Raw genomic sequence first — 109586 nt, 5'->3', positions numbered from 1 at the left:
TGGTTTCCCATTAAGTTTCTCTTTTAAAGGAGAATCTTTGCTGTTTTAAAAGTTAAAATGTTCTGCCTGACCAGGAGGTGGCGCAGTAGATAGAGTATTGGACTGGGACGCAGAGGACCCAGGTTTGAGACTCCAAGGTCATTGGCTTGAGCACAGGCTCATCTGGTTTGAGCAAGGCTCACCAGCTTGAGCCCAAGGTCGCCAGCTTGAGCAAGGGGTCACTCGGTCTGCTGTAGCCCCTCGGTCAAGGCACATATGAGAAAGCAATCAATGAACAACTAAGGTGCCGCAATGAAGAATTGATGCTTCTCATCTCTCTTCCTTCCTGTCTGTCCGTAACTATCTGTCCCTCTCTCTGTCTCTGTTTCTGCCACAAAAAAGTAAACATGTTCTGATGTGGCCCAGCCCCTTACCTGGCACAGGAGTCCCTGCCATATGCCACCTTCTGGGTCTGCTCCCATCAGTGCAGCCTCTGGCTGTGCTCTTGCTTGTGAGGCCACGTGACCTGTACCAAGCTCCCCGGTGACATACACCAGAGCAGTCCCTGCAGGTGTGGCTCTTGTGCTGTTGGGGGCGGCATTTTAGTGTGTTCCCAGCTGGGTGTCAGCACGCCCCTCAGCAGCGGTCCGCAGTTCTGTGACCCTTGGCTCACGTTCAGTGGCCTGGTTCAGTGTTCCCAGACCTTCGGTGGGCATCAGGGGCTATGTTAAGATGCATGTTGCTGGATCCCATTCCCAAAGGTTCTGAAAGAGTGGGTTTTTGGAGCCCAGGAATGTGCATTTTTACAGCTTTCTGGGGGTTCTGAGGGAGTAGGTCTAGATACTGGCACTGCAGACAGCTGGTTAGGGCCTTTCCCCGGCAAATCAAATCTCAATCAGACTGAGAGGGAAAGTCATTTACGTTATCCAAGGTGTTTGTTCCTTGGACAGAGGGACTCTCAATTAATTAGAGCCTATAGGGAACCATCGATCTGAGCCAGTTTCCCAAAGCGGGGTGTCTCTGCATGCTGGAGAGGTTGTTAAATGCAGGTGATGGGGCCCCATCCCCCATCCACCAGAGAGAACTCTGAGAGTGTGGCCCAGGAATCTGGTATTTTAAACAAGTTCTCCAGGGACAGCCACGAGGTCCAAGTCCTTCCACACCCTGAAAAGATGAGGGAAATGGAGAGTCAAAAGGTAAAAGTGACATGTCCTCAGGGACAAGACATATTTGAGACAGAACTGGTTCTAGACCCTGAACCTCAATCCTAGGGCAGTGCTCACCCCCAGCACTTGGCTCAACAATCGGGAGGGCCCACAGGGTCTTTGTCACCTGAGACACCCCACCTGCTGGCTGCCCTGGGACAGGCCTCCACCATCCGGAAAAGCGTCAGCTCACAACCCCATGGAAACGACCTTTGATCTGGCCAGGTCACAGTGCGGATGTGTATGGGAAGGAGGCGGGCGGAGCGGCCAGGTATGCAAACATCTGGATCTCCGCCCTGCTTGCGAAAAGGCCCAACACACAGACGTGACCAGTGCGTACAAATGGAACCCCACTTTATTAGCAGTTAGTTCGAGATTGTACATTAATGGAGGAAGGTTCCCGCTTTTAACACAACCCAAAACGGCTGGTTCGAGAGCCCTGATCAGGTGAGCTGGCTAGCGCCCCCTCTCCATGCCTCTCCCCACCCCCACAAGAGAAGGAAACCTCGGCCTGTGCCCCCAGCGTGCCCCCCACCCTCTCCAGTCAGCCCTCTCCTCTCCCCAGGAAATGACATGAATTTCATGCACGAGTTACAAAAGGAGCCCTCTTGCTGATAATAAAAGCTAGCAGTCATAGAAAACCCTCACCTCCCTCGTTCTCCCAAGGGCCGCAGAGAGGAAGGAGGGAGGGAGGGATGAACTTATTCGGATAAAACACAGCCAGTCTCCCCAAGCCCTTGACATTGACCCCATACAAAATCTATGCCCACGGGACTGAAACCATCTCCGCAGTCTGAGTCGGCGAGGCTGGGAGCTGAGGCGGGGACGGGGGCGTGCCTGGGCCCTCCATCCTCACTTCAGCTGGAGCAGACCTGAATCCTTTTCTGGCATTTGCAAACCCCTGCTTTAGCTCCACCTAATCGTTCTATAAATGGGTAAACTGAGGCCCAGGGAGGACAACTGTCACGCAGCTACTAAATGTACCCAGTTGGGATGAAACTTCCCGTCTCCTGCCTCCAGCCCAGTGCTCTTCTCTTCACACCACAGCTTGGGGGAGGTGGTTCGATTCCTGAGCTAGACCCTTCCCTGGTATATCCCAGGGGCCTGGCTCTACTCCAGTGCACACAGACTGCAGGCCTCCAGGAGGTGAAGGCCCAGAGACCATAACAAAGGAAGGGGGGAGGCTGTTTGGTGCCCTGTGGTCCATCACCAGGATTGAAGGGGGTAGCCCAGGCTCTTCTGAGCCAGAGGCGTCTCATTTCCAAAAGGCCCAACGCTGCTTGGTTCAGCCTCCATGCATGCAGCCTCCTCCTCCTAGAAGACCCCCAGGCTTTCCTCCCAGGCCTCTCTGCCCTGAGCTCCTGAAGCTCCAGCCAGCTCCCCTGCTGGTTTGGCACTTGGTACAGGTGACAGTAGAGGGGCACCTGAGGCTGGAGGGAAGTTGTCAAGTCAGCACAAAGGCAGAAATCCACACAGCCTAAATTATTCTTGACAACACAGGGGCTAGGAGAGCTTGTTCTGACACCAGGAGGAAACAACCAGACAAATGAAGAAGGCCACACTTCTCCAAGACAGCAGGCCTGCTGGCCTCAGAAACAGTGTCATTTAAAAAAATCAATGTGAGCGGGAGGACTTCCCAACGTCCGACGAGATTTAAAAAGTTACAAAATGCACTGTGTGCCCCTCGATTGGATCCAAATCCCAAAACCAGGTATAGGTTATTTGGGGAAACCAGGGAGGTGGATTGGAGAGCAGGTATGAGGATATTATTGTCTCAGGGGTGATACTGGACCACTACACAGGAGGGTATCTTCACCTGTAACGGATACAGGCTGCAGCATTTTGGGGTGAGGTCTCACAATTTTTACTTTTAAGAGAGTTCAGAAAAAATTCTATGTGGAGAAAATAAATGTACCAAAATGCTCATTTTAAATTTAGATGGTGGGTTGACAAACCTGTGAGGCCAGCTTCACACCGGGACCACCACTCTGCGTGGGTCAGCCCAGCAGTTTTCTGCTGCTGGGGACAGACCGCTGCCCATCACCTGAGACCTAGAGGTACTGGCTCCTTCTAGTTAGGGGCTCGGAAGAGGCCCATCTTTAAATTTCAGACTCGTCCATCCATCACAAGATGCCTGCCCTGTGGGTGGCTCTAGAACCCGAGTGACTGAGGCAGCGTTAGCTGGCCCCCACCCGTGCCCACCATGTGGGGCAAGGGCTCGTGGAGGGTCAGCAGAATGAGTGGCGAGTGGCGAAGTCAGCTACGTGATTTAAACTCTCTGTCTTCTGGCCACACGCTTACAGTGAATCAGCAAACACTGAACAAGCTGATGCTGCTACAGCCACTGACCTCTGGCTCTCGCTTTACATGACAGGGACCTGTGTGCTCAGAGCTCCTGGGGGACTTGTCTCTCTCCCCTCTGCAGGTCCTGGCAGTGGGTCCTTGAGAAAGATTCATTAGTGGGTAGGGAAGTAACAGCAGTGACCAGATTTACATGTGGCAGGTCCACTTTCCAGCATCCCAGAAGGGCCAGGACAAAACTCCCTGATACCTTCTCTGCTGCCATAGGACCGCAGACCTGCCTGCTCCTCCCCAAGGCCAGAGGCACGGAGAAATGGAGCTGCTGGCCCCGCAGGCATTCAGAGATGGGAGCAGGCGCCCATGGCCAGAGGGTAGACTTCAGAAGGTAAGGTCCTCACAGGTCACAAACCCGAGCTCCTCGCTGGCAGATGGGAAGTGAGGCCCAAAACTTGCACTATAGAATTTACTGCCTACTTTGGGAGGCTGGTTCACGGTGCGGGCAAGTTGTCATGAGCACACAGCCGGCACACCAACCTGTCCTGAGACACCCGCTCCTCACCCCGTGTGGGGTTGACAACGCTCAGGGCTCCCGGCTCAAAGGCCCCGACAGGAAGCACAATGGGCACGCTTCTCCGGCTCGACCACGAAGCCACGTGCAGCTGGTCTCGCCACGGATCCCAGTGAGAAGTTGGGAGAGGGGACTGGTTCAGAGCTCAGACAGACCCAGGCCTCACAGGCTGGGAAGGGCCTTCCGAGGCGGGGAGAGGAAGACAGGGGCAAGACAGAGCAGATGCAGATCTGAGAAGGCACCCTGGCGGGGAAGGAGTGGTTTGTCCCCATGTCCTGGAGTGACCAAGGGAATGACTGAGGGAAGGACAGGAACCTGGCACGGAGTTGGGTCCCCAGGGTGGGCTCAGAGGCAGTGTGGCATTGGAAGAAGAGCACGGACTCAGAATCGGGAGCTGCAAACTCGACCCTCGGCCCTGCCCCCCACCCGCTCTGTGACATCGGCCAAGGAGGCCACCTCCCGTGTTTCCATACCCAGGAGGCCACCTCCCGTGTTTCCATACCCAGGAGGCCACCTCCCGTGTTTCCATACCCAGGAGGCCACCTCCCGTGTTTCCATACCCAGAGGACTCTCCAACCCCAAGACGCTCGAGTCTTCTGAACAAGACAAGGCTCTCCAGAAGGACTTCCTGGGTGTCAGTTCGAAGCTGAACTGGCAGTGGGAGGGGCTGGGGAGAGCACCCCAGTTCAGTCACTTCACATTGTTCAAAAGGAGGGTAGGAGCAGATCCCAACCAGAAAATAGCCCCGAGACCCACCGTCCGCAGGGGCCTGGAGACAGCTCCCAGGGCCGCTCCCCACCTAGCACCACGTGAGGGGAGGGGCCGGCCAGCCTTCAGCCCAGCTCACCCACCCCAGCCCGGCGGGTCCTTTGGCCAGAATTCCCCCGGGGCACTGCGCTCCATGAAGCCCGATTTCCCGGAGAGAGGAGGCCTGGCCCCTGCAGCTGGCCACCCCTGTTCGGCGGGGGCAGCCCAGGACAGCCACGGCACTTGGGAGCGGGAACAGGGAGCTCTCTCCTGAGTCACCTCCGAGCTGTCTCCCCGAGGCCCTGGACACAGGAAGACACGCCCGCCTCCTACCTGCCGTCTCATTCGTGCCGGAGACATGACACCCTTTGGGACTGGGGCTTGCCACCATTTTGTATGATTGAATTAAAAACAAACCCAACCAAAAAAAATATAATATATATATACAAATTATATATATATATATATGTATATATATATAACACAGTGCGACCCCAGCACCCAAAGTATAAACTCTGGCACCAAGAAAAAAAAATATTAAAATACTTTAGCTTCTTAGTATTGGGGAGGTTAGGGGGGCTCAAGGAACCCTCGGCCACAGGGCGCTGGGGCAAAGCCGTGGATGGCGGTCTCACCAGCTCTGCCCGGTGTCGGCCAGGGGCCAAGGCTGGGGACATGTGTACACTGGAACATGTATACTGGCAGGCTCCTGAACCACCTCAGTCTTTTACCACAGGAAACACCACACATGTCATATCCCAGGGTGGAAAAGGGGGGTGGGATCGAGGCCTGGGTCTCTGGGTCCAAATGGCATGGCAGTGCCCCAGGGCCCTGAAGGAGACCTTGAGGACTGGGTGGGTACTGTAGGAATCAGAGACGTTCCCCCCAAGGGAAGGTGAGATGTGGAGGCATGAACCAGAATGTGTGTGGAAGTTCAGAGTTCTCTCGGGGTGCCACCTTCGCATCCAGCCTGGTGACCGACTCTGGGTGCCCAGCTGACCCCTCTGAAGGGCCTGGCTCGACACAGGGAAACGTCCAGTCTCTCTCCCTGGTTTGGCAAAAGGCCCAGCTGGGCTCTTCTCCCTTATTGTTTGGAGGACAGAGAAAATATGGCAGCTAATACTGAGGGGGGACCCCACTGGGGCAGATGGATGGAGAGGGGATGGTTGGTGGAACACAGTGAGGGACAGAAAAGAGAGTCTCATGGACCCCCTTCTACAAGGAAGTGGCCTCCCCATGAAAGGCTGTGAACGGAACGGACCTCTGGTGGCTAAGGAGGTCCTGGAGGCCACAGACCCAGCACTGGGTGCTCGGAGGCGCTTGCGGACCTGCCTGGGCTCTTCTCTTGGCTCCGCCTGGTCCTTGGCAGAGTATTGCTCACGAGGGCGCGGCCAGCCCGGCCCAGCTGCCCTCTCTGCAGGTCCGTCTGGCTCAGCGTGCGGCGGGGCGTCCCTGCCGTCACGGACGTGCGTCCGGCTGTGCTGCCACAGCTACCTGGTGTTCTGCAGGTCCTCCCGCAGCCAGGTGGGCAGGGTCTGGCCCATCTTGTACAGCAGCTTGGAAAGCTCGACATTGTGGTCCCGGAAATAGTCCTTCAGGAAGGCGCGGGACTGTAACGGGAAGGGAAGCTCAGATCCACTGACGTCCTGGCCCCTTCCCTTTAAAACCACCATTCTGTTCGGACCATCCCATACGCCTATTACTTATTCACAATCTTTTTCAAAATTGTACCCTCCAAAAGGAAGCCCCTACATAGTAGGTGTACCAAAACATAGCACACAAGGTCAAGATGCTTGTGATAGAGAGAAAAGTCCCAATGGTTAGAGTGGTGTCCCAATATGCCAAGATTACAGGTATGATTCCCTTGTATGGCCAGGGCACAGACAGGAATCAACCAATGAATGCATAAATAAGTGGAACAACAAATTGATGTTTCTTTCTCTCTCCCCCTTCTTCTCTCTCTCAAATCAATTTTTTTTTAAAAAAAAGAATAAACAAGGCCCTGGCCGGTTGGCTCAGTGGTAGAGTGTCAGCCTGGCGTGCAGGAGTCCCAGGTTCGATTCCTGGCCAGGGCACACAGGAGAGGCGCCCATCTGCTTCTCCACCCCTCCCCCTCTCCTTCCTCTCTGTCTCTCTCTTCCCCTCCCGCAGCCAAGGCTCCACTGGAGCAAGGATGGCCCAGGCACTGGAGATGGCTCTATGGCCTCTGCCTCAGGTGCTAGAATGGCTCTGGTTGCAGTAGAGCAAAGCCCCAGATGGGCAGAGCATCACCCCCTGGTGGGCAAGCCGGGTGGATCCCGGTCGGGCACATGCAGGAGTCTGTCTGGCTGCCTCCCCGTTTCCAACTTCAGGAAAAGAAAAAAAAAAAGAATAAACGGCCATCCAAAAAGTGCTAAGGCCATTAATGTAATGTGCTGGGTGTAGAGAGCAGGGGAGAAGGCTCCTTCCAGTTACAGCGACCCCATCCATTACCCAGCTGCTGCAGAAAGTGTGTCCACTTACATCCAAGTCCATCTCTGGGTATTTCCGGCCCTTGCTTTTGCCCAGACACTTGGTTTTTCCTCCTTCGAGCAGTTGACACCAAAATCCTTTCTTTGGATCGAACCTGTGGAGGTAGGAAAGCCTGTGGGTGGGAGCTGGCCTGGCACACATCCTTCCCGCTATAAGGCGATGTTCACAGACCCCAGGAAGGGCAGAGCCCAGGAGACTACAGACTCCACTCCCCTGTGCGCACTCTGGAACCCACAGATTGTGGGGGGCTGATACTTGCATCCTTCGGCCCATGTTTTGTCCCTGACTCCACTAAGCCCGCCTGCCTCTTCTTCCAGTGATGGACATGCTGAAATACAATGGCAGATGACGCAATGCTTCATAAAAGTGCTGCTCACCCCCGGGTTGGAGAACGCTCAGGAGAGGTTTCCGGAAAGTGAAGGCGGGGTGTGTTCATGTTATGGATCGCCGGTGGGGCTGGAGCTGGCAGCCGAGAGAAGGGGAGGCTCACAGCGTGCGAGCCACCATCTGGCACGTTTCATTTTTCGGAGGAAATTTCAGAAATGACAGCTCAAGGCTGCCTTCAGGATCTGAAGTCATGCTGGGCCTTCAAGGGCATTTTTTGGGAGGTGATATCTAAAGCTGTCCCAAGGAGGGGAGGCAAACTGGCATCAGAATTCAGCCCCAGATCAGGAACCATTAGAAGATTCGTGGGCACGAGGACAGCAGGGACACAAGTCACATTTGGCAGGTGATGGAAATAGGGCGTTGTGAATGGGCGCCAGGGTCAGCATAGATAATGGTGATGGCGATGGTGATGGTGATGATGATGATGATGATGATGATGATGATGATGGTGATGATAGCAGCTATATTTATTCAGCCTTACTCTGTGCCAGGCACTGAGCTTAGAACGCCACGTGCATGCTTTCATTCAACACAGTGAACCTCAGGGACATATAATTTATTACCTTATCCCCAGCTTGCAGGTGAGAAAAGTGAGGCTTGAAGGAGCTAAGACATGTTTTCAAGGTCACACAGCTAAGGAAGCCATGGATCTGGGGTCCCAGCATCTCCACTGTCCCAGCTCACACCCTTAGCCGCCTCTCCTTTCTGCCTCAAAGCGAAGGACAGACTGCACTTGCCCACGTTCCACTTCCGAGACAGAAGGGAACGTTCTGTCTTGTGAGACTTCCCTAAGAAGGTAGCTAGGAGGGGCGGCTTTCTTTCTCCTTCCCGAGACCCCATCACCCAGCTGAGTGTGCCACTCGTCTGTGACGCAGCCACGAGCCCTGCAGCACGAGCTGCCACTGACTCAGCCGGGAAGGGCGCTGTCAGCAAGTTCTTCAGAACTCGCACTGGGTTCTGGATGACGGGGATTATTAGCCATTAACAATATTTGTAGTTTCCTTTTCCTGAAATTATATTTAAGTCATAATCTAATACTAAGAAGCCCTTGAGGGAAATGGGGCTGCTCACTATTGTTCTGACTTAGATAAAACACTCTGAAAATGTTCAACCCAGACTGAAAAGAACACCTCAGGAGTGGGACCAACCAGAGTAGAAAAGATTTATCACCTCCTTTTTCTTGAATCACTACCTTTAAAAATATGACTCAAGTTATATTAACATTAGCTTTTCTCAAAAACTACCATCAAGGACATTCATCCTTCCTCACACTTGATGCTAATTAACCTGTGTCTCTTCCATAATCATTCAAGCCTTTGGTGTTTGGACCCAGGTGCCTGCTCAGGAAATCCCCGTTTAAAGGCCAAGGCAACACTCACGCCAAGGTTTTGTGGTAGTCGATGGTGCTGGTCACCCCGAGGAACTTCTGCACTGTGTCCATCACTTTGGCAGGTTCTGTTCGCAGCAGTTTGCCATCCAAGACCAGAATCTAGAAAAACAGGAAAGGGAAAAGGGTGATCTGAACCTGCTTCCACTCCAGTGGCAAAGGGCCCCTGTTTTCTGGGGCAGTAGCCGTGGTGACAAACCAGGGTCCCTGTGCTCTGGAGCATGTTTTCTCCTTTGAATGGCAGGTGCCCCCAGACTTCAGTCCTCTGTGGTCTCAGTCCCTGTTCCCTGCTAGCGTCCCCTGACTGATGTCCTAGAGTATAAGCTAACACCAAACCTTGCCTACCCCTCCTATCTCTGTAATGTCCCTCTCTGGCCTCTCCCCAAGCTTCTGGCCCATAGGTCACTCTCCTGCCTAAGTCCTCCAAGTTTTCCTAAAACGTGTCGTGTGATCTGGCCCTGCCTACCTCTCCAACCAGGCTCTCCCTCCATCTGTGGCCCCTTAGGGGACACACATTCACCTTGGGATAAACAAGACTGAAACCTCTGAAGACCCCAAAGGTCTAACTCGCCCGAGATGGCTCCTCTGGCCCCGTGACTGGGGGAAGGGAAGTCAAGGCTATCTGCTAACCAGAGCAAGCCAGCGCTGTGATCGCCCTCCCAAGGGGGAGGGACAGGCAGCTACCTGGTTGGCATGAAAGGCGCTGAGCCAGCGCTCAATGTGGGTGGCGTACCAGCCGGGGACCAGGCAGCGGTTCTGGAGGGCGCGCAGCTTCGAGGACGCGTCGGGCCCAGCCGTGATCACCTCGTGGAAGGTGTACTTCAGGGCCACTGGGTCATCATGGGCTCGCTGGTGCTGCAGGCAAGGGGAGGGCGTCAGCGTGTTACTCGGAAGGTACAAAGGGAAACGCTTTGGTGGGAGAGCAGCCACGAAGTAGCCAGAAGACCCTGGGCTAAAACAAGGAGCCCTGGGTTCAAGCCCTGCCTCTGCTTCACATCAACTGACCTCTGGCACGTCACCGGCCCTTCTGAGCCCCAGTTTCCTCATCTTTGCAAGACGTGAGTTCGACTAAACCAGGGTTTCCAAATGTTGGTAATTTGCACACCATCTCCATAATTTCTGCAATATCCACAGACCACCTGTGTGTGGCAATGTCAACATACTTTTCTTTACGTCGACTCATTTTTCTTATTCATATACAGTGATTTCAAAATAAAACCCGCTATCTCCTCCATAAATGGAAAACTGGGACAGTAGTCACATATAGAAGGTTCACCAATACGATAAGAACAATGCAATATTCTCAAACACCAGCCAGACACAAACGTCTGCTATAGGCCCTGACCCCAAAGCTTGCACTCTTTGTTGAAGACGCAGCCTGGCAGTGTTAGAATTTCTTTATAGAAATCAGAAAGTGTTATGGACTGAATGTTAGCCCCTTCCCCAAATTTATGCGTTGAAGCCCAACCCCCCAATAAGATAATATTTAAGATGAGACCTTTGGGAGATGATGAGGTTTATATGAGGTCATGAGGGTGGGGCCCTTATGATGGGATTAGCATCCTATTAAGAAGAGACACCAGAGAGTACACTCTCTTCTCTCTCTACCATGTGAGGACACAGTGGCGGTTGTCTAAAAGCCAGGGAGAGCACTCTCACCGAGAACTGTACTGGTGGCACCTTGATCTTGGACTTCTAGCCTCCAAAACTATGAGAATACATTTCTATTGCTTTACACACCCGTCTATGATATTTTGTTATGACTGCCTGAGCAGGCCAGGAACGAGGGATGGGACAGAACTGAAAAGGGGGAAAAGCCAGGTTTGAACCACGTGAGATCATGCCACGGGCTGTCAGTATCTGCAGAGTTCCCAGGCCAGAGATCAGGGGCCTGCCGAGCAGGGGTACCCCTCACATGTCCCCACACTCCCACTGAGGACCGCACACCCAGCTCAGAGGAAGGGGAGAAGTCTGTGGGACCAGAGAGCAAAGGGGGTCTGTAGCCAGCCCCCTGCCAGGACTGTGGACACAGGGAGGCCACAGAGAGGAGAAAGCCACCTACAGCACCCAGGCTAGCAGGTTCAGAGGGTGACAGGGAGCTGCCCAAAGTGGCCTGAGGAAGCCTTTCTGGACTGGCTGGCAGATCAGGTATCTCCAACCCCTAGCAGGTGGCGGGCAGGGGAGGACATCCCTGAGTAGGCCTGAGTCCAAGCTCTTCTGTTAGCCCAGAATGGTGCACAGAAGAAATTAAGTCAGGCTATGGAAATTCAAGAAATTTCTAGTTCTTACATAGTCAAGTAAGGATGAGGAGTCATATTTTCTCAGCATGGATGCACTGCAGGCAACTTCCTGACCTGATCAGGAGTTTGTATCCTCCACTAAGAATGGCAGGTGCTGTATCTCATCCTTCTCTGAATCCCGCCCCTGCCCCCACCCAGTGTCCAGACGGCCACAGTTAGTATCAGCCCAGGTCACTATTCACCAAATCAAAGTAGAACCAGCTGCCACCTCTTACTGGTGTCAGAACCAGAGGCCGGACCCCAGACAAAGCTAGGAGGTCTCAGGCAGTAACTGTTGGCTGGGATTCACCAAGGATTTCTGCCTGTCTCCTCCACCAGGCTAGAAGCACTATGGAGATGGGACTCTATTCGAACCTACCGCCACACCCCAGGAGCCTAGCTAGGGCACATCATAGGTGATTAGTAAATATATATTTGTTGAATGAATAAGCAGCTGAGTGGCCGACAAAGCCCCATGTCCCCACCCAAGGCCCTGCCCCAGCCCAGCTCACCTGGTACCAGGAATAGGCCCGGTCTGCTGGGTTGATGAGGATGGTCAGGACCTTGGCTTTGGGCAACAGGGCGGCTGCCCGCCGGGGCGCCACTTCCGAATCAAAGTAGTTGGCGCTTTTCTCAAAGTAGAAGTCAGAGGTGGTGTTGGAAGGGATGGGGAAGAACTCCATGTACCTACAGGAAGCCGAGAGATGGGGCTCACAGTCAAGATTCATGAGGGAGGGGCCTGAGGGACACAGCACAGAGGGTGAAGGTCTCTGGGGGCTGAACTTCTACAAGCAAGCAGGGCACGTGGCTCCCAGCCAAGCAAGAACTCGCTTCTGGCAGGGATTCTAGAGGAAGGGCCACTGGGGGGATCTGAAGACTGATGGGTTGGATATAGGTGCGAGCATGGGAAGGGGCTGTGTCTGCATCCTAAATAAACACAGTACGTACCCTGAGTAAAACTGACAGGCCCTACCTCTCACTGCCTCTAGGGGGCGAGCTGGGACTCGGAGCGGCCTGACAGCTTTCCCCATGAACTTCCCCTATCCTACCCAGAATGACCGTCCACACCAGTACTTCCAGACCATCTACAGTGGTTCTGAGGCCCCCTCAGAAAACTAAATGGACACTCCAGACCCCCCTCCCACCACCAGGGGCACCTATGGATGCAAAATAGAGGTACATTTTCAGGGGTTTGTGGAACCAAAGCCCACGATGCCCACCCTAGTTAAGGTGTAGGGTTCCCACTCTATCCTGGGGCAGGGTTCTCCAGGGTGGTCCCAGGGATCCCTTCATTAGAGCCACCTGGGGACTTGGGAGGTCCCTGCGCCCACCCTACATATATCTACAAAATCAAAATCTTGGGAATGAGGTTGAGGAATTTCACTCTCTCCTTTCTTTCTGCACTTTATTCATAAAATGCACCTTTCTGTCCACAATCCACTGTAATACCCGAACCGAGAAAGTGCTGGAAACAGAAGCTTCTTCCCCCCTACGTTTGCAGCAAAGCCATTTGGCAGCAAAACCTGACTTATTCATCTTACTTAGCACAGCCATTCACATGCTTTGCCGCAGACATATTGATGTATTTGCTAATGGGGTGCTGCCCCAGACCCTGCTGACGGTGTTGCTAAATATATGGTGTCACAGCACATTAGCTCTCTGCGATTGGAAAAATGCCGACTTCCAATAAGACATCTGGCCACAACGGGTTTTAGATAAGAGGTTGTAAACATATTAGAGATATGGACAGAGAGACAGGTAGGTAGGTGTAGGTAAGTAAACAGAGAGATGAGAGACAAGAAAGAGAAATACACACAGAAATACAAACAAAAAACCCGGAAGAATGGCCAGGTAAACCACTGACATAAAAATAATAAACAAGAACAACACATGTATAATGTAAGAAAAGACAAATAACAGAGAAAGATGCAATTTGAAAAGCTGGAACATAAAACCATCCCCACGCAGCCCCCTCCCCAGCCCTGACTTAACCTCTGGTGACCCCTGGTGGAAGCTGCAGTGTCAGCCACCTCCCCAGCCGACACCCTGAAGTCTAGCAAGCTGACTCTGAAGGACCCCCAAGAACACTTTGGTTCTGTGGTCGAGAAACACAGTGAGAAGGGCCATTTTTCGGGTTGAAACACTTGGATTTTAGTCCCTGCTCTGTCCTCAGCTCTCGGGACCTTGGACAAGTTCCCGTCCTCCTCTGGGACTCAGGATGTTTCTGTGCAAGCAAGGGAGTAGCTGGAATCAGACTCCCAGCCACTGTTGACCCCGAGCAACGGTGCAGAAGGGAGAATAGCTTCCTCATTGAGTGTCCAATCTGACAGGCTCCAACGCCATGACTCCAGGGTCACCGCTCTTTGTCCGTTTACAGGAACTTTAGCTGTGTGTGAGCAAGCACCAGCTGTTTCCTGCTGTGACCATAGCAGATCTCCTCCTGGGCAGGTTCTTCGATGGCCTTCCTGTCCCCCTGTGGACAGAAAGACCCACTCACCAGTCGATGCCTTTGTGATAGTTGTGGCCGTTAAAAAACTGGATCTCCTCAAAGGTCTCTGAGCTGGGGTAGTTGCTGCTGAGGTCTGGGTGCATGCCCAGGAACAGGTAGAGGGCCGTGGTGCCTGCAGGGATGGAGGGAGGCTGAGACCAGGGCCCGGCCCCCAACACACAGAAGAAGTCTGGAATCCTGGATTCTGGTTCTAGCTCTCCATTATTCACTGTGAGATCCTGGAAAAGTCCCTTCCCTTCTCTGGGCCTTAGTTTCCACATCTATACAATGAAGGAATTATATTAAACCCAGGATGGCAAATACATGACATGCATGTGAGTACCTCAACTCCTACACCCATTGCAGACATCACTAATCCACCACAGCACTCTTCATCACTATGCGAGGACTTGGCCTCAAAATCCTTCTCACCACTGTACTCCAGCAGCCACATCCAATTCATTACAGTCTCCTCATTCCCAAAACTAGACGGTTTATGCTGAGCCCTTGCAGCTGAGGGCCTCTGTTCTCTCTGGCACTCAAACAGGAGCTCAGAGAAAAGGGAGCTCCAGACCCTCCAGTCTGTTGATGTGAAATTCTTGAAGGGCTAAGAAATCTGGCCCAGATGCCTTTTCTTCTAGGTGCCCTCACTCAAACCCCCACCCCTATGTGACAGCACAGGACCTACCCTACCCTCCTTCAGAGAGTGTATACCTTTCTTGTGTGTGAGCCTGTGGTTAACATACTATAATGAGAGACTCCAGCAGGGAAGGAGACTTTAGACTTTGGTGATTAAGAGTGTGCATTTTGGGGTCACAGAGACCAGGGTTCAAGAGCTCAATCTGCTATTTCCTAACTGAATGTGTTAGAGGAAATGACTTAACTTCTCTGGGCCTTGAGTTTTTTACTGTAAAACGACAGTACATGTTTGTGCTTTATAGTACGGATGACAAATACTTAGCTATCATATCAGCACCTCTCCCTCCTGCACCTCTGGCAGACATGACTAACTGATCACATGATTAACTGATTGCAGTCCTCTTTGCTCTGAACCAGTTTTGCCTGGCACTGCTTGAACTTGCTGAGCAGCTGATCTGGGCTTCTCTGCCGGTATTCAGAGATTCCTAGCACAGGGAGAACTCCCTGAGGCTGTGGTTCAGAACTCCATGCCCATCCTCCACCCTGACAGGCAATTCACGTTCACCCCAACTTTACTCCTGCTTCCCAGGAAGGAGCGGGCAGGTTATTGGGGACTGATATCAGGGCAAGGTAGCCCCTAAAATTCTGTGCTTGAGACAGTAGATGGTAGGGCAGTCTGATCAAGGCTGCAAAGACCTGCCTGTTTTCTGGGGGCCAATGATGAGGAGTTTGGGGAAGCGGTCACAGGTCTTCTCCTTGGACCAGATGTCTTTGTGACGTTTGTCCTCGCAGGGGTCCTACAACAACAGTGGAAAAGGTGTTAGGGGGTCCAAGAATCCAATGAATTGACTCCCGTCACACAAGGATTTGTGGCTCTTACAGCCCTGACAGGCTTTACTACATATGTCCTTGTCACATCCCCACCTCGGGACACTGGGGCAGGCAGGAACCATTTCTGGTCAGTCCTAGCAAAACGCTCTGCCTAGTGTTTGGCATGTAACAGGAATTCACAGCGCCTGTTTAAGTCAAATGCCTGAGATGTGTCTCAACCAGGGGTCAAAAACTTTTACTATAAAGTTTAGTTAATCTTCTGAAATGTTTAGTAAATATTTTAGACTTGGGGACTATCTGGTCTCTGTCGCAATACTTGTCTCCACTCTTGTGGCATGAAATCAGCCACAGATAAGACAGACAAGAATGGGCGTGGCCGAGTCCCAGGAAAACTCTATTTACAAAAATAGACCAGGGGCCAAAGTTTGTGGACCCACAGTCTGAACTCTGAGCACATCATTAATTCCAACTTCTGTTTCTAGTTTTTGACAGCCCCCAGGGACAGACTTCCCCCAGAACGGTCCCAGCTCCCCTCCCTCCCATGAGTCTCCTCTCCCATGGCTTGGGGCCTGCTGCAGGGAGGAGGCAGAAAAGACTAAAGGTCAAGCCAGGCTGGGCAGTCACTTCCTAGACTTCATTTGCATTATATTCACTTAAGGTTTGTGCTGCTGTTCTTTTTAGAGGCTGTGTATGAGTGTGCGTGCCTGGAGGTCTGTGTGGGAGGTGTGCACACCTGTGCATGAGAACAAGTGAGTGTGCCCATGCTGATGAGCAAATGTGCACCTGAGTTTACACTCCAGAGTGAGCCTGAGGGTGTGAGGGCTGAGCCCCCGAGCCCATGTCTGGAGTGTGCGCCTGTGAGCAGTGGGCATTCCCTTCCTGCGACAAAGTCCCCCCGACCCACCCACCTGCCAGAGCGGGTCCTTCTCCTCGGAGAAGATCTGGAAGTACTTCTGGGCCAGCTGCACAGGGGGCAGCGTCTGCAGCCGGAGGTTGGTCCAGGAGTGCAGGAAGCGCACCAGGTGCTTGAAGGTGTACAGGCCCAGGCGGTCATTCCCGTAGTTGGACAGGTGCGTCATGAAGATGCTGATCTGCTCCAGGGAGGGGGTGGGAGGCAGGGGCTGGTCAGCCTCTGAGCCACCTTTACCCCACTTCTGACCTTTCGGTCTTGCTTCAGCTTGAAGGGCCACTCGATAACCAGTCCAAGGTTCATCGGGGCCATCAAGAAACTTGCTGTGTGACCTTGGGCGGGACATAGCCAGGTGAATGTAGGTCTGACTGGCCACCAACTATTATAGCCCTGAAATGGGAAGCTGACCTACTGTGTGGTTATTTGGGTGTTCTGTTTTATTTATTTTTTTTGAGGGGGTGCATAAGGAATACTCAGTTATCCCATAAAACTAAATACCACCACCACTGGATACCTACTTAACATCTATACTTGATATCTATATATATATATATATATATTTTTTTTTTTTGTATTTTTCTGAAGCTGGAAACCGGGAGAGACAGTCAGACAGACTCCCGCATGCGCCCGACCGGGATCCACCCGGCACGCCCACCAGGGGGCGACGCTCTGCCCACCAGGGGGCGATGCTCTGCCCCTTAGGGGCGTCGCTCTGTTGCGACCAGAGCCACTCTAGCGCCTGGGGCAGAGGCCAAGGAGCCATCCCCAGCGCCCGGGCCATCTTTGCTCCAATGGAGCCTCGCTGCGGGAGGGGAAGAGAGAGACAGAGAGGAAGGAGAGGGGGAGGGGTGGAGAAGTAGATGGGCGCTTCTCCTGTGTACCCTGGCCGGGAATCGAACCCGGGACCCCTTGCACGCCAGGCCAACGCTCTACCACTGAGCTAACTGGCCAGGGCCTTGGTATCTATATTAAAACATGAATGATTATTTCCACTTTACAGATAATGAAACAGGCCCAGAAAGCTCAGGTGAATAGTTTAGACTGTATATATTGATATTATATATAGTTTAATGTATAAATAGTTTACTATGCATATTAATATATATGTATGTAAATATAATATATATGTGTGTGTATATATACACACACACACATTTTTACACACATACCAAGATTGGCAAGAGAAGATGGTCTAAAATGCTAACACTATTATATTGAAGGGCAAGACTATAAACAGAGAAAGGAGATGGCTTAGATTCTCTGCCCAGGAGATGCTGCACAGCAGGGACAGAGCCAAGGCTGGAGAAGGGGTTTCCTGATGCCCGGTCCTCACACCTGCTCTACCCCGGCTCCTCCCGGGCCCGGGAGGCCTGCTTGGGGCCGACAGGCTGTCTGAAGCTCTCCTCACCACAGACCAGGCTGTGGAGCACTCACAGGATTGAGGAGCACGGTGAGGAAGAGCTCGCCCCCATTGATGATCTTGTCCAGCTCGCCGGAGCCACCAGGGTACTCATTGTAGAAGATGGTGTGCGTGAAGAGGCCGCAGGTCTGCCGTGGGAGGACCTGGGGGTGGGGCAGAGAGGAGCTATGGCGTCTTCAGGAACAGATGGGGGTGGGGGGACCCTTCCTCAGAACAGCCAGGGTGTCTCCTCCTGTTGTGACAGCACGAACCCCCCCTTGGGGGTCTTCTCCCACAAAGACCCACAGCCCATGACATTCTCCCAGGTGAGCCCACAGGCCTGGCCATTTTGCAAACTTCATAGCCATTCTTTGAATGAGGTGAGCAGACCCAAAAGTAAGGTAGATGGGCTAGTAATGTTTCTGGATACTTGGACTGTTTGTACAGCATGGGTCACTGACCCTGTCTGGAGCAGTTTCCCTAGTCATGCTCTGCAACTCCTGTGTCAGCATGAGAACCCGTCTGGTAGTCCTCCTGGTCATGCATTGGTTTAACTCTTATTATCTGTCTCCTCTCATGGGCTCCAAGAGACCAGAGAACTCACCTATGTTGTCACCACCTCCTCCGGGAGTTAATTCGAATGCCTAGTACCAAGGAGGTTGGTGGGTTGGTGGGAGGGTGGATGGGTGGATGGGTGGATGGGTGGGCGGATGGATGAATGGATGAACTGGCCTCCCCACAGCTGCCCCATCTGAGCTAACCACTCATCCTTCCAGTGGCACAGGCCAAAAACCATGGAATCATCTTTGAGTAATCTCTCTTTCCCACACCCAACATCCAACTCATCAGCAGATCCTGCTGGCTCTGAAATGCTCAGAGTCCGGAATCTGACCACGTCCCAACATCGCTCCCTGGTCCAAGCCGCCACCGCCTCTTGTCTGAAACGCTGCAGTCGCCTCCTAACTGATCTCCTGCCTCCCGCTTTGTCCCCAACAGTCTCTGCTCCACACAGCTAAAATGATGGAAATCCCTTTAAAATATGAATAAGATGCTAACATAACTCCATTCAAATCCTTCCTAACTCAAACTAAAAGCTAAAGTGCATCCACTGACCTTACGTTGCCCTTCGCGCATGATCTGGCCCATCCTCCCTCTGGCCTCCCCTACCACCTGCCCCTCGTTAGATCTCCTCCAGCCCTACCGGACTCCTGCACACCCCGCACAAGCCTGCCTCAGGGCCTGTGCACTGTCTTCTCGGCCTTGAATGCTTTTCCTCATACAGCAGCGAGGCTCACTCCCAGGAAGGTCCTCCCTTATTTAAACTAGCTTTCCTCACCCCTCCCACACACTCCATACCTCCCAGACCTACTTGATTTTTCTCCAGGGCATTTATCACCATCTGACCAATGTATCCCTTATTTGTGAGCGTCCCGTCTCCCTGTCTCCGTTGGGTTTGTGCACTCCTATATCCCCAGTGCTTAGAACAGGGTCAGGCACACTGTCGAAGCTCATGAAAAGAATTTAAGTAAGCAAACAAATGAGAGACAGAGGCCTGTCCCTCGGTCTCACTAGAGGCCCCTTTAAAGAATGTTCATCCCTTGTCGCGATGGCTAAGAAGGAGTTCATAAAAGGGGCATACTGGCGGCTCGCCCTCCTGGGCGTGGAGAGCCTCAGATGCCGGAGAGGGCAGCGGAAACTGGCCTGAAACCCCGAGCAGGCTCCCCAAGGCCACGTTTCCCGGGACAGTGTGTGCACACCGCCTCCCGGCTGCCAGGGGCCCGCTCACCATGATGCCGTTGTGGATGAAGCCACGGCGATAGCGGGCCGGCTTCAGGTGGGGGTACTCCTCCGTGCTGGTCACACGGATGCTCCACACCTGCTTCCAGGCCTCGTACAGCTGCACGTGCACAGGGTACACGCCCGAGTGGTGCGGCGCCACGGCGTACCCCATGTCTGTGGGAATTCCGTGCTCCTGGGGAGAGGAGGGCCAGGGCAGAATGAGCGTGGGGGTCCATCCCCTCTGGGCCTTATTTCCCCTTTGCAGGACGGGAGAGAGAAATCAGAGACTAGAATAGCAGGGCAGTGGGCCCAAGCTTTCGTGGTATAGATGGGGAAACTGAGGCCTGGCAGGGAAGAGCATGTGCTCAGAGTCTCCAAGTGAGGAACTAACTCTCAGACCAGTTCATGCCCTCCAGCCCCCAGGAGTGAGGGACAAGGCAGGGCTTTTCCTGCCTCCCTGGCCGCAGGTTGGTTGGTGGGCCCACGCTGAGCCACCACCAGACCCCGTTCCCTCCGGCTGAGCACCCCTCCAGCCTTCCCGAGCCTCCCATTCTAGCCGGAAGAGAGGAACTTGGGCTCAGGACACAAACAGGCCTGGGTTAAGTCCTGGCTCTCATTAGCTGGTGTGGCCTCCCTGAGCTTTGGTTTCTTGTCTAAAAGTGAGGCTAGCGATACCTCTTGGGGTCTCTGTGAGGCTTCCATGAGACAGTGGCTACAAAGATGTTACTAAAAAGCCATCAGACTGAACTGAGAAAGCAGCCAGAGGTCCGCAGTCGGACCCCGAGCCCAGCCCTAGCCCGCCCGGCTCTGGCCCGTAGGGAATCTTACTCACGACAGCGAACTTCTTGTTCAGGGCCATCTGCTCAGCCAGCACAGACTGGTTGTGGAACAGGTGGGGCTGCATGTGGCTCCACATGTGGGGGAACCACCAGAACTCCTTCACATAGGACAGCAGCAGGTCGTCCCCAGCGTCCTCGGCATCAGTACCTGCCGCCCAAGCACAAGCAGCTCAGCCCCGCCCTCCCGTCACAAGGTCCTCCAACCGGGGCGGGTGCGCAGGGACCGGAGGGAGCAATGGCCACGCCCCCTCCCCTAAGAGGGACAGCTGCCTGAGCTACAGCACAGGAGCAGACAGAGCCCCAGGCCAGAGCCCTGGCTTTGATGCAATTTATGACCTTGGCCAAGACCTTCTGCTCTCTGCAATGCAGGGTTCAGAGGCAACGATCCCAAGGGTTTCTGCCTGCTCCAATCCTATTCCTATTTTCATTGGATCATTCATCTTTTACTTATTGATCTGTGGAAGCTCTCTGCATGTATACAGGATGTCTAATGCTGTCTCGTGTGTACTGCTACCACCACCTCTGATATGCTAAGGGCTGAGAATATCAGAAAGGCAGAGAGACGACCCAGGGTGGCTCTTATTTGGCTTTGGAGCTACGCTGGATACTTCTCCCCCAGAACTGCAGGCTAATAGAGTTTTGCTTAGAATTCAAGAGAAGCTGCCCTCACTGTGGCTCAAGCAGAAGGCTGCCAGAGGAAAGGCTCACTGCAGGTGACACTCAGGTGTCACCTGACCTCTGACCCAGGCCCTGAAGGGGCAGAACATGAGGAATGTTGATAAGCCCAACAGAGGAAGGAAGGCATGAACCAGACAGCCCAGGCCCTCAACCTCAACACTTAGGGCTTGAAAATAATGGTGCTCACGTCCAGAGTGGGTACAATTATAGGACTTTTTCACTTTCTGTGTTATATACTTCTATAATTTTTCAAGTTAAATTACATTTTTAAGCAGAAATAGTTCCAATCATTTTAAAAGGTGGGCGTGAGGGAGTGACAGAAGACAGTTCGCCAGGACAGCACAGTCTGAAGGCGTGGGGGCTGGGGGGCCTCGCTGTGCTGTCGCCACCCCGAAATGGCCTCTGCCTGGGGCTATGACTGTTCTGTGAGCTGCTGGTTGGAGGGCAGAGGGGTGGGCAACAGGGACCAAATGTGCCCCTAACGTGGCCCATCAGACCACCTGGAAGGTGCTCATCGGGTACAGCCAGGCCCGCTTACCTGTGTGGAAGAATTTCCCTGAGTAGCCCAGGTTGAAGGTGAAGTTTGGGATGTGTGTGCGTAGTTCGTTCTGTGTATCAAACAGGGCCTGAGGCGGGCAGAGGAGAAGAGCAGGGATGAGGACAGAGCCAGGAGCTCCGCTCCACCCGCCGGGGCCTGGAAGTGCCTTGCTGCTGCAGGCCCCGCTAAAAAGAGTGCAGGGCCTGGTGAAAGAGGAAAACATGGGACTTCTGCTCAGAAGTTAAGGGTGCCAGAAAGCCAACAGCAGGGGTTACACCTGGCACGGGCCCTGAGTGGCTGCACGGGTCCCATCCCCATGAAGCCAGTCCTATGTGACAACCTACACCGGGCTTCTGGCGAGAGAAGTCCTAGACTCCAGCCTGGCTCTGCGTGTCCTTGAGAAAGCTTCGTAACCTCTCTAGGCCTCACTTTCCCCAAGAGTGAAATAGGGATAACATCACCTTCCTCATGGGGCTCTGAGAACTAAATGATATTGCACATTAAACTGCCTGACATTTGGTAAATGATGAAAAATGGTGGTGTGGTATGTCATGTCTGTTTTTGGTCACCGCCACTATAAGCCTCATGTCTAATGTGGAGGATTTCTCCTCCTAGGTGGATGCAAGGCTGATGTCACAGGACCACGACCTTTCCAAACACACACTGGGCGCCCAGCAATGCAGTGTTCCCATGCAGGGCACACCCAGTGCTTTGCAAGTCAATGAAGGGTTGTTGACACTTCTGAAACAAACGTACAGTTGTACTCTGGGGTTAAGACTCAAAAATATCCTTGCATGACGCTTAAGGCGGCTAAGAAACCCCTATTCGAACACATTGCAGCCTCAACGTCCCGGCCCTCCTGGGACCACTGCCAGCATCTCACCACGACCACACTGCCTGATGGACAGGTGTGCTCCGGCTGGGCCTCAGTGCCCTGCTCTGTAAAATGGGACTTACAACAACGCCCACATCACAGGGCTGCTGTGAGGAGCAGATGAGGCGACGCACAAAGAGGCCCGAGCCCAGAGCCTGCCCTGGCCCAGTCCTGAATAAGCGGCTGCTGTTGGTCATTATTTAAATCGCACTGTGCAGCCAGTTCTGCGCCAGTTAATGAAGCGACAGTCATGTCTCTGAAAGAAAGGCTCAGTTGTGGCCTGTGCTTGGGAATTATAGAAAAAACCCCACCTCTGTCCTTTTTCACTCACAAGGACATTTAAGGCAAAGGGGACCCCGGCTGGCCATGTGCTTTGCAGCCTGTGCTGAGCACAGCGTACAGCAGAGGGTGCTGCTGTTAGGATTCTCTTACAGAAACAGCCCCAAACTGTTAGCATTCCTCCCACTCTAAAAACTGGAGCAAGGAAAGAACCAAGAAGGGCAGCTTCAGGGTTCATGGGGGACATGGTGAGCCTGCCTGGTTTCATCAAGGGGTCAACCTCGGGCCGGCAACGATGACCTAGGTCACAGCAGGCGAGAGCACGGCTGAGCCACCAGCAGCCTGTCCTAGGTGACATCTCAGGAAGAAACACACTTGGTCAAGATCAAAGCAGCACTGCCCTGTCCCCGGAGACTGGAGCCGGAGGTCTGCACATGCACCCTCACGCCCCCGCACGCCTCACCCCAGCACCTCTGTGAAACCCTAGGATGGCAGAAAATACCCTGAAACCCTCCCCTCCACTCCAACTTGTCAGTTGACAGCTGAGGCTCAGAAATGGGAAGGGACTTGCCCAAGCCACCCAGTTAAGGTCAAATTGGATCTTGAACCCAAATCTTAACTCCTGAGACAGTGCCTGCTCCCCAACACCATCCACCCTGCCCTTCTAGGGAGGTGTGAAGAACAGTAGAGAATTGACTCTTGACCAAGGCCCACCCCACCCTACCTCACCCCAGCCTTCCCCCCAGGTCCCAGGGCCAATCCCAACAGTTATCTCAGGATGGTGACAGCACAGATAATCTGGGTCACTCAGGGAGAAAAGCATTTCTCTTGGATGTCTCTTTTCCAATCCGCCTCCTAACATCAAAAGGAAGTCTTGGTTTGGTGCTAATATGTCTCTGACACTTGCTAATCCGGCCGAAGAGCGGACAGGCTGCTGGAGGCAGCAGTATCTGCAGAGTTTAATCCCGGCTTTGTTTCCACTGGAGCTATTGTTATGGTAGCCTTCTATTTATGGCAACAGATACTGATTTCCCCATTTGCCCTGGTGAGGGCCTTCTCTTTGCAAATAACAGAGTAAAATAGCAAGGAGATGAAAACTATCTTATTAATGGTCTTAATTTGCAGGCTTCTCTGTAGTCCTGAGCCACGTGCAAAACTTCCTGGGTTTGCAAAATGCTTGTGCGCAGAGCTTAGTTTGGTAAACACATTTCAAATTAAACACACGCATTCCACTATCTACACAGACCTCGGTTGAAATATGCCTTGTGTATAATTCAAGCTCTAGTTCTTGTTTTAAGAGAATTGTAGGAGTTCTGGTACTGACACAAACATCTCTGAGCGTTAAAAATCATGTCTGGATTAAAAGGCGGGTCAACAACTCTGCACAGCTCCCATCTGTGCCTCCGTGACTGGGTCTCTTCCTCCACAGATATTCCAGATGCAAAATTCCTCTAGTCAGTACTTCAATATAATTTTAAATGACACTGGCTTCAAATAAGGCAATTAATAAAACCACCCAAAAGAGAGGGACTAAGAAGAGCACAGGGGAGATGCGGACAGCAGAGTCCTGCCCAGGGACAGGGCAGTTTGAAGGGGGGCGACCACACCCTCCCCGGTCTGGGCCCTGGGCCCTACCTTCACGTCGTCCACCTTCATGCGCGTGCCCTCCTTGCCCACGAAGATGTCATCGATGTCCACCAGGATGTAGCGGTCCAAGGGCAGCGAGAGGCGCTTGCCGGTGAGGAAGGCCACGGCGTCCACGAAGACGAGCTTGTGCAGCCAGAAGCTGAGGTTGTTGCCGAACAGCACGCGCTGGATGCCGTCGTGGAGGCCCAGGTCCTGCACCACGGTGGCGTGCAGCGCGGCGTGCAGGCCGGCGTCGGCGCCCAGGTGCGGGATGGACTCGGACGAGCGCGTCTTGGCCAGCAGCACCGGCTCGTAGGTGGAGTGGTTGGACTGGAACACGGTCCAGTCCTCGCCGGGCAGCACGCCCTTCTCCACCTCGCTGGGCCGCGTCACATAGAGCAGGGGCGACCTGGGGTTGATGCTGCAGTCCTTCAGGCCCAGGTTCGAGTGCAGGAACAGGGGGAAGCCTTTGAGCTGCGCACTCAGCAGGCTGTTCTCGTTGGCCTGCAGCCGGGGCGAGGCAGGGAGGGGAAAACAGAGCCATCAGATCCAGAACCCGAGGTACCACGAACCTCAGGTGTGCAGCACAGTAATGTCAACAGTGTTCACTAACCTTCACGAGGGCTTGTACCACTCTGGCCCTGTGCTACCTGGCCATGCAAACCCCGCTTCCTCTGTCACAGTAACATCCTAGCTAACACGTATGCTGTCCCTACCAAAGTCAGGCGCCGGTTCCAGCACTTTGCATGCGGGGGTGCTGGTAATCCTCAGTGACCCCGTGGTGGAGGCATTGCTATCACTCTCATTTTAGAGATGAGGAGAATGAGGCCCAGAGAGGCTAGGTAACTTGCCTAAGACCACCAGAGAAAGGCCCAGCAGCTGACAGTATGGACTCTGCCACCAGACTTCCTGGCCCTGGGCCAGTTATGTAACCTCAGTTCCCTCTGCTGTATGATGTGGCTGAGAACGTTTTAAATACCTCCAGGGGTGGTGGAGAAGGCTGAGCATAAGGTCGACAAAGTGCTCAGAACAGGGCTAGCGGCATCACGACTGCTCATGCAGCCCTCACACCTGCCTCAGCAGGAAGGCTCCTTTGTTGCCCTATCTCCCAGGTGAGGAAACTGAGAGGTTTTTTTTTTTAAATTTTTATTTACTTATTCATTTTAGAGAGGAGAGTTAGAGTGTGTGAGAGAGAGAGAGAGAGAGAGAGAGAGAGAGAGAGAGAGAGAAAGGGGGGAGGAGCAGGAAGCATCAACTCCCATATGTGCCTTGACCAGGCAAGCCCAGGGCTTTGAACCGGTGACTTCAGCGTTCCAGGTCAACGCTTTATCCACTGCGCCACCACAGGTCAGAGAGCGTGGCCCTCAGTCACGTGGCTGACAGGAGGAGCCAGAGTCTGCAGCCAGGCGGTCTAGTCCTGGAGCCCACACACCTGGCCACCTGGCTCTGTTTCCTGGGGTTTCCAAACTGCTTTTGCCACTAAACTTTTCTTCAGGAGAAATCTGAGGTGATGCCAGTGTAGACGAGACCAAAGAGGAGGTATCTACTGGGGTGCCGGAACAAAGACACCACCTTACTGCATTCCCAACCTCCACATGCCCCCAGCACCCTTCACAGGAATCCAGCTCCCCAAACCTCCCTTCTCCTTCCGGGGTCTCCCACTGCCCAGCTCTCTGGAGACCTGCACCCAGCACCCTCAGCCCTGCTTCTCCTCTTTCCTAGGCTCCCAGCCACCTGCCTCTGGATATGGTACAATTTGTCCTTGTCCTTGTGTCAGTTCCACTCTGTCTTCTTGGCCTGGCAAACTTCTGCTCATCCTTCAAAACCCAACGTATATACCCTTTCTCTGCACTGGCCTCCCTGGGATCATGTTAAAGCCTCAGCTATAGCACATCTTACCTAGGCTGGGTCCTTGCCCTCATGAACCTTAAAGTTGAACAAGGAAGAGAGACAGCAATGAAAACTGCAGAGATAAACATAAAACTTCAATGAGGCACAGGTTACCCAGAGGAGGTTGATAGTTCTAAAACACTAGATCACTGGGTATAGTAAACCGGTTCAGGAAAGGCTTCCTGGAGAAAGGGACTTACTAAAGAATGAGTAAGCATCAAGTAGAGGAGATGGAGAGGCCAAGTTCAAAGGAGAGCAAGTGCTAAGGCCCTGAGGGTAGGAGAGGGCTCAGCACAGTCAAGGAATAGCAAAAGGCCAATAGCGTGATCAAGAGAGGAGAAGAGATGAGAAAGAGAGGTCAGCTGGGGCCAGACCTGCAGGCCCTACAGGCTGGAAGTGGCTGTGGGAAGCCATCAAAGACTCCATCAAAGGATTTTGAACAGAGGGCTGACAGGTTCAATTTGCATTTTAAAAAGTCCCATCTGGCTGCTGGGTGGAGAATGAGTGGGGTGGGGCAAATCAACAGTGGACAAAGGGCACCAAAAGAGGCTAGGGAGGGAGGCAGGGTGGTGCAGGGGCGGCCTGAGAGCTGGCCAGGTGAGCACCGCACAGGGGCGCTCAGCTGTGCCCAGCGTGGAGCAGCACCTGCCCAGAGGGTGCCTTTTACTATCTCCTCCAGGCAGGAGTGCTTTTTTCTAATTTCCACAAAGGCTCCGCAGGGCCCTGGCCTTGTAAACCGAGATAAGGAGCCGCATTTGATGGTATCAGTTACCAGGAGTACCTGCCAACTCCCCTCTCTGTCCCATGCCAGCCACAACGCAGCGTGCCCGTCCTGGGAGGCCACCTCCCCCAGCCCCAGGCTTCCTCACAAGCCCTAAGCCAGCACTGGTCGAACAGAACTGCAAAGCCAGCGACATTTCAGGCCCTGTCCATCACCTGCTATGGCCCGGGAGGTCACGCTGAACCACAGGCACTGGGGGATCCCATTTCAAAGCCCCGACCCTGAGCTGACTGCCAAGCGCTGGCAGCTCAGACAGCTGCCCAGCTGGGACACACTGAAGAAGGGAAAAAGCCAAGTTGCTGACTGTCCACTCCAGGCGGCAATGAAAGGAGCCAGCTGGGGAAGGGAGTGGGGAGTAAGCCACAGCATCAGACGCTGAGCCTCCAGGCAGGCCCCACACCGCAGGAGAACCCCCTGCTCCTCAGCACTCAAGACACCCAGGAGACACCGAGTCTTCCAGTGGGGTCATCCAGGGAGAAGAAGGAAGCCCTGATTGGTGCGCTGGGGAGCCCAGGACAGACTTAGTGACTAGATGATGACTTTGGGACCCATGGGTCCTCTCTGGGCCTCAAGTCAGCTTACTCTGACATGCTCACCTGTGGCTGATTTAGAAGCAATGAGCTCACTGTCTGGCACATAGTAAGTGCAAAATAGAGGTCAAGAAGCCCTTATCAATCCCTGGAATGGGGGCTACTGATGAAGACCTGCTCCCACCCTTAAGGACCTCACATAAATTACAAGACTTAAGTGCTACCACCAGTTGTTTGCTGGACATAGAGATGACAAAAGTGTGACAGCTGCCACTTATTGGGTGGCTCCGGGTACCAGGTTCTGGGCTAGTGGTTCCCACCCCCTGTGTTGCTTTATCTTCAACATGACCCAGTGAGACAGGAGCTGTGATTGGTCCCACTTTACAGATAGCTTGAGTAGTACCCAGTGTAGGGTCACTCTGCTTTTAAGGGACAGAAAGATCTAAACAGGGTCTGTGCGTTTCTGTCCCTGCTCTTACACTGACCTAAGAATCTAGCACAAATGGGAACAGGAAGATGAGTCTCCAGATCCCTGGGGTCCACAACCAGCATTGTTTGGCCAACCCCAAAGTCACCAGCCTCTGCTCAAAACTAAGTCGGGGTCTCATCTTATGCAACAGGGTAGGAAGAGCATGAAGACTTGGAATTGCCACTGAGCCCACCCACAGTGGGACTGAGGATGTCCCTGCTCCTCCCAGGGCCCCAGGTTCACCTGTAGAACAAGGAATTGGGGCTAGATGGGATCAAAGTTCTTAGTTGTACCAACTGTGCCCAGTGACTGCAGCCCACTGCCTGCTCTCCAGAGACTGGGAGCTCTGCACACTGGATGTGGCCTCTGATGCAAATTCTACTGTATAAAGTGTCTGAGGTTCCTGGACTCATCACACGATGGTTAAGGCTCAGGCCTTAGAGCTAGACGCCTGGGTTCAAACCCTAGATCTGTACTTGTTGGAGGTGTGAGTGTGGGCATATTTCTTTACCCCTCTTTGCCTTGATTTCCTTCTTTCTTAAATCAGGATAGCAACTACCTGGCTTGGAAGGTGGCTTGTGAGTGTTCGATGAGTTAGTCACATGAGGCATATAGGACAGGGTGTGGCTCTGGGTGAGCACTCAATACCGTCAGCCATTCCTGCCTTTTTCAGGCCTGGGGCTCCGACTCAATCTTAATGAAGCTCAGGGCAGGAGAGGGAAAAGAGTCCAGGAGCAAAGAAAGAAGAAACAGACAATGAAGACAGCCTGACTTTCTGCCATTATAAAGCCATAAACCAGGTCAGCGTTTCCCAGAAGGTGCTCTGCGAGGTAAAGGGTTTGTGATCAAGCCAGTCGGGGAGCGAATCTCACCAGGGTGCTCTGCAGCAGGACTTCTAAGGGCCTCCACTTCCCTGGCCCACAGAAACCTTTCTTAGTGGCAGAGCGTCCTGCGGCATTAACGCATGAAAGAACACACCGTGGGAAACCCGCCCAGCACAGGGCCAGTGCCCAGCGCTGCCCACGAGAACCTGGGGACAAACGGTCATCTGCCAGTGGACACGGGCCACTCCCGAGCCACCTCCTGCTCCCTTCCCTGCTCACACCAAGCAAGAACCTGCTTCAGGACGTATGCACTTACCTCCCCCTCTGCCTGGAAGGCCGGAGACACAGAGCCACACACCCCTTCCTTCCAATCACCTTATCGAGGACGACTCCCCTGGCCATTCTTTCAAAAACAGCCTCAACCACCACACCCATCGCCCCCATGCCCTTGCCCTGCTTTATTTCTTTTTGAAATTATCACCAAATGCCACACGGTATGTTTATTGGTTCACTGTCTGTCACCCACCTTACCCCACGGTGCTGAAATGTCAGCTGCATGAAAGCAGGGACTTGGCACGTTTTGATCACCACTGTGTCCCCAGCACCTAGCACAGGGCCTGGAACATACTAAGTGCTCAGTCAATATTTGCTGAATTAAGGAACACATGCACCCAACTAGAGTCCCAACCAGTGCTTGCTTTCACCTGGCAGGTCAGAGTTCTTTGGCCAGAGCCTCTGAATGTCCCATCAGCTGTCCCCAACCTCCCTCTCCCCAAGGACAGCTTCCACGACACTTTCAGCAAGGACTCTGATCCCAGCAGTCACTCTGGGTGCCCCACAGAGCCCAGAGCAGCTCACTTGCCCACTGGGATTTCTTTCTCCTCTTCCTCCCAGTGCAAAATGAATTTGATTCACGAGGTGCATACATTCCACATGCCACCAGAGCCAAGGGGAAAGATCCTGTGATCCAGAGCCCAGACTGTCTAGGTCTGGGTTCAAATCTCGACTCTCTCACTAATAGGTTGCACAGACACATATACATAAATTAACCCTACTGAGCCTTGGTTTACCCATCTGCCAAATGGGGGGACGACACACCCACCCTTCGGAAGACTGCTATGACAGGTTTTGAGGAATCGAGCAGAGCATAGCTCTCCCACCTCGCACCCATTCCCAGGCCCTCCTTCAGGAGAGCACCTGCTAGGTGCCAAGTCCCACGCATAGAAAGCAATCCCCCCGCCATGCGCTCCTAATAAAAGCTAATCTTTAAAAAGCCCTTACTAGGCACCAGGCACAGTGTGCTCCAAATGCTTAATATACATTCGCCCATTGAACCTCCACAAAAGCCCTGGGAGGCAAACACTACCATTATACCCATTTTATAGATGAGAAAAGTCAGGCACTCAGCTAACGAGTGGAGATGGGATTCAAACTCAGCTGGAGCTCGTAACTGCTTGGGGACCCTGCTCCCTGCGTACCTTGAAGAAGCCGATGATGCCCACGCCGTAGGCCACACAGTACTTGTCCAGCAGCTCCCGGTTCCAGGCGTCCAGGTTGACGTATTTGAGGATGTTCTCATAGATGATGAGGGCAAAGCGGCCACGGCCCTTGTCGGTGAGCGTGGGCATATCCCCCTTGCCCGGTGCAATCTCTGTGCGGTACTTAAAGCGGCTGGACTCCAGGATGGCCACCACCTCCTGGCCCAGCTGGGAGTAGAGGCTCTCCACGAACACCAGCACCAGTGGGTCCGTGCGGGAAGGGGCGGCCGCCTGCACGGGCTTGAGCGGTAGCAGGCGACTGGGGGCCACAGGCGGCGGGTCTCCACAGTCAGGCTCGGGGGCGTCCGCCGAGGGCTCCAGGCCCCGCTTCCAGCCATACAGGTAGTAGGCGGAGACAAAAACGCTGAACAGGCAGAAGACGAACAGCAGGAAAAGGACAGCCTGCGGGGACACGTGCCGACACAGCCTGCGTAGGCGCGCCAGGGCGGGCATCCTGGTCCCCGAGACCTCGGCCACTGGAGGCCCAGCCTGCCCTGGCCCCCAAGGCCCCACGCAGGAGGAGACACCGGAGTTGTCCACTGACCAACAAATTCACAGACACGCAGCAAGCAAGGCCCTCAGTGGGCAGCGGGAGCGGAGGATCGGGCCGCCGGCCCTTCCTCCCAGCCAGGGGCGCAGTCCGCAGGCTGGTTGTGCTCCTTCCTTCCTCCGCACCCCTTTATGTCACCATGGCAAACCCCCACGTGGTCCTGTGCACAGCAGAAGTGCCCCAGGGCGTCAGGGCCTCCTGGGGGTGCCAGGCAGCAGGCCGGAGGGTGCTGGGCAGGCCCGGGGGTGCCGCATGCCGCTGGCTTGGTGGGGCCCCCGGGGCCGAGGCTGTGGAGAGAAGTCAGAAGGTGAAGAGTCAGAGTGTGGGCTTTGGGGGTCCACTAATAGTGGACGCACAGGACCTGACCCAGGCAGGCCCAAGTTCAAGTACTGCTGCTCCTTCTGGTTGAATGATTTGGGCAAGTTCCTTCATCTCTCTGAGTGTCAGTTCCCCCACCTGTGAAATGGGGCTGACATTAGTACCCACCTCACAGATGGCTGCGGGCTGGAGTCCAACAATATGTATAAATCGCTTACGGCAGCACCCAGCATCTGCTGTCTACAAAGGCAGTTGCTATTTATTGTAATTATCAGAGTCCAAGAATACCTCAAGAAAACACCAGAAGCAGGAAGAAGTGAGACAATAAACATTTCCCAGGCCTGGGAGCCGGAGGTGGAATCCTAAATCACACTCGAACACCACATCCTCACCGTCTTCCCTTCAGTTACGCTCAGTGCTTCTCCCCATTTCTCTCTCTTAAGGGGCCCAGCAGCCCCATCCGACAGATGCAAAGACTGAGGCTCAGGCAAAGCAGCCACACCATCAGTGGCTTAGCTGTGTTAGAAGGCCCCACTCAAGCATCAGAGACCTCCTCTGTGAACTCACCAGCCCTGCAGCACGCGCGGCCCAGGAAGAACCGAGTGAATCAGTCTGAGGAACTTAGCACAAGCAACGTGTAAGAAACCACAGCTGTCAGTATTTGCCCCAATGCAACAGGGATTCCTCAATCTCAGGGCACATGTCCACAGGTGCACACACTAGGATCCTGAGCTTCCTGAGGGGCCAGCAGGCAGAGAAGCATCTCTTTACTGGGCCTCTGTCTGCTCAGGCAGCCATAACTCTGGGTTCTAGCCTCCCCCTCAGCCAACCTCGACAGGCATGCCGCCTGCACTGGTTTTCCTGGTGAATTAGTGAAGAACACATACTCAGTGGCCCCAATTCCATCACCCCAAATAGCACCACCCACCACAGCCCTACAGTCTCCCTTCAACATGAGGGGAATCAGCTGCTGAAAGCTAGCAGAACTGCCCAGAGCGATGGCAATGGGGATGGGGATGGAGAAAGGGACAGGGACAGGGACAGGGACAGGGTCAGGGACAAGTGTGAGGGCCAGAGCAGCCAGGGAGGGAATGTAAGCCTCCAACATGGAGGGGGTGAAAACCTTCAACGTCCCTTCCTACCCAAGGCTACCCAGGGTGTTCACCATGGGGACAGCGTACCAGAGACCCTGAACTTCTAGGAACTTATCCTAGAGGCAGTAATTGCAGAAGTGTATAAAGATTTCCTCACAAAAACACAAACCTCAGTGCTATTTATAATAGCAAAGGGTGTCGTTTACAATAGCAAATGCCCAACAACAGTGGACAGTCTTTGGCTATTATAACATGCAGACATGTGACGGCATCCCAGGCAACCAATCACAAAACGTCAAAGAAGAGCATTGACTGACACAGAAATATAATTACCATATGGATTGCTTAAGTGGAATTCTGGGTAAAAATTTTTATGCCTAGGCCAGACACTGGTACTAAAAAATAGATAGATAGATAGATAGATAGATAGATAAAAGGTTAACAATGATTACCTCCCAGTTGTTTTTCTTTTCCTCTTTTTGTCTCCTAAATTTTCTACAATAATCATTATTTTGTGAAAACTAAAAAAAAAGATGTGCTCAGCCCTGGCCGGAAAGGTCGGTTGGTTAGAGCATCATCTTGATATGCAGAGGTTGCTGGTTCGATCCCCATTCGGGGCACACACAGGAACAGATTGATGCTTGTCTCTCTCTTTCTCTCTCTCTCTCTCTCTTTACCTTCCTCTCTATCTAAAACCAATGAATAAATTAAAAAGGAAAAGCCATTCAACCAAAGAAAAACTCTAGAAAAAAAAAAGACGTGCTCAGAAGCAAGGGGCAAAGGTGTGAAGTGAGGACATGTCTTAGTCACCAAGTCTGCTCTCAGTTCTGCCGTAATGTGCTGTGTGACCCTGAGCACACCCTGCTCCTCTCTGGGCTTCCTGCCTATTAGAGAGGGGCTCAGGTCAGATGATCGCTGGGGGCTCTTTCACCTCTGAGAGTCTACAATTCATTCCCTACTATGTGCCAGTACCATGGGGGCCCCAAGGCCACCAAGAAAACACACACCTACAATGCAGGGGGATGATGTGACAGTGGAGAAGGGAGGGTGTTTGAGAGACCTGAGGGCCACCTAATGTGGAGGGAGGACCAAGGAAGACTTCCTGGAGGAAGTGGTACCTGAACTGACCAGAAGAACAAGGAAGGGTTGACCAGGGGTAGGAAGAAGGAGGGGCACATACCACACCGTGGAGTTGAGGGATTGTGGGCAGTTTTCCAGGGACTTCGAAGTTCTAGCTGAGAGCAGGCAAGAAAGGGCACGTTTCTTGGGCGGAGGCAGGAAGGCCGGGATGACTGGTCCTGTTTATACCCAAGGTATACTGTCGTCCTATTTCCCACTGATAAGGGTAGCCCTCTGCCCTGCGGTCACAGTGAGCTCCGCCCCTTGGTCCAGGGCCAGGACAAGAGTACAGTGGGTGGGGAGGCAGAGCTTCTCCAAGGGTGCCCTGCTTGCCACTGAGGCATGAGGCCACCCAACCCCACTTCCCTGGCAGGCCTGGGTGCCGTGGTCACTGGCTCTCGGTCTACTGCATTAACAGCCTTTCAGTGTGTGTGTGGTAATGACGCAACCAGCAGCATCTCCGGCATCTGAGGGACACAGACCCTTGTGGGAATCAGTTAACATTTTCCCATCAAAAACCGTGCACAAGCCCTGGAAAATGCTGTGATGATTTTGAGAAGCCCAGATTCCATGACCCCAAACCCATCCAGGGACCTAAAGTCCTAGGCTAATAAAGCCTAATGGTTATCACGCAGACTGGAGCCAGGCAGCTCTGTTCGAACCGAGCCCCGCCACCAGTGGTTGTGGGAAGCTATTCCAGTGGGCAAGCTATTCCAGTGACCTCAGTTTCCTAATCTGTTCATTCAAGAGGGAAACTTGACCCACTTCCCAAAGTTGTGCAAATTAAGAGAGTTGATCTGTCTAAAGTGCTCAGAACCATGCCTGATGCATACATAGCACAGAGGGTCAGCGCTGGAACCATGCTCTCCTGCTTGTATTTAATGTACTCATCATGTGGGTACAGTGTTTCCAGGAAACACTGTAAAGCTCTTTGCGTGCTCTCTGAATCCCCATCTTCAGGGGTGGTGGCCTTTCCCAGGAACTGGATGGATGGGCAGGGAGGAGCCAGATGGTTACAGGCCAGGAGGCTATAGAGAAGGCCATGGTAAAGCCAGGCCCGGGCTTGAGACAGGGTGAAGGGAGCGAGAGAGAGGGTGTAGCAGCCCCTATCCCCAGAGAAGTCCTCGTACTCTGGTGTAGGGTGGGGAGAGCCAGTAGCTTCATAAACAAAGCCCGGCCTCCAGCGTGCTGGCCTCTAGCATGGGCCCCACTGCAATCCCCTCAAAGGCCTGGCCCCAGCCGTTCCAGAACCCCTGGCTCCAGGGATGGAGAACTAGGGGCTTTCTAATCTCCCTGGAGCCACCGAGGCCTCAAGGACAGCTGGGGGCTGAGGCCTCAACAAGCTCTGCTACCTTGGGCTTTGCCGACATCACCAGCCAAACTCCAGCCTCGCCCAACCAGTCACCAATCTTGGTCACACATCGAGGCCTTTCTAATGAAGTTCCCCGTGCCTGGAATGCCTCCCCCTACCCCTTGGGACACTTACTCATCCTTCAAGACCCCAGTTGCAATGTCACTGCCTGTCTGAAATCATCTCCACGCACCATACCCCTGCCTGCCCCCCCCCCCAAGTGCTCCCATTCCCCAGGCTCCCGCCCCATCTCCACTCCACAGCCAGAGGCCGAAAACCAGGACCTTCAGGCCAGAACAGGATAAAGATGTCGGTCCATTTTGACTTGCACAACATTTTTCTTTCATTTGAGATTAGTTATCAACATTTTAAAACCAGGAGATTTCATATAAAAGTCAGCATTTCTAAGCTGTCTTTAAAAACAGCATATTCGGGGGACAAAGGGCACACATCAGCTGAGGCCTTTATAGCACCGGCCTCAGATAGGCTGGCCATGCATTCTCCAGGTAACACAGCCCCACTGTCAACATGCCTCCCTCATCTGGCTTCCCACCCAGTCCCGGGTGGGTGCACCTGAGTGTGTGGTCCATACACATACACAGTAGACCCCAGGCATTCCTACTCATGGTTCTGACTCTGTAGCCCGCAGGTCCCGGGGCTGGACCAGGTCTTATTGATCTCTGCGTGGACAGGCCCTGCCTGGCAGCTGGCGCACTGAGGGCCTTCCGAAATACCAATTTCCTCTCTTTCCCTCCCCCACATGCGTGTGTGCCCTGCAGGGCAGGAACAAGTCTGATTTGTCCCAGAAGCTCCCATCACTTTCCCCAGGCATAGGTCATTAATATTAGTATGCAGGATATGCATAAATGAGCAGCTGTTATTATTCCCAATTTACAGGTGAAGAGACTGAGGCTTCAAGAAGTGCCTTGCCACAGTCACATACAAAACCACCAAATCTTGACTCAAAATCTTGTCATTCCTCCATGAAACCCAGGAATTTTTATAATAATAATGCCACTATTATTGTCATCATTGTTATTTTTACTGCTACCATTACTGAGCATTTACCATGAGCCTGGCTGGCCCTGTGCTAAGCATTTTTACAAACCTAATCTTTCATTTCATCCTTACAACTACTACTGACAATATCCACATTTACAATTGAGAAAAATGAGGCTCAGAGATATTAAGTCACTTGCCCAAAATCACACAGCTAGTCAGTGGCACAGCTATGAAATTTGAATCCAGACCCCATGAGAGGGGGCACAGAGCCTGCAGGGGAACCTTGGCTGGGCTGGGGGATAGCATGACGGGGCCCAGCCACAGAGGCCTCTAGGCCTCAGCCAGGCTCCCACTGTGCTCTCCCAGCCCTAGGCCCAGCTTTCCCTGCCAAGGTGCTGGGGATAATGAATGAGATGCTCTGGTCGTCATGGAGACGCCATGGCAACGCCTCACTTTCAGGGAAATACCACGGTAACTGTGGCCACTGCTCTCGAGTTTAAAGTCACTCCCTACTCTACCCCACACTCTGAAATGCTCTGGTTCCCCCATAATCTTCTCTAGGGCCCAGAGAAAAAGGAGGCACAGGTATACGGGCCTTCCCAGAGACCAAGCTGTCTAGAGATCAGGACAGGGGAGGGGGTCCGGCTCCATCCTGGATTGACAGGCGGGCTCCGGCAGTGGAACCAAGAGCTCCCTGAGACTGACTGAGCTTCTTGCGCCTTTAATGGTGAAGTGCACCTAATATGTAACTTGCATATACCTGGTGCCTACCACGTGCAGCAGGCCTCCTGGGAACGGCTTTCTGCCACATGCTGTTTCACCCCAACAGCCTGAGAGGCAGCAGTGCAGCGGCTGCTGGCGTGGCCGTTAAGGGCTCAGACTGGAGCCAGCCTGCCTGGGCTTGAATCCGGGCTCCATTATTTACTGGCCTTGTGACCTCTGAGCAGATCTCTCAAACTCTTTGAGCCTCAGTTTCCCCAAGTGTAAAATAGGGTTGATAAGTACAGTACTTATCCATATGCTGCCAAGACTACGAGAGATCATGTGTGTAAAACAGTTCAGTGCCTGGCACAGGGAGATATAGATTAATAAACTACGTGTTAACCATTTAACAGATTTGGAAACTGACGCTCAGGAAGGAACTGGCCCAAGGCCACATATCAAATTAGTAGCAGATCCAGAAAGAGAGAGAGGTCAGGTGAGGGAGCACACTGGGAGTCAGGGACAAGCAGATGACTGCTTCCTCTTCCTCCCTCTGTACTTCCTGAGCACCACGAGGGACAAGCACGGCCCTGGGTGCTGGCAACGCAGGCTGCTGGGCTCTGAGGTTTCGTCTCTGTGCTGCAGGGTGAGTGAAGGTCCCCACAGGCCCGCACGCTCACCCAGCCCAGGTTTGACGTCTTGCCTGGGCTCTTCCTGACAATGTCCCCTACGTCTCCTGTACTCACACACACACAAATGCACAGGTGAACTCACAGCGTGCCTCCATGTTCACATGGCGTCATCACCGGCATCTGGGTTACAGACACCAGAATGGGGGAGCCGCCAAGAGGAGGTGCACGAGGAGCCTTATAAGCAGGCTCAAAGATGTGAATGGACGCTGGGCTTGGGGGCGGAGGGTGGCTCCGGGCCAGCTTCTGATGGTCCCACATGCAATCCCAGAAACACGCAGCACAGCTGACCCAGCCCCTCCCAGTCTGTCACACCCCCAGCACAGTCATCCCACCACCCACAACCCAGCCACACCCCACAGCCACCCTGCCCCAGCCTGCCCCACCCACCACAGACAGCGCAGTCTAGAAAATCCTCCACATTTGCTTCCCAGCTGTGCAGGGGTTTCTCCAGCTCAATCACACCCCTGGGAGGCCCAGACCAGAAGCAAATCCCTCCTCTGCTGGAATTTGCTGCGTGCCCCATCCCCCACAGCCCTGCAGTGCTGCCTGGCCCAGGGCCAAGCTGCTGCTCATCAGTCACCCTGGAGTCCAGGGCTACCATCAGTGGACTGTTGGCAGTCTGGCTCAGAGCCTCAGGACCAGAGTGTACAGTCCAACCTCCAGTGAGCACACAGGGACACTGAGGCCCAGTGAGTAAAAGGACCCCTTGGGGTTGCACTGGCCAGGCCTGCACCCTCACCTAACTTAGCCCTTTTTTTTTTTTTGTATTTTTACAAAGTGAGAAGTGGGAAGGAAGGCAGAGACAGACTCCGCATGCGCCCGACCGGGATCCACCCGGCATGCCCACCAGGGGGCAATGCTCTGCCCCTCTGGGGCATTGCTCCGCTGCAACTGGAGCCATTCTAGCACCTGAGGTGGAGGCCATGGAGCCATCCTCAGCGTCTGGGCCAACTTTGCTCCAGTGGAGCCTTGGCTGTGGGAGAGGAAGAGAGAGATAGAGAGAAAGGAGAGGGAGAAGGGTGGAAAAGCAGATGGGCGCTTCTCCTGTGTGCCCTGGCTGGGAATTGAACCCAGGATTTCCACACGCCGGGTCGACACTTTACCACTGAGCTAATCAGCCAGGACTTTACCTTGGCCCATTTTTTTGTCCACAAAAAACCTTGCCCAGCCCCCTTGAAGGCCAGCCTTAGCTGGAGGTTGGACTCCACCAGCTGTGGATTTCAAAAGTCCTCGATGAGCAATTCTGCTCCTCATCCTTCCATGTGATGCTGGATTTACACTGCCAGACATCAGCTGCTCTAGTAACTAGACCACTGGTCCCCCAATGTCACAGGGAGCTTCCCAAGGCAGAAGTGGTCCATGGCGTGTACCCAAGAGCCATGTGCCCTTACCAGTTATCTTCCCTTTCTGAATCTTGCTGAATGCATTAATGTGAACTTCCCTTTCTTAGACAGGATATGTCTATACAGTGTGCTATTATTTAACCCTTATGACAGCACCATTTCACAGATGAGGAAACTGAGGCCCAGAGGGAACCCGTGAGTTGCCCCAGAGCACAGAGCTAATAAGCGGGAGACAGGGATCCTTAGCACAGAGCTGCCTGGATTCATCGCCTTTCGGAACTGTGGGTCCTTCCTTTGTTCACCCACGACGTCCCATCTCCACTCCCTTTGAATGGTGCTTTCTGCTTTTGTTTTCAACCATTTTATATGTGTTTTAACTTAAAAGCAGCCTGTAATGAGCCTTCTTGGAAGAACACCCACAAATCATCCATCAATCTACAAGCAAACAAAGCACAAAACCCTGCTTCACTCCCAGGTTCCCAGCCGGGATTTGCTGTGGGTTCTCCGGCAGGGAATTCCCAGCAAGAAACCTCAAGAACTTAGACCCGCTTGTTGTGAATTTGTCTTTCTTCCAACAGGGCCTGAGTTGAGAGTTTACCTTTGCACCAGCTCTGAAGAAAGGGTTTACGGAGCAAACAAACAAGATAATTTGTGGGAGGGGTGGAGGTGGGGGACAGGCAGATCAGGACCAGTGCCCTCCTGTCCCAAGGACAGGCTCCTCCCAGTCCCCTGAAGCTCCCAATTCTAGCCATCATAGGCACGCTCCTCATTCACCCATTCAGCTTCCCAGAACAGGGCTCCCTTCTCCCAACCCCAAATCCACTTACGACACAGTCATATCCATCCCTAACTACTTTTCCTAGGCTCAGATCATAGGCACTCAAAAACACCGGAATGATATTTCTTTGAAAATATCATAATCTCCTCAGCTAACAGCAGCGAGCAGTGACTGAGCTCCTGGTAGCTCCCCAGCCCCACACCCAGCTGTGCTGAGAGCTTCCCCTGAATTACCACTCCAAATCTGCACATCCTGAGAGGCAGTGTCACCAAGACGGGCACTTTATAGATGAGGAAACCTAGGCTCAGAGAGGGGAAGCAACTGACTCAAGGTCACACAGCTGGGCAGAGGTGGAGCTAGGACAACCCCAAGTCAGCCCACTTATTGCCCCTGCTTGTAACCCCTACACAGTCCTGCTGCCCAGCACTCTCTACACCATTCCTGACCTGGGTCTCCAGCCCAAAGCATGCCTGGAGAGAGGCTTTCTGCAGGTGACCAGCCCCAGCCGCCTAAATGCAGGTTAACCCAGAAGACTGCAATGAGAGACTTCACTTGCAGAAGGGGCATCATAGGTCCCCAGAAAGGCAGGACCTCGGCCAGAGGGTCCTTCCTTCTCCCTGCCCCAGGGGCCTCTGTCATCCCAGGCAGGCAGGGACCCCACATGAATAGGAGGCGGCCTCCATGCCCCAGGCAGAGGCCTCCTGCCAAGGAAGAAGAGAGAGAGGCAAAAGTGAGGTCAGAAGCAGGAGCTCTCAGGCCACCACCACCGACAAGGATGATGACCAACATGCCTCACAGGCCCGCTGCACGCCAGGCACCAGAGCAAGCACACCCCAGTTGTGACCTCTTTTATTTGTCATGCAGTCCCAACAAAGCAGAAACAAGTTTATCGTGCCCTGAATTCCTCCCATCTACCCCTGCAGCGGAGCGGTAAAAAGCCAGTCAAGCCCAGCCCCTCCACTTCCACATGCCCACCACAGGTCGCCAGATGCCCCATGAGAGATTCCAAGAAGCGGGCGCATTTGGGGGCCTCCATCTCATGGACGCAGATGCCAAAAATCCATATGAGCCTGAAGTCACATCAGCATCCCAGCGCCTCCAGCTCATTCACAGTATGCCTCTGGACTTGACCCTTCCCTTCTCTGAGCCTCTATTTCCTCAACTGGACAATGAGGGGAGTGAACCTGATGACCTCCTGGGGTTACAGGCTGCTTTGCAAACATAATGAAGGCTGTTACTGGACTCTCCCCAGACAGGCGCCATGTTCCATACAAATTCAGGGTGCTTGTGACTGGCCCCCAAGTAAAGAACATGGAAACCCTCTGGGAGCCCTGCTGGCTTTGATGAGCCATGTTTCTCAAGGTCCAGACAGGACTGAAGCCAAAATGTGACATCTGAGCACCCTGGCACCTCACCACTCCAGCTCCCTGCACAGCCCTGTGGTAAATCTTTAACTCTCGGACCTGCTGGCTGCGGGTGGATTTGTGGGTTTGCCAGGCTGCCAGGAAAAGTCAAAAGAGAAACCGACCCCTTCCTTTTCATCCCACAGCCGCCACCGCCTTGTCCGCCATCAGGGAGCTGCCAGGTCAGCCCTGGAGCGGCCCCAGGGGCTGGGACACTGAGGGAACCTACTTCTGGTCCTGAAGGCAGACAGGACCCAGCACTAGGCTCCGGGGCCAGCCTGCCGCGACCTCTGCACCTGAGGGCCCTTCCTGCGTGGGTATGATCATGCCCACGCTGCATGCACACATACGTCCAGACGAACCTGGGCAGACCGGACAGGAGGGCAGGCACCAGGGCCCGTGGTCAGAGGGTACGGGGAGGCCAGGGAGGGGGTGACAAGACCCACCAGAGCTCCACCAGCAGCAGCCTCAGCAACGCTTCACTTCCCTGCGTCGTCTCAATGGCTCCGCGCTCCTCACTTAACACGACCGACCGCACCTAATCCCAGAGCCAGGACAAATGGCATTACAGTCTGCCCAGTCCCCTCCCTGAGAGGGAGGGAGAGAGGGAGGGGGGATGGCCCCAGGGAACCCTGAGCCACCAACCATGTTCCCGGACGCCTCCAGCGCCCCATGTCCCTTGGCAGAGGCCACCAGCCCCGACCTCCTGGACCCCAGCCCAATTCAGCCCCCAGCCTAGGGATCTCCCCAACAGTCAGGGACCCTTGCCCAGAGGTGCCTTCTACAGAAGAAGAGAAAGCATGGCCCTGACCCTTACGCTGACGGGTCCTCCAGTCCCTCTAAGAAAGGTGGCAGCCAGGAGTGGAGGGGCCCTCGCTGGCAGCAAGCATTCCTGACTGCAGCTCTCCACTACCTCACGTGATCTTAAACAAGGCCTTCCCTGGCTCCAGGCCTCAGTTTCCCCACCGGTCCTGAGAGGCAGAGGAAGAAAGACTGATATCCCCTGTTGGGGCCAGCTGGTGGTCAAAGCTTCCGTGACAGTGGCTTTTGGCCCCTGCAGCACCCCAGGTGACCTGCTAGGCCCTTCCCATTGCCCCACCCTGTGGAGGAGGAAGAAGGGTGGCTGCCAGTGTGGACACGGAAAAAACCCACGCCAGAGCATCAGGTGCTGGAGCTGAGAAGGGCCGTAGGAAGCCAGAGAGGAGCAGCGACCTGGCCGAGGCTGATCAGGCGGCTGGAAAAGGGCCAGGCTGTCCTGGGCTCACTTCTCAGCAGCAAACACGTAGGAGTGTCCACCTGCGCGGGTGTTTGCCTTTTCAGAGGACACCCAGGAGAACACAAGGCTAATGACAGAATTTCAGGCCCCACGAGCAACAACAGCAAAAAGAGACGGGTTCTTATACGCATGGGCAGACCCCTCCCACCCCACCACCAGGGTGGCCTAGGGTGCTGCCAGCCCTGGGTAAATCCTAGGCACCCCTGCAGGGATTAGCCGTCTTGGCCACCTCTTAAGTCACCTGAGGCCCAGCCAGCAGGCCCAGCAGTAGTGATACGGTGACTGGCCCAGGTGGATACACCGAGATCATGCTACACAGGAGACATACGAGCCTTGGGGAAACTGAAAGGCCCCAGGCCCCGTGGCCAGAGCGGAGGGAAGCCAGGCACTCTGGAGGCGACGAAGAGGAAGGGAAGGCTTTGAGGCACCTGGAGCTGCAGAAGCCCCCTAATCTTCTGGAGGCCTGGTGGGCATAACATAGGGGCTTGCTGAGACCCAGGGCCCACATGAAAGAGGCCTCGTCCCTCCGGACTTGCTGGGGCTTGTCACCGTGACAAGAGCTTGCCACCAACACAGCTCAGTAGTGAGGGGCTCAACACGCTTACACAGAGGCGCAGCTGGCGGGGAGGGGAGCAGGAGGCGGAGGTGGAGGCACTGAGCAGGAGATGGGGGCGCTGAGCAGGAGGAGGGGGGCGCTGAGCAGGAGGAGGGGGGCGCTGAGCAGGAGATGGGGGCGCTGAGCAGGAGGAGGGGGGCACTGAGCAGGAGGAGGGGGCGCTGAGCAGGAGGAGGGGGCGCTGAGCAGGAGGAGGGGGCGCTGAGCAGGAGGAGGGGGGCGCTGAGCAGGAGGAGGGGGGCGCTGAGCAGGAGGAGGGGCGCTGAGCAGGAGGAGGGGGCGCTGAGCAGGAGGTGGGGCGCTGAGCAGGAGGAGGGGGCGCTGAGCAGGAGGAGGGGCGCTGAGCAGGAGGAGGGGGCGCTGAGCAGGAGGAGGGGCGCTGAGCAGGAGGAGGGGGCGCTGAGCAGGAGGAAATGGGGGCGCTGAGCAGGAGGAAATGGGGGCGCTGAGCAGGAGGAGGGGGGCGCTGAGCAGGAGGAGGGGCGTTGAGCAGGAGGAGGGGGCGCTGAGCAGGAGGAAATGGGGGCGCTGAGCAGGAGGAAATAGGGGCGCTGAGCAGGAGGAGGGGCGCTGAGCAGGAGGAGGGGGCGCTGAGCAGGAGGAGGAGGCGCTGAGCAGGAGGAGGGGGCGCTGAGCAGGAGGAGGGGCGCTGAGCAGGAGGAGGGGGCGCTGAGCAGGAGGAGGGGGCGCTGAGCAGGAGGAGGGGCGCTGAGCAGGAGGAGGGGGCGCTGAGCAGGAGATGGGGGCGCTGAGCAGGAGGAGGAGGGGGCGCTGAGCAGGAGGAGGAGGCGCTGAGCAGGAGGAGGGGGCGCTGAGCAGGAGGTGGGGGCGCTGAGCAGGAGGAGGGGGCGCTGAGCAGGAGGAGGGGGCGCTGAGCAGGAGGAGGGGCGCTGAGCAGGAGGAGGGGGCGCTGAGCAGGAGGTGGGGGCGCTGAGCAGGAGGAGGGGGCGCTGAGCAGGAGGAGGAGGCGCTGAGCAGGAGGAGGGGGCGCTGAGCAGGAGGAGGGGGCGCTGAGCAGGAGGTGGGGGCGCTGAGCAGGAGGAGGGGGCGCTGAGCAGGAGGAGGAGGGGGCGCTGAGCAGGAGGAGGGGGCGCTGAGCAGGAGGAGGGGGCGCTGAGCAGGAGGAGGGGGCGCTGAGCAGGAGGAGGAGGCGCTGAGCAGGAGGAGGGGGCGCTGAGCAGGAGGAGGGGGCGCTGAGCAGGAGGTGGGGGCGCTGAGCAGGAGGAGGGGGCGCTGAGCAGGAGGTGGGGGCGCTGAGCAGGAGGAGGGGGCGCTGAGCAGGAGGAGGAGGGGGCGCTGAGCAGGAGGAGGGGGCGCTGAGCAGGAGGAGGGGGCGCTGAGCAGGAGGAGGAGGGGGCGCTGAGCAGGAGGAGGGGGCGCTGAGCAGGAGGGCCTTGCTTTCTCTGCCGCATCTTTGACAGCCAGAGTGCAGAGACATGGCAAAGAGCGCCAGGTGACCTACATATCACAGGCTCCTTTTAATGGGACCCAGGGAGCCTCAGTGAGACTCTAGAAGGTGCCTCACAGGTGTCCCCACACTCCCAAGGCTCAGGAAACAGTTCATACGGTCAGGAGACCAGAGGACCTGCAGCTCCAGGTCCCAGACCTCCGGGTGAGGCCAGCCAGGCAGCAGCACAGACGTTGAGGAGGCCCCTCCCAGGTGCTGTTGAGCACTTACGTGACGCTGGGAGCGAGCGCCACCTCACAGTGGCACCTAAGAGTAAACACTCCCTCAGGTTGGCTCTAAGGGCCTCACCTCACTTGTCTCACCTACTCCCAGCCTTGCCTGGGACCTCAGTGATGTCAGGCATGCCCCGACACCTTTCTGGGCCTCCTTGCTCACCTGTAAACTGGAATAGCTCCAGGTGGCTCCATTTGGCACTAACTCTACGCTGGGCGATTCTGTAGGGAGCATAACCGACCTCCACAGCTCATTCCCAGAAACGGGCACAAGGACCCCCACTCCCCCCCATCCATAAATCTGTAAGTTACCAAGCTCCAAACGCATTATACAACCGCGACTGTGCGACTGGGTGCTGCGCCCTCCGCTAACTGCTTGGCTCCACGCAGGCAGGGCCTCCTCTTCCAAACAAGGAAACTGAGGCTCGGGGCAGCGAAGCAACCTGCTCAAGCTCCCAGCTGCAAAGTTCTTAGCTGAGATTCAAACCGGCGTCTGGTTTTAATCCCCGCATTCCGTGGCATCAGCCACAGATCACCCCAAACCCACAAGGGCCTGGAGGATGCCCTCAGGTCTTTGTACCACCCACATCGAGTGCGCAATGCTGAGGCTAATGTGAAAGGCAGGCTGGTGGAGGAGCCGGGGCAGGCGGGGATGGAAGCTCGCGTGGGCGCTGAGCCTCTGCAGGCTGCGCAGCCTCCAGCCGCGCCAGCTGTCCACCGCTGTGGCTACAATGTCCTCATCACCACGGGCGCACCACAGCCACCATCATGCCATTTTTAAGTCATTACACAGATGCAGAGCTTTTTAGCAGATGTCGCTTTGGCATCACATGACAACCTTATAGGAACAGAGCAGGGATTTCTTCTCTCTTTCTCCAGGGAGGAAAGTGGCATTCCCAGCGGAGGAGTGACTTCCCAAAAGGCACACAATGAGGAAGTGCTGGAGAGTGAATTTGGAGCCTGCCTCTCCCACCTCCAGGTCCAAGGCCCTGTCTCCCCTCCACATCCTTGACTTTTCAGTGCAACCCGCAGTGACGGCTTATTAACAAGGACCACTCTGGGCCGGTACTATGCCCAGCACTTCACGTACTATCTCGTATCTCATTTACCCATCACGGCATCCTCGTAAATTAAGTGCTGCTACTGTTTTCATTTCACAGGTGGAGACACTGAGGCTCAGAAACGTGGAGCATCTGGCCCGGGGTCGCCAAGCTAGGAAGGGGCAGAGCTGGGATTCGAACCGAGGCCAGTCTGGCTGTGCAGCCTGAGCTCAGAGCCTCAGTGCTGCCCTGATCTGTCTGAGACAAGACAGGCCAGCAGACCAGACGCGCTCAAATAGCATGTGTGCCTGGCAGGTTATGGCAAGATTATGATAATAGAAGGACAAACAAAGCTCTTGGAGAGCCCACAAGATGGAGGTTGTTACAAACATCTGGGCAGGAGGCCAGGAGTCTGAGCGAGGGACAACGGAACAGAGGGAGGTGACAGATAGGAGGGAGGCGGCCTTGTGAGACCTTGGTCAAGTGCCTTGCTCTCTCTCAATTTACCCAGCTGTTGAGAAAAGTCCCTGGAATATCTCCAGAGCCCCCTCCAGCCCCCCAAACCCTTGGACCCTGGGAAAACAAGCACTGCTTGATGACAGGCTGGCTGCAAGCCCTGGGGGACTCTGAAATGTCCTTGGCCATCCTGGCACAGCTCAACTGCTGAGAAACAGGCTTGCAAAAGCACAGGGCCGGGCCAGCGTGCCTGGGCACCACTGAAGTGTGGGTCCTGAGGGGGCCACATTCCACCGCTGTCAACCTCCCCACAGCTCCACAGCAGCAAGTGCCACCCCGCCCGGACCTACACCAGGAACCGCGTCACATCCAAGTGCCCAGTGGAATGCCGCTCCAGGCCCGCCCTGCCCACTCTGGCTCTGCCCAGAGCCCTACGTGCCACACAAGTCCCCTCACTGTCACCCGTCCCTACTGGCCCCCACTCACATTCCCTAAGGTCAGCCCCTGGGATGTAGAGACAAGGGGTCCCGTAGGAGGCCGTAGGGAAACGACCACCCCCATCTGAAGGGACCCGTGCAAGGCAGAGGCTGCCCATTCCGCGTCGATGAAGACCCTCAGGCGGGGCAGGACGGGAGGTCCACCAGGGCCAGCTCTCCGTTCTCACTCGGTCAGTCTCCACACTGACGGCTGCCCTCACAGCACGTGTGTGACACGTTCCTACTCAGTAACCTTCCATGGCTCCCACCTCCCACTGGGCAAAACCCCTTAACCTGACCGACCTCCCAGGTCACTGTTGCTAGCAGACTGTTAACTGGGTATGATATGTGCCAGGGCCTTTGCTAAACGCTTTGTGTGCATTTTCTCACTTAATCCTACCGTAACCCTGTGACCCAGGGGCCGGGGTTGGCCCACTGTTACTGCTAGGCACATTGAGGCTTAGAGAGGTCATGGCACTGGCAGAGGAAGGATTCACACCCGTGCCTGGACTCTAAGCCCGGTTCTTTCTTAACCATTGCGCTATGCATTCTCAAGGGCCCCCTGCCGTCCTCAGAACCCTGGGCCAGCTCAGTGATCCCAGCTACAGCAGGGGAAAGTCAGAGCTCTCTGCGTTGGGAACAGAATCAGGGCAAGGCCCGTGGCTCCCAGCCTCCCTAGGGCTTCCGCCTCCCACCCAAGAGGAATGCCCTGCAGAAGGACCCCGCCCAACTCCGTAAGGATGAGTGCTCAGAATGTGCCCTTCTCCTCTGTTCAGAAGGAAGGGGAAAGCAGGAGGAGGTTTGCAAGGAGAGAAAAGAGCAAAGGGCCCAGGAAATCTTTGTTCTAACAGAGGATTCTCAGGGTGCAGGAGGGTCCTACAGGGCACCCTCACATCCCCAGAGAGCACTCCTTCATTAACAAGACCTTGCAGGCCCAGACCAATCTCCCCCAACACACGGTAAACACCAACCTAACACCTCTGACCTGAATTCTCCATTTCTGTCCCCAAATCTGCTTGTCCTGCAGCCTTCCCTGTCTCAGTAAACGCCAACAGTGTCCTCAGGGCAGAAACTTGCCAATGGACACCGTCTTCCTCTTACACCTCACATCTAATCCATCGACTCATCTGCAAAGTCAATCTAGAACTGGACCCCTAGAGGCCTCCCCAACCACCCCCACACTGAGGTCCTCCATCATTCACGTGACTGCGGCAGCCTTCTGGCTGGAGTCCCGCTTCCACCTTCAGTCTCTTCTCCATGCGACAGCCCACACGACAGCCCACACGATCCCTCTTAAATGTATGACCAAACAAGTCAGACCTCAGCCCAGCCCCTCACCAGCTCCGCCTCCACTCAGACTAAACAGCAAAGTCCCCTCGATGGACCAGGATAGCTCTTATTCTTCCTGGCCTGGCCACATCTGCCTCCTTGCTGTTTCTCAAGCACACCCACACCCTCCTACCACAAAGTCTTTGCGATACTGTTCCCTCTGCCTAAAATGCTCTTCCCCAGATACCCTGTGGCTCCCCCCTCCCTCCTGGAGTCCAGGGTCCCTTTACCAGACTTTCCACGACTATCTGACAGAGCGGTGCCACTCCCTGAAGTCACACTTCCTAACCCCCAACACAGCCTCATCTCTCTTGCAGGAACTCCTCACAACCTAACGACTTAACTAAGGGCTAGTGCTGAGCTAGAATCTGTTGGTTTGTTGATTCTATCCAGCAGCTACAATGCCAGCCCCCAGTCTTGGTCTGCTTTGTTCACTGCTGTATCCCGGTGCCTAGAAAGTGCCTGGGACAAATTAGATGTTTAAAAAGAATTGTTGAGCAAAGGACTACTGCTTTCCTCATTTGAACACACGTTTTAGTTTCTGCAGCCCCCAAGAAGTCCAGGATCACTTGGAAGCCAATAGAATACCACACCTGTGCCAGCTGACACCCAGAAGGTTGTCACATGAACAGTGCCTGGTCAAATCCCCACCCTGTCTTGGGACAATTGACTGCTTGGACCAGAACAGGGCAATTACACTGGTCCCTGTCCAACACCTTCGCCCAACCTTTTGGCCACTGAAGGAGAACTTCCAAGTCTGACAACTGGGCCCATGGGGTGGCTCCAGCCACAGCAGGAACACGGACCAGGCTGCTGCAGCCCTCCCTCCCTCCCAGCCCCCCAGAGCTGCCGGGGTCCAGCATCTACAAAGCTGCTCCATGCTCCCAGCAAGAAGAGGCGGAGGAGGGAGGCCGGTGCCACGCCTGCCCTCTTCCTGTTGTCAGCAGGAAGACCATCAGAAGGAACCTTTGTTCTCGGAATAAAGAGAGTGAAGCCCAGTGCCAGGCAGAAATGGGCACAGGCCCATAGGCGACAGTTTAGAAAAAAACGAAAAAATGGGATGAAGGATGTTTGAGGGGTAATTTGCACACCCAACCAGTTTCATGCCTCTGGAGTGGCTGTGATCATGGTGGCTTCCCTTTTCCAGGCCCTAGCCCCGAGGTGATCACACACAATCAGACAATTGTCCGGGCTGAGTGATGAGGCACTTACCCTGCAGAGGGACATGGGGACAGAAGAGTGTGGCTTTGCCTGGGAGCCCAGGCCCAACTTTCCACGCTCTCATATGCAACATTGGGAGCGTCCCTCCCTTAATGTACCTCAATTTACCCACCTGTAAATGGACTGTCCAGGTCTGCACCTGCAGCCTTAGACTACCTGCCACAGGACCACACAGCAGGGCGCCCCTCAACCTGCAGCCAGGTTGTGGGGTTGCCCTGGCCAGTCCTCCAACCTCCCTGGGCTTACGCCCTCCCTGTGGGGCTGACATCAGAGACACAGCCCCTGCCTCCTCCGGCCTGAGCCCCCAGCCCGCCTCCTCCACTGACATCAGAGCACTCCTCTCCAGAGCTGTTGTCCCAGTCCCCTTTTGTGGCTCACAAAGCACTTCCAGCCACAACCACTAGGAGGAGCCCAGCGAGTCGGTGCACAGAGGGCGAAAGCGAAGCCCAGAGAGGGAAAGGGGCATGTCGATGTCACACAGCACAACTGCCACCCAGGCATCCTTCCTTTCAGCCCTGGACTCTAGGACAGTGGTCCCCAACCCCCATTTGGTACCGGTCCGCAAAGAAAGAATAAATAACTTACATTATTTCCGTTTTATTTATATTTAAGTCTGAACAATGTTTTATTTTTAAAAAATGACCAGATTCCCTCTGTTACATCCATCTAAGACTCACTCTTGACGCTTGTCTCGGTCATGTGATACATTTATCCGTCCCACCCTAAAGGCCAGTCCGTGAAAATATTTTCTGACATTAAACTGGTCCGTGGCTCAAAAAAGGTTGGGGACCACTGCTCTAGGAGTTAAGACAAGATCTTCAAAGTATATCTACGGACCCTGGAGTCTGAATCTTCTGTACTCCAGACTAAAGAAGTCAAAGACTGGGTCAGAAATCTACATGTATTTTTTTTATAAGCTTCCCAGGTTCTTCTTGTATGCAGAGCAATTGTGACCTCTCAGCTTAGGCCTCAACTAGGAGGAGACATCTTAGCTGGCCTCAGGGGATGTTTAGAATTGCAATTAAAAAAACTAAATAAACCTTAGATGAAGAGACAGCTAGATAACGCAGCTGGTGGATAAAGCAGTGCTCCAGAAGGAGAGTGAAAGTGAGAAAGGCCCGAAGGAGGGGAAGCCCGGTCCAGCCAGCACCTGAAATGACCTCACCTTTCCCGTCCCCTGTCCCCTCAGGACACAGGTCTGAAACTGGTACCCTCTGAAGGCTGCTGACCCCAGCCTCCCATCTCCCCCCAAACTCCTCCAGGCCCCCCTGGGAGAGTGAACCATGGGGACAGCTACAGGTTCAACAGTCCCCTCCCTGGATATATCACAACATGGGGACACTGTCAGTGACTGTTTATCCGCAGCTTAAGGAGCTGTCTGGGTCAGTGACTAAGCAGCCACAGCTTACGTGGAGAGAGAGGATTTGAGGACCACGGGGCAGGTGGATCCAGAGCCTCTATGAAATGGAACCTCCATTGCTAGTGGGGAGCACCACGCCACGCCTTTGTTCTAAAAGAAGCACTTATTATGCTCCTGCTGTGTACATCACCCTGAGCCTGAGCCTGAGCCTGAGCACAGTGCTTCAAGGGACACAGGACCCTCCACCACCTTAACGAGCCCACAGAGCAGACAGAAGAGGTACCACACCAAAAGGCAGCAGAGACAGCAGCCCGCACCAGCAGGGTAGGGTTGCAAACTCAGCTTCCTGGAGGGCCAGAAAGCTCATGCAGGTTGTGAAGTGACGGTGGGGCCGAGGCGGTGTGTGCCTCATCTCCAGTAGTGGCCACCGAAGAATGGAGGCTTCAAGTTTTCTGATCATTCCGTTTTTAGAGTAAAGCCAGAAGTTGGGATTTTTTTGTAAAATCTCCTGTTGGCAACCAGCTCGATTTTTGGCACTGGCCAAGCAAAATCTACTGATGGGGCAGATGTGACCTGCCAGTTTGTGGCCTCTGTTTTCTTAAAAGGGACAGAGAACATGCTGTGGAGCTCAGTGGGCCAGCTTCCTTGCAGCTGAGATATCAGGGAAGGCTTCCTGCGGGAAGAGGCATTAGTGCTGAGTTGCAAGCCCAGGGAGGGCACTCCTGGGGAAGAAGTCATGGGAAGGCGTGGGTGTACCTGCTAGAACCACAGGAACCATGGGTCAAGGGCTCCTCATCCTACTGCCTGCCTTTGCCCCTATAAAGGAGTCCCTGTCTCCCTGTCTCCATTCCCAAAGCAGGCACAAAGGCATCAGCTCTCTCTGTCCCCAGGCGGCAGGAGGAGGGGCCACCTGTCCAGCAAACCTCCAGACTAAATCAATTGGTGGCAGAATAGCACAGGTTCGATTTCATCCCTGGAGCTTGAAGAACAGGTCAGCTAATGCAACAGCTCATCGGGGGAAGGGGAGGAAGAGACAATGGAAACAAAACCGAGCCCTGCCTGGCCAGCCCCCACTGGTTATATAACCCTGCCCAGGACAAAGGCACGTCCTCCCCTGTCCACCCCACTCTCCAACCTTACGCTGCAGCTCCTGGGAAGCCCAACCCAAAGTGCAGAGCTGGAGATGGAGACTAAGACCTGGGGACGCGGCAATTAACACACAGCAAATCAGCAAAGAGCTGGAACTAAAACTAATAGCTAACTTTTACCAAGGCACTGGCATAAGTTATTTATGTGCATTATCTTATTCAAGTCTATCACATCATAACTTTTCTTTATTATTCCCATTTTACAGATAGGGAAACTGAAGCACAGGCACAGTAACTCATCCAAGATGACGCAGTTTGCAAAGTGAAGGTGCCGGCTTAGAACCCATGGTGGCCTCCGTGGTCACGCTCGGAACCATGGCACTGCACCGCCACCAGGCTACTTTCTACTAACCACACGGCCTCTGCAGCAACCTTTTCTCATGCCCGTGGTGCAGGCATGCGGCCCCCTGCCCTCCTGTCAGCACTCTGGGGGCGGCCAAGTTCTCTAACAACCTGATGAAACCAACTGACTCCCTCTGCAGGAAAGGGAATGCACAGAAACGCCTCCGGAATGTTGCATGTGATTTCAGGGGCTCGCGGATCTCACCACATTGGTGAGAATGGATGGGTCAAGATTATCAGATACATAGGATCAATAGGTAGAAGGTGGCAGAGGGAAGGGACAAGGACTCCCCCAAGCCCTCTGGACTCCCTCATATCTGTAAACTTAGAGCCCAAATGCTGAGCTGCTTAAGTCCACAGGCGTGGGCACGAATCAGAGCTCAGGGCCTAGTCATCACTTCAGGACTGGAAGATTGCAGAATGATTCACGACACACAATAGCCCTTGCCTCTGCACCCACTGGGTGTGACTCACAGCTCCCAGCTGCTGGGCAGAAGGTGCACAGCGGGGCCCCAGCATCTGGATGGGGGTGGCACCATTCTGCAAACCATCCTAACCTCCTCCCCACCATGCAAACTACCATCTAGAGGTCCCACCTCACTGCAGACCAGACTTGGCCTTGCCCCGAACCCAGCAGCTCTGAATGTTTCCAAGGGGGTCCCATCCACAGTTTCTGCCCAGTCTCCAGGCCGAGGTTCTGAGAAAAGTAAGTTGACAGAAGCCTCTTGCAAGACACCGGGAGACCCAGGCTCTAGTCCCGCTGTGGCCTCACTGTTTGACATCAAGCAGGCCCCTCTCTCCTCGAGAGCCTCAGTTCCACCAACTGTGAAATGGGGACACGATCCTACCAAGTCCTTCCCGGCACCAAAGCCCTGTATCTAGAAACAGCAGCCCCTGACAAACTTCTCGGAGACCTGGGATCCTGCTTCGGGAAGTTACATAAACATCCTCCAGAGAAATAAAAGTCAAACTTATAGACTCTACTTTTCTTTTTTTTAAGGATATCAAGGAGCCCTTTTTATAGTCCAGCTTCCCCCTTCCTACTTCCATTGTTCCAAATATCCTCTCAGGACCATGAAAATACATTTGGTTTCCGTCTGGGGTTTGGGCTTCTTGGCACTGCTCCTCTTGGAAGCTGCCCCACCCCTCCTTGGCAGCTGTCTCCCAGCACACCCATCTCTGCCCCCAGCGCTGCTCTGGGCCACCCCGAGGGCTCCGCCCACCCAGCTTGCCAAAGATGGGTAGGTGGGGCAGGGAGAGTTCTCGGGAAACAAGCTGTTCCCTGGTCAGAATAGATAGCTCTGGGTTCTGGTCCCAATTGTGACACTGTGTGTGGGCCTGTGTGGGCGAACCCTTGCTCCCCTCTGGGCCTCGGTTTCCCACTGAAAAATGAAGGGGAACTTTCTGTTGGGAGAGCCCCTGGGCCCTGGGCAGTACCTTTGAGAAACTTAGGCAGAAAAGAACAGCGGGGTAGACAGTGGGCTCTGACCTGGGCCCCACACTCCTGCTAGAACCGGGGGAGAACCTCTTTTCTCTCTCTGATTTTACCTCTCGCCCTCACTATGGGACCTGGAACTCAGCACGAAGTCTCTCTGTGCCTCAAACGGCCCATCCATAGGACAGGAAGAGTGACAGTGTCTGCAGTGGAGGCCCCAACTTGGAGGCTGGGGCCCTAACCACCCCAGTGCAGTCCCATCCCTTCCCGCCCCCGCCAAGCCTGATTACTCATTTGATAGAACGTATGTTCTTGTAGCTTTAGAAAATCAATCTAAGTTGTGCCTGCTACACAAACATTCCAAGACAATCAATCTCCCCACTGCCCTTTTCCCAATGAGAGCATGTTTCTAAGCACCCCTATAGCCCCAGCCAGGTAGCTCAGTTGGTTAGAGCATCATCTCAATACGCCAAGGTTGCAGGTCTGACCCCTGGTCAGGGCAAACAAGACTCAACCAGTGAATGCATAAATAAGTGGAACAACTGACTTCTCTCTCTCTCTCTCTCTCAAATCAATAAATAAAAGTTAAAAAAAAAAAGCACCCCTATAGAATGCTATAGAATTCCTAGACCTAACACCTTATGGCTATATGGCCTCAGTATTTTCAGCTACAAATGGGACAATAACAGTGCCTACTTTATAGGATTATTCAGGGGATTACTCCCGAGACGATTACATGGAAGTGCCTAACAAGCATTGATAAGCTCCTAGTAAATGTGAGTGGCAATTACACAATCATCATCATTAAAATTATTGAGATGCTTAAAACCACTGGACTGGTGACAGCTAAGGCCCTTGGCCCTCTCAGACCACATCTGGCCGCTGTAATCACACACACATGCTCAACCCCCCCCCCCCACACACACACACCTGCCTCTGAAGCGGGACCCACACTCTCTGCCCTGGCCCCAGCACATGGCCAGCTTGCTCCTGGCACCCATCCTTGCCACCCACAAACCACCCACCTTCCAGTCCTTTAGTCCTACCTTCCTCACGTGGCCCCAGCACTGTGTCCTGGAGTCCTGGTGGGATTCTGGTGAACCCCGTCACCACGTCACAAGGTTGTTTGCTGGGGTTAGAAAGCTGTTACGAGATGGTAGCTCCGTGGAGACAGGGTAGAGAGAAACTGGGCTTTCCTCTGGGTCACCCACATTGCTAGGTGTCTGAATATGCTAACAGTCCAAGGAGAGACGCGTCATTTTATTATTGTTATTATTACCTAACCAGTGTTTCTCAAACTTTAGCATGCATGGGAATGACCTGCAGGGCTTCTCAAAACAGAAGGCTGGTCCCGCTCTCCCCACCTCTCACCCTGTACCGCCACTCATTTCAGGTCCAGGAACGGAGCCCTGCGGTGGGGCTGGATAATTTGCATTTCTAACAAATTTCCAGGTAATGTTGATGTTACTGGTCCAGAGATCAGCTTTGAGAACCACTAACTTAACCTGCAGGCGAATCGGGGAGTGCCTCCTGTGACAACAGCCGGAGCTGGACAGATGTGAGGAGAGAAAGGGAATCCCAGCAGAGGGTGCAGCGTGAACGAGGCCCCGCGATGACAACATTCATTTCTTCTCACCTGGCCTCTGCCTGGGCAGGCAGGGCAAACCAGAGGTGGCTGCAGCCGTGCAATGACTGCAGCAAACCTCCACCAGCCGCCACCCTGGGCCTGCCCAGACAGGCCGGTCCTTGGCTGGCCTGGGGGTGGTGAGAATCCACACCCGGCCTCGTGGAGCCAGGCCTCAGGTCTGAATGAGGCCAGAGTCCCCACCACATGTCAGCCACGTGAGCGCCTGGGCTCTGCTCCACACCTCCAGACAACAACCTCTCCATCTTGAAATAGTTCTGATTGTTTGTTTCCTCATTTCCGGTGCTTCATCTGGCCAGAGCAGCCCCTCAGAAACCAGCAGACCCTGACGGACATCCCCCGAGTCCGAACCTCTCCAGGCTGAGTTGGGTACCTCGCTAAGCCTTAGTGATCACACCCGCTAAAAGGGGATGACAGCCTGTCTCCTGCTGCTATTGGGAGGAAGGGGGCCAGGAGCTCCCTAGTCAGTAACAACATCGTCAACTATAACAATCACGGTAACTAACATGGACTGAGCTTGTAGTTAGCACTTTTCTGCATCATCTTCCTAAATGCTGTAAGATGGGGGCAATTATTGTCCCCTTTGTACAGATGAAGAAACTCAACAGCTTATCCCAGGCCCCCCAAATAGGAAGTGGCCCAGCAGGGATTTGAACCCAGACGGTCTGGCTCCAGAGCCTGGTTCCCAGCCTCTGCTGCCTGTGTCCCAGCCACCGGCTCCAAGCCCTGGCCCAGGTCACCTCTCCCTGCGCCATCTTCGCCCCCTTCCCAGGGCACAGGGCTGCTGGCCAGGAGGCCGCTGGAGGCTCAGCCTTCATGCACGCAGTCTGGGTCTCGGGTCCCTGGTCTTGAGGACAGCCCCAGCGTGTGCCAACCAGCCCATCTTATTTGGCACCCATCTTAGATACCCTTCAACATGGCCTCCAGTCTGGGCTTACGGAACTTGAGCACCTTAACCTTAAGGAAAGGAGAGAAGAGGACAAACAGGTGTGACAAAGAGAAGAAATCCTGCCAGGCTCCCTGGATAAGACCAGCAGCTCCCATACCCCATGCCAATTTCCCTATCTCTCTGGGCCTCAGTTTCATCACCTGAACAAGCGTTCTCAAGCCAAGGGACAGAAGGTTCAAGAACTCAAATGCCCAGAGTCTTCCCTCCATCTCTGAAAGAACAGATCGCTTCCTAGATGTAAAGAAACAATAATAATAACAACCACTGCTGTCTTTGAAGGGCTTCTACTTACTGGGCTCTTTCTATGATCTGCTTGACCTCCCTGGCAAAATAGGATTCTTACTCTCCTCCTGCAACTGAGGAAACTAAGGCCCAGAGAGATTTAGGTAACTTTCTCTGGATCCCAAGCCTTTCGGTTCCACTCTGCAAATGCTGCCACCTCCACTGGTGTTCAAATGGGCCACACGCGGCCCCTGCTTCCAGAGAGCAGAGTCTAGGGAAGATGAGACACCTTCTTAAGGAACCAAAATTCAGAGCTAGGGATGCGAAGGGCCCATGAGACGGCCATAGAGCAAGCTCTGCACACGTAGAGCAGGAAGTGGGTAATGCCAGCCCTGTGGAACTGGGGTGACTGCATAAAAAATAAATAATGAAAAGGAGGCCCTGGCCGGTTGGCTCAGCGGTAGAGCGTCGGCCTGGCGTGCGGGGGACCCGGGTTCGATTCCCGGTCAGGGCACATAGGAGAGGCGCCCATTTGCTTCTCCATTCCCCCCCCCTCCTTCCTCTCTGTCTCTCTCTTCCCCTCCCGCAGCCAAGGCTCCATTGGAGCAAAGATGGCCCGGGCGCTGGGGATGGCTCCTTGGCCTCTGCCCCAGGCGCTAGAGTGGCTCTGGTCGCGGCAGAGCGACCCCCCGGAGGGGCAGAGCATCGCCCCCTGGTGGGCAGAGCGTCACCCCTGGTGGGCGTGCCGGGTGGATCCCGGTCGGGCGCATGCGGGAGTCTGTCTGACTGTCTCTCCCCGTTTCCAGCTTCAGAAAAATACAAAAAAAAAGAAAAAAAGAAAAGGAATGACTGCACATACAGGTGACCCTGGAGTTGGGCACTGCTCTGGTACCCACTGGGTGGGGAGGGCTTGGGGTGGGCGAGGGGGAGTGACCGGGGTGCCGATCCTCGCCATCAGCAGAGGTGTGCAGGCAGGAAGGGAGGGAGCACACACAGGCAGGGAGAAGAGCAGGCTCTGCTGAGGGTTGAGAGAGAATGGGACATGGGCACTGAAGTCACACAGCCAGCCACTCCCCACCTTGCCTTCCAATACATAAGTGTTCATTTGCGACTCACATCTTAAAATTCGGTAACTCCAACCGGTATCAAAAAATAAAGCAGGTAGGAATAAAAAGGACCAGGAGATGCCTGACCAGGCAGTGGCACAGTGGATAGAGCGTCAGACCGGGATGCAGAGCACCCAGGTTTGAGACCCGGAGGTCGCCAGCTTGAGCGCGGGCTCATCTGGTTTGAGCAAAAGCTCACCAGTTTAGACCCACAGTCGCTGGCTCCAGCAAGGGGTTACTCGGTCTACTGAAGGCCCACGGTCAAGGCACATATGAAAAAGCGATCAATGAACAACTAAGGTGTTGCAACGCGCAATGAAAAACTAATGATTGATGCTTCTCATCTCTCTCCATTCCTGTCTGTCTGTCCCTGTCTATCCCTCTCTCTGACTCACTCTCTGTCTCTGTAAAAAAAAAAAAAAAAAAAAAAAAAAAAAGGACCAGGAGGCAACTTAACACAAACTCTCCACCCAGAAAAGAGCTTTGTCCCCAAAGTGACTCCTTTGGTGATAGACTGGCTCTAGCCTTGAGGCCACATGTTCCAAGACATCCTTGTCCACCCGCTTCACTAAGCTCCAAACCTCCCAAGACCAGGCGATCCTGCTTTAACCTCTACTTCAGGGAAGGAATGGGATAACCTTACCCCCAACCCCACCCACTCCACCCCGCCTACTCCTCACTTTCCTCCAACCCCTGCCGAGTCTGCTGGAACCCATTTCACAGATTGGGAAATGGAAGGAAAAATTTTCAGTCTTCTGTGAAACCAGCCTGTGGCAGGACAGGCTCTAGTGGCTGCTCCATACATCCTGAGAGGCCCCAGAACGTCAGCCAAGCTGAGTATATTCTACAGGGGAGAGACTTTCCCAGGCAGGGCATTTAGGAGGAACTTCCCGAGATGTACAAGGAAGGGCAGTTCAGAAAAGCTATGAGAAAAACAGGGTGGAAGCGGGCCAAGCACCACCCCCAATTCTGAGATTCTAGGGTAAAATAGGAACTGACAGAGGTCACCCAGGCTTGACCCTCTTGGTACATGCTTCCTGTACCCTCCTTCCTATACCCTCTCCAGCTCTCCAGTCTCTGTGCATACCTTCAGCAGTGGGGACCCCGCTCCTTCCAAGGAGCTGATTCCCGCTAGCCTCTTACAGTTAGCATCGTCTCGGAACTGGTTTCAACCCAGCCAGTCTCGCCACCATCTTTGGCCAAATGATCTAAGAGGAGCAGCACAACAGGGCAGGAACAGTTCAGGCCTGCATTCAAATACAGCTCTGGAAGTGACTCGATCCCTCTGAACCTCTATTTCCCCATCTGAAAATGGGGCAGGGGTGGGCGTTACCAGCAGCAGCAGCAGCTACTTTGCAGGGGTATTGTGAGATTTCAATGGAGCGTCTGTAAGAAGCCTGGCACGGGGCACAGCAACAGGCATCAGCTCAACGAGCTGCTTACAACCCTCTGTCCTCTCCACCAGCTCCAGGATAAAACCAAACTCCCCAGCAGACGGGGCAAGCTCCCAACTCCGATCTTATCTCGCCCTGCCTCCATTCTCAGTCTGCAGCCTCACCACTAACACCCGAGGAGCTACCCCTTCACTGCCTCCGAAGTCCATCGATCACTGATCACATTCGCCATCACTGATCCTTGTCTTCCCTCGCCCATCATGCCCGCAGCCTCTCCAGTCAGAAACCAGCAGCACCTTTAGCCCAACTCCTGTCTCCATCACCCCATCCACAGACATTTTCCATACATATTTAACAAATTACCCTACTGTTCCATTCCAAGTAAAGAATGTCCAAATCTTCCAAACAGTCCTGATATTTCAAGCCATATCCCAAAGCAAATTCCAACCCAGTAGAAGTCTGCCCAGTCTCTAGGGACTTTCAGGTCTGGCTTTGGTCCCAAAGTATGGAAGACGTGTCAAGCAGATCCATAGCCCAGGGCAGAGAGAGACCGGAGCCCATTTCTAAGTTTCTCAGATGCAGAGCTTCTCAGCTGGCCTCTCGGCCAACCCAGCTTATGATTTTAGACTTGCAATAGCATCCTCAACTTGTGATTGCAACTTGTGTATGCAAGGGGGTATGTTCCTTGCATACCCCCTTGTTGACAGGAGGCTGGCTTTCCATCTTTTCTTGCTTGCTGGCTTCCCCCTTCACCAGTTGATCGTCCAAGAGGCCACTCTTCTGCTCTGATCATGATGACAAGGAGAGTCTGACCACATGCCAGCAGTCATCCCATTGCTCAGGACTCCTTTCAGCCTTCTAGCCCCTCAAAGTCCAACTAGAAATGGAATTTTCACAAGCTGAAAGTGAACTGTCCGCCACGAGGGGCCCTATTTCCAGGGTCCAGGAAAAGCCTCCGGACCCTGCAAATTCAAGACTCAGTGCTGGAACAGCCTTCATAGTAGTCAGAACAGCAACGCGCAAACTTTCATTTCTCAAGAACTTCTTTCATTATCTATACCACTCTCCATTGCTTTAAGATGTCATTTATGGAGTAGCAGTTTGCTTTCCATTTTTAAAGGAATTATTCAGTGAAAAGCCTGATCAGCGGTCATAAGATGGTATCCCTAACACAGGGGACTAAAGCCAGTGGAAGTCTGGGCCACCCCACTGATTCACTCACAGGTACTTAATGAGGACCCACAGTGGCCCTGGCTCGGAAACCCATACACACATGCATTTCCCAGGAGGATTCTGCAGTCCTGACACTGGCTCAAAGTCACTCCTCATTACTGTCTTCAAGGACCTTTGGGGCTTGGGGTACCCACTATCCCATTACTGTTCTCGAGGACCTTTGGGGCTAGGGCACCCAGCGCAGCCCATAAGCTTAGCCCTAAGGACTCCGCTGATGAGTCACACAAGAGGACACTGAGATATCAATCTTGTGGCCTTAGTTCTCTCATCACTCTAAAGACTTTGATTCTGGGCCCTACCTCTGCCCCCTGCTGATCTGAAAGTGACCTGGTCTAATGGGGATGAAAGGCACTGCCATCCCCTGGGTACTGGGGAGAGGTCTGTTGACAAAGCCACCAGCTGTCCCCAGCCAAAGCCAGGGAGACGGGCTCCTCCCTGCACCACCCAAACTGGGAGAGCGTTCCTGCCAGGGATCCAGCCAGCAACAGAAACTGGACCATCACGGAGCTCTAGGCCTGGGTTCCAATTGACTTCCCCTTCTGCTCCAGCTGCCCACAACAAGACCTCACCCGCACCAGTACCAGCTAGAAGGAGCATCACTTGGGGGTAAGGATGGTGGGGATAGGATGCAGGTGTCCTCATAATTTCAACTGAAAATGAAACTGTGACCTCAGTCAGAGCAGGACCTTACAGAGGCCTGTTAGTTGAGACTCAGGCTGGGGGAGGGGAGTCAAATCCAAGCTCCACCACTTCGTGTGTCCTTTGTCATTCTGTGCCTCGGTTTCCCCTTCTGTAAAATGTGGTTAACAGTAATGTCAAAGAATTAAATGAGATCAGTTAGCCCAGCGCCTGGCCCATAACAAATATGCAATAAATACTTGTTGAATATAAACATGCCACTGTTTACCGAGGTTCCACAGCAGGTTTTCGTTGCATCCTTATTCTGACAGATACTATATATTGTGCCCATTTCACGGGGGCGGGGGGTGTCACTGAGGCTAGGAGAAGGTAAGGAACCAGACCAAGGTCACACAACTAGATAGTGACAGACACCCAGGTCAGCCTGAACCTCAGACCAGGGGCCAATACTGCACCAGGCCATTCAGAATGCTTTTTTTTTTGGGGGGGGGGGGGCGGTAATAGCACTGAGACTGACTGGGGTGGGGTTTTGCCCTGGCCCTGGCATGGTTCCTGGCTGACCCAGGTGCTCACATCTGGGAAAAAGACCGAGGCCAGTCTCCAGAGCCCCCGCCTGTCCCAGAGCCCGCGCGTCCCCGGGAGCCCCCTCCTCACCAGGTCCCAGGGTGTTAAAGGCGGCGTTCAAAGCCCAGGCTCCTTGCTCCAGAGAACCTGAGGGAAGAAGGGAACTAACTATAGAACAGGCCGCTCACAGCCGGGGGAAAACCGGTCCGGCTGCCTTACCCTTCCCGAAGCGGGGACCCGGCCTCTAACCCCCTCCCTTGCCAGACAAAAGTTTCCCCTGTTCGGGAGTAGGGAAGGGGGAGGGGGCATTCCTCGTGAGTGACATTATCCATGACCTACAGCTGCTGCGCTGCCCTCGTGCCACCCGGCCTGCCCTCGGCCCCCGCGTGTCCCCCACCCCTTTGTCCTCCCACCCCGATCGCCGGCCCGGCAGACTCGACCAGCCCGCCCGGCGCCCGCCCGCACTAAACTTGCGCCGGCGGCCGCTTGGGCCCCGCGCGGCCTGCACGCCCGGCTCGAGTCCCGCCGGCACGGCGACAGGGACCGACCGGTCCTGGCCCTCTCGGCCTCTTACCTGCCACAGCTGCGGCGCTACCCAGGGAAGGGGGCGATCCGGGAGAGCCGCCGGACGCCTGGGTCCCCCAGCGGTGCGTGCGCTGCTGGGCTCTGGCCCGGCCGGGGTTAACCCTTTCGCGGCCGCCTCCGCCGCTCCCACTCGCTCTCCGCGCCGCCACCGCTGCCGCGGTCCGCCCCGCCTCCGGCTCGATCTCCTCCCCCACCCCTCCCTCCCGGCGCCCAGCCCCCAGCCCCGGCCCCCCGCACAGCGCTGGGGCAGCCTGCAGCCGCCCCCTCCTCCCGCGGTGGCGAGGTGGGGGTCTCCCAGAACGCTGGGAGTTGGGGCGCGCTCCCTCGTCCCCCACGGGCCCGCGGGGCACAGACCGGCGGACCCGCGCGCCCAGGGACCCCCAGCCCGTGTCCCCTTGCCCCCTCCGGCCCCGGCGCCTACCTCCCCGAATCGCGGCCGTGGGAGCGGGACTCGATCCCGTGATGAAGCGTGGGTGCCGGCTGAAATCGGATCCGGAGGTCCCGGCGGTCGGCGGGCGTGCGGAGAGCGCCCCGGGGCGGGGGCCGGGGCGGGACCCCGCGCTGTTATCGGGGCTGGATTTCTCGGCTTCCACCCGGATTCTCCCTCGGCTCTCCCGGCCGATTCGGTGCAGCTCGGCGACCACGTGATTCGGGCTGCCTTTGACCCCGGTCTCGGAGCGGGTAGGGGGCGGGGGCCCGAGGGGGTGTCAGATGCGGGACTCACGAGGGCTGGGGGCGGCTGCCAGCCGTCCCGGAGGTGGTGACCCCGAGGAAACAAAGCCTGGGTGAAACCAACAAGTTATTCGAGGTCAAAAAGGGAAGAGCGCTTGGGGGTCGGAGAGGCTTCAGAGAGAACCAGGGAGACAAAGACCCGCGCCCGCCGCGCCTCCAAGGGCCCCTGGGAGAGCCCTGGCCAGGCCCAGGGGGCCTCCTGGCTCTGCCGCCACTGAGCTCATGACAACCTGCAGGGCCTAGTCTCAGGGCTCCCTGACACCCAGGTCTCTTCTGGAGTGGTCCTTCCTGCCCGCCTCCCCACCTTTGCCCTGACTCTGGAAAACCCCTTTATTTCCTTTATTATGATTATCTGGTTCATATACTGGTTTCATTGTTGACTAAAATGTCATCTCCCCCAACAAGTTGTTCTCAGATGAAGCCCCAGAGCCTGGCACACACAGGCAGATGAAGAGGTGGATGACCTTGTGCAAATCTCTTCTCCCACGGAGCCTCAGTTTCCCACCCCCCATGTTATTTCAACCATCTCAACATCCTTCCGGCAAGGGCAAGGTTACAGCGCCAGTCCTCATCAGACAGATGGGGGTGCCCAGGCCCGGGACGAGGAGATGATTTCTGGGAATCTTCTGTGTAGCTGAGAGCCTCAGCCTGCACTCAGATCCGACTGCTCCTAGCCAGGGCTTTGTGCCATACATAAACCAGCCTGTAAATGGGGGTGCGGCAGGGGCATTTGATTAGTGAGCCTTAAAGACTAATATGAAGACCACCAGGCCCCTCCCCCAGAAGTACTGATTCCATGTGAGTCAGGGGTGAGGCTGGACAAATTTGGAAAACAGTACATTGGTGATTTCCTGAGGACCTTCAGAGGCTTCAAGATGATCTAACTGTAGGAGTAAAGCCCAAACACATATGAGCAATGGGAGGTAGGGATGCTAAGTTTGACCGTGAACGCGGGACACTCATCCCAGTTCCCCCGAAGGCTGACCTCGTGGTGAGGGGAAGGGTGTTCAGCCAGCCCACTTGTGTCTCAGGGGAGTAAAGATGCTGGGGGATGAGGCTAGGCTTCCGACTCCCAGACAGATCCGTGTGACAGCTTTGGATGGAGTGCAATCCAACAGGACCAAGGCTAAGGGTGGCAGCCACAAGCCTAAACTGCAGGCCATGTTCAAAGATAGGTTTGTGACTGCCTAGTACATACTCCCACCACCCCACCAGGATGACCCGGGAAATCAGCATTTACTAGCAAATTGTCCTTTAGAATCTATGTTCCTGTAGCCTGGAGCCTCAGGCCCTTGAAGATGGCCTGGATTTTAGGCAGGATAAATAAGCCCCTAGACTGAGTCTTATTCATGCATATCTCTGCTTTGGAAGGCCTCCACCTACACGAGGCCCTGTGAGCATCTTCTCTCTGCCAGGCACCGTGCTCCTGGTAAGGAGATGCAGGGTGTGAAGAGACATGGGTTTGGAGATGCTCTGAATACCCCTCCCTGTATCCTAAGGCCATCGGAGCTGAAGACATATTGGGGACACCCAGGACAAGTGCTATGGCCCACAGTAAGAGGGAAACAGAATGAGGGAGCTTTTGAGGGAGGCAGCCTCTGACCAGGACATAGAGGAACGGCTGGGATTGGGATGGGGAGATGACATTCTCAGCACACGTGACAACCTGCACAAAGACCACATGCAAAGCACTCAGGAAGAGTTAAGTGTCTCATGAGCAGGAGGCAGGGGCAGGGACAGGGGCAGAAGTGTGGAGAAAGCAGGAGGGAAAGAATGAACAACAACAAAAAAACTGGAGAGGGGGTTAGGAGCAGATTACGAGTGACCTTGGGTGAGGGCTCCACAGATTGGACATTATCTGAGAATCTAAGGGAGTGAGAAGATTGGTAGCGGGTGCAGGAAGTGGTACGAGCCATGCTGTGGGAGGGTGGGGGACAGGGAGGTCGCCTGAGCTGAGTGAGAGGCTGGGTCTTGCCAGTGGAGCTGGAGAAGTACTCTGGTTTTGGAGAACATCTGTGAGCTGAGATAACTCCCCATCACTAACAGCTCTTCCTAGTCTTTTTTTTTTTTTTTTTTTTTTTTAGATTTTATTTATTCATTTTTAGAGAGAGAGAGAAAGATAGAGAGAGAAGGGGGAGGAGCAGGAAGCATCAACTCCCATATGTGCCTTGACCAGGCAAGCCTGGGGTTTCAAACCAGCAACCTCAGCATTCCAGATCGACGCTTTATCCCCTGCTCCACCACAGGTCAGGCCTTTTCTATTCTTTTTAAATCTTCAGAACTGCTTTTCAGCAAGCTGGACTCAAGGCTCTCCAGTTCACTATCACCCAGAAAGCCTATAAGGAGGGGAGGCCAAGGCCCCTGCAGGGAAATGGCCTCCATGGATCGATCTAGGTGAAGCTGAGGACTTGCATTTCTAACCACATCCTGGGAGGTTCTGCAGAAGACTGTCCTGTTCCTCCTTCCCCTGGGGACCCACCCATACCTCTCAGAGCTTTGAGGACCTTCTTTGTGCTGACAGCTCTCCCTGCCCAGACCCCCTCTTCTGCCCTAAATGGCTTCCCCACTTCCCACTTGGCACTCCCCTTGACTGCCTTGAGGGCACCTACAGTGTGTCAGTAAAGTCATGGTGCACTTTTGACCGGTCACAGGAAAGCAACAAAAGACGATAGAAATGTGAACTCTGCACCAAATAAAAGGAAAACTCACACAGTTTCATACCTATTCAGTGCAGTTCGATGTGGGCTCACGCACAGATTTTTTTAGGGCTCCTTAGGTAGCTATCCCGTGTAGCCTCTACAGACTCGTCACTGATTGATGGCCTACCAGAACGGGGTTTCTCCACCAAACTGCCGGTTTCCTTCAACGGCTTATCCCACCGAGTAATGTTATTCCTATGTGGTGGTGCTTTGTTATAAACGTGCCGATATTCACGTTGCACTTTGGTCATGGATTTGAATTTAGCGAGCCACAGAACACACTGAACTTTCCTCTGTACCGTCCACATCTTGACTGGCATGGCCGTGGGCTACTCCGCTGTGTACACGGTGTTACGTCATCATCTGCGCATGCGCACATGCTGCCACATCATCTTACAGAAACTGGGAGGGCCTTGTATTAATAATGGCTTGTCTTAGTGGCCTCTTTAATACCCTCCCTACCTCCCACTTTGCCCATTCTAATGCAATCTCCTTCTGCCCATTTCTTACTTAAAAACAGCTTCTGCCTGACCTGTGGTGGTGCAATGGATAAAGTGTCGACCTGGAAACACTGAGGTCACTGGTTCAAGGCCCTGGGCTTGCCTGGTCAAGGCACATATAGGAGTTGATGCTTCCTGCTCTTCCCCCCCTTCTCTCTCTCTCTCTCCTCTCTAAAATGAATAATAATAATAAAACAGCTTCCCATTGCTCTAAGGTAAATTTCCTACCTTGTCAAGTCTCATCTCTTGTCCTCAATGGTCCACACCCCCTTCACCTTTACCTAATTCCTGGTTCAGAGTGTGGACCCAAGCCAGAGGGCCTGGGTTTGAACGCTGGCTTTGCCACTTACAAGCTAATGATTAATTATGATCCTTTGGGAATCAAGTTAAATTTCATTTTCTCTTAGTGCTGTCCTTACGCCCCTAATCCAGACCATACTTCCTGGTCTAGACATCATATCTGCCTCTTCCTCATCCCTGTAGGCTGCCTGTCTCTCTGAAGAGTGTCAGCTCCGTGTGGGGAGGACAGTGTTGATCACAGTGCCACACAGTGTAGGCAGCCCGCGCCTATCCACTGACTAAACAGATGCAATGCAAGTCAATAATTGATTCATCATAAAACTGAGTACCCATCAGTGGTACTTCATTTATTTACTCATTTGATATATATTTCTTTTATTTATTCATTTTAGAGGGGAGAGAGAGAGAGAAAGAGGGGAGGAGCAGGAAGCATCAACTCCCATATGTGCCTTGACCAGGCAAGCCCAGGATTTTGAACCAGCAACCTCAGCATTCCAGGTCGACGCTTTATCCACTGCGCCACCACAGGTCAGGCCCTCATTTGATATTGATTAGCACCTCTCCTATAGTCTTCCTCACACCATCCTGGGGATGAAGGGTAGTAGAGGGACACAGAGATGAGCAAGACAGCTGTGGCCCCTGTCCTCGGAAATGTATAGGCTACTGCAGAGATAGCCATGTTAAAGAATAAGAAGATACAATACAATGTTATGTTTGTAATGGCCTGTAACAATTTTGCTTCCCAAGAGGTCTTTGGAACAAAAGAAGTAAAAAGTAATGAAAAATAAAAACAAGCACAGCTGCCTATTGGCCCTAGTTACCAGCAGGAGTGTCTGTAGAGCAAAAAGGGTAGGTCTTATCTTAAGGGCATTCAGGCCACCCACTCTGTCTCTGCCTAGAGACCTCCTATTCAGCCTTCAAGGCCCCACTGAAGCAGCACTTCTTCCCAGAAGCCTTCCTGGTCCTGCCAGGGCTCTATATGGCCAGCCACAGCTCTAGTGATTTTCCAGGACTTATTTGTCTTTGACAAATCCAAATTTCATTTCATTTGCTTCTTTAAAAAAGTAAAAGGTGATTCAATGAATGTGTAACTACATGTGATTTCATGTTGGGCTTTGGTGGAAGTAGAAAATAGCCTCTGTCGGACCATGTGACCTGATTTGTGGTTTGGAGAACATGGTCACCATAATTACAACATTGACCACATGGTGTAACTTCTCTCTCTCTCTCCTTCTCTCCCTCTCTCTCTGTCTCTCTCTGTCTCTCTCTGTCTCTCTCTCTCTCTCTCTCTCTCTCTCACACACACACACACACACACCAAATCCTTCAAGGACCAGGACTATATGCTTCCTGGCAGACCTTGATATCTGTCAAAGGAGAAAATCTATGGAATGAGAAGGTTATTCACGTTTCCGATAAACAGTGAATACAAAATGTTCTGGAATCAAGCCCAAGTCTGTCTGAAGTGGGGGACAGAAGCAATTAATAACAATTGATTACTTACTCTGCTGCACACCATGCACTTTCCATTTGTTACTCAGCAACCCAGAGAGCATGGAGCTCAGGGGTGTATTTCATAAAACGACTGCCCCAGGTCACCCAGATAGGAGCGGTATCCTTCAACTAAAAGATGAAGTCCTTGTCACTGTTTGTTTTACTCTACCTCCCAGGGCCCAGGTGTTACGAGTCCCCAAATTGTGCAAGACCACCTGAGCCTGTGTCCCCTCCCCTTGTTCCCACGGGGTTTCCTTCCCACCCTTCCCCCTTGTACATCCACCGTCATTAGTGCTGGGGTTGTTCGAAGAGCACTTGCAGCTGGTTTCCAAAGCAGTCGCATCTCTGGGGCCAGGTTTCCTGTTCTGGGCAGAAACTAAGGATGTGTGTGTCCCACCTTCCCAGACCATCCTTACTTCCAGGAGCTGCCCCCAGCCGGAGAGTCTGCTGGCACAATCCCTCTGTCACGCAGCACTTTTCCTGTTTTATAAAGTGTTCTCCCATTCTGTATGCCAATTTCTGAGGACCCCAGCAGTCCTTAGAGGTAGACACAGTGGAGAATTTCATCCCATTTTTAATATTCATTTTAGAGAGGGGGAGGGAGAGAGAGAGAAGGCAGGGAGGAGCAGAAAGTATCAACTCCCATATGTGCCTTGACCAAGCAAGCCCAGGGTTTCGAACCGGCAACCTTAGCGTTCCAGTTTGCCGCTTTATCCACTGCACCACCACAGGTCAGGCTCACCCTATTTTAAAGATGAGAAAATGGAGGTTCGGCCAAACTGTGTGTGTGGGGGGTCCCCTCAGCTTGCAAAAGAGCCCAACTGAGCTAAACATGTTCTCAGACCATCTGCCCACATTCCTCCAAGTCTCTGGAGGGTTCAACTTGACCAGGGGAACAGGGATGGGGGTCAAAGACCTTTAGAATCTTCACACGGAAGAGATAATGGCTTTTGCAAACAAATGTAAATCGCTTAATTTCCCTTTTTACGGTGTCCATTGTGATGCACCAATTACAACCTGGCAAAGAAAAACATTTGGAAACACGTGTGGTCTCTAAATGATGTGACAGCAATCAGCTCAAAGTCCTCTGAAGGCAGGGCTGGGCCGGGCTGGGCCAAGTTCAGCCCCAGCAATCAGGGCAGAGGGTGCCCAGGGCCAGAGTGGGGCAGACTTCTCCAAACCTCAGAGTGGAGGCCCAGAGGGGCTCTGCCCTGACCTCGCTCTCAACCCGGGCCATGTCGCACCCACTCCTCGGCTTCTTTCTTCCTCATTCTTCAGTTCTCTTCCACTTGATTACCTGGAGCAAAATACTTTTAACAGCACTCAACTCGAAAGAGTAATCCGAAAAATGGGGCGGGATTTCTCCACAAGATTCCCATCAATTTTTAAATTTTTAAAAAATGTTTTCCATTAATTTGAGAGAGAGAGAGGAAGGGAGGGGATAAGAGAGGAGAGAGAGAAGAGAGAAAAGCATCGACTCATTGTTCCACTTAGTTGTTCCATTTAGTTGTGCATTCATTGGCTACTTCTCATATGTGCCCTGACTGGGGATAGAACCCATGACCTGGTGCACTGGGACAATGCTCTACCCACTGAGATACCCAGCCAGGGCCTCCCATCAATTAGTTCAGTTCGTTCTCACCACCTCCATGGGATGGGGGCATAGGCATTACAAGTTCCACTGTTTAGTTAAACTGAGGCTCAGGGTCCTGGTGCCTCCACAGCAGAGGTCCAGACAGGGCCCCACCGAGGGAAGAAGGGAGGGGTGGTCGAGGCCACTTGGTCTGGGGGTTGCTATCAGTTCTCCGTGGCCACCACTTCATACACACACACCCAGCCTGCTTTATTCATTTGTATTTTTCTCCTGGGCCCCCTTTCGTTTTCGTTTAGGATTCCTGAAAGAATTCAATCCACCTCCTTATAGAACTAGAGAAATCAAGGCGCAGGGAGGAGCAGGGGGCAGGGGCGGGGCCTGCCCCCATCACCAGTGACACAGCTGTCCTAGGATGAGCTGGGGAGGTCCCGGCCTGTCACCCTTCCCCACTGCCAGGCCGTGTGTGTGTATCAGAAGCTGAGAAGGAGATGGCACCAGCAAGGCAAGGACTACCGGGGTCAAGTCTAGACACCATTCCGGGCCCTTGGCGATGTGCCAGCATGGGGGAAAGTGTTGGCTCCCCTGGGAAATTGGCTCCGAGATTGGCCTGGTGGCCAGACTCTTGTCTGGGGCTATCTGCTCCAACAGGCTTGGGAATTCTAATCATTCCAAGGACCTCTATTCACACCCACCAGTCTGGGCTGGGTCTGCCCTGAGATGGAGCTGGGGCTGGGGGAGGGAAAAGGGAGGGAAGTGGCAGGGATACCCCCCACCCCCACCCCCACACACACACACAACACAGTAGCATTCATTCATTCATAAACTGTGCACACCGCTCACCCCCACCCACCTCCCTCCATTTAGTGATTAAGAATTTTGGAGTCAGACTGTCCTGTGTTGAGATCTAAGGTCAGCCCTCACTTACTGTCACTTAACTTGGCTTCAATTGTTTGTTTGTAGAATGGGGATAATAGTACTTACGTCAAAGGGTTGTTGAGAAGATTAAATGAGATATTAGGAAGCCACTTAGCATCATGCCTGGCATTGCTGTAGTTGTTGCTGTCACTTTATCCAACATTCTGCTCTATAGCTCACTAGGGTTCTCTATTACACACGCACGCACGCACGCACACACACACACACACAGCCCAGAGGCTAACTCCCGAGTGATCCTCAGCCAGATGACCACCCTCACAGACCTGTCACCCTCTGACCCGCAAAGTCTGGGTCTATACCATGTGTGCCCACATCCCCTTTGCCCAGAATGCTCTCACCTCTACCTCCTCATAAGTCTAACCACCCATTTCCTTTAAGTCCCAGTTCCAGCTCCATCTCTTCCAGGAAGCCTTCCCTGACTGATCTCTGGTCTTCCTTCTGTGAATTGCTAGGCCTCTGAGTGAGTCACTTCTGTCAGTGAGGAAGCCTCTTCCTTCTCCTACTCCCTCCCCACTCTCTTAAAACTGAAAAGAGCGTTTCCCAGGCAGATTTGGACCACCTGATTCCTGTGTCACCCCAAGTCCTAGTAACGAGAGCCACCCATCATATCTCTTCCTAGAGCTGGAAACAGGGCAGGACCGAGAGGCCATGAGGTGCAGGCCAGTTACCCAGAAAGACAAACAGAATAAATTACAAATTGGGAGAAGCTGGAAGGACCATCAAGCCATTATTGGGGTCCCTGAAACAGTTCTGCTGAGGGATGGAGAAGAAGAGAAGGTCATCTGTAGCTGATGGTCCCTGCTGGGGGAGCTGTCCCTGAAGCCCACCTGTCAGAATAGGTGTCGGCCCTGGCAGGGTAGCTCAGTTGGTTAGAGCATCATCTTGACATGCTGAGATTGTGGGTTCCATCTCTGTTCAGGGCACATACAAGAATCAACTAATGATGGCATGAATAAGTGAAATAACAAATCGGTGTTCCTTTCTCTCTCTCTCTCAAAATAAAAAAACAAACAAATGAGAATAGGTGTCAAGGCACGCCCTGAAAGACCAGACTCCCCACCTTTCATGGGAAGGAGGATGCAGATTCATTCCCGGGTGCCCTGGGAGGTGCCCCGGGAGCCACCCGTGAGGTGGGAAGAAGTCACAGGAAGCAGAATTCACCTATCTTGGGGAAACGCTAACTGTTGGAAAGCCCAACAGGTCCGGGGCAGTGAGTTCCCCACCCCCACCAGGTGGCAGCCGGGTGAAGGGCAGCAGTAGGCAGAGGCTGGAAGTGCGGCCCAGCATGGGCTGGAGGAGCCTGCATTGGGTGGGGAACAGGACCAGGACTCTTCTCAGAGTCTTCCTGGCTCCGAGTGTGACTGTCTAAGAGACACAGTCAATGATGTCAAGATCTGGACATCTGGGTCTAAACCTCTGTCACTTTAAAGTTATGAAATACCACACATGAAATTTGATTTTTTTTTAGTCAGACACGTTTTAAGAAGTTAAAAGAAACAGGCAAAATTAATTTTAATAATATATTTAACCCAATATACCCCAAATATTATCATTTTGACATGTAATTAATATAAAGAAATGATTAGTGAGGCATTTTCAATTCTTTCTTTTGTACCAAGTCCTCAAAATCCCTGTGTTTTAGGAATATAAAATATAATAAAAGTTGTGTATTTTATACTCATGGTGCATCTCAATTCAGACCAGTCACATTTCAAGGGCTCAATAGCCACATGTGGCGAGTGTTACAGTGTCGGACCGCAGTTTAGAAACCTGAAATCTATGACTCACTTTTCTCAAATTCTAGGACGCTGTGCCCCTGAGATTCTAGAATGCTACGGCATACGAGCATTCTGTAACGCAGCAACCGTGATTCCAGCAGATTGAAATGCTTCCCAGTCTGCTTGTGGATAAGATTTTTTTCCCCTCACGTCTTTTGTCTTTTGTCTTCTGTGTGGAAAGAAATCCAGGCCCCTGGAGAGTCCCTGGGGGGTGAGGGAGCAAGGAGCCCTCCCCTCAGCTGCCCCCACCATCTGGCCCAGCCCGTGGAAGAGGGGATGGGCGTGCCTGTGTGCCCAGGGCGCTGGCCACTCCATGTGGAGCAGCCTGGCCAGCCGTCTCTCCAGCCTGTCATCTCCATCCAAGCGCATGAGCCTGGAAGTGAGACTCCTGCCGCTGAGTCCTCCCGGGGGCGGGGCATGCCCCTGCCTGCCTCACTTGGCTTCTGTCCACTCTGGGGGTCACTGCAGCAGATGGGGCTGGGGAGTGTGGTTAAAGTCCCACATGGAATCCCCTGAGGATGGAAATGGTCTCCATTGGCCGGAAGCTACAGCCTGGAGAGCAGAAGTCAGAGACCCAGTTGTCCTGCGCTAGGAGAGCCAGAAGGGCTCTCTGAGATCATGTGACATACGCCCTGAATGGTGCAGATGGGGAAACTGAGGCCCAAGAGCAGCAGGGGTTTCCTAAGCCAGGCACAAGGTGAATGTTAACCATGAGTCCTCCTCTTCCTACTCCTCAACTCCCTCTGCCATCTCCATTTTCAGGGAAGGTCAAGATGCAAACCCAGCATGGCAGAATGTCCGAGAGGCTGCGGGAAGGCCCCGAGTATTACATTTGGGTGTGTGACTTCTTGGCTTTGGGAATAGCCGACACCTATTCTGACAGGTGGGCTTCAGGGACAGCTCCCCAGCAGAGACCATCAGGGATTTTGAAGACTTGGAACAAAAGAAAGAATTGAAAACGCCTCATTAATCATTTCTTTATATTAATTACATGCTCATTCCAGGCCCAGAGACCTCCTGGTTCCAACCTCGTCCCAGGCTCCCCGTTGCCGCAAGCCCACAGGGCCTACAGAGGGCCCGGGAAATAGGAGCTCGGGCAGAAGCAGGAGTCTGGGTGAAGCAGAAGCCGGAGCTGGGTGGGAGGGGGTGTCTCAGTCAACCGAGACCAGCCCCTGTACGGCTCCGTCCCAGCCTGCACTCCATTTTAAGTCCTTTTGTAGCCCCAGCCCCAGCTTATCCTCCTGAGAGCCCAGGAGGAAACGTGGGTGAAGGACTAGCCGGAGCCCCTGCACTCCCAGCCCAAACGCCATACAGAGGGCTGGTGCTGGGGCTTTGTTCTTGTTCTGTTTTCTGCAGGTGAGGAAACTGAGAGCCAAAGTGGGGCTCTGACCTGCCTCAGGCTGCCGGGGCAGGGGGAGGCCCTGGGGTATCACTGGCTCAGCACCCGTGCAGATAGCCCCCCACCTCGCTCTGCTCCGAGGCCCCCAGACATTCTGCAGCGGAGGAGACAAACATCAGGAGTCACTTGCAGTCACAGTTTCCAAGCTGGGCTGTTTCCAGGCTGGGTTTCCCCTCTGGGGAAGCCCCAGGTCCGTCAGAATGGTCAGGAGAATCAGGGAGGAAATGACCGAGATCCTGCTAGAGAGGACAACAGAAAACAGCCTGGCTTCGGCTTCTAGAACCCTGCTCTGCCCAAGCGGAGGGGAGTATGGGGCGGCGGTGGGCAGAGGAAGGTAGATCTGGGATCCAGATTTAGAAAAGCACTAACTTAGGTATGAGGTGGGCCTGGGTTCAAGTCCCAGGGCTGCTGCTTGGCAGCTGTGTGATCTTGTGTCCGTGACTTCACCTGGGCTCCGTCTTCTGTTAACTGGCTAATTCCCACCTCCAGGTGGGGGGAGTCTGAGTGCACACAAGCTAAGCTCATACTTAGTGCTGAATAAATGTTAGTTCTCACTTGAATGCCCTTGCATGAACCAATCAGGTCCTGCCTCCCCCTCAGCTGCCACCATTTACTGCCATAAATATGGTCCATAAATATTTATTGAATAAACAAATGAATGAATGATTGTTGCCAGCCCCAAACACAGAGAAATATAGGGGGAAGGCTTTGATCTGGTCTATCAGAAGATCTGACAGACTGTCACAACTCACTGGGTGGCCTGGTGTTTGAAAGGGTATAATAATTACCAACCTTTCTAAAGCACTCACTGTGTGCCAGGCTTTGTTAAGAACCTTCGAGCACTGAATTCTCTCAGCAGCACTCTGAGAAGGTATGACTCTTAACCTGTGTTCCAGATGAGGAAACTGAGGCACGGAGAGGCTAAGCTGCCCGCAGTCACGTTGCTGGTCGGCAGCCGTGCCTGGATGTGGACCAGACATTCCGTCCCCAGAGCTCATGGACTTCGCTCAGGAAGGGCCAGGATCCCTGTGGGGGAGGCTCCCCTCCCTGGCCAGCCCGGTGCTGCTCAGGGGTGCCTGGGGGTTGTGGAGCCTCCTGCAAGTCAGATGAAGTGGAGGCTCTACCCACTCAAGAGTGTTGCCTGCGCCCTTTGTCAGAGACTGATTCTCACCATTTTGTGGGTGTTTCCTGCCCCGAGGGAGGAAGGAAGCAAGGGCTCCAGATCCTTTGTCCTCCTTCAGCTCATCCTCCCCCTCCCTGCCCTGACGCCTGCATCTTCCTCTTCCTTGTCCAACGGCTGACCTTGAACTTGAAGTTCATTCTCAGGCAGACTTCCCAGGCGAAGGCAGCAACAGCTCAGAGCTGGAAATCCAGGGAAATGGTTCTATGCTCTGCCAGGAACCAAGGGGTATTTTCCTCTCCCACGGGGGTTGAGAATGTGCCAACAACTGACATCAGTTTACAAAGGAGCTCCACAGTGGTGGTGTGGGGTCATCCCAACTACCCTGCTTAGAGACGTTTCAACTGTTATCACCTAATTTCACAGAAAGGGAAACTGAGGCCCAGGAGGATTAAGTGATTTGTTCATGATTCTGTAGATATTTGGAAGCAGAAGCAAATGTTTACCCCAATCTCCAAAGATTTATTTTATCATAATAATCATTAAAATTATTGAAAGTATTTATCAAATTCTGACTTTGCCAAGAGCTTTCCTCTTATTACCTTATTTAATCCCTTCAGCAGCTCTCAGTAGTGAACCCATTTTACAGATAAAGAAATTGAGGCAGAGAAGCAAATCACCTATGCAAGTCCAGTATTCATATTCACAGAATGTCAAAGCCACATTTGAACTCAGTCTGCCTGGCTCCAAAGTCTCCGGTTTTACAGGCAGAGGAGTCACCCCGTTTCCCATAGTGGGGCCCGGGAAGAGCCTGGCCTTAGCCCCTATTCATGGAGGTGCCTCAGGCCTGGTGCACACAGCTCCTGGGAGTCCCTCAGGCAGCAGGCCCTGGGAAATAGAGCAGGGCCGGCGGGACTTCGGGCACAGGGGGCCATGTCTGCGTGTGAGCCCTCTCCATGTAGCCGCAGCCCCTTGTCTAGGTCAGTGTGGCTCCGTGACATCTCCACAGATGAGCTCACACATGTGTGTAGATTCCTTCCCTTCCTTCCTTCCTTCCCTCCTTCCTTCCTTCCTTCACCAAACACCAGCTAAGTAACTCTCACATTTCTATACAAACATTCACTTCTTTTGCTGACTTCCCCAACCAGGGACAGCTACATAATTGATGGGGCTCAGTGCAAAGTGAAAATACAGAACCTCTTGTTTAAACATTAAGAATTTTAAGACAGTAACAGCAGAGCATTTAACCAAGCGTGGGACCTGGTGTGAGCACAGAGGTGGCATGCCCATATGCCCATGTGCCACCCTGCTCCGCTCATCTCGTTCTTGTCCCTCTAACCGCCCCCTCCTGCCACCTTATCCTCCATTTATAGCCTCACACATTCCAAGTTCTTTCCCACCTCAAAGCTTTCGCAAAGGCGGTTCTTCCGGCTGCAGACCCTTTTCCCAATCTCCTCTCATAACTGGGTCTTTCTCATTATTCAGGTCTCAGCCCAAAAGCCACCTCCTTAGGGAGGCCCCCTTGGCCCCAGTCTAAAGTGGCCACCCACATAGCTGTCTATCATATCTGTTGTTTGTCCCTTCCTAGTGTGCATCACAATGTGTGACCTCACCTGAATCCAACCCAGTGCTCGGCACATAGTAGGTGTTATTTGTAAAACAGTGAATGAATAAATGAATGAGTGGACACAGACACCCTAACACACCCCTCCTCCACCCCTGTGTCACTTCCCACCTTTCCTCTGCAACCCAGACAAGCACAGGGTGCTCCCCAAATATCCCCGGGCCTCAGACATTCCAACACAGAGAGCTGATGAGACCCAGATGGGTGGGCAGGCCCTGGGGCCTCCCGGAAAGGCCGGACAGAAGTGGCAAAGCCTGCAGAAAAGGAGAAAGAGAAAGGGAGGAGGGAGGAGACAGAACTGGAGGAAGGAGAGACAAGTCAGACAAAGAGGGGAGAGCGAGTTGGGCTTGGGGATAATCCTGTGCCTTCTCTTTATTAGCGAAACTAATAATTACTATTAATACCTGGCCCCTCCCTGGTCCTTTCATCCCGGCTGGTGGGGAATTTTTGAAGATGAAAGTCTGAGGGGCCTCTCAGGTGCGGGTAACAGGGCTTCATAACCACTAATTAAACGTGGCAGCCCCCTCCAATTACCCCCTACCCCCAGGATACTGTGCCACCTGACTCAACGCTTTTCCCGGTGGGCACGCAGCAGCTAGCTGCTCCCTGGGCCTGGCCCGCCCCTGAGAGATGCTGCGCAGTTGCTCTTGGAGGGGTGAGGCTGTCAGCAGACATAGTCCTGGGGGAGGTGCCGAAGGGGAAACTCATACCAGGTGGCCCTGAAACTGAGGAGCCCTGCCTTCAGCTGAAATTACAGCCCATCTCTAAGGCTGCCCCCGCCCCACCCTGGGGCCTGTGTCTCGGGGCCCTGCCAGATGGCGGTGGGGGCTGGACCACTGGGAAGGAGGGTCTAAGCAGACAAAGAGACAGAGTCAGCATGTCCAGCTCCTCCACGCAGCCCCGGGACGAGCCGGGTCCGGGTCTCTGGCATCCTCAGAGGTTGTTCCGTTCCACCCCCCTCAAAGGGGCCTTCCCTCTGCAGCAGCAGGGACTGACGTCAGCCGGGCTCCCCCACACACCTGCAGAGATGGGGCCCTCACTACCTCCCATTCATTGTCCAGCCACCTGGACTGTGGGCTGTGATCTCACCCAATCCCTTGACATTAAGTACAATCAGTACAATCTAGAGGCCCCTGAAGTTACATTAGTAGCCCCACCTTTCCCACAGGCCCCAACCATCTCCCCCATCTTTAACCTAGGATTGTCACATGGATGGCTCCAAAAACAACACGGCCTAAACTCGATTCCCATCCTCCGTCCAAGTCATGACCTCCTCACTTGGATTCTAGGCTCCCCACCTTGCTAAATGGCCCCACGGTCCACCCATCGCTCAGTCCCAGGAACTGGAATCATCATCACCCCTGCATCCAATCCATGTGTAAATCTCTAGACTCCACTTCTGAGGTATCTCTCAAATCTGACTGGTGTCCTCCACCCTCACCGCTGCCATCGTGCTCTGAGCCACCATCCTCTCTCTCCGAACAAAGCCAGAGTGGACTCTGAACTACACAAATCAGAACGAGTCGCACCCTGCCTAAAGCTTGCCACTGCCTCCCCACGGCATGGAGAACAGGGCGCACGCTCCTCACAGGGCACATCAGAACCCTGGCCTCCGGGATGATCTCACCTCTTTCCCTCTTCACGCCACGCCCACCTCCATTCAGGCCCTCGCTCTTCTCAGCCTTGGCATGTTTGGCACCGGCTGTTCTCTCTGCCCCAACCCTGCCCGTTTCTCTAGCCCTCCTCCTGGCTGCGCCTTCTCACTCTTCTGCTCTCTTCCTTAAAGTCCTGTCCTTCCCGCCTCTGAGAGAGTCAGCCCACGCCTGCAACCGTCTCCTGTCCACCTGTTTCCTTCGCAGCACTTACCACAGTCTGTAATGATGAAACTGTTGGCTGGTTTACTTGTGTAACAGCTGGCTGTCTCCCCTGCTGGGCTGCTCCGTCATGTCTATGCTACCCATTATCCTATCGCTTTCCGAAGCCTAGCACAGTGCCTGGCACATAGTAGGTGCTCAACAAATGTGCTAAATGGATAAGTGACTCAGGATCTGTATCCTGGAGCCAGCAACCCATTGGGTCCTGTTCTTCCCATGGGGTTGACTGAGAGTAGGTTCTTCCTGATCTGGCCCTGTGGTGTGACAAAGTGCACAGGGGCGTGTACTGGGATCTTGGAGGCCTGGTAGCCATCTGTGTCCACTGACTCCACTGTGAACCAGCCCAGTGACCTCACGCACATCTTTGACCTGCCTCAGCATCCTACTCTGGAAAATGTGGATAAAAATCTGAGCTCCTGGGGGTGTGATGAGGTACAAGAGGAGTAGGTACACCAAAGCCACCTCACAGCCATGCCCCAGGTGGATGTCCTGACTGAAGTGGAAGTTTACACACTAGCACACCCAAACCAACTCTTGGGCTCAGAAGCTACAAAGCCCTTAACACTCCCCACTACACACACTCTGGCCTCAGCAAGGCCGGCCCTCCCCAGCAATGTGGAGATCAGGCGCCACCTAGTGGTCATACAGGGGATAGCAGGCATTCTCAGCCCCTCGCTTTCACTTAGGGTGGGACCGGCCCTGGCTGCCCTCACTCCTCAGAGCTGGGTCTAGGACAAACAGAGGGGCTGCCCAGTGGGGTGTGCTTAGCCTCTTGCCCACCAACATAATATCCTGACCCGAACCCCTGTTGGTTCACCTTCCAATCTTTGAGCTTATCTCCTACCATTTCCTCCCCTCCGGCCTTCTCCGTAAGTGATCCTGAATGAGTGAAGTTTGCCTTTGACTGAAGATCAGCCTGGGAATTCTCCTCCACCCTCTTCCTCCTGTCCTGGCTAACCTCTATTTTCACGCGGGGCCTCGACTTAAAGGGCCCCTGTGCGTGATGAGCACACAACGCAATCAACAGTTCATATGCTATGGAAATGTTTACCTGAAACCTATGTGCTCTTATTGGTCAATGTCACCCCATTAAATTTAATTTCTGAAAAAAACCAGAACCCTTCCCAGAGGCCCCTGATCAGGCTAGAGCTGTCCTCTGTTGCTCCCCAGTCTCCGACCCCCACCCTGACCCACCATCGCTAAGCCTGCTCCATGAGCTCCGTGTTTCTTACTCATATTCCCCTTAGACCAAGACCTTGACGGAGGCCGGCGATGCTCCACTCCACACGCTCAGTGCTTGGAGAGTCTGGTGCCCATACACACAGACTGCAGGCGGGTCACAGCCTGCAGAAGACGGAAACTAGGTTTACCTCCCACTCCCCCACCCCCACTGCCAGTCTGTTCTCCACAGAACATCTACATACAGTTGGCCTGACCTGTGGTGGTGCAGTGGATAAAGCATTGACCTGGAATGCAATATACATTTTAAAGATTTTTATTCATTCGTTTTAGAGAGGAGAGAGAGAGAGAGAGAGAGAGAGAGAGAGAGAGAGAGAAGGGAGGGAGGAGCAGGAAGCATCAACTCTCATATGTGCCTTGACCAGACAAGCCCAGGGTTTCAAATCAGCAACCTTAGCATTCCAGGTCGATGCTTTATCCATTGCGCCACCACAGGTCAGGCCCAGGCAATATACATTTTAAAAAATACTGTTATTATTCTATTATATTTTACAGATGAGAAAACTAAGGACCAGAGGGGTGACAATTTTTTTCCCAAGGACCCACAACTGACAGCTCTTTGTAGAAATACTAAACATGTTGATGAAATAATTAAATTGGAGTTTGAAAGCAATGACTCTGATGGTTTCTGGGATGAAGATAAGACTGTCCTGTGGAGAAATGTGTTCTGGGGTGATGGCGTGCATTGCTTTCAGCCGTAAGATCAAGTCGTGCTCATTTCAGCAAGCCTCCCCTTGCTGAGGTTTATTTTTATTTTGTTGCCATTGTTTCACTCATTCATGCATTTACTGGTTGATTCTTGGACGTACCCTAACCTGGGATGGAACTCACAACCTTGGCCCAACTGGATGATGCTCTAACCAACTGAGCTACACAGCCAGAGCCCCTTGCTGAGGTTTAGAGGCCTGTTTATTTACTATGACTCTTATCTAAAGCAGGAATCCACCCCACAAGACTCCAGTCTGGGGAACTCACTACTTGAGAACAAAAAACCCTTTTTTTCAAGGAATAGAAACAGACAATTTACAAAAGAGATGCAAATACTCAAAACAATTCATAAAGAGATATCTGAGCTTACTAATCATGGAAGAAATACAAGGAAACATATTTAGTTTCTCAGTTTAGCAGAAATAAAAACTGATAAGAACTTTCTAGCCTGACCAGGCGGTGGCGCAGTAGATAGAGTGTTGGACTGGGATGTCGAGGACCCAGGTTCGAGACCCGGAGGTCGCCAGCTTGAGTGCGGGCTCATCTGGTTTGAGCAAAAGCTCACCAGCTTGGACCCAAGGTCGCTGGCTCAAGCAAGGGGTTACTCGGTCTGCTGAAGGCCCGCGGTCAAGGCACATATGAGAAAGCAATCAATGAATAACTAAGGTGTCGCAATGCACAACAAAAAACTAATGATTGATGCTTCTCATCTCTCCGTTCCTGTCTGTCTGTCCCTGTCTATCCCTCTCTCTGACTCTGTCTCTAAAAAAAAAAAAAAAAAAAAAAAAAAAAGAACTTTCTAGAGGGCAGTTTAGCAATAATCAATGTAAAAAATACCTATTTCTTTTGACTTCTCCAATTTATCTCGAAGAAAGAATAACACAAGTGTGTTCTTGACAGTTTTGTTTATATTTTCAAATTCTGGAAAAAACCAAAATGTCTAAGAATAAGGAACTGGTTAAAAAAGTTAGTGGTACAGCCATTCAAAGGAATATTATTGTAGTAGTGAAAAATGATTCAGTACAGGTGATCTGGTTGCTGGCAAGGAAGAGGGTTGGGTTGCTGGGGACAGAGGTGAGAGGAGTAGGGTTTTTTGTTTGAATGCTTTTTGATAACATTGCAATTTTTTATTTTTGTGAATGCATTTAATATTCAAAATAATAAGTAAAATTTAAAATATTTGTGTAAGATGTTGCAGATCTCTACTAATTGTTGTGGGAAGATGTCCACAATGTTGAGTGAAAAAGAAAGTTACCAAGTGGCATATAAAATACAATTACATTTACGGAAGATTGTATATTACATACTAAGATACAGGCATAAATATAAGTATCAAAAGTTATTTTTGGAATGATGTTCCACTTTAATAATAGTGGTATGTCTAGAAGAAAAAATTTAGAGATGATTTTTACTTTTTTTTACATACTTTTCTATACAGTGTGGCTTGTTTATAATGAGCATGGATTTTTTTAAACCATCAAGGAAAAATATTGTTAAGATTATTTTATTAACTTAAAAAATAAAGTGGCTCGCCTGGCCTGTGGTGGCACAGTGGATAAAACATCGACCTGGAACCCTGAGGTCACCGGTTCAAAACCCTGTGCTTGCCTGGTCAAGGTACATACAGGAGTTGATGCTTCCTGCTCCTCCCCCTTCTCTCTCTCTCTCACTCTCTGTCAAAATGAATAAATAAAGTCTTTAAAAAAAAAAAAGGGAAGTGGCCCTTCTGTGCATGTATGCGTAGATGATGTTTGGGAAGGACATACACCAAGATGTTAACAATGATGGATAAGACTGTCATTTCTTTGTCCTTTTTTTGTTGTTATGCATATTTGTATGTTATGGGTTTTCTGTAATTGATTACTTTTGTAAAGGGGGAAAGGGGACACTACATTCTTTAAAAGCTCTTCCTTAAATTGAGCTGAAGTTGTTCATAGCATCAATTCCCGTGCACAAAGGGCTATATGCTATTCTGAATAATCACTCATTTTGTTCAATAAAGTCCATTAATTATATAGGCTTAATATCCATACATATATACATATATACATACATACATACACACCTATAAGATATGTACATACACACACAAATATTCATAACCTACTTCTTGACCTTTCTCAATATCTCCATCTATACATTCTTCCAACTTTTTGTTTTTGTTTGTTTGTTTGTTTTGTGGCAGAGACAGATAAAGTCAGAGAGAGGGACAGACAGACAGGAAGGGAGAGAGATGAGAAAAATCAATTTTTTTTGCAGCTCCTTAGTTGTTCATTGATTGATTTCTCATATGTGCCTTGACTGGGGAGCTTCAGCAGACCAAGTGACCCCTTGCTCGAGCCAGCGACCTTGGGCTCAAGCTGGTGAGCCTTGCTCAAACCAGATGAGCCCGCACTCAAGCTGGCAAGCTCTGGGTCTCAAACCTGGGTCCTCCACATCCCAGTCCAACGCTCTATCCACTGCACCACCGTCTGGTCAGGCACATTCTTCTAACTTTTTAAAGTCCTTCAATATTATCAGTGGGATATATGGAAGTAGCTACTAAACATAGGCATTGAAGTTAGAATTCCAAATTGGTCACAAATGTGTAATCTCAGTTAAAATTCCTTATCTATAAGTAGGAAATCAAAACAGTATCTATTTGATCATGTTGTGACGATTAATGAAGCAAAGTATATGAATCACTTACCCAGGTTGATATATAATAATAACAAGTGCTGAATAATTTATTTTTTCTTTTAGATATTTGAAATATAACTTTATTCTGATTCTAAACAAAAAGGAATGGAAATGACAGTAACAAACAAGGTTTCACCACTGAATGTTGCGATGTGATTGCAGCAGTCATATTTGAAACTCAAGAAGGCAATGCCTGTGTTCCAAAACAGCTAAATATGCAGGTCCAAAATATGAAAGGTTTTTTTTTGTTTTTTACAGAGACAGAGGGAGGGATAGATAGGGACAGACAGACAGGAGTGGAGAGAGATGAGAAGCATCAATCATCATTTTTTGTTGCGACACCTTAGTTGTTCATTGATTGCTTTCTCATATGTGCCTTGACCGTGGGCCTTCAGCAGACCGAGTAACCCCTTGCTTGAGCCAGCAACCTTGGGTTCAAGCTGGTGAGCTTTGCTTAAACCAGATGAGCCCATGCTCAAGCTGGCAACCTCGAGGTCTCAAATCTGGGTCCTCTGCATCCCAGTCCGATGCTCTATTCACTACGCCACCGCCTGGTCAGGTGAAAGGGTTTTTTTTGGTTGTTTTTTTTTTTAACTTCCCATTCACTTGAAGCCCATTCATCTTCTTCAGCATTCCAAGACCTAGTATATGCTCTGCTTAGCTATACAAGAAAGTGCAAACACGCTGCACCACTGACATTACAGGACTGTTGCCCATAAAACCAGATTCTGACGCTGGGCCCCAGCTTCCCTTTCTCACAGGCCATCATCCTCATCCGGCAGAGCAGTGGTCTGAGCAACCTCTAGATCAGGCTCATTATTGTGCTGCCAAAGCTGGGTCCATGACAACCTCTGGTGGAGTAAGGACAGGCACGGCAACAAACTCCAAGTTAAGGTCTCTGATTAGTTTTCTAGCAAGCTAGAAGAAGGGCTTTTCTTTTTTCTTTTTTTAAAAAAAATTTATTCATTTTAGGGAGAGAGAAGAGAGGGGGGGGGGGGAGGAGCAGTAAGCATCAACTCCTATGTGCCTTGAGCAGGCCAGCCCCGGGTTTTGAATTGGCGACCTCAGCGTTCCTGGTCGATGCTTTATCCACTGCACCACCACAGAGCAGGCCCCAGAAGAAGGGGGCTTTTCAAAGTTGTAGTCACTTTTGGATTTTTTAGATTTTTTTTTTTTTTTTTACAGAGGCAGAGATAGACAGGGACAGACAGGAACGGAGAGAGATGAGAAGCATCAATCATCAGTTTCTCGTTGCGCGTCCCGACTTCTTAGTTGTTCATTGATTGCTTTCTCACATGTGCCCTGACCGCGGGCCTTCAGCAGACCGAGTAACCCCCTGCTGGAGCCAGGGGCCTTGGGTCTAAGCTGGTGAGCTCTTTGCTCAAGCCAGATGAGCCCGCGCTCAAGCTGGCGACCTCGGGGTCTCGAACCTGGGTCCTTCCGCATCCCAGTCCGACGCTCTATCCACTGCACCACCGCCTGGTCAGGCAAAGTTGTAGTTACTTTTGGCAGAAATATCACATAGTACTGAAGGTTCTTCTTCTATTGGTAGAAAACAACTCATTTTGCCTTAACTTTCCCATCCTTAATATCCACTTTGTTGCCTCATAACACGATAGGGATTTTTCACACATTCTTATCAGATCTCCATGCTAATTAAACACATTCCTGTAAGTAACTCTCAAAGTTACAGTATATCAAACACACTGGGTTTGGATATAATAGCCATTGCTCAGTCTACCACATTTCTCCTGACCAGCTGTGTCTCATATTAAACTTAATAGGTCTTCTGTTGGTGTGGATCAGGAGGGGGTGGACCTCCGCAGCCAAGGTAGCTACGTGCTTCTTAAATTCACCAGTCAGATGACGTTTCACGAACGTAGTCTTCCTAATCCCACTATCACCAACCAAATACAAGTCTGAACTGAACATGTGGTTCTCTGTGGGCAGCCATCTGATGTTTCTCCCAGCCCTTTGACTCTAAATAATTTACCCTTATTTTGCTCAGTACACAATAGGCCAAACTCTGATCGCCTGTTTTCTTTTTAATTGAATTTATTGGGGTGACATTGATCAATAACACCATGCAGGTTTCAAGTGTATAACTCTGTTACACACCATCAGAATACTGCATCAGATGCTCACCAACCCAAAATCAAGTCTCTTCCCGCCACCATGTATTCCCCTTTTGCCTTCTTCGACCTCCCCCACCCCCTTTCCTCTTCTAGCAATCACCACACTGTTTTCTGTATTTGTGAGGTGTTCTTTTGTTTGTTTTTGCTTAACGCCTTTCATTGCCTGTTTTGTTTTTGTTGTTCCCCTCCGCACCACTAGGTGCGCTGCCGTCTCCAGGCTGACCAGAGCCGGGGCGGAAGTCTTCTAGACGCGGCGGCCGCCATCTTAAACACAGGCCCGCCTCACCCAGCAGATTAGCTGCGCGGTGGTTTTAGACACCGACCTGTTGCACCCAGCCCCTAGCCAACTTTGGCATTACCTTTAAGTAAGCCGTCTTTCCAGGCCGAGTCTTAATCTCCTGGGGATCGTTAAAGGCGGCGTTTTCCGGGAGGCCCTCGCCCCGTGACCTCAGACGTACAGTTCCGGGACACGAAGGTGACCTGTCGCCCCGCCTCCTCCCACTCTCTTTCCGGTGGAGGAGTGTGGACGGGACGCGAAGGTAGGATCCCTGGGCGAGGACAATCTGGTAGCATCCTGTGGCAAGGGGGTCCAGCGGGGCCGGGGTCGTGGGACAGCGGTCTTTCTGCCGAAGTGGAATCAGGTTTCGGGCGACAAGAGCGCGGCTGGCCGACCCCAGACGCAGGTTCTCGCCTTGTCTCGGGAGGCGGCCTTCTCGCTTTAGAGAGGAGCCTGTGAAGCGGGGGTGAGCGCGGTCTAGCCTTGAAGGCCTTGGCCCCGCGTTACGACCTCCGCTACGTTTAAGCGGCCGCACGGCGTGGCTGGGAAGGATCGGGAAGCCTAGTCTGACGGACGCCCACCCCGACTCCACTAGCTTCTTCCTAGGCGGTCGCAGGCCGTGCGCCCCATGTCTAACTTGCTTCCTCGTCTGGAAAATAAGAGTCACTGTCGCGCCGATCCCATGGGTTGCAGTGAGAATTCAGGGAGGGGATGCAGGAAAATGGCCCTGTTAGGTCTGGGCGATTCCCAGGTCCGGCGCGTTGCAGGTTCTGGGCGCCGACGACGAGGCTTCTCGAAGCCAGGAATCGCGGTTCGGGAAGGCGCGTCCGTGTCTGCTGAGCACCTGCGTGCGCCTGTCAGCCCTGAGCACAGAAGGGGGTGGGGAGGGGCTGAGCGGCCCGTTTCCAGTGCGCCTGGGAATCCTGGCGGCGGGGGGTTTGCGGCCGTAGGAGCCCGTGTCTGTCTGTCCTGCTCCAGGACGTCTGGTCCGGTTCCAAACCTCCCTGGAGACATTTGGTCCACACTAAAAAGTTCTGGGTCCTGTGCCGTCCACTACCACCTAGGCTACCTACATAAGGAGGCAACCCATTCACAGCAAAAGTAATTGGACCAGTAAAACACGGTGGTATCTTTTATGTGTTAATCTTGTAAACTAAAACTGTGAGTAAATGTTAGGGGTTCTTTGGAACCAGAGACTTGATGTGAGGGGACCAGATGTTCGCTGGGTGATTCTCAAGAGAAAACACTCCCAAAGGAGCAGAACTTGGGGTTTTCTTTTAATAGCCAGGGAAAAGTTAACTTTTGGATTTGTGACCTGTGGGGTTCTTTGGTTTTCTTTCAGTAATGGCACCGCGCAAGGGGAAGGAAAAGAAGGAAGAACAGGTCATCAGCCTTGGACCTCAGGTGGCTGAAGGGGAAAATGTGTTTGGTGTCTGCCACATCTTTGCTTCCTTCAATGATACTTTTGTCCATGTCACTGATCTTTCTGGCAAGTGAGTATCTTCTAGGAGGAGAGACAGGATCCAACTAAGTAAGGGGCTGGGGGAAGACGTGACCCTGGAACTGGGTGGCAGTTTAAGGATTTGGTGTTTTGTTTTGTTGTTTTTTTCTTGAAAGAATTCAAAAGACTGTTCGATAAGGAAACATACTTGCTTGTTCAGTAGATTCCCGGGCACTGACATACAAGAGAGGAGGCGTTTTGTTGATGGCCTGACAGTGGGGTGGTCATTGCAATCCTCGGTCACTTGGTGCTTGGTAGTGACGGTGGTGGACTGATAGCTAGCCCTACGCACAGGTTTTGGCTGCCGCTGACAAGCTTTTATGATCTGTATGAAGTCTCTGAAATTCTAAGTTTGGTTTCTGCACATGTAAAATGAGATTAATACTTAATAGAATAATTGGGAGGATTAAATGCAGAAGTAAATATAAAATGTTAATACAGGCCTCACCTGTGGTGGCACAGTAGGTAAAGCGTTGACGTGGAACGCTGAAGTCTCCGGTTCAAAGCCCTGCAGTTGTCCGGTCAAGGCACATATGGGAGTTGATGCTTCCTAGCTCCTCCCCCTTTTCTCTTTCTCAGTGTGTGTGTGTGTGTCTCTCTCTCTCTCTTTCTCTCTTTCTCTCTCTCTCTTCCCCCTCCCCCTCCTTACCTCTCTAAAATGAATAAATTTAAAAAAAATTTTAAAAAGTGTTAATTCAAAGTTTGGCTATTTTGGGTCTTTGAACCCCACTGAACTGAACCCCGTGAAGGCAGAGCCTGTGGCAGTCTTGCCAGAGACAGGGAAGCATGTTCAAGGTGACTGTCATTCTCTGTCACACCACAACTTGGTGCTCTTACCCATTAGGACATGATGCTCGTTCTGGGTCCTTGCTGGATGAGAAAGAAATGACCCTGTGCCTTTTTTCTGTCCCCAGGGAAACCATCTGCCGTGTGACTGGCGGCATGAAGGTAAAGGCTGACCGAGATGAGTCCTCTCCCTATGCTGCCATGTTGGCTGCCCAGGATGTGGCCCAGCGGTGCAAAGAGCTGGGCATCACTGCTCTTCACATCAAACTCCGGGCCACGGGAGGAAATAGGTAAAGCTGCAGCTGTGTCAGAAGATCACTGGGCTTGGTGCTAAGACCTAAAGGTGCCAGGAGTCGGTCTGGTGAAGGAAAGAAGGGAGTATTTCAGCCAGAGACAGCTACTAGAAAAGGTCCTAAGATGGGAGTGAACTGGGCACATCTGTGGGAATACGTGGCATGACGGTGGTCAGAGAGGTCTTGCTGGGTCATGAAGGTCCTGGTAAGGATTTAGACTGGGGTGCAGAGGGGAGATGGGGTTGCAGTTGTCTAGACACGGCTTCTGTGGGGAACAGAGCAGATAGGAAGTTGGTAAGCTGGTACAGTGGAGAGGTGCTAGTGTCTTGCTCTTGGGTGGGTGGCTGAAGGGGGCAGTCCTTTGGACGGGCTGCAGCCGAGTAAGGTGCAAACAGCCAAAGGGCGAATCTGGCCCGCTGCTGGTTACTGTTTGGTCTGTGGACTGAGAACCCCACTTACGTTTTTAAAAGGTTTTTTTAAAGTTTGTTACAAAATTATAAGTGGCCCATTAAGCCTGAAATATTTACTGTCTGGCCCTTTAAGGAAAAGTTTGCAGATCCCTAAATGACTAGACCTTTGTTTCCTAGGACTAAGACCCCGGGACCAGGGGCTCAGTCAGCTCTCAGAGCTCTTGCCCGCTCGGGAATGAAGATCGGACGGATTGGTAAGTGCCCCCTGCAGCTAATGCTTGGATCTGCTTCGAAGTATTGACCCCAGAGAGCGTGTGGTGTGCTCAGTGGCTGCAGGGCTTGGTCTGGTGACTGTTGGCAGTTGGGTTTGTTAATGCAGACTGAGGGGCACCCTATGACATACAAATCTGGGGACCTCTGCCTGACTCTGACTGGTGGAACTAAAGAGGATGAATTGTCCTTCCCTTTATGGTATTCTCAAGGGGTTATTCCTGGCATTTTGAGTGGGCTGCCTCCTGCGTGGTCTGTGCCTGCGATAGGCAGACCTTGTGTTGTTGTGCTTCACTGATGTGTTATTTACAAATTGAAGGTTTGTGACAGCCTTGCGCTAAGCCAGTATATTGGCTCCATTTTCCTAACAGTCTTATCTGATGGTTAGCATTTTCTAGCAATGACATTTTTCTAAATTGAGGTGTGTGCATTGCTGTATTTAGATGTAATGCTGGTGCACAGTTGATACACTGCAATATAGTGTAAACAGGCACTGAGGAGGCAAAAACACGTGTGACTGCTTTATTGGAGTGGTCTGCAGTGTCTCCGGTGTACCTGTGACTGTCAGGAGGCATGCCAGTTGTCGTGTCGAAAAAGAATGCAGAGGCAGTAAAGCAGTTCCGTGGTTGAGAATCCCAGCAGGTCCCCTCCGTTTGTGTAGCCACAGGCGTGAGCCCTTCTCTGTTTCTGTGCACTTGGTGGCAGCGTGTACTGATCCCTCAAGTCAGCCTTCTCTAAAAATTTTTTCAGGACATTTTCAACCTTTTACCTATTGAAAAGGAAAGGAGAGGCTTCAGTTACACTGTTTAAGAGGACTTTTGTACTAGAGTCTGGGCTAGGTGTCAGGAACCTGGATTTGTTGCCTGCTTCTGACATCCTAGGCAAGTGTGTACCCTCTCTGGGCCTCAGACTCCCTTTCTGGAAAGTGAGTTCACACCGCCTCAGGAAGGTTGAAGCAGCAGATGGGGCTGCTCCACGTCCATCTGTTACCTGCTGAGGACTCGTGTGGGGGCAAGCAGGGTCACTGCTCATTATTATGACCAGTGGCTCAGCAGGCCTGCATTCCCACCCAGCTCGAGGCATTGATGTTTCTCTTCCTTACAGAGGATGTCACCCCCATCCCCTCCGACAGTACCCGCAGGAAGGGGGGTCGCCGTGGTCGCCGTCTCTGAACAGGACTCCTCAACTTACAGTTTTCTTTTAATAAACTGCTTTTGTGTCAACCATTTCGACTCCAGTCTCTTCTTCATGTAGGGGCCACCACTCAGGGAAATTTAATTCCTTTCTCTGTCCGCGTTCAACCAGGGTGTGGGGCTGCCTTGGGGCCATAGCTGCAGTGCTAAGTCAGCAGACATTAGATAGGTGTGTTGCTTCAGAGGACATATATAACCTATCAGATAGGAACACTGGAGAGTTTGACCCCGCCCCTGACATGGGTCAGTGGGTGAGCCTGTGTCCTGCAAACTGGCTTCCTGGGAGGAGGCATCTAAGAGGAGAAGAAGATACTGGTGCTGCAGTTGCGTCTTTTGCACATTACTTGTGGCATTGAGTTACTCAGTCAAGTAACTAAAGCAGAACAAGGCCTTGGAGACCTTATTTTGAAGGGTGGATATCTTGCTTCCAAAAATGATCCAATTCTTAAAGAGCCAGAGCAGGATGGAAACTGTTGAGCCAAGTGTAGCCTTCCAGAAGAGCCTACCAGACCTGAACTATATATAAACATGTGTGGGTGTAGACTCGCCCCCCCATACCTTCTGTGCAGAATTGGTAGCACACTATTGCAGCTTGCTTCTTCTCACTTGGCAGATCTTGGAGATTGTTCCACATCAGTACATAAAATACATAAAAATTCAGTCACACCACAAATATACACCAAGCCCTATTTTCATCAGCGATGAAAAAGTTCTGCTCTCCGGAAACTTGTATTCAGCTCCAAGGACCCAGTGGCACCACATGGTACTGAGTGTTCTGCAAGGGATTGGCATAGGGCCCTGTTAACGGTGATTGTTAGACCAAGGAGTTGTTGGAAGAGAGAGGACAGCAACAATGTTTTCAAGGATCATAACTGAATCAGTACTTCATTCCTGTTAATTGCTGAGTAACATTCCATTATCTGGATACACAGGTCATATTCTTCATAACTTCCCCCTTGGAAGAGCCCTGGAGACCAAGGTCTAGCCCAGGGGTCCCCAAACTTTTTACACAGGGCCAGTTCACTGTCCCTCAGACTGTTGGAGGGCTGTACTATAAAAAAAACTATGAACAAATCCCTATGCACACTGCACATATCTTATTTTAAAATTATTTTTATTTATTCATTTTAGAGGAGAGAGAGAGAGAAAGGGAGAAGCAGGGGGAGGAGCAGGAAGCTTCAACTCCCATATGTGCCTTGACCGGGCAAGCCCAGGGTTCTGAACCGGCAACCTCAGCATTTCCAGGTCGAGCGAGGCTTTATCCACTGCGCCACCACAGGTCAGGCACACATACCTTATTTTAAAGTAAAAAAACAAAACGGGAACAAATACAATATTTAAAATAAAGAACAAGTAAATTTAAATCAACAAACTGACCAGTATTTCAATGGGAACTATGCTCCTCTCACTGACCACCAATGAAAGAGGTGCCCCTTCCAGAAGTGCGGCGGGGCCGGATAAATGGCCTCAGGGGGCCGCATGTGGCCCGCGGGCCATAGTTTGGGGACCCCTGGTCTAGCCATGGCTCCTGTAAACTGTTGAACAAGTCAGCCGTTTAGATTTTCCTCTTAAAAATGAATGTGATTGCTACCCAAAGAATGAAATGAACTCATGCTGATACGTGATTTTAGTAAACGAAGATATGAATTTAAAAGAATTCCAAATAGATAATCCCCCTTCCAGTAAATGGAACTTATTTTCCCTCCCCTTGAGTGTGGTCTGCACTTAGTGACTCCCTTTCCCAAGAACAGAACGTGGGGGGGAAATGCTGACTGCTCTGGAGAGCTCTTAACTGTTAAGGTTAACTGTTCGTGATAAATCCTGTTGATACCATGTACTCTGATGGGGCGAGATGAGAACACTGCATCTCTGCAAAATTCTTTCTGAAAACCCATAGCCCAGTCAGAGGATATTCTCCAGAATAACTACTTAAGTTGTCAGAAGTCATGAAAAACAAGTTCTGTACAGAGCAGAGCAGACCAGATGAGTACAGAGACCTGACAACACAAGGGGCCTGGACCAGGGAGGGCATTCATGTGAAAAAATCCAGGTAAGGCCTGGGGTCCAGTTAGGTAGTTCCTTGGTTTTGACAAGTGCACATGGTAATGTAAGATGTTAACATCGGAGGACACTGGTGATTGGTATACAGAAACCATATTTTTAAACTTGTTAATCTAAAGTTATTCCAAAATAGGAGAAAATGAGGGTGCTTTCCTACTGTTAGCCTGGTTTCTGAGGCAGGATGTGGCTCACAGACCCTCAAGAGATGGACATGCCTGGATGAAAATTCCTGTTCCTCGGCTGTGAACTCAACTTGGAGGAGGCGAATTACTTAACCTCTCAGCCATTTAGTGAAAATTCCCATGATAACGGCTGCCTCATAGGGTATCACAAGAATTAAATAAGATTAAAGTGTTCGTCACAGTGCCTAGCACTGAAGAAGCTGTTATTCTTGTATTTGTTCAGTTCTTAGCCAAGCAGCGTGAATGACAGCTGGCTGGAATCCTGGTGGAAAAATGCTGGCGATTGCTGGAGCATTCTTTTTATTTCCTGTGATGGGATTGCAACTTGGCCTGCTATTTCTTGGTAACCAGGGATGCAATCAGCATGGTCTTTGAAAGCAGTTTCTTTCAGGGTTTTGTTTACAAGGAGAGCTAATTTCTGCAGCTAGCTCAAGTTGGATTGTACCTATTGGCCACTGAGGTGGACAAGGCAGTACTGAGCTGAGAGTGCAGAACATGGAACTCCAGCATTGGCAGGTGAGCCTGATGCCTCTGTAACTGCAACCCAACCAGGTTACTAGAGATGGCCCCCACTTTTGGCTCCTTTTTCTTACCCGAGTTCCTGCAACAGTTCCCTAACAAATCTCCCTATCTCCCCTGTCCCTTGCCTATTCCTAGACGCCCCCCCCCCTGCAGCTGGGTGGTCTAAAACTAAATGGGTTATATCCCTCTGCTGCCATTTTATCACTGCCCATCCTGTGTCTTCAGCCTAGAACCCAGTCTCCTGCATGAACAGCCAGTGTGTTATCTGGCCCTGTCCTTCCACTTTGCCAGCTCTCCATGTGTCAGTCTTGTCCGTGCTTTCTTCCTCCCAGCGTGGCTTTTAGTATCTGCTCTCCCCACCTGGCATCACTATCTTCTGCTCATCTGTTAGAATCAGTTTTTTATTACTTTCAAAGTTACTTTCCTGGCTGCCCCTCAAGGTGCTTCACCGCTGAGTTCCTGCAGGTTCCATACTGCCTGCACGGTACTACAACACCCTCCATCCTAATAGCCTGTTCTCGTCATCTGTGAGCTCTTGAGAGGACAGGGAGTATGTCTTGTTCATTGTCTGCCGCCCCCAGTACCCAGCCCAATCTCGGCAAAAGTTGGGTTTGATGAATCATTGAAACATTGGGTGAAATGGGTTTCCATCTTAGGTAGTTAAGTCAACTAGAAAGTTTGAAGGTCCTTTCTAGATCCTGGGTAAATAAAAACAGACATGTTCTTGGGCTCCCAAGAAGTAAGGGAGATCCCCCAAGGGCACTAAAGAAATGAGAAAGAAAAAGACATCAAGATGAAGTGGATTAGGGAGCAAAGAGCTGTAGTCAAAGGAAGCTGGGGTAGCCATAAGGACAATTACCAGAATTGATGCCAGGAAGTTAGCTGTCCCCAGCCCTAAAGTGAGGGAGCTGGACTTGACCTTTACAGTAAACAAAATCCTCAGATTTCTGGGCTCATGTCCCAGGTAGGAGTGTCCCTAGGGTCTTGGCAGAAATAAAAGTAAATCCTCAAAAAATAAATAAAATAAATAAATAAATAAATAAATCCTCTCTGGAGAAAATCATCTACAGCCAGACCTGTGGTGGCACAGTGGTTAAAGCATTGACTTGGAATCCTGAGGTCTCTGCTATTTTCTTTTCTTTTTTTTTTTCTTTTTTTTTTTTACAGAGACAGAGAGAGAGTCAGAGAGAGGGATAGATAGGGTCAGACAGACAGGAACAAAGAGAGATGAGAAGCATCAATCATCAGTTTTTCGTTGCAACACCGTAGTTGTTCATTGATTGCTTTGTCATATGTGCTTTGACCATGGGGCTACAGCAGACCGAGTAACCCCTTGCTCGAGCCAGTGACCTTGGGTCCAAGCTAGTGAGCTTCGCTCAAACCAGATGAGCCTGCACTCAAGCTGGCGACCTCGGGGTCTCGAACCTGGATCCTCCGCATCCCAGTCCGACACTCTATCCACTACGCCACCGCCTGGTTAGGCCCTGAGGTCTCTGGTTCGAAGCCCCAGGCTTGCCTGGTCAAGGCACATATGAGGAGCAACTGCTTCTTGCTCCCTCCTCCGCTTTCTTTCTCCCCTTTCTCTAAAATTAATAAAGTCTTAAAAAAAAGAAAAGAAAACCATCTACAGTTGAGGCCTTGCCAGCTGTTTCTGCTTCAAGCATCACAGATCTGGGTGGTGATGAGACTTTCTGTCATTCAGGAGGGTCCTATCAAGGCCATTCTCAATCTCAGAGCAGGATCAAGAAAACCTTTCCCAAGATGTGGCTTCCAGGGTGGTCCAGAGAGAAATTTTATAAGGGACTTCAAATAGATAAAGTTTTGTCTTGGGGAAAGGGAGCAAGCTGTCTTGTGCGTGTCCTAAAATGGTAGTCCCAGTGGGTAGGAGTTGTAGAGAAGTAGACTTGAGTATCAAACATAGAAGTTTTCTAAGAGAGCTGGTCAAAGAGGGAATAAAACTGCTTCATGAGATAGTGATCTCCCCATTGTTGAAGGCATACAAGTATAAATCCTCAGAGGCTAATTACATCAGAATCTCTCAGCGTGGCAGAGACAGTTCCCCAACACACTATTTCTTCATCTCCTATTGTGAATGGGACTCAGTTTTTAGCTGGATGAAACTTGTTCCCCACCTCCCCAGGCAACTAGGTGTGTGGCCCATGTGACTAAGTTGTGGCCAATGAGTTAAGCAGGAAATGTGGGTTTTTTTTAAGTTTAATTTATTTCTTGATTTTAGGGAGAAAGGAAGGGAGAGAGACAGAAACATCGATCTGTTTCTGTATGTGCCCTGACCAGAGATTGAACCTGCAACTTCTATTCGTTGGGATGGTGCTCTAACCAACGGAGTTATCTGGCCAGGGCTAGGAAATGTCTTTTTTTTTTTTTTAAGTGTTGGAATTTTTTTTCCCTTCATTCTTTTATTTATTTATTTATTTTTAGATTTCATTTATTCATTTTTAGAGAGAGAAAGAGATATAATGGGGAGGAGCAGGAAGCATCAACTCCCACATGTGCCTTGACCAGGCAAACCCAGGCTTTTGAACCGGCGACCTCAGCGTTCCAGGTCTACGGTTTATCCACTGTGCCACCACAGGTCAGGCAGGAAATGTCTTTCTAATAATTACTTTTTAAATTTTATTTATTTATTTATTTATTTTTTACAGAGACAGTGAGTCAGAGAGAGGGATAGACAGGGACAGACAGACAGGAACAGAGAGAGATGAGAAGCATCAATCATTAGTTTTTCGTTGCATGTTGCAACACCTTAGTTGTTCATTGATTGCTTTCTCATATGTGCCTTGACCATGGGCCTTCATCAGACCGAGTAACCCCTTGCAGGAGCCGGTGACCTTGGGTTCAAGCTGGTGGGCTTTTGCTCAAACCAGATGAGCCTGCACTCAAGCTGGTGACCTTGGGGTCTCGAACCTGGGTCCTCTGCATCATAGTCCAACGCTCTATCCACTGCGCCACCACCTGATCAGGCTAATAATTACTTTTTAATTAACTGTAGTCACACTGCTGTATATAACACTCTTGGGATTTATTTATCTTATAAATATAGGAATTGTCTTGAAGGGGAAAATGCATACATTTTTTCCCTTCCCCACTCATACTTCTGACCATCATTCTCAAGCTATTTACCCTGCAATTTTTATAGCACTTAACCCTACCTGATACATATGTCTGTCTCTGAGTCCAGTGGTTCTCAGCATTGAGAATGCATCAGACTCAGATTCAGTAGATGTGGCATGAAGTCCTGAGGATTTGCATGTCTAACAAGTTTCTAAGTAGTGCTGATGTTTGTGGTCTGGAGACCACACTTTGAGAACCACTAGACTTGTCTGTTTAGGTCACCACTGTATCTTGGCCCTGGTAACAGTGCATAAGTGGTAGTGCTCTGTAAATATTTGTTGACTCAAATTTCAGTCATCTCTTCGTTGCTTTGAGGTAAGTACTGTTATCCACATTTTACATATGGGGAAACTGAGCATCAGAAAAGTTAAGTGACTTGTCCAGGGACACATAGCTAGAAAAAGGCAGAGCTGAGATTCATATCTGTGGTTGTCTGTAACCACAGATTGTGCCTTTAATCACTACTCTGTCAGCCTGACCTGTGGTGGCGCAGTGGATAAAGCGTCGACCTGGAATGCTGAGGTTGCTGGTTTGAAACCCTTGGTTTGCCCAGTCAAAGCACATATGGGAGTTAATGCTGTTCCTCCCTTCTTCTCTCTCCTCTCTAAAATGAATAAAGTCTTTAAAAAAACAACCAACAAATGCAAATATATATATATATCATTACCCTGTCATAGCCCTGACAGGTTGGGGTTCGGTGCAATCAGGCTGGCAAGGAGGCTGAGGGGGAGGAGGGGGAGGGAGGACGCTTTCTGTCCTTGTGTCTCTGTAGAGGGTAGGGCAGTAGATGGCAGCAGAGTGCCCCTGGGGGGAGCCCAGCTGCTGCAGGATCTTACAGCAGTCAGACCACCAGGTGGCTGCATAGTTCTTACAAAGCTGCCGGGATGGGGGAGGCATCTGTTCTGCTATCGTTACTTCTGTGGCTCTAGGCATATCCCATTTGCTATGCGCCTCAGTTTCCCTGTCTTTACACAGAGGAAATTGGATCTCTATAATCTCCAAAGAGCCCTTGCAGTTCAAATACCATCTATAGGAGACAAGTAGCTACTAAAATCCAAATGGCCCAAACTCAAATATTCCATTTTTCTTCTCCCCCAGTAGAAAAACAAGAATACCACCACTACCAAAAACAAAACAAACCCCTGCCCCCAAACGCCACTATGATAGCACTATCTAAAGTAAATATAATGGATATCACAAAACTGAGCCATATGTGTGATTTCAAAATTTCTAGTAGCCATATTAATAAAATACAAAAATGAAATTGATTTTGTTTTCTAACCTACTATATCCAAAAAATATTTTAAAAAGGTTTTATTTATTGATTTTACAGAGAGAGGAGGGCAGGGGGACTAGAAGTAGATGCTTCACTGTAGCTGTTCATTAGTTGCTTGTCTTAAACCGATGACCTCAGTGTTCCAGGTTGGCCCTCCACCCACTGTGCCTCCACAGGCCAGGTGCAAAATATTTTCATTTCAACGTTAATCAATATAAAATTATTATCAAGATATTTTACATTCGTTTTTTGTGCTAAGTCTTTGAAATCTAGTGTATATTTTATACTTACAGCACATCTCAATTTGGACTAACCACGTTTTTTGTTGGGGTTTTTTTTGTTGTTTTTTTTTGTATTTTTCTGAAGCTGGAAACGGGGAGAGACAGTCAGACAGACTCCCGCATGTGCCCGACCGGGATCCACCCGGCACGCCCACCAGGGGTGACGCTCTGCCCACCAGGGGGCGATGCTCTGCCCCTCCGGGGCGTCGCTCTTCCGCGACCAGAGCCACTCTAGCGCCTGGGGCACAGGCCAAGGAGCCATCCCCAGCGCCCCGGCCATCTTTGCTCCAATGGAGCCTTGGCTGCGGGAGGGGAAGAGAGAGACAGAGAGGAGGGGAGGGGGTGGAGAAGCAAATGGGCGCTTCTCCTATGTGCCCTGGCCGGGAATCGAACCTGGGTCCCCCGCACGCCAGGCCGATGCTCTACCGCTGAGCCAACTGGCCAGGGCTGGACTAACCACGTTTTAAGGCTTCACCTCCACAGGTAGCTACTGGCTGCCTATGTTAGTGTAGCTCTAGATTCATGTTAACCATTTATTGAGAATAGGCACTGTGCTGAGTGTTTCCTATTCATTATCTTAATCCTCACTATACCCTGCAAAGTAGGCAAGATTATTAGTCTGATTTGGCAGATGAGGATACTGAGGTTCAGGGAGACTGTATCTTGGCCAAGATCATAAGCAAGTAAGGGAAATAGTCTTGAATTTGAACTTGGCTCCATCTGGCGTGAGTCTGGGCTCTTAATCTTGATGTAGTCCTGCCCTGAAGGTAGTAAGGATATGCAGTCAGTGGGCCCACTGATGGCGATTCTAAATGCAGGGGATGCAAATGCCTGGGAGCCAGCAAGCAGGCCTGGGAGGGCAGGAGGCAAGGCCCCGAAGCTCCCATTCTCCCGCCCCCAGTACCGTATGTGTTTGGCAGCGTTGAGCTTGCCTGGCAAACAACCAGTGACTGGCAAGGAGAAATCACGATCTTAGGAAAATCATGTTTGTATCATAAGTAAACTGAGCTTGCAAAAAAAATAATAAATCTAGCATCAGGCGAAAATGAAAGTTGAGAAATACAGAACAATAAGAATAATCTGCAGGTGAGTGCAGAAGAGGACAGAATGCCAAGGGGCAAGGTGAGGCCCAAAGTGTGGGGTTATAGGGAGGCAAGTTGTAGCTCTGCCTCAGGAAAAAAACTCATCAATAACTAAAATGCATTAAGCATTTACCAAGCAACTAAAAGACAGCATCTTATTTACTCCTCATAGTCAAACCAAGAAGTAGATACTGCTAATATTACCATTTATTTTTTGAGGGAGCAAGACACAGAGACAGGAAGGGAAAGAGATGGGAAGCATCAACTCATAGTTACAGCACGTTAGTTGTTCACTGATTGCTTTTTCATACATGCCTTGACCAGGGGGCTCCAGCTGAGCTAGTGACTCCTTGCTCAAGTCAGCAACCTTGGGCTTCAAGCCAGTAACCTCTGGGCTCAGGCCAGCAACCGTGGGATCATGTCGATGACCCCATGCTCAAGCCAGGGACCCTGCACTCTAGCTGGTGAGCCTACGCTTAAGCTGGATGAGTCCGCAGTCAAGCTGGTGACCTCAGGGTTTTAACCAGAACCTCAGTGTCCCTGGTCAGTGCTCTATCCACTGTACCACCACTGGTCAGGCTGCTATTATTACCATTTTACAGATGAAGAAACTGAGGCACAGGATGCTAGTGGGTAGCAGAGTTCAGATTTAACCAGAGCAACTTGGCCTGGAGTCCACCCTCTGGATTGGCATGCTGTCATAGAATGGGCTGCTCATGTAGGTAGTAGGCTCTCTGTCTTGGCATGACTAGGAAATGCTCAAGAATAATCTTTTTTTTTTTTTTTTTTTTTTTTTTATGACAGAGACAGAGTCAGAGAGAGGCACAGATAGGGACAGACAGGAAGGGAGAGAGATAAGAAGCATCAATTCTTCATTGCAGCATCTTAGTTGTTTGTTGATTGCTTTCTCATATGTGCCTTGACCAGGGTCTACATCAGAGCGAATGACCCCTTCCTTGCTCAAGCCAGTTAGCTTGGGTTCAAGCCAGTGACATTTGGGCTCAAGCCAGCGACCATGGGGTCATGTCTATGAGCCCGGATCAAGCCGGTGACCTCGCGGTTTTGAACTTGGGTCAGCCGTGTCCCAGTCCTATGCTCTATCCACTGTGCCACTGCCTGGTCAGACAAGAGGGATCATTCTTGAGAAGGACAAAAGCCTGGTGAACTGATATTAAGCTTGTATGGAGAGTAATGAAGGTAGAAATTGCCCACGTGAAACAAAGATTGGGGAGGAATCCCACCCACTTTCTCATCCGTCCCCTTGGATTAGAGGCTACAGGAGGCATGACCTTTACTGAGACTGGTACAAGTGAGTAAAGGGTCAGTGGGAGGCAGTGTGGCATTACAGCTACAGGAATGGGCTCTGCACTGCTCAGTCCTGGGTTTACCACTTATTCGCACATAGTATTATATTTGTACATCTCCTTTAGACTCACAGGGTCGTTGTGACATTAAAATGAGAAAGCACACACAATAATTTATATTTAATCAAAGAGATGACACAGCCTGGCCTGGTGGCACAGTGGAGAAAGCATTGACATGGAATGCTGAGGTAGCTGGTGTGAAAGTCTGGGCTTGCCCGGTAAAGGCATATATGAGAAACAACAACTATGAGTTGATGCTTGATGCTTTCTGCTCCTGACCACCCCTGTTCTCTTTCTCTCTCCCCTCTCTCTAAGATCGATAAATAAAACCTTAAATATTTAAAACTTGAAACCATGTCAACACAATCAATTAAAATTTTTTTTAAATATTAAAATAAAAATGACACAGTTCCACCAAGAGGGATTGAAAGTCGGGAGCCAAAGCCATGGTGTCATCCGGGGAAAGTGTCACATCTTCCTCAAACCCAGTGAATGGGGCTGTTGGCGGCAGCATTTGGGCAGTGAGCTGCCAGGCTGAGCAGCGAGGTCTGAGGGCTGGGGAGCAGGGAAAGAGAGGGCGCAGGGAGCTGGGTTTGCTGCTGTCTGGAGAGGCCAGTCCTGCGCAGGGGCGGGGCGAGCTGGAGGACCGCAGCCTTGCTGTGGAGGGGCAGCTCTGTGGAGGCCCCTGGCGGAGCTGGGCAGGACCCGCCCCCCGCCATGTCTTCCCTTTTCCCCTCCCGGTCACCTCCCAACCCAATTTGCAGACCTGTTCTTGTGAAGGTCTCATGACTCATGTGGCCAATTTCATGGACATTCCTCAGTCCTCATCTGCCTTGTCCTCTTAGAATCTGACACAGGTGTCACTCCTCCTTCACTCCTTTACTGGGGTCTGTGATGGTCTTTCTCCCTGACCAGGCCTCCCACTGGTCCGGGATGCTCCTCCATTCTACCTCAACTGTTGAGAGTCCCCAGAGCTCAGCCCTAGTCCCATGGTCTTCAATACCATCTGCAAGTTGGTAATTCACAAATATGTTAGCTTGTTTAAGTTTCAGTCCATTACCTTCAACCATCTACCAGCTATCTACACTTAATCCACTACTTCAACTTCTTTTTTTCTTTCTTTTTTAAGATTTTAGAGAGGAGAGTGAGAGAGGGAGAGAAGGGGAGGAGCAGGAAGCATCAACTCCCACATGTGCCTTGACCGGGCAAGCCCAGGGTTTCAAACCAGTGACCTCAGCATTCCAGGTCAACCCTTTATCCACTGCGCCACCACAGGTCAGGCAAACTACTGGTGCTGCGATCAACTTCTGACAGGTTTCCTGGCTCCCACTCCTGCTCCCCTTAAATCTATATGCCACACATGATTTTAAAACATGAAAGCAGACCCAGCCCCTCCCTGCCTTACACCCTTCATTTTCTTCCCATTGTTATTGGTATAACACCTAAGCAGCTATAAGGCCTGCACAGCTGGGCCCTGACCTGTCCCAGCAGCAACGTCCAAAACACTCTGCTTTGCTCACTCCACTAAGGTGCACTTCTCTCAGTTCCTCCCATGTGCCATGGACTTCCTGTTTCTGTGAACGACATCATCTTCTCTGTTACCACAGTAGGAGAGCTCAGCAGCACCTGCCCCCTGCTCCTTCCCGTAACTCGTCCTGACACATCCCCTTTCTTCCGTGCTCCTAGCCACAGCCTCCACCAGGCCTGCCTGTCCAGCTTGGCCTTTCTTTCTTTCTTTCTTTCTTTCTTTCTTTCTTTCTTTCTTTCTTTCTTTCTTTCTTTCTTTCTTTCTTTCTTTCTTTCTTTCTTTCCTTCCTTCCTTCCTTCCTTCCTTCCTTCCTTCCTTCCTTCCTTCCTTCTTTCTTTCTTTCTTTCTTTCTTTCTTTCTTTCTTTCTTTCTTTCTTTCTTTCTTTCTCTCACTCTTGCTCTCTTTCTTTCTTTCTAAAGATTTATTTATTGATTTTACAGAGGGTGGAGGTGGAGGGGACGAGAAGTAATCGCTTCAGTTTAGCTGTTCATTGGTTGCTTGTTATATGTGCCTTGACCGGGCAAGCTGAGGGTTTCAAACCAGCAACCTCAGCATTCTATGTCGGCACTCCATCCACTGCGCCACCACAGCCTCCTGACTGGTCTTCCTGCCTCTAGCCTCAGCTGTGACCTGACCCCAGCCACAGACTGACCCCTGACCTCTACGTTAAGCCCAACCCCAGTCATTGGTAGTCTGGTCTCTGACTGAGATCGGACTCCCCACTGGAGACTGGGCTCAGCCCTTGCCAGGTGTCTCCAAATGCCCCTGTATCCTGGTACCTGTCCTGGAACTGGTGCTTAATACATATTTGTCATAGGGGAGGACTCAGTCAGTCCTGCTCAGCTGCATTATCTGAGATCACATGTCCAAAGACCATGCCGTTTACCTGCTTGCCAGATGGCACCATGCCCTGGAGAAGAGTCGGGGAGTCCCAGATCCTGAATTGATTGTAAAACATCTGAACTTCGCAAGTTATATTCTCTCCTCGCTCAACTGCCCCTCCAATAAGATGGGAAAGAGCAGAGCAGCTAGTCTCTTTCTCCCAGAAACAGGTATTATATTCAGGGCCTTTTGTTACAAAATGTTTCCCCATCCAGGTTCTCCTTGGACCTTCACAGCAGTTCCATGAGGCAGTGGGGCTTATCTGTCCCCATTGTGTAGATTCTCAGTGTAGTAGTCTGGGCTACTCTTAAAGCCTAAGTCAGATAATGGTACTTCTCTGCTCAGAGCCTTCCCGTGGTTCCTGATTTCACTCGGAATAAAAGCCTAAGTTGTGTTGATGGATGGCTGCAGGATCCGGTCCCATACCTCGCTGACCTCTTGTCCACTCACTCTGTCTCAGTGACTTCACTGCAGCCACACTGGTCTCCTTGCTGTCCCTCAACCACGCCAGACACATTTCTACCGTGGGCTTTTGCTCTGGCTCTTCTGTCCGCCCAGATTCACTTCCTGCGGACACGGACTCTTGGTTACTGCCCCACCTCCCTCAACCCTGTGCTCAGATCTCACCTCGTCAGTGAGGCCCATCCCAATCTAGGTGATAGGTATATAAATTACCAAACTTTCCTTTACAAACACATAATATTAGTACACCTAACAGAGTACTGCAAGCTGTCCCCACTCTGCTGCCCCAGTAATACCTTTTCTTTTTCCTATCTCACTGCTTTTTAGCAAACAGTCTGGTTTACGTGTCTGTCTCCCACTAGCCTGTACGCTCCATAAGGGCGGGTCTACTTGTCTGCTGTGTTCATCGATGTGGTCCAGCACCTAGGACAGTGCCTGGCACAAAGCGCAGTAAATGGTGAACCAAGGAGAGAAAGAAGTGAAGTAAGTGCTTGCCTTTGGCCAGTGCAGCAGTTAAGGCACTGGAGCCCGGCCTGCTCCTTGTGCACAGAGAGGGCCTTCCGGCCCCTTGTTCATGGCTGCAATGTACTAGGGTCCAAGGGGCCCCACACAAAAATGATGGTTGGGTCATGTGGGGTGGCAGGCACGGTGGGTGTCTGCCATTGGGGGTGGCTTTTCCTTCTTGGGGATCAAAGAGGAGAACAGGATGGGCTGGAGGTCCTGAGTGACTTTACCTCCTGGTTCACCCATCTACACTGGTAGGAACGCACACATCTGGGGCCTGGAGTGAGTGCCCAGACCAAGGCAGGGCAGGTGTCCCAACCTAGGCTAGCTTGAGGGGGCACAGGACAAAAGGAAGGTCCAGAAGGGAAGGATGAGGCCCCCTCTGGCTCTGGCTTTGTTGAGCAGCTCCAAATCTCTGCACACAGGCAGGGTCCCAGATTCAGATGAATAAATTTGCAGAAAAAGCTACATCATTGAAGTATTAATAGTTATTGCAAACTTAGTCTCTATGTCAGGCAGGTATATTAATTAATTCAATCCTCCCAACAGCCTAATGATGTAGTTTCTATTAGTATTCCCATTTTACAGGTGGGAAAACTGATGCATAGGAGAGTAAAGTAATTTGCTCAAAATCACACATCTGGTAAGTGGTGGAGCTGGAAATTTTTTTTCTAATAAAATTTTTAATAGTTACTGAGACATTTTGAGGATGATGACACAGATATGCCTATGCTGTGAAAGAGTACACTGTCCCCACAAGTGTCCGGGTAGAAACAATGGGAATATAGCACCTAACAGCATGTACAATTCCTGTATGGGAGGAAATTGGACTTGTACACAATAGTCTTTAATTTTTGCTAGCCTTTATTATGAAAAAGTTTAAACATACAGAAAATTTGATCATTTATATACCTATCACCTAGATTCAACTGTTCTTAATTTTATCTTTTTTTCTGAACCACTTGAGAATAAGTTGCAAACATCATGTTATATAACTCCCAACTACTTCATTTAGCCTCCAGCTACTAAAAAAGAATTATCCTACCAGACTAAAATTTCATTATCACACTTAAGGAAAGCGATAGTAATTCTCAAATATCATCTCATATTCAGATCATGTTAAAAATTCCCCAGCTTCTCAAAAATATCTTGAGTTTTTTTTTTCCAACCAGAATCTTATCAAGATTTAGAAATTGCATTTGGTTGTTATGTTTCCTTAATCATTTATGTATTATTATTATTATTTTAGTTTCTTTAATCTTTTAAAATATAGAACCTATCTACACACACTCACCTTTTTAAAAAAATTATTAATTTTAATGGGGTGACATCCATAAATCAGGGTACATATGTTCAAAGCACACTCACCTTTTTTCATGACATTGATTCTTTGATGGATGCAGTTGTGGTCTGTGGACTGCCCCTGGATTTGTCTGTTTCCTTATATGTGTTATTTAACTTGCTCTTCTGTCCCTGTATTTATTGTAAACTGGAATTTGAGGTCTAAGGGCAGATTCAGATTAATGATTCTTTAGCAAAGATACTTTTTAACAGATGCTGAGTATTTTCTCCCAACAGGAAACACGTAATGTCTAGTTGTGCCCTACTGGTGATGCTAAGTTTGATCACGCTGTGACAGCAGGACTGCACCGCTTTAAAGTGCCTTTCCCTTGGCGCAGCCAGCAGGGACCTTTGGGATGACACTTGGGCATGTAATTATCCTGTTCCTCCCCAAACATCTGTCCCATGGTTTTGGCATTGATTGGTGGTCTTTGCCTGAATTACTTATTACACTGGGGATTCTATCTTTTCTTTTGCATTCTTTAGCTTGCATTCTTTCATAAAGAAGAGTTTTTCCCTATCAACTGGGATTGGATTCTAGTTCTTTTTAAAGAGGCAGGGTAAATTATTATTCTAATTGATGCTGGAATGGTCCTATGTTTGACTGGCAAGTGCCCCCTTCAAGTTAGCTCTGGGGTCCTTACAAATCCCAGTAGCCTTTTGCTGTCTAGAAAAATGATGTCTCTGGCTCACCGTATTCTCCCTTCCTCAGCATGGGGATCTGCTGTTTTGGAAGTAGGGTGTGAATCCAGGAAGTTTGCCTCAGAGCTGTTTTGTTTAACACTCATCTAGTACTACGTGGGGGCCAGTCCCAGCTCTGTGTGACCTTGAGCCAGTTCCTTTTCCCTGTCTAACCAGGGCTTTCTCTGTATGAACAATGGAGGGAGCTGGATTCTGCCTTAACCCTGTATTCCCACCTAAGGGTGTGGCAGTTACCAAGCCTCCCTTCTTGTTCCTCTGCCTCCTTCCCCAAGCAGGGAGGCTGGGCGGGATGGGGCTCCTCCACTGGGCAGTGGAGACTGACAACTTACCCTGATAGAACAGGTGTAGGGAGCCACTGCCCATCCTGAGAAATTCAGTCATGGAGCCCACCCTTCTGGCTGGAATTGTTTTTGCTTTCCTGCAGGTAAGGATAGGATGACCTAAAGTTGCCGCAGAGGAAAAGGTTTTACACTACCATTTTGTTATCGTAGTCAGCTTAGAATCAATGGACTTGCATGCATTTTCTCCTTTATTTTCAATTAAGTTTTACTGTGTATCAAAAGTATAAATTTACAACCCTTGCTGGATGGCTCGATGGATAAAGCATCAACCTGGCTGCCAGTGGTTGTGGGTTCGACCCCTAGTCAGGGCACATATAAGGGACAATCGATGAGTGCACAATTAAATAGAACAACTAAGAGGAACAACTAGTTGATGCTTCTCACTCGTGCTCTCTCTCTCTCTCTCTCTCTCAAATCAATGGAAATATTTAAAAACATTTTAAAAAGTTATACATTTACATAATTAAAGAATCAAATATTTTGGTAAGGCTGACTGTGAAAACAGTTCCTCAACTTCCTTTTCATACCATTTCAAAGCTTTTTTAGCCAATTCTTTTGGTATTTACCTGCATATCTCTGAATAACTTTTGGTAGTGTTACTTCCTGATTTTTCAGTTTTAAACATTATCTGTTTGGCTTTTCACTATGGAGATGAATATTTAATCCTCTTCCCTCCTCTGTCCCTCTATGTCACTTCCTGTCCTCCCACCCTCCCGTATGCCTCTATTATATGCTTGGTAAGATTAACATTCAGTGTTTACTATATTATGACAATGTAAATGCTAGTCACAGCTGAGCTACATAGTATCCTGGGATAAGTATTCATTTCTTGTAACTTTTGTTTTCCCAAGAGTTAAGAGTTGTCTTGTTTTTTTTTTAATTTATTTTTATTTTTTTTACTCTTTTTTTTACAGAGACAGAGAGTCAGAGAGAGGGATAGATAGGGACAAACAGGAACGGAGAGAGATGAGAAGCATCAATCATCAGTTTTTCGTTGTGACACCTTAGTTGTTCATTGATTGCTTTCTTTTTTTTTTTTTTTTTTGTATTTTTCTGAAGCTGGAAACGGGGAGAGACAGTCAGACAGACTCCCGCATGCGCCTGACCGGGATCCACCCGGCACGCCAACCAGGGGCGACGCTCTGCCCACCAGGGGGTGATGCTCTGCCCCTCCAGGGCGTCGCTCTGTTGCGACCAGAGCTACTCTAGCGCCTGGGGCAGAGGCCAAGGAGCCATCCCCAGCGCCCGGGCCATCTTTGCTCCAATGGAGCCTCGCTGCAGGAGGGGAAGAGAGAGACAGAGAGGAAGGAGAAGGGGAGTGGTGGAGAAGCAGATGGGCGCTTCTCCTGTGTGCCCTGGCCGGGAATCGAACCCGGGACTTCTGCATGCCAGGCCGACGCTCTACTACTGAGCCAACCGGCCAGGGCCTGATTGCTTTCTCATATGTGCCTTGACCACAAGCCTTCAGCAGACGAGTAACCCCTTGCTTGAGCCAGCGACCTTGGTTCCAAGCTGGTGAGCTTTGTTCAAACCAGATGAGCCCATGCTCAAGCTGGTGACCTTGGGGTCTCGAACCTGGGTCTTCTGCATCCCAGTCCGACGCTCTATCCACTATACCACCGCCTGGTCAGGCGAGTTGTCTTGGTTTTTTGTTTGCTTAATTTTCTATGAAATTATCTCATAATTCAACCTCAGGCTCGCCAAAAACAATCTAACTTACCTCTCAGTACATGCAGGCATATCAGATAGCAGTTTAACTTGCTGAGGACATGTCTTTTAGAGCCTTCAGGCCTGATGCAATATGGATATGCTGCTTTACTTCTGGGGTCTTTCTCTTCTGTTATCCTGGGGGTCCCCATCCCTCTTGTGAGTTAAATTTCAGTTTCCCATGTACAGGTTTTTATTTTTAGTTAATTCCTTCATTTTGGTTGAGCATACCTTCCTGAAGCTTTCTGAGAAAGCAAAAATTTTTGAAATACTGCATATCCGAAAATACCTTAACAATACCCTCACTTATTTGATATTTTGGCTTAGTAAAGATTCTAGGGTGGAAATCATTTTCCCATGAAATTCTGAAGGCATTAATTACTTCATTATTTTCTGGTTTCCAGGGTTGCCGTTAAAAAGTCCTAAGTCGCCCTGGCCAGGTAGCCCAGTTGGTTAGAGTGTCATACTGATGCACCAAAGAGGCAGGTTTGATCCCTGGTCAGGGCGCGTACTAGAATCAACCAATGAATGCATAAGTAAGTGGAACAACAAGTCATGTTTCTCTTTCTCTTTCTCTCTAAGAGAAATCAATCAATACATAAAAGTTTTAAAAAGTCAAAGTCATTATGATTCCTGGTACTTTGTATCTGTTTTGTTTTTTCTGTTCTAGAAATTTGTGGAATCTTCTTTTTGTCCTTATTTTTTTCCTGCAACTTCCTGATGATTTGCCTTAGTGAGAAGTGATTTTCATACCTTGCCCTCAGAATTCGCTGGGCCCTTTCAGTTTGGAAATTTATGTCTGAGTTCTGGAAATTGTGCTGAATTACATCACTGATGTTTTCTTCCCCCTCCCCTGATTTTCTCTGTTCTCTATTTCTGGAACTCTGATATTTGGCTGTTAGATCTCTTGGACTGCTTTTGTAGTTGCTTCACTTTAGTTGTTCATTGACTGCTTCTTGTATGTGCCTTGACCGGGAGGCTCAAGGAGAGCCAGCAACCCCTTGCTCAAACCAGCGACCTTGAACCTAAACCCAGCTGCCACGGGGTCATGTCAATGATCTCATGTTCAAACTAGAGTCCCTGTGCTCAAACCTATGAACCCATGGTCAAGCCAGCGACATGGGGGTTTCAAACCAGGACCTCAGCATCCCAGGTCCATGTTCTAACCACTACGTTACCAGGCTGGTCTTCAGTTCTCTTTTTTCTCTGATTTCTCCTTTTTTATTTTTATGGTCTACCTTCTGGGAGATTAAGAAAACCTTTATCTTCCACTACTGATTGTTTAATATCTGTCCTTGTATTTTTAATTTTAAATGGTTGTGGTGGCCTGACCTGTGGTGGCACAGTGGATAAAGCGTCGACCTGGAAATACTGAGGTCGCTGGTTCGAAACCCTGGGCTTGCCTGGTCAAGGCACATATGGGAGTTGATGCTTCCAGCTCCTCCCCCCTGTCTCTCTCTTCTCTCTCTCTCTCTCTCTCTGTGTGTGTGTGTGTCTCTCTCTCCTCTCTAAAATGAATAAATAAAATAAAAAAAGTGGTTGTGGTTTTGTTCTAATAATACCCCTATCTTCGTAACATCCTGTTCTTGTTTCATGAGTGTAGTTGGTTTATCTCTATATCTCTATTTGTTTCCTCCATGGTGCTTTTAGGGGATTTGGTTATCTGCTTTGTTTATTCTCATTTATGTTAGAGGTTTCCTTGGATGATTCGTGATCCTTGATTGTCAAAAAAAAGCCATGTGAAAGGTGTGGCCTGTGAGTAGCACGTATCCACTGAAGCTTCCCTATAGGGTTATCTGGCTGGGTTGTTTCAATGGGGAACCCCCAATGTCAGGTCTTTAGGTCATTCCTTGAGGGATGATCATGCTCCCCAGAGAAGAATCCTCCCACTTATTGCCTGAGGGAGGAGGCCTAGTTTCTAACATTCTGGGAACTGGGTTGGGGAGCAGGTGGGGTTCTCAGCTTTGGTACCAGGCTCATGCCTTGTACTGTACCAGGGGATGTTTCCCGTCTCCTCTCAAGGGAAGGGAGAGGTGTTAGGGGAGGGAAAGGACATAAATATCTAACTATTTCATAAACAGACTTCCAACCAATCCTCCTCATTTTAGCCTCACCTTTACTTCCATTCAGGTGCCTGGTACCCCAGTTCCTGAGCCTGTTCTGCCACAGAAATAAGTGGCTTGTTGGCTTTTCTAGCTACAGGTTTAGGGTTCAACTTTCTGGGGTCTGCTAAGGGAGTTACCTTTAGACCATCCATTTTCCAGCTTCCACAATTCTGTTGCTCTTTTATCTCCTGTTCTCTTTGTCCTTACCAATTTACATTTTATTTATTTTTGTTATTTATTTATATTTTGGACAGATATCGAGAGAGAGTCAGAGGGAGGTATAGACAGGGACAGACAGCCTGACCTGTGGTGGCGCAGTGGATAAAGCATCGACCTGGAATGCTGAGGTCGCCGGTTCGAAACCCTGGGCTTGCCTGGTCAAGGCACATGTGGGAGTTGATGCCTCCTGCTCCTCCCCACCTTCTCTCTCTGTCTCTCTCCCTCTCTGTCTCTCTCTCTCCCTTTCTCTCTCCTTTCTAAAATAAATAAAATAAAATAAAATAGGGACAGATAGGAAGGGAGAGAGTTGAGAAGCATCCATTCTTCGTTGCGGCACCTTAGTTGCTCATTGATTACTTTCTCATTTGTGTCTTGACTGGGGGCTACAGCAGAGCAAGTGACCCCTTGCTCAAGTCAGTGACCTTGGGCTCAAGCTGGTAAGACTTGTTCAAACCAGATGAGCTCGCACTCAAGCTGGCGACCTCAGGGTTTCGAACCTGGGTCTTCTGCATCCCAGTCCGAAGCTCTATCCACTGCCTGGTCAGGCTCGATTTACACTTTAAAAACAAACAAAACCCCCACAAGTCTTTGCTATTTAGTGACAGAAGCAAAGAGAGAGAAAACAAAGGTATATGTGAGTTCTAGCCATTATTACCAAGAAATCTTTAAAAATTGAGCTATAATTCACATAATAAAAAAACTTTTAGTCTGACCAGGCGGTGGCGCAGTGGATAGAGCTTCAGACTGGGATACAGAGGACCCAGGTTCAAGACCCTGAGGTCGCCAGCTTGAGCGTGGGCTCATCTGGTTTGAGCAAAAGCCCACTAGCTTGACCCCAAGGTCGCTGGCTCCAGCAAGGGGTTACTCGGTCTGCTGAAGGCCCGCGGTCAGGGCACAGAGAAAGCAATCAATGAACAACTAAGGTGTTGCAACGCTCAATGAAAAACTAACGATTGATTGTTCTCATCTCTCTCCGTTCCTGTCTGTCTGTCCCTGTCTATCCCTCTCT

General features: G+C 51.6%; 2 protein-coding genes and 1 pseudogene across 8 annotated transcripts; 1 reads left to right on the top strand and 2 right to left on the bottom strand.

Moving 5' to 3' along the window:
- Positions 1-1521: 1521 nt before the first annotated feature.
- On the bottom strand, positions 1522-84597 carry NDST1 (N-deacetylase and N-sulfotransferase 1). 6 transcript variants are annotated; one of them, XM_066343099.1, is made up of 18 exons: positions 84515-84597; positions 61766-62125; positions 60850-60906; positions 30217-31113; positions 24254-24748; positions 21466-21553; positions 20243-20397; positions 19418-19603; positions 17667-17795; positions 16231-16413; positions 15192-15288; positions 13862-13985; positions 11877-12051; positions 9770-9940; positions 9078-9187; positions 7303-7405; positions 4597-6410; positions 1522-4509 (listed from the first exon to the last, which is right to left on the bottom strand). In XM_066343099.1, exons 4-17 carry the CDS (start codon positions 30727-30729, stop codon positions 6291-6293), a joined length of 2649 nt encoding a protein of 882 aa, XP_066199196.1. In that variant the 5' UTR covers positions 30730-31113; positions 60850-60906; positions 61766-62125; positions 84515-84597; the 3' UTR covers positions 1522-4509; positions 4597-6290. The 6 variants fall into 6 exon arrangements, with proteins under 6 accessions (XP_066199196.1, XP_066199194.1, XP_066199195.1 ...); XM_066343097.1 differs by lacking the exon at positions 60850-60906; XM_066343098.1 differs by lacking the exons at positions 61766-62125; positions 84515-84597 and adding an exon at positions 61334-61504.
- LOC136376920 (GTP-binding nuclear protein Ran-like) lies at positions 82776-83974 on the bottom strand (annotated as a pseudogene).
- Positions 84557-88918, top strand: RPS14 (ribosomal protein S14). Of its 2 annotated transcripts, none has more exons than XM_066343104.1 (5): positions 84557-84694; positions 85775-85925; positions 86848-87009; positions 87600-87676; positions 88797-88918. In XM_066343104.1, the coding sequence occupies exons 2-5, from the start codon at positions 85777-85779 to the stop codon at positions 88862-88864; spliced, it is 456 nt and encodes a 151-aa protein (XP_066199201.1). In that variant the 5' UTR covers positions 84557-84694; positions 85775-85776; the 3' UTR covers positions 88865-88918. The 2 variants fall into 2 exon arrangements, with proteins under 2 accessions (XP_066199201.1, XP_066199202.1); XM_066343105.1 differs by lacking the exon at positions 84557-84694 and adding an exon at positions 84725-84838.
- Positions 88919-109586: the final 20668 nt, after the last annotated feature.

This window comes from Saccopteryx leptura, chromosome 6, assembly GCF_036850995.1.
Source record: "Saccopteryx leptura isolate mSacLep1 chromosome 6, mSacLep1_pri_phased_curated, whole genome shotgun sequence".
In the NCBI taxonomy this organism is placed as follows: Eukaryota; Metazoa; Chordata; class Mammalia; order Chiroptera; family Emballonuridae; genus Saccopteryx; species Saccopteryx leptura.
Note: the sequence above shows the minus strand (reverse complement) of the source record. Positions and strands in the feature narration are given on the sequence as shown.

What these genes read in the sequence shown, in the direction of transcription:
- NDST1 (XM_066343099.1), bottom strand. Translation starts at nt 30,729, where the DNA reads ATGCCCGCCCTGGCGCGCCTACGCAGGCTGTGTCGGCACGTGTCCCCG. An exon ending in TATCACAAAGGCATCGACTG is followed by an intron (nt 12,052 to 13,861) that starts GTGAGTGGGTCT and finishes GGCTTCCTGTAG; the next exon opens with GTACATGGAGTTCTTCCCCA. An exon ending in GCGCCTTTCATGCCAACCAG is followed by an intron (nt 9,188 to 9,769) that starts GTAGCTGCCTGT and finishes CTGTTTTTCTAG; the next exon opens with ATTCTGGTCTTGGATGGCAA.
- RPS14 (XM_066343104.1), top strand. Translation starts at nt 85,777, where the DNA reads ATGGCACCGCGCAAGGGGAAGGAAAAGAAGGAAGAACAGGTCATCAGC. An exon ending in GTCACTGATCTTTCTGGCAA is followed by an intron (nt 85,926 to 86,847) that starts GTGAGTATCTTC and finishes TTCTGTCCCCAG; the next exon opens with GGAAACCATCTGCCGTGTGA. An exon ending in CGGGCCACGGGAGGAAATAG is followed by an intron (nt 87,010 to 87,599) that starts GTAAAGCTGCAG and finishes TTTGTTTCCTAG; the next exon opens with GACTAAGACCCCGGGACCAG.